Source organism: Taudactylus pleione, unplaced genomic scaffold, assembly GCF_031769625.1.
Source record: "Taudactylus pleione unplaced genomic scaffold, aTauple2 ptg000066l, whole genome shotgun sequence".
Taxonomy (NCBI): Eukaryota; Metazoa; Chordata; class Amphibia; order Anura; family Myobatrachidae; genus Taudactylus; species Taudactylus pleione.
In genome coordinates this window covers 15,651,893-15,768,082 of record NW_028284468.1, presented here as the reverse complement: position 1 = coordinate 15,768,082, position 116,190 = coordinate 15,651,893, and the positions used below count along the sequence as shown (strand labels likewise).

The 116,190-nt window shown below is 46.4% G+C and overlaps 2 protein-coding genes and 1 pseudogene across 4 annotated transcripts; 1 reads left to right on the top strand and 2 right to left on the bottom strand.

Moving 5' to 3' along the window:
- Positions 1-21,989: 21,989 nt before the first annotated feature.
- LOC148534469 (5S ribosomal RNA) lies at positions 21,990-22,108 on the bottom strand (annotated as a pseudogene).
- Positions 22,109-39,359: 17,251 nt separating this feature from the next.
- Positions 39,360-67,490, bottom strand: CPSF4 (cleavage and polyadenylation specific factor 4). Of its 2 annotated transcripts, none has more exons than XM_088466675.1 (8): positions 67,267-67,490; positions 63,654-63,707; positions 63,220-63,372; positions 55,977-56,072; positions 55,801-55,894; positions 41,375-41,447; positions 41,010-41,180; positions 39,360-39,689 (listed from the first exon to the last, which is right to left on the bottom strand). In XM_088466675.1, the coding sequence occupies exons 1-8, from the start codon at positions 67,367-67,369 to the stop codon at positions 39,621-39,623; spliced, it is 813 nt and encodes a 270-aa protein (XP_088322801.1). In that variant the 5' UTR covers positions 67,370-67,490; the 3' UTR covers positions 39,360-39,620. The 2 variants fall into 2 exon arrangements, with proteins under 2 accessions (XP_088322801.1, XP_088322802.1); XM_088466676.1 differs by having other exon boundaries at positions 63,657-63,707.
- On the top strand, positions 67,244-108,848 carry PTCD1 (pentatricopeptide repeat domain 1). 2 transcript variants are annotated; one of them, XM_088466674.1, is made up of 9 exons: positions 67,244-67,472; positions 68,685-69,130; positions 73,336-73,476; positions 77,412-77,630; positions 78,032-78,133; positions 79,718-80,386; positions 95,096-95,212; positions 103,415-103,597; positions 107,299-108,848. In XM_088466674.1, exons 2-9 carry the CDS (start codon positions 68,729-68,731, stop codon positions 107,452-107,454), a joined length of 1,989 nt encoding a protein of 662 aa, XP_088322800.1. In that variant the 5' UTR covers positions 67,244-67,472; positions 68,685-68,728; the 3' UTR covers positions 107,455-108,848. The 2 variants fall into 2 exon arrangements, with proteins under 2 accessions (XP_088322800.1, XP_088322799.1); XM_088466673.1 differs by lacking the exon at positions 67,244-67,472 and adding an exon at positions 67,487-67,588.
- The last annotated feature ends 7,342 nt before the right edge of the window (positions 108,849-116,190 follow it).

Here is a 116,190-nt window from a genome sequence, read left to right as displayed (position 1 = left end):
CGCCAATATACAGACGCCGCTATCCCAAATGCGATCAGGATACCAGCATCTGGGCTGCCGACGCCGGTAAGTATGGTAGTTACCCAAGGATGGGGGACTTGGGGTTAGGCACCATTAAGGGAGGGTTAGAGTACTTACCTCTCCTGTTGGGATCTTCACAGTTCGGGCTTTCAGCGTTGGGATTTGAACCGGTGGCTATTGAGCCGATTATCATACCCATTCCAAAGCCGAGACCACTGCCAAATTAGCGCCATGTTTAAAGCAGGGGTAGCCAACCTTGGTCCTCGAGAGCTACTAACAGTTCACGTTTTCCAGGCCACCTAGCAGGTGCACAGGTGTAGTCATTACTCACTAACACATTTCAAAAGATCCACAGGTGTAGCTAATTATATCACTTAATTCTGTGAGGAGACTTGGAAAACATGCACCATTGGTAGCTCTCGAGGACCACAGGGTTGGCTACCACTGGTTTAAAAGATGTTGACAATTTGTTTGGTATAAATCGTGTAATTTAAATTGGAAAGATTAATGAATGGCAGTATTGAACTACAAGGCAACATTATTGGGAAGACTCCCGATAGATCAATTATTGGGATATGTAGTAAAACAAGAGCTCCGCTTACATATAAGTAGATGTTATAAGGCATACAGCACATGTCGGGCTGCTCTCCATCATACTAATAGCATTATGTCCCAATCAAGTTTCCTTTGCTATGTATAAATTAAAATGTATTTCTACTTCAGGGTCCATAGGGGGTCCACAGGGTTGACCTTGGGGTATAGCTGGATCTGGATCCACGGGCACCACGCAGTTAAAGCTTTCACTGCTCCCAGGATGCACTTGGGTCCGTCCTCTATACCTCGCCCCCGAGCCACAGGCACCTCAGTTTTAGTTGGTGCCCGGCCGGAGTCGGGTCACCCTGTCGCAGTGGGGCTGCAGGAGCAGCCCCATAGCTTTATTTTAAAGAGGAAACATTTTTATTTTTTCTGCTTTTTTACACTATCACAGCGGCAGCATCAGACTGTCCTTAAGGACGTCCACGCTGCCGCTCCTCCCCGCTGGCGCCGCGACGCCAGTACAGATCTGGGGATCGTGGCGGGACCCCAGAGTCTGTACTAGCCGGGCTCTGGGGACTCCCTGTGACTGCTGCCGGAAGCGATGGGGACCAGGTAAGCCGCGCGGCGGCCCTCAGATACTTCAGATGCAGTCAGGAGCCTCTGGGGACAGACCGGAGGCGCTAGCAGCGGCGGCGGGCTCCCCCTCTATAGAGGAACACCCCGCGTGTCCGCTAGACCACCAGGGTGGCAGGCTGGACGCGGGACCGGCAACCGGGTTAATTGCTAGCCAGGGGAGGCAGCCTTCCCTGTCTAGCGGCTCCTCAGCTCAGCGCGCCTTTCAACACGGTCTGGCGTCGCTGAGCTGCTCTTATCTTACGGCCACTCCTCCTCTGAGGTCTCCGGCGGCCATCTTCACTGGCAGGCATCGCAGATCTCCCAGGCGGAATCAAGTGGACCGGTCCCCGTGTACCTCTCCCCTGCTGAAGGACAGTGTACACAGTGCTATAGCCCTCCCAGACACTGGTTGATTGTAGCTGAAGGTGCAGTGAGTACTAACTTTTCTGCATTGTATGTGACTAGTGCTGCCTGTCTGTGACTTATTCTCCATTACTGTCACCTTATACCTATCCCTTTCCTTCTACGGCCCGGCAGGTGTGTGGGGGAAGGGCGTTTTCTGATACCCTCACTTATATAAATCACGTATTTGTGGGGTCAGTCACATACTGTTGTGTGCTACACAGTACCATATCTGGGCTGTTGTGTCGCATACTGGTGAGTGCGAGGGTGTTAAGACCGTAATTCCTCTGGTGATACGTATTTTTTGTGTATTTACTGTATCATGTCTGATGAGGAGACTGAGCGCTCTGTGGCTCCTGTGCTACTTTCCTGCAGACGCTGTGCTGCTGGAGTTGATGGGGAGGACTTATCTCAGGATGGTCTGTGCGGGCGGTGCCAGCTGGTACCGGGCCCCTCCAACCCCCCTGTGTCACAGGACCCTCCTTGGGCAATGTTTTCACAGGTGCTGGCATCTATTGCGGACCGGTTATCGGTCCCATCAGCGGTCCCTTCTAGGGCGTTACCCCAGCCCACCATTCCCCGGGTATTCCGCAAATATTGCAGTCTCCCCCCGGGGCCCAGACTGGGGTCCTTATTCGGGACTGCCTGTGTATGTGCAGTCTCCTCCAGTGACGCGACAGTCTGTGGTGCCTTTGCAGAGTTTTGCTCCGACGGCTCCTCCACCTTGGGTGGATGTTCTCTCCAGCTCTGTACAGAGTCTGGCGGCTTCATCTTCGGCGTTTCAGTCGATGTTGCAAAGTGATGAGCCACCAAGGGCGTCCAAACGTCCTGTTGTGAGTTCACTAGCTGCGCAGTTGTCGGACTCGGAAGTGTCCTCAGATGATGGAGAAATCAATGAGGACTCTGACTCTGTTGCCATGGTGCAGGAGGTGGAAGCTAAGTCCTGCATTAATGTTCCAGTCTTAGTTAGGGCGGTGCGGGCCACCCTACATGTAGAGGATGATGCGCCGGCTCCTAGGTCGAAGTTTCCTAATTTTAAAAAAGCCAAGGTAACTACGAATATGTTTCACCTGTCTGATCAATTAACGGATCATATGGCGGCAGCCTGGCAATTACCCAGTAAGAGGTTCCATCCACAGAAGAGGTTGGCGTCCAATTATCCTTTTCCTGAAGCTCATTGCAGGAAATGGGAGACTCCGCCAGCGGTGGATTCCCACGTCACCCGTTTGATCAAAAGCGCGACGCTACCATTGCCGTCTATCTCCTCTTTGAAGGATCCCATGGACAGGAAGGTGGAGACTTGTTTAAAGTCCGTTTACTCTCTTTCCGGGGCGGTGGCTCGCCCGTCCATGGCTATCTCCTGGGTGGCTAAAGCCATTGAAGCCTGGGCCAATGCCTTGGTGGATATCTTTGCTGACGATGCTCCGGATCTCCAGAGAGCGTTAGTGGGACAGATGCGGGATGCAGCTTCCTATATCGGGGAAGCGTCTTTGGATGCCAGCCTGCTCACTTCTAGGGTGTCGGCAGCGGCAGTGTCTACTCGGCGATCCCTGTGGCTGGGGTCCTGGAGGGCTGATGCAGACTCTAAAAAGGGTCTGGAGGCCTTGCCTTTTAATGGAGAGTTACTATTTGGTCCGGATTTGGACAAAATAGTGGATACTTTGGCTAAGTCTAAGTCAGCTTTCCTCCCTTCAGCCTTTGCGCCGGCTAAAGTGAGGAGCTCTGCCTTTCGGGTTCAGGGTAAGGCTAAGGCTCAGTCCTTCCCGAGACATTCGGCATCCAAGGCCGCGCCCAAGAAGCAGGCATGGAGTGCTTGGCGCCCTTCTTCCAAGCAGGAGGATAAACTTGCTGCCTGATGGGACGGGCCTCTCTCTGGGGGAGTGGGAGGCCGACTTCTCCAATTCGCCCAGTGTTGGCACAATACCACCACGGATGCCTGGGTTCGAGAAGTAGTCTCTCAGGGGTACGCCCTGTCTTTTCGGTTCAGGCCGCCCTGCTGGTTTTTCTGTACGAGTCCTTCTCTGGACAAGACCAAAGCTGTCCAGATTCAGGTAGCTATAGAATCCTTGCTACAAGCAGGGGTCAGTGTTCCCGTTCCGCAGTCTCAGCGCGGGACGGGGTACTATTCTACTCTTTCTGGTGCAGAAACCCAATGGTTCTCATCGCCCTATCCTGAATTTGAAGTTTCTGAACAAATACCTCAGTTCCCAAGTTCAGGATGGAAACGTTACGTTCCATCATTTTGGCGATGGAACCCGGGGATTACATGGTCTCCCTCGATATCCACGACGCCTATCTCCATGTGCCCATAGCATCGGCACATCAGCGGTATCTGATGTTTGCTATCCTGAACCATCACTACCAGTTTCGGGCGTTGCTTTTTGGCCTTTCCACGGCTCCGAGGGTGTTCACCAAGGTGATGGCAGTTATGGCCGCCCACCTTCGGGGTCAGGGTATACGGCTGTTGCCGTACCTGGACGATCTTCTGCTGCTGGCAAGCTCCCCGCAGGTGCTTCTTCGACATCTCCACCTGACCATTGCTTGTCTTCAGGCGCACGGGTGGTTGATAAATTGGCAGAAGTCCTCTCTGACCCCATCACAACGGATGGTCCATCTGGGAGCACTTCTGGATTCTTGTCAACAAAGGATTTTCTTGACTCCGGAAAAGGTGTCCTCCCAACAACTGAGGATACACAGTTGCCTGAGCAGTGGCAGTGTGTCGGTCCATTCAGCAATGAGAGTCCTGGGGTCCATGGTGTCGGCATTCGACATGGTGGAATTTGCCCAGTTCCATTCCAGGCCCCTGCAGGGGCAGATTCTATCGGAGTGGAACGGGTTACCTCACCGGATCCGATCCCAGATGCTGGTTTTGTCCCCGGAAGTGCGCTGGTCGCTGGCGTGGTGGCTTCAATCAGCTCATCTCGTCCAGGGTCGCTCCTTTTGGATCCCGGACTGGGTTCTGCTTACGACAGATGCCAGTCTCCGGGGTTGGGGGGCAGTGACCGGCTCGTTGTCTCTTCAGGGCAGTTGGTCGGCGGAGGAAGCCGCCCTTCCCATAAACGTTCTAGAGCTGCGGGCGGTGTTCCGTGCTCTACTGTCAGGCACCGTTCTTCACGGAAGAGCAGTGCAGGTGCAATCGGACAACGCTACCACGGTAGCGTACATAAATCACCAGGGAGGGACTCGCAGTCGAGCTGCGATGTCGGAGGTGTCTCAGATCTTGGCTTGGGCAGAGTGCCACCTTCCGGCAATCTCGGCAGTCTTCATTTCGGGAGTCCTCAACTGGGAGGCAGACTTCCTCAGCCGTCACAACGTGCATCCCGGGGAATGGTCGCTTCACCCAGAGGTGTTTCAACTTCTCGTGGACAAATGGGGACTGCCGGAGTTGGACCTGATGGCCTCCCGTCACAACTGCAAGTTGCCAGTGTACGGCTCAAGGAGAAGAGATGCAGGCACAAGCCTAGTGGACGCGCTGTCGGTGAAATGGACGTTTCACCAGGCGTTCCTGTTCCCAATGATCTCCCTACTACCTCGGGTACTCAGAAAGATCAAACAGGACGGGGGCACGTTTCTGCTGGTGGCCCAGACGTCCTTGGTACTCCAATCTCAGGGGCTTGTCCGTAGACGCTCCGTTCCTTCTGCCTCAGCGTCGGGACCTGCTGTCTCAGGGGCACTGCCTTTACCCGGATCTGGGTCGGCTGTCTTTGACGGCGTGGCTCTTGAGACAGCCGTCTTAAGGTCCCTCGGTTTTTCTACCTCTGTCATCGGTACCATGCTGAGGGCGTGCAAGCCTGCCTCTGCACGGATTTACCACAGAGTGTGGCATACTTACTTTCAGTGGTGTGAGTCCAGAAACTTTGATCCTCAAGTATTCAGGGTTTTGAGGATTTTGGCATTTCTAGAGTCAGGTCTTGACCTGGGCTTACGTCTTCCTTCCCTGAAGGTTCATGTATCGGCTCTGTCTGTTTGGTTCCAACGACTGATCGCTACCCTGCCTGATGTTCACACCTTTTTCCAAGGTGTGCTTAGGATTCAACCTCCCTTTGTGCCTCTGGTGGCTCCATGGGACTTGGCGGTGGTTCTTCGTGTTCTGCAGGGACCTCCCTTTGAGCCTCTTGAGTCCGTTGACCTCAAGTGGTTAACACTGAAGACTGTGTTTCTCCTGGCAATTGCTTCAGCCAGGAGGGTATCCGAGTTGGGGGCACTTTCCTGTAGTCCCCCCTTCCTAATTTTTCACCAGGACAGGGCCGTGCTTCCTACTCGTCCTGAGTTTTTGCCTAAAGTAGTCTCTTAAGTTCCACATCAATCAGGAACTTGTGGTGCCAGCTTTTCAATCTCCTGATCTTACAGCTGGTGAGGCTTCATTGGACGTTGTCCGTGCTCTCAGAGTTTGTTGATCGGACGGCTTCTGTAAGAAAGTCCGATTCCTTGTTTGTCCTCTTTGGTTTTCATAAGAGGGGTTGGCCTGCCAACAAACAAACGTTGGCCCGTTGGCTTTGTTCTGTTATTAGGGAGGCTTATATACAGGAACGTTTACCTGTTCCGGCCTCTGTTAAGGCTCATTCCACTTGGTCTGTGGGTCCTTCTTGGGCTGCTAGACGTGGTGCCTCCGCTGTTCAGCTGTGCAAGGCAGCCACTTGGTCTTCAATTCAGACATTTTTGAGGTTTTATGCGTTTGACACCTTTGCCTCTCAGGATGCATCCTTCGGGCGCAGGATTCTCCTTTCTGTTCAGGAGCGTCCCCACCCTTAGTTGAACTGCTTTGGGACATCTGCAAGGTCAACCCTGTGGGGACCACCTATGGACCCTGAAGTAGAAAACAAGAGATATGGTAAGAACTTACCTTTGTTATCGGTTTCTAAAACGTCCATAGGGTCCACAGGGCGCCCGCCCTGACGCACCTGGCTTCACATGGGCTGTGTGGCTGGTCACCGGTTTTCCGTCTCCCATTTCTGTGAGTATGGTTTCTTCTGTGTTCCAGTCTTCCTTCTCTCTGTTTAGTCTCCTCCTCCGGCCTTGGCTGCTTACCAACTGAGGTGCCTGTTGTTTTTTAGAATTTATTAAAATGTATCTACTAGTTGCACAATAATCCACTTCCTTTATCAGAGGGTAGGTGCTATATGGGGATTATATATAGTAATATAGTTGGCAGATTTGAAAAAGGGGATGTGACCGTTTGGGGATGGTCGGTGAAACGCAGGTGTGCCAGTGCGTTTGAACACTGTTGCAGGGGTGTGCATAAATTGGCCACTGCGATGGCATACGCAGCTTCAGGTCTCAGTGTGTAAAGGAAGTTTAGCAATTTCTGACATTGTGCGTGGGGCTCTGATGATACTTGGTGTTACTGATGGTTAAAACGAACTATTATCGTTCATGCGATTTCATGTTTGTAGGTCAGTCAGACTGACCAACTGAACGATTTTCATTAAGGGAGTATGCAAAAATAGTTTGTAGTTGAAAAAATCTGAGATCTGACAGAAAATCGTTGGTAACAAAATAGTGTGTATGCAGCTTGTGGTTTTTTTTTTTATTATTACATTTGCATAAATAAAAAACTTTTTACACGTTGTCATTATGGGGTATTGTATGTAGAATTTTGAGGACAAAAATGAATTTATTCCATTTTGGAATAAGGCTAACATAACAATGTGGAAAAATTATGCGCTGCAAGTACTTTCCATATGCACTGTATTACTGTTGTGAGTAAGAGGAAGTGGGCGTCCTTGTGTTGCACTGGGACGGCATAGCGATTTGCAGACAGCATATTTTCAGTGAGACTGCGTGCGAAATTGCAGTTTTGCTCCATAGTGAAATAGGCAAAATTAGTTTTTTTTTTTTTTTTCCCCCTATGTCTTTATATATTCCTGATCGATACTGAAGCCGAACTATGCACTACCTAAGGGAAGTTTAGTCCTATTTCTCATTTCTATTATTACCGTCTGACTGTATTGCACTGAGTATGTTTTTATGTAATTTCATATTCCTAAACTGCATTGAAGGTCAACGATTCACTACAAAAGGGAGGTTCATTCCTTATCCCCACATCTCAATGTGTACCCCCACTAGTGCCCTTTTTTAACACACCACTATTCTTGTTATTGACTATTTATTGGTACCCAGTGGGTTGATCCAAGGTTGCATTCTACAGCAGCTGGAGTGCCAACAGATTATCACTACCACTCCCATTGTACATTTCACCACTAGCTGCTTCTGCACAGTCTATTCCGGTGGGCAGGCCTAATTGGTAAGTGCTAAAGACATTGCACTGAGATTGCAGCCATCCAAAGGACCCAATTACTCCCATGTAAGTCCAAGTGTTGGAGGCTGAACTATGACTTAAGATGGTCAACTCTCTTTATTTCTATGCTTCTGGTACTAGCCATCAGGGTTATCAGTTACTGTTTAGGGCAGCAGTGTTTACCAAGAGTCCCCTCACCACCACCGGAAGCAATCCCACACTGAAAGTTGGCACCTCTGTAGTACGAGCCGTATAACCCCAGCTGCATCTAAGAAATTCTGGCAAAAAGGAAAGGATGGATGATAAGGATCCAAAGCAAACTCCATGAGCAACACTTTAAACATTAATAGAGGCCTTATCTAAAGGGCCCCATACATCAGCAATCGGAAAAAGGGATTTCTTCATTAGGGTCCATAGGCTCCACAGGGAGACCTTGGAGTGTAGGTGATGAATCTGGGCACTGTGCAGTTAAAAGCTTTCATCTCTCAGGATGCACTGGACCACTCTCCCTATACCCCGAGCCAGAGCCACCTCAGTTTCGTTGGTGCCCGGCCGGAGTCAGGGGTCACCATTACGCAGGGGGCTGCTTAGGCAGTCCTTTAAGCTTTTTATTTTTAGGATTTTTTGACTTTGAACTACTGAGAGCGCGCAGCAGCAAACTGTCCGTGGGACGTCTGCGCTGCTGCTCCGTCACCCCTCCAGTGCCGCAACGCCAGTACAGAGCTGGGGATCTTGGCGGGCATCCTGTGGTCAGTGCTAGCCAAGGCCCTGTAGGAGGACCCAGACGGCAGCCGGGCGCTGAGGGAACAGGTAAGGCAGGTCACTGCGAGCAGTAGCAGTCATACCTTCAGTCTCGGGAGAGACCGGAGGTGCCGAGTGTGGACGCAGGCTCTAGCCACAGCGATCCACTAGACCAGGGACAATTGGTGCGGGAACCAGCATCCCGGGGGTTAAATAAGCAAGGGGAGACAGCTTCCCCATTAAAGCGGCTCCTCAGCTCAGGTCTCCTTTCCTCTGAGGTGTGGCTTCTCTGAGCTCTTCGGCCATGCGCCCTCTGTGGTCTCCGGCGGCCATTTTCAGTGGTTCAGTCGCAGCTCTCTCAGGACAGCGTGTGGTCTGGTCCCCCTACTTAGAGAGCCCGGCCGGGCTGAGGTAAGTGAGCGGGCGTGGCCCTGACCCCTTGACAAAAAAAAGGAATAAACAACTTTAGCTGCGCTGCGCACTGGGGAGGGGTGCTGTAAGCTCCCCAGCCCGGTGCTTAGCAGGGGGGGGGGGGGGGCGATCAGTGTGCCAGCAGCCGCAAGCAGTCTCTCACTACAGCCCAGCAAAAGCACTTCACCACTTCTGCAAAGGCACTAACTAGCAGCTAGACCATTTAAGTACCCTAATACCTTCAGCAGGTCTATTCAGGGGTGACTAGAGTTCATCTCAATGTCAGTGCCTCCTTTGGTGGGTGTCAGGCTGATTTCCTCAAATCTGACAGTACTTTTCGCATATTACAGTTCCGCCGATTTCTAATTGACTACAGCGGAAAGCGGGCACGCGCGGTACTTTTCCACATTGAAAACCAGCAAAGTGGTCGAAAATCACTGCATGCGAAAAGTACGGGACTTTTTGTGGGGAATTGAATATGGCCCAATGTTGTCATCTCAGTCCACACAGCTTTCAGAGTCTGAGATGTCATCTGACGACGGAGAGATTGCTGATGCCTCTAACCCCGAATCCCCTTAGCAAGAGGTGGAGACTAAATCAAATATTAATATTCCTGCTTTGGTGCATGCTGTCAGGTCCATATTGGTAATAGAGGATGACGAGCCAGCCCCTCAATCCAAACACCCTCTGTTTAAATGGGTAAAGGTGACCTTGGCAGTATTCCCTCTATTAGATCATTAGTAGAACACATGGCTGTTGCCTGGCAATCGCCTGGTAATAGGTATCAACCTCAAAGGTGTTTGGCCTCCTCTTACCCATTTCCTGATGCTTACTGTAAGAAAATGGGAATCGCCCCCTGCGGTGGATTCCCACATTACACGTTTAATTAAAAGCGCTACATTACCTATAGCTTCCATTTCTTCTTTAAAAGATCCTACAGATAGGAAAGTGGAAACAATCCATATACTCTTTCAGGAGCTGTCAATGGCTATCTCATGGGTAGCTAAAGCTATAGAGAGCTGGGCCGATGCACTTTGAGGACTCCTTCCCTTCGGAAGCTTCTCAGAATCAGTCATTGGTTGGCCACATTCGGGATGTGGCTGCATATATTGGTGAGGCGGCACTGGATGTCACTACTTACCTCCAGAGTCGTGGCAGTGTCTGCTCTCTTGGAGGGCGGATGCTGATTCTAAGAGGCCTAAAAGCCCTACCATACAATAGGGAAATCTTGTTTCGTCCAGACCTGGACAAGATTGTTGACACATTGGCAGCATTGAAATCTGCGTTTCTGCCTTCAGCATCTGCTACTTCAAAGTCTCGAACTTCTTCCTTTCGGTTCTTTCATCCCCAAGAAAAGTCCTTGCTGTAAGCAGGGGTGATTGTGCCAGTCCTGCTATCCCAGCGAGGGACTGGTTATTATTCTACTCTCTGGTGCAGAAGCCGAGTGGGTCTCATCGGCCTATTCTCAACCTCAAATCCCTTCGGGTGCCCAGGTTCAGGATGAAAACCCTACATTCCATCATACTGGCTATGGAACCTTTGGATTTTATGGTACCGCTGGATATGCAGGACGCATACCTATATGCTCCTATAACGCCCTCTCACCAGCGCTATCTCCGGTTTTGCTATACTACAGCAACACTTCCCATTTTGGGTGCTACCCTTTGGCCTGTCCACAGCTCCAAGGGTGTTAACCAAAGTTATGGCTATCATGGCGGCCCATCTACGGAGTCAGGGTATCCGTTTACTACCATACCTGGACGACCTCCTGTTAGTGGGTTCTCCAGAAGTGCTTCGCCACCACCTGTAACTGACAATTGCTTTGCTACAGAAGCATGGGTGGTTAATCAATTGGAAAAAGTCCTCCCTGTTCCCCTCACAGAGGATGGTTCGTCTGGGAGCCCTTCTGGATTCTCAACAGCAGAGAATCTTTCTGACTTAGAAAAGATCTCCAAATTACAACTACGTGTTCACAGATGTCTTCACAGTCCCTGGGTGTCAATCCATTCAGTGATGCAAGTTCTGGGATCCATGGTGTCCACCTTCGACATGGTGGAATATGCTCAGTTTCATTCCAGGCCTCTGCAGGGGCTGATCCTCTCCAGGTGGAACAGATTACCCCACCAGATCAAAGCTCAGACAATGGTGCTCTCTCCGGAGGTGCGTCTGTCTCTGTCTTGGTAGATACTGACTTCTCATCTCACCAAGGGTCGGCTCTTTTGGATCCCACACTTGGTACTCCTAACAACAGACGCCAGTCTCCGGGGCTGGGGCGCAGTGACTGGTCCACACTCTTTTCAGGGCCTTTGTACAGCAGTCGAAGCAACCCTTCCAATCAACATATTGGAACTTCGGGCTGTGTACAGGACCCTCAAGCTGGTCAAGCACGTACTTCACGGAAAACCAGTGCAGGTTCAGTCCGACAACACCACCACAGTGGCTTACGTCAACCATCAAGGAGTCACTCGAAGTCGGGCAGCAATGACAGAAGTGTCACGCATTCTGACATGGGCAGAGTCTCACTTCCCGGCCATTCTGGCAGTGTTCATTCCGGGAGTTTTCAATTGGGAAGCGGACTTCCACAGCCGTCACGACGTGCATCCAGGGGAATGGTCTCTTTACCAAGAGGTGTTTCAACTCCTAGTGGACAAATGGGGCCTCCCAGAGATGGACCTCATGGCCTCACGACACAATCACAAGTTACCAGTGAACGGGTCCAGAACAAGAGATGCTGAGGCAACCTTCCAGTTTGCGTACATGTTTCCTCCAGTTTCCCGTGTTCCTCGACTACTTCGGAAGTTCAAACAAGATGGAGGCACGGTCCTGCTGGTGGGTCCAGCTTGGCGCAGACGTCATTTGTACTCAGATCTTTAGAGTCTCTCCATCGACACTCTGTTCCTGTTGCCTCAACGTCCGGACCTGTTGTCTCAGGGTCCTTGCCTTTACCCGGACCTGGATAGTCTCTCTTTGACGGCATGGCTCTTGACACATCCCTCCTAAGGTCTAGGATTCTCTCGCTGTCATCAAAACAATAATTAGAGTGCGTAAGCCAGCTTCTGCTAGGATCTACCACATGGTGGCATAAATATTTCCAGTGGTGTCGTCCCACGGATTACTACCAACAGGTGTTTCGGATTTCCAAAGTCCTGGCCTTCCTTCAAGCTGGATTGGACCTTGGCCTCCGCCTGGCCTCACTGGAAGTACAAGTCTCTGTTCTGTTAGTGTGGTTCCAACGTAGAATTGCTCCGTTACCAGATATTCGCACCTTCCTCCAGGGTATCCTCTGGATTCAACCTCCCTTTGTCTCCCCAGTGGCTCCTTGGGACTTGGTAGTGGTTCTTCTGGCCCTCCATTTGAACCCCTAGATTCAGTGGAACTCAAGTGGTTAACAGCTAAGTCTCTTTAACTTCTGGCAATTGCCTCCACTAGGAGGGTATCCGTTAGGGGTGCTCTACTGTCACTCCCTTTTTCTGATATTTCACCAGGTCAGGGCAGTGCTTCGGACTCACCCTGGGTTCCTTCCTAAAGTTTTTTTACTAGTTTCCACATTAATGAGGAAATTATAGTCCCGGCTTTTCATTCACTGGACCTCTCGGCTGGTGAGGCCTCTTTGGATGTGGACCGTACCAGTTCCCTTCGGAAATCAGACTCCTTATTTGTGCTCTATGGAGTTCACAAGAAGGGATGGCCAGCCAATAAGCAAACGTTGGCCAGATGGCTTCGTATGACTATCTCAGAGGCTGACACACAGGCAGGCCTTCTTGTTCTGGTTTCTGTTAATGCTATTCTATTTAGTCTGTGGGTCCCTCATGCGTAGCTCGCCGTGGCGCCTCGGCTGTTCAGCTGTGTAATGCGGCCACGTGGTCTTCTGTCCAGACCTTCCTATGGTTCTATGCCTTTGATGCCTTCGCCTCCCAGGATACTTCCTTTGGGCATCGGATTCTCCTCTCAGCGCAGGAGCAACCCCAACCTTAAAAGGACTGCTTTGGGACATCCCCAAGGTCTCCCTGTGGAGCCTATGGACCCTGAAGAATAAAATGAGTTAAGGCTAATTATGCCTTCGTTACCAGGACAAGTAACTATGGCAACAGGTGTTTACTATGACGTTGGCCAATACCAGAGACCAAGCCCCGCCCAACACACTTTATATTCCACCCCCACAATGGCGTCACTATCACTCCCTAAGGAAGGCTGTTTCAGCCGACACGCGTAGGAGTACGAAGGAATCCTACACATTTCTGCCACCAACGAGACCCACGGCCCTCCCCTCTACCCGCCAGAGCCTCCTCGAATTGGGTGAGTTGAGCGCACAGCAGTCCGGGGCCGTCAGCTTCCTGCACAGCCCGCGACCTCTTGCGAGATCGCGGCGCTGCACGGGATTTCGGCGTACGGACTCTGTGGGGACCAAGCCTGCAACTGTTAGCACTACAGTTGCTGGAATATGGCCCTACCAGCAGCGGAGACAGAGAGGAAGCCGAGACTCCAAGAGGCAGAACGAAGACAGGACTGAAAGAAACGTCCACGTTCATCAGAAGGTGAGGCCTCACCAGGACTTTTATTTACTTTATTTACTTCAATAGACGGATCACAGACCACTTGGGTCTGACCACACTCATCAGTAAGATTTGACTTTCTTCTAGACTCTGACTTTTTATATTTTATTATTTTTTATTTTATATCCTTTTTGGATTTGAAGTGCAGTGGGGTGTGGGACGCCCTCCCTCTGCACCCTTCTCTCACCTGTTTGCCAGTTAGTGTCTGGTATCATATTACTGACCCTTTACCAGCAGAATTTATTTCTGTATCCATGTTCATTTCATTACCACCCTCCCTCTCTATATATCTTGCATGATATTTGAAATCAGCAGCATTCATTATTGCCATTATTTAGTAGAATCAACCAATAAAATAGTCTATGATAAATTCAATCGCTCCTTAGACTCAGTCATTGGTATATGGGTTTATTTATACACCATTTGTTCGGAGCGCAGTCCCACCATTGACACGTATGTGAATTCACACATGTGTCATTCCTTTTTGCCATTTGTCATAGCTAGACTGGGGTAGTCCAACTTTGGGATCTGCAGCACCTGTGCAAATTACACAGACCTTATAAATAAAGCAAGCGCCGACCCAAAAATCTATCCATGGTAAGAACTTACCTTTGTTAACTCTCCTTCTTTGAAGTCCATAGGGTCCACAGGGCACCCGCCCTGACGCACCTGGCTTCATATGGGTTATATGGCTGGTCACCGGTTTTCCATCCATTCTTTGTGAGAATGTGATTCTTGTGCATCAGTCTTCCTTCTGTCTTATCCTGTGGCCTTTGGCTTATTACAAACTGAGGTGCCTCTGGCTCAGGGGCGGGGTATAGGGAGAGGGGTCCAGTACATCCTGGAAGCTTTTAACTGTGTGGTGCCCAGATTCCTGATTCATCTCCTACACCCCAAGGTCTCCCTGTGGACATCAAAGAAAGAGTTAACAAAGGTAAGTTCTTACCATAACACTTATTTTTTGCGTACCCGCTCACGAAATTCCCACCAAACTGGTGGAATGAGTGCACACAGAGGCCGGGGCCGGTTGACCCACCAAAAGATAGGCATGACTGATAGTGAAGCGAAGCCAGCATGTCAAAATCTGGAGACCAGAGTCCTGTTTGTTGAAGTCATAAAGAACAGATAGGGAATTAGCTTTTTGGATATTCTGCACCCAATTACATAAACTCCGGAGAACCGCCCGATCCGGATGAAAGATGAGGAAGGGAGATTGATGGAATAATGCACTCAAATCGGAGACTTGTCATGCCGAAGCAATGGTGATTTAAGAAGACAGTTTTCAGGGTAAGCCAACAGAGGTCCACCATTTCTAAAGGCTCAAAAGGGTGAAGCCTTAAGAGCAGTCAACACCAAATCCCACAGGGCCACTGGATGAAAGAACAGTGGATGAAGGTGAAGCACACCTTGTAGAAAAGTCTGTGTTTCCCATAAATAGCAATTTTCCTTCGAAAGAAACCGAGTCCGGAGACCTGAACCATAAAGGAGGAAAGGCCCAAATGCAAGCCTGCCTGTGAAAAGGATCCAGGACAGTCAAAACCTGATGGTTAAAATGGTGGACCACACATCAATCATGGTAGGTCTGCCAGAATTGATGACAGGAAATCATCCTCAACGTGGATCTATCACTCTACAGAGTACAGATAACAGAGGTGGAGAAACCTTTTTCCCTTAAGATGGATGTCTCGAGCCACCCCATGAAGAAGGCCAAGGTTGGGGTGCAGACATGGACCCTGAGATAGAACGTCTGACTGGAGAGGTAGACACCATGGGGCATCTACAGACACGCCAATCAGGAGCAACAAATTGATGTGCTGCACTCCCCGCCCCCCCTCCTGTTCCATCGCCAGAATGATAGAGCTAAGAGATTCCATCCAGAATCCTGTAACAAAGAAGTACTTGTTGAGCACTTTGAGGTTGAAGATTGAGCGGAAGGAGCTGTACGGTTTCTGAACAAGAAACATGTTGGTATAGAAGCCTGTTCCTTTTTGAGGAGGAGGAACTGGAGGGTGATCCCGGAAGGTGAGATTGTAACCCCAAGAAACAACTTTTTTTTTTACCCAGGTGTCTGAAGTAGGCACAGCCAAGTCACTGCAAAGAGAAGAAGACTGCTCCACACGCTGGAAGGTCCCAGGAGGGGGCCGTCCTGTCAGGCTCATGGCTTGTCTGCCAGCTTGTGAGCTGGACAACAAGTCGACCAGGACGGCAGCCTCTGAACTTAAAAACTTTAGAGGAGGAGTCTTGTGACCACGTGTAGGACTGCCCCTTGACTTTGCCTTGTGGACAAAAGGAGCAGAAGGAGACATCTTTTCACTTAGGTGCCGCTGTTAGGAGGAATGCTGTCATGAAAATCGCTACTATAGCCACAATTTTATCCAGTTCCGGCTCGAACAAGATATTACCTGAGAAGGTTATGTAAGGCCTTCAGAAACTTTTTGCAATATGAGTGTGCCTTCCAAGTATGCAGCCAGAGTGCTCGTCTAGCACCTACTGTGGAACCTTGGATGAAAGGAGACCAGAGTCAATGGCCACTTCTCCTAGATAAACACCTTGTGAATGAGGTCTATCAGCAATTCAGAACAGGGGGTAGGCCTTCCTGAAGAGAATCTACCCCACGCCATAGAGCTTTTGCTACCCAACCAGAGGCGAGAACTGGACGAAGAGCTGCACCTGCATTGGAAAGATGATTTAGAAATTCTTTCCATTTTCCTAGCTGTATGATCCTTAAGAGAAGCCACATGTGATGGACAGGGTAGTGGACTTGACCAAGTGGGATTCCCACTTGGCCCTAACTGCAGCGAAGAAAGGGTATAAGTTAAAAATGTGCTTAGATACCTGGTAACGTTTGTTAGGGTGTGTCCAAGCCTCTGCATGGAGATCCTCCAATTGAGGAAGGAAATACCACCGCCTCCTTTTTCTTCCGTTTAAAAAGGGGTGCCTGCGACGTATCAGAATCCTTAACTAATGGAGCAGATTTGACTGCCTTTACCAAGGCATCTACATCCACCTGGCACTGAGTCCTCTGGAACAGACACTTCCTCCTCTGAGCACAATGAGACCCCTGACTGAGTCGAAGCCTGAAAGTAGAGGAACAGAGGGGTCTTGCCTAGATGAATGAAACGAAAACAGTTGATCTAGCCAATGTTGTAGTGAGGTAGCTACCTGCATTATATACCCCACCCCCAGCCACAGGCATTGTTTGTAAACAAGCCTAAATGGCAGGAGAAGGAAAGTGGAGAAAAAACACTCTAGAAACACTCAAAAAGATGAGAGAATCAGTGACAAGAAGGAACATATCCCAACTGAGGCCAGGTGCGTCAGGGTGGGTGCCCTGTGGACCTCGAAGAAAAAGTTAAAAGGGAAGTCTACCATAACTCTTATCTTCTTCAGTGGATGTCCACTTAAGTTCCCTTAAGGATGAAGACGTTCCTGAGCAGAGAGGAGAATCCGCCACCCGAAGGAAGCGCCCTGGGAGGCAAAAGTATCAAATGCATAAAATTAGATAAGTGTGGACCGAAGACCAGGTGGCCGCCTTGCACAACTGTTCCACAGAGGCGCCATGTCTAAATGCCCATGATGGTCCCACAGACCGAGTCGAATGTGCTTTAAGACAGAAAACTCAAGAACTACGCCATCAAAGCCAGATGAAGTAGTTCCGGATGTAGGCATGGACCCTGCCCTAACAAATACGTCCGAAGAGGAAGTGGATTGTCTATGGCTAGACAGGTCAGATAGGTGAACCAATGTTACCTTGCCCAAACCGAGGGTATTATCACCCTGCCACCCTCTTGCTTGAATTTTCTGAGGACCCTTGGTAGGAGGGAGATTGGAGGGAACCGGTATGGCAACTTGAAATCCCACCTCACCACCAGAGCGTCCACAAAGGTAGCTGAGGGATCCCATGTCTTGGACCCATACCTGGGGACCTTGTGGTTGTGACGTGATGAAATGAGGTCTACGTCCAGTAGTCCCCACTTGTCCACCAGGAGCTGAAAGACGTCCGGATGGAGAGCCCATTCTTCGGCGTGTATATCTTTATGACTTAGGAAATCCACTTCCCAGTTGAGGACTCCTGGGATGAATATTGCAGAGATTGCGGGAAGATGGCGTTCTGCTCACACAAGAATGTTTGCCACTTCCCTCATGGCTGCCGGACTTCATGTGCCTCCCTGATGGTTGATGTAGGCCCACTGTGGTCACATTGTTGGACTGAATCTGGACCAGTCTGCCCTGTAGGAGGTCCTGTGCCAGAATGAGTGCCTTGTGCACTCCACAAAGCTCTAAAATGTTTATGGGCAGGTGACCTTCCCGAGCCATCCATCTTCCCTGAAAGGTGTGAATAATAACTTCTTGCCTGTTGAACCAGAGGAACGGGGATTATTACTCCTGAAACCAACAGGGCACAAATAGCCTCTTGAAGGGCCAGACCTTGACCGGGTCTGATGGAGTTGTACAAATAAAACTTCTGAGGGGGATGCCTCTAAAACGTGAGGGCATATCCTTGAGAGGCCACTTCTTGAACCAAGCATCTGTTGTCTGATGCCAGAAGTAGGAAGACTGGAGAAGTCGGCATCCCACCCTGACAGCTCCCAGAGGGAGGCCCGTCCCATCAGGCAGATGGCTTACCGTCCAGCTTGGAAGGTGGACGTCTGGCCGACCATGATTTCTTGGTCTGCGGTTTGACCTTCCTGCGGGAATTATCTTGTCTGGAAAAGGACTGTACCTTTGCCCTTCCTGAAAACTGATTTCAAACATGATTCAAGTTTCCTATCTGTAACATCCTTAAGTGAGGATGCAGGTAAAATAGGTAATGTAGAGCTCTTGATCAATCGTGTCACATGAGCATCATCCGGAATAACTTCCCACTTGGTACATTCACCAGGTGAAAATGTCAACTTTTTTGTAGCATGAAAACGTCTATCGGGAGTGCTCCATGCTTCAACCATGAGGCCTGTAAGCTGCTCAGACTGAGGCAAGTACTCCTTTACCACTTTCTGACGCCTAAAGACCGGAGTCTTAGATTTTATACTAAGGATGGATCTAACTGCTCTCAGCAGAGAGGGGACATCCACAGAGGATTGGTGGTCTTCCTCAGCTGAGAGAGACTTGGAAGAGGAATCATGTGTGTAGTCATCTGACGATGATTTAGAATCCCCAGGCTGTGCCTGATGGGATACTCTCTTTTCCTATGCTTACCAGTAACTGGTCTATCCGCTTGCACTACTTGCTGAGCAGAGGTAGATGGATGAACCATACTCTGATTTGAGTGAGCATAAGCCTCCATCCAGAAAGGATGCATAGGGGGCATATACATAGCAGGATGTTACTGCTGCGGGAACCCCATAGTGGGAGGCAGTACCGGAGCTGCTGCACGGTCCTGAAATCAAGTGTCTCTGAAATTTTCTTTGAAGCATAACCTCATACAAAGACCTTTTATTTCTTAATTTTACTCTATTGAAGAGTTTTTATTACTCAAGTTCTTGTTTTGTAAACCAATAAACTTACTGCTTAGACTCACGTGTTGAAAAATTTTGTAGCAGCATGTTTGTCATTCAAGCTAATTGTGGTAACAGGCATTACTAGATTTTGCCCAGCTGCATAGCACAAAAGGCAATTTAACTAAAAGCTCTTCTCCCTGATCTTAACTGCCAAATGATTAACATTTTACATGTTGAATCCATGGCTATCTTGATGATTGCTGTTAAAAAAAAAAAAAAAGTATTTAGTCCCATCCCTTTTTTTCCACAATGTAGTCTCATATCCTGGATTTTCGTTAATATTACAAATTTTAAGTTTCATCACATCTTCAATTAAGCCCCCTCCAAATTTTTTTAATGAACAATGTATCTCTTTGATCAGTACTTGAATTGAGCACTTCTGATGTACTGTTGTAGCCAGTGATCTTAAGACCCACATCCATCTGTGATGGATTGGGGCAATTTGGCGATGATTGTCCCAATAAATTGCCAATGTATGTGCTTCCCAAATTGACAATGGCGATCAAAAAGTGATTGAAATCTCCAACTCAGGTTGTCCAACACTTTGGAAGATCACACTAGCACTGGGAAACAGGAACATTCTTACTGGAGAATACTCAGATGCTCTGAAAAAGACCTCAAGGTTGAAATGCATTAGCAGCTACAGATGTGTGCATTTGAAAAGGACCAGATCAGTGATCCAAGGACTTTGTAAGCATTGTTAACCTGTATGTTTTCTGACCCCTTAGAGTACCGGTAATCTAGGGCTCCCAGTGTTCACCAACATGGTACGTGTCTGTTACCTTCTAATCAAATAGTTTAACTTCCCTTGTTCAAAGGTAAATGTATTTATTCTGACCACTGTATCCAGTACATTTTTCTTGTCATAGTCCCTTACATAAAGGTAATATTTAATGCTATTTGCGCTTTTTGTTGAAATAAATGTGATATAGATATGTAAAGCTTTTAAGACATACAAATTTGTGTGAGTATTGTCTAGTAAGAATCTTCCTGTTTCCCAGTGCTAGCAGGGCCGGTGCTAGACTTCTAGGCAAAACTTCTGCATGTGGCCCCACTTTCCCCTCCCCCGTGCTCATTTAGCCCCTCAGGTGAAAATGACTTTGCATCGGTGGAGTGGCGTATGAGTTTTGTGTTTAAAAAATATATTTATATATAATATATATAAAACACAGAAATATATATATATATATATATATATATATATATATATATATACATTAGACAATACAAGGAGCTGGTGTAGAGCGCCTACTGTGCTTATATAGCTTATTATAAAGTGCTAACAATATAAAGTGGTATCGTGCAATAAAAGTGCTGATGCAAGGATAGTAATATCAAAATACCATTATCCTCAAATACCTATGCAATTTTTTATATATACAGTGTATAACTTATAAAATAACAACGGTCTGTATGACTAAAATGCTATTACAGAGATCCTTCAAGGATCATAAACTGAATTAATAATCATAACATTCCATAAACGTGTGCAAAAAAATGCATAAATTTAAAATGTGAATCAATAAAAGTGCAAAAAATTCATTTAAAATAACATAAATTAATTTTAATAAGACACAACAATAGATATCCTCCTACATGAAGGATAAATGACATAAAAACACATAAAACCATGGACAAAAATGTGTGTGTGTGTGTATATATATATATATATATATATATATATATATATATATGTATATATATAAAAAAAAAGGGACTATAAATTTATCAGAATAAATAGGAATAAAAATCGTAGCTTATCTGATAAAAATGGCAAGTTCATGAATGGAAAGATAATAAGAGCCACCAACGCGTTTCGTCCGTATCCTGGACTACTTCAAGGGATATTTTGGCTCCTGTGGGGTATCCAGTACTTATACCCCCTCTAATAAGGACAAACAAGAATTGACAGAGCTCCTTTGTGACATCACTTCCGGTTTTCTAAAAAGTTCCTCTCCATTAAAGTGAAGTAACCACTTAGAATTATATTAGGCCATTTTCTTTATTAATACATTGTTAAATTGGAAGTCTGTTTCCTAAATATAAATTATTTACTAGTGTATTACTCCTTCCTTTCTGTGTATCGCGTCGCGTCACTTCCGCCCTTGTTATTCGTGCATCGTGGTCCTTCCGCCCTTACTTGAGCGGTTCATTACATCACTTCCTCCGTTGTCAACGTCCCCATTGCGCGCTATGCCTCCTCCTTCCTTGCACAGGATAGGGCCGTTTGTCCACTCGTTCGCCTGTCACGTCCAGCGTCAAAGCATCTCCAATTTCTGGCGGCCTCCATCTTTGTACTCCAAATGTCTCCTTTGCCCGCGGCCATCTTGCTACTCTCATAAGTTCCGTTTTCGTTGCCATATTTATGCTCCCATCTGCATCATGTTATTTATAATCCTGGGGATAGCAGTTTAGTTATTATTTCCTATATGGAATAATGGATGACAATATTAGTATAAATGTATATAACCAGCCATATGCTTGGACTCTAAAAATAAAAAAGTGATGAAAAATGATGACCGTTTCTAATTATTCTCCACACCTACTCAGAATCATAACTGGAATTCAAACAACTACACAAATAAATATCACATATATTAATGTATAATATAGATTATATGTGGACACTAGTAAAAAATCCTAAAATCATACTATTGGAGACTAATACAGTACATCCTTAAAAAATAAATAATAAATAATGATATTAAAAATTCTTCTTAAAAAATGGATGGAAATTTTCTTTAGTCTTGCTTATTCATGGATTTTATAGTTCATATGCATATATATATATATATATATATATATATAGTCTTTTCACTCTGTAGGGTCAGTTGGTTCTTATATGAGTCTTGAGACATATAATCAATATTGTTGCGTTCTGGAGATTCTTGCTCCCATCTTCGGATTTATAGATCAGAGAATTCTTCTTAGGTCGTATGTCTTGGGGGATTCATACTTATATGTCACATAAAGATACTACCGTACCTGGTCTTCCATAGAGGTCTCCCATCCAAGTACTAACCAGGCCCAATGGTGCTTAGCTTCCAAGATCAGACGAGATTGGGCGCTCTAACCCAGGTATGACGGTAGGTTATATTAGGACATAACATGAAACCCCTTTTATCTTTTTCATCTTCATTAAAGAAATGGTGCTATCTCATAATTATCGTTGAATCCTCTAGGAGTCAGAGTGTCCAATTCGAAAATCCAGAACATCTCACGTCTAGATAATTTATTTGCAAGATCTCCTCTCTCTCCCAATTCCACATGTTCTATAGCTTTGAACGTTAGGTCATCTGGATCCGATCTATGGTGTGAAATAAAGTGTCTTGACACCATATGAGTCTCCACCTTGTTCTTGATATTCCTTATATGTTCTTGTATACGAAGTTTTAGAGGTCGTTTGGTCTTTCCTACATATTTTGTTCCACATGAACTTTCCAAGAGGTAGATGACTGAAGTTGAATTGCAATTAAGATGTTGTTTAATTTTATATTGCTTAGTATTCGCAGAATTACTGAAGTTTTTTCTCTGCCGATGTAAAAATTTGCATATATTGGTCTTGCCACATTTGTAACTCCCTGGGCAGTTATGGATGATGTCGGATTTTGAAATATTAATATCACTTAACATGCTAGGTGCTAGAGAATCTTTGAGATTCCTTGCCTTTCTGAATACAATGGGGGGTCTGGGTGGTAGAATTTCTTTTAAGACTGGATCCATTAGAAGGATCTTCCAATGCTTATTAAGGGAATTCTTGATGTCTCTCTCCTGTGCGTTATATGTTGTGATGAATGGGATAATATTCTTCTCTTCCTCTTCCACATTCTTATATTCCAATAACATATTCCTCTCCATGGTATCCATTTTCTCCTTTGCTTCCAATAATAACCTTGGAGGATATTCTTTCTCTAAAAATCGATTTGTGTATATTTGGATTTGTTCGTTACATGTTTGTGTTTCACTGCAATTTCTTTTTATTCTGTGAAATTGTGAGTAGGGAATATTCTCTTTCCATCTTCTTAGATGTCCGCTCTTAAAATGAAGATAACTATTGGTATCTACTTCTTTTATTTTTTTGTAATGATCGTGTTTTCTTCTCCACGTAGAACCAAAACCAGAAATTCAATAGTACTCTTTCTTATTTTTGATGTGAATTTCAAATTCATATTATTCTCTGAAATATGATTTAAAAACAATTGGAAATCTTCCTCTGACCCTTCCCATATTATCAGAATATCATCTATATATCTCTTAAAAAATATGATGTTATTTCTAAATGGATTATTTTCATAGACATAATTATTTTCCCAACATCCCATAAAAAGATTGGCAAAGCTAGGGGCAAAAGTTGTCCCCATAGCAGTGCTGCAGATTTGCAGATAAAATTGGTGTAAAAATTTAAAATAATTATGATCCAGAATAAAAGACATTAAATCACATAAAAATTCTTTGTGTGGAGTGTTCATTGTTGGGTCCGCTTCAAAATATTCTCTACAAGCATTGATCCCTTTACCATGTTCAATACATGTGTATAAGGATTGAACATCAATTGTAACCCATGAATAAGTTGCTTTCCATTCCATCCCTTTTTAAAATTTGTAATATATTAGTAGTGTCTTTTAAATACGATTGAAGTTCTTTAACATATTTACATAAAAAAATGTCCACATATTCAGACAGGTGTGAAGTTAATGAATCTATCCCTGCGATGATGGGTCTTCCTGGGGGATTTTCCAAAGACTTATGAATTTTTGGTAGAAAATAAAATATGGGGGTTGTGGGATTGGTCTGTAGGAGATATTGGAACTCCTCCTTGGTTAAAATGCCATTATGTAGTCCATATACTAAGAGTCTCCTTAACTCATCCACATATTTCTCCAAAGGATCACAATCGAGTGGTACATAGGAATTAATGTCACCTAATAACCTGTGAGTTTCCTTAATATATTGTGATCTATCCATAATGACCAATTCCCCCCTTGTCAGCTTGTTTGATGACAATATCCTTGTTCTTTTGTAAGTTTTTTAAGGCTTCTTTTTCTTTTTCTTTATTTTTTAGATTCTGTTTATTATTGGGTTTCAGATTGCCTTCACATAAGTCTTTCTTAACTAAGTCGTAAAAAACATTAAGATGATTTCCTTTCGATTCGAGTGGATAGTACTTCGATTTCCCCTTTAGTCCTGACTTGGAAGCATTCTCCTGAAAATTCTTAATCACTGCGTCATCTTTTCTTATAAAGTGTGTTTTTAATGTCAAGTTTCTTATAAATTTGTTGAGGTCAATGAATGTCTGGAACCTATTCATATTACTTGATTGAGCAAATGTCAGCCCTTTGTTCAATAATGACACTTCATGTTTGGATAAGGTATGTTTCGATAGATTGAAAATCCCTCTTTCCTTAGGGTCTACATCAGGTTCCTCCTTTTGTAATTTCTTCCTCCTGCCTCCTTGTATCCCTCTTCGTCTCTTACCCTTCTTTTCATAGGGGATGCCAATTTCGTGGTTTCCCTGAAGAAGGTTTTCCTTGGATTCATTGAATTGTGGTCTGTCCTGGGGATAAAAAATGATCCGAATAGCTGTTTGAATCAAATCTCTGAAGTGTTGAAAACCGGTTCTTTGTGTGGTATGTTCTATAGTTGGGTTGTTCATTCATAACATCATCCCTTTTAAAACTTTGTTTTCTTCTAGATGGAACTGTTCTCCAAGTGGTTGTTTCTTGTCTGGGATTATGTGATGACTGTTTTCCTACCGATTTGTTGAATCTGCTCCAATTCTTGACTTTATTGGAGTCATAATCCTGTTTGTCCCTGATACATTTCCTCTCTTTCCCTTTCATGACATCCTCTTCAATACGGTCAAGTTTGCGTGATAAAACTTTCTCGTTAATATTGTATTCCTAATTATCCTTGAATTTCTCCATGTGTGTTTCTTTTTGTTTTATCTCAAGTTCCAATTCTGACATTATATTTTTCTTTTCCATAATAATTAATTTCATCAAATCCATGGAACAATTATGTAAAATTTTGTCCCATTTATCCATAAATTCTGATTTATCTAAACCAAAGGTTGGATTTTTTAATAGTCTCAAACCTCTTGGAATTCTATTAACTGATATGTAATGTTCAAGACCCTTAATGTCCCACCATGCCTTGATCTCTTTAGTGAGAGATTTCTCCATCTCTCAAAACAGGTTATCTAAATTTTCGGTTGGAATACTCTCTTGTATTAGAACATGGTCCTCATTAAATATTTTCTGGCATAAATCACTCCTTTTGTTTAGACGTTCATTGTTTCTGTACATCTTTATATACGTTTATCTGTTTGGGATTCCCCCAAAAGGCTGCTGTATTCAATAACCAAGGTTTACGTGCAGCAGAAGATCACAGCGCCAGTTGGGTACAAATCCCTCAATATAATATTTTATCAGTTGTGTGTCCTTTATCTCGCACTAAAATTTGTAATAGTATGATACTATTATAATGCACCCCCAAAAATATATGAGTGTCAGCTCAACCAGCAAAATAATGTAACAGTGGTGATCTATTACATATACAAACAATTAGAAAATACAAGGAGCTGGTATAGAGCGCCTACTGTGCCTATATAGCTTATTATAAAGTGCTAACAATATAAAGTGGTATCGTGCAATAAAAGTGCTGTTGCAAGGATAGTAATATCAAAATACCATTATCCTCAAATACCTATGCAATTTTTTATATATACAGTGTATAACTTATAAAATAACAACGGTCTGTATGACAAGTGCTATTGCAGAGATCCTTCAAGGATCATAAACTGAATTAATAATCATAACATTCCATAAACGTGTGCAAAAAAATGCATAAATAATTTAAAATGTGAATCAATAAAAGTGCAAAAAATTCATTTAAAATAACATAAATTAATTTTAATAAGAAACAACAATAGATATCCTCCTACATGAAGGATAAATGACATAAAAACACATAAAACCATGGACAAAAATGTGTATATATAAAAAAAGGGACTATAAATTTATCAGAATAAATAGGAATAAAAATCGTAGCTTATCTGATAAAAATGGCAAGTTCATGAATGCAAAGATAATAAGAGCCTCCAACGCGTTTCGTCCGTATCCTGGACTTCTTCAAGGGATATTTTGGCTCCTGTGGGGTATCCAGTACTTATACCCCCTCTAATAAGGACAAACAAGAATTGACAGAGCTCCTTTGTGACATCACTTTCGGTTTTCTAAAAAGTTCCTCTCCATTAAAGTGAAGTAACCACTTAGAATTATATTAGGCCATTTCCTTTATTAATACATTGTTAAATTGGAAGTCTGTTTCCTAAATATAAATTATTTACTAGTGTATTACTCCTTCCTTTCTGTGTACAATGACCCGAAGCATACTGCAAAAGCAACCAAAGAGTTTTTTAAGGTTAAAAAGTGGAATGTTATGCAATGGCCAAGTCAATCCCCTGACCTGAATCCGATTGAGCATGCATTTCACTTGATGAAGACAAAACTGAAGGGAAAATGCCCCAAGAACAAGCAGGAACTGAAGACATTTGCAGTAGAGGCCTGGCAGAGCATCACCAGGGATGAAACCCAGCGTCTGGTGATGTCTATGCGTTCCAGACTTCAGGCTGTAATTACCTGCAAAGGATTTGCAACAAAGTATTAAAAAGTGAAAGTTAGATTTAGGATTGTTTAGTTTGTCCCATTACTTTTGGCCCCTTAAAAAGTGGGAGGCACATATTGAAACCGTTGTAATTCCTACACCGTTCACCTGATTTGGATGTAATTACCCTCGAATGAAATCTGAAAGTCTGCAGTTAAAGCACATCTTGTTTGTTTCATTTCAAAACCATTGTGGTGGTGAATAGAGGCCAAAATCTGAAAATTCTGTCAATGTCCCAATATTTATGGACCTGACTGTATATGACACACAGTATTAGGGGTGTAACTAGAACTTTTTGGGCCCCATAGCCACATTTTTAAGGGTCTTACACAATGCCCACAGTAGTAGTTCCCCTAAAGCACTTAATGCCCACTGCAATGGTGCCCCTTATGCAGTGCCCCCAGCAGTAATAATGCCCCTAAAAGTAATGCCCACAGTAAAGGCCCCTGTAGTGCCCCCAGTAGTAAGGCCCCTGTAATGCCCCCTGTAGTCCGGCCCCTGTAATAAGCCCTGCGCACACACAAAGAAAACACTTACCTTAAACCCAGCTCCAGTGCCAGCTGCTGTCCGTCCCCGGCGCCCACTCCTCGGAACTATGGGAATGACGTCACTCCCATAGTGCACTACGGGACCCGGAAGCCGGAGCTCAGGAGTGGGGGTGGGGGGTAGCAAGGAGACTGGTGCCGCCGGGGGGGAAGGATGTAGAGAAGGAACCGGGTGCCCGCTGGTAACACAATGTTTGCGGGCACCCGGCAAATGGGAGGGGTGATTAGAGGGCCGGGCGCTCTCTAGTGGCCGGCGCCCCTAGGAAGCCTAAGCTTACCTAGTGGAAGCTCCGGCCCTGAGCGCTAGTGTGATCTTCCACCTACATGTATCTAATACGTGGCATAGCTCTTTGCGGTAGCTAGATATATTTTGGCTCTTAAGCGGCCTATACACTGTGCGATTTTCAAGAGTTCCAAACTCGTGTACGATTTCCCTTGAGATTCTTCCCTTGAAATTCTTTACGATTTGTGCCAACAAATGGAACGATTGTACAAACGAGTATACGATGCATCTGTTGGATTCACAATAGGGGTGGGCTTATCTAGGGGGTATAAAAGGCAGCATCCATTTTAGATCTGGGCACACTTTGCTTTGTGACTAATGAGGCTGAACATTGTACTTTGCTAGTGTGCTCTACTTTGAGTTGCCTGGCTCTAAAAAGTGGTTTTAAGATGGATTCCAATCGCTGTAAGCTTCTGCTAGCCTATGGCTATCTGAGGCTGATAGCTGACGGAGCTGAGGAGGATGAGGTCCTGCTGGACCAAGGAGTGGTTGAGGAGGGAGACTCGCTCCCAAATGCGCCTGCTGAAGGAGTTTAGGGAGAACAACCCGGACGATTACCGCAACTACCTGCGTATGGATGATGCCACATTCCAGGAGTTGCTGCTTCTGGTGATCCCCTATATCCAGAGGCAGGATACCAACATGAGGAGGGCCATTTCGGCAGTAGAGAGGTTGGTGGCTACCCTGAAGTACCTGGCTACAGGAAGATCTTTCGAAGACCTGAAGTTTGGGATGCTCATTTCCACCCAGGCTTTGGGCCGCATCATCCCAGACACCTGTCAAGCCATTGTGAATGTCCTGAAGTTCCATTACTTTAAGGTGAGTAAAAACACTACACCTTTTTTTTTTTCTGGTGAAAGTTTTTATTTTTCAGAGGAAAAAATCAACCAACATGGCTGTAAATATCAATAAACTTATTTTTTCTTCAAAGCAAAACCAACATGGCTGATCATCAGTTACTCCCATACGTTACCAGATTTTCATTCCAATCAACTAGTTGGATGGTTGGACAGAAAATCTTTACGTGTGTACTTAGAAAGGGATGGGGGATTAGAATTTTTCTAAAGTTGAGCTATGGTAAGCAAACTTTATTTTATGACAGACTTATCACCAACCATCTGAACTGGCCATCAACAGCGGTTACCAAGCACGGCCTGAACTATGTTTTTGTGGCAGACAAGGCATTTGTTCTATATGAGCACTTACTAAAGCCTTTTGCCAAAGGGGCCTGAAAAAAGCGCATTTCTTCTTCGGGGTCCATGGGGTCTGCAGCCATTACGTTGAGGTATATGGATTTATCCAGGCACCAAACAACCAAACAATTAATTCAAGCTCTCGGCTCCCAGGATGCACCAGGTCCTCCCCCATATACCCCGCCTCTGGTCACAGGGCGTCAGTTGTTCTGTTTGGTGCGAGAAGGCACCGCATTAGCAGCAGTCCCGAAAACAATTTTTTTTTTGAGCAGGCGACACATGTTTCACCATTAAGTGGCAACTGAGCATCTGATGGGAGATGCGCGGGTCTCCTGCTCCATCTGGCGTCCCCTGCCGGCGCCACAATGCTGGTCAAACAACTGGTACTTTCGGCAGGGGCATAGGCTCTGGACCGCAACTGGGCACAGGGGATGCAGGTAAGTGTGGTTGTGGGTGGCCGCTGACGCCGCAATCACGTGCGGTCCGTCCTCCGGCACGGAGACTGGCCAGGGGACTGCTGTAGTGAGCAGCCAGGGTAACCTGCCTTCCACTAGACCACCGGGACGTGATGTGCCTGACAGCCGGGGGTAATGGCGGCGGCCATGTCAGTGTGCCGGGTGGGTCCATGCAGCATAGGGGAGGTACGCTTCCCCGGCGGCCCCTCTCCCAACCCGAACTACGGCCCTCATGATGTTTCCCGCGTTTGGGTTTCTCCTCCCAGCCTCAGGCTATATGAGTCTGCCACAGACCACTCCTGGGTCCTCTCCATGGCTGTTACTCAGGAGGTATTGGGTCAGTTTCCCTGTATGCCTCTCCCTTGGGACCGGTCATACAGAAGCTCTATATGCTACTAAGCTTAAGGCTGTTCGTAGTTCACTGAGGAGCCTAAATTGCATGCATGCTGAGTGTGTGTGTATATGTATGTATGTATCTATATATATATATATATATATATATATGCATTTTTGTTATTTGTTTGTGTGTTAGGTGACGGGTCTCGAGTTGACAGTCTTTTCTCCAGCCAGTGCAACAATTGGTGCATTTAGGAGTACGTCTGGACTCCGCGAGGCAGAGATTGTATCTGCCAGGGGAAAAGATTGCGGTCCTGCAAGGGCGAGTATCAGTACACTCGGCAATGCAAGTGCCGGTATCGATGGTGTCTACCATCAGCATGGTGCAATATGCTCAATTTCACTCCTGTCCGTTACAGCTGTGGATCCTCTCATGCTGGAATGGGGGAAGTATCAGTCAATAAGGTCTCAAAGGATCCAGTTGTCTCCAGAGGTGAGGTTGTCCCTGTCTTGGTGGTTACGGACGGACCATCTCAATCAGGGTCGCCCCTTTTGGGTATCGGAATAGGCTCTCCTCTCCACCGATGCCAGTCTTCGGGATTGGGGAGCGGTGATGGGCCAGCACATCTTTCAAGGGAAATGGACAGAGGCAGAGAGTCATCTGTCCATAAATGTATTGGAACTGAGAGCAGTTTTCAGGGATTTAATACAGGCCCAGGGGTTATTGCATGGCAGACCGGTGCAAGTGCAATCTGACAATGTTACCACGGTGGCTTATCTAAATCGGCAGGGGAGCACTCGAAGTCGGGGAGCCATGACAGAAGTGTCAAGGATCCTGGTCTGGGCAGAGCGTCACCTTCCTGCGATAACAGCCGTCTTTATACCAGAGGTCTTAAATTGGGAAGCGGATTTCCTGAGTCGGCAAGACATAAATGCCGCAGAGTGGGCTCTCCATCCACAGGTAATCCAGAACCTGGTAGACAGATGGGGTCTTCCGGAGATAGACCTCATGGCTTCGAAACACAACCACAAGGTGCCCAGAGACTGTTCCAGGACCAGGGATCCGTTAACCGAATTCACAGATGCTCTGACAATAAGGTGGAATTTCGGGCTGGAGTATCTTTTTCTGGCTCTTCTTCCCAGAGTCATCAGGAAATTCAAACAGGAGGACAGTGTGGTGATCCTTATAGCTCTCGCTTGGCCCAGGCGCCATTGGTTCACCGATTTACACAATCTCTCCGGGGACATTCCTTGGCCTCTTCCTCTGGCAGGATCTGTTAGTTCAGGGTCCCTGCTTTTATCCGGATCTTCCTTGGCTGTCTTTGACGACGTGGCTCTTGGGCCTCCGTCCTCAGAGCCAAGGGGTTTTCAGAGTCAGTAATAAAGACAATGATAAGGGCACGGAAGCCTTCTTTTGTTCCCACGGTAGCACCGTGGGATTTATCATTGGTACTTAAGGCTCCCCCTTTTGAACCGTTGAAATCAGTAGATCTCAAGTGGATGACCGCAAAGACAATTTTTCTTTTGGCCATCGATTCTGCTCGTAGGGTGTCTAACTTGGCAGCTCTGTCAGTTCGCTCTCCTTTCCTAGTTTTCCATCAGGATATAGTGGTGCTGCGTACCAGAGCTGGATATCTTCCTAAGGTGGTATCACAATTTCATATAAATGAAGAGATTGCGGTCCCAGCTTTTCAGGCCTCAGGTTTGTCGGGAGGTGAGGCTTCCCTGGATGTTGTACGTGCGCTGCGTATTTATGTGGATTGCACCAGCAACTTGAGGAAGTCCGATTCTCTTTTTGTTCTGTATGGCTGCCATAAATGGGGTTGGCCAGCCAATAAACAGACCTTAGCAAGATGGCTTCGTATGACTATATCACAGGCTGGTCGTAGGGTACCAGATTCGGTCGAGGCACACTCTACGCGGTCTGTGGGTTCGTCATGGGCAGCCTGCTCGGGCGCCTTTGCGGAACAATTGTGCAAGGCAGCCACTTGGTCGTCTATCCACACTTTTATTAAACACTATGCTTTTGACACTCAGGATGCCTCCTTCGGGGGCAGGGTCCTCCTTTCGTCTGAGACACAGGAGCGTCCCCACCCTTAGGGGTACTGCTTGGGTATATCCCCAATGTAATGGCTGTGGACCCCATGTACCCCAAAGCAGAAAATAAGAGTTATGGTATAACATACCTTTAACTCTTTCTTCGAGGTACATAGGGTGGGTGTCTGTGGACCCCCAACGCACCTGGTGCTATTGGGTAATTATTTGTATCTCTGGGTATTTCCCTCTTTGGTGAGAGATTGGTCTAGAGAACATATGTCCTTCCTTCTTATCTGTTTTGCCTTCTCTTGGTGGGCTTTATAACAAACTGACGCCCTGTGACAAGGGGCGGGGTATATGGGGGAGGTCCTGGTGCATCCTGGCAGCCGAGAGCTTGAATTAACTGTTTGGTGCCTGTATGAATCCATATACCCCAACGTAACGGCTATGGACCTCAAAGAAAAAGAGTTAACAAAGGTATGTTATACCATAACTCTTATTTTTCAACTACCGCCTTATCCAGGGCACGGCGAATAGTTGAAAATGCATTTGGTAATCTCAGTAGCCGTTTCAGCATATTCCATACGGCTATAAACCTTCGTGTGGATAAAATGGATTCTGTTGTTCTGCTCCGCTGTGCTCTACACAATCTTATGAAAAACCAGCACAAAACAAAAGCGGACATTAGACACTGGGATGGCCGACGACGACCAGGAACAACCGCACTGTGGCCACACCCACAGTAATGGAGACAACAGGGAGTGCGCAGGCTAAACAGCTCAGGAAGCAATACCTGGCCTACTTTAATGGAGTGGGGGCAGTACCATGGCAGGAGGACAGTATCCGCTAAACACATGTGAACAATAGTTGACTCCTGAACAATTAAAAAAACAATTGGCATGGTGTGTATGTATACTTACGCCAGCCAAGAGGATGGTGGATCATTCTCTGGGTTGTCCACACCCTGCTCCTCGGGGACACTGTCTACCATGAGCGTTTGTGATGCTCGCTGCGGCTCCTGTTCATGGAGGACCTTCAGTAGGTGGTAGTACCACAAGGTGCTTATATACACGGCATCTGCCCCCTCTCTAGATGCCCATGAATCCTGCTCTCTCTTATGCTACTTCACATAGACTGTTAGCAGGTTTTTAATTTTTGCCTTTACCCATTTTGGACAGGCCTCAGTCTGGTATGGCAAATTAAATGTTACCAGCTTGTCTATTGCAGCAACTCTCTTGGTCTTGTTGCTATAATCCTTTCTTCTGACATGCCATAAACACTCATGGGCGCGATAGCGCTCTAGAAATCCGGTCACAAATTGACGCTGTAGCACTTGTCATTTTTGTGGAAAAACAGAACATAAACTGTTTTAACACATATTTTTAATGTTTAACCAGTTGGGTTATTTTAGACAATTTATTCTGTTTTTAAGGTGTTCATTAAAAAAAAGAAGTGTCTGTTCATTTTAATAGTACATTAATATGCACTATTGAGTGACCGTTATATTTGAACATAGCTGTGCCAGGGGTTGGCAGGATGTACATTGAGGTTGTACTGTATAGTACAGGCGATGTATATACTCACTTCAAAACAGTCAACAGCTCACCACAGATGATCATCACGATGTAGCTTCCTCCTGGCCTCTTCTCCAACATAGTCTGTCACAAAATGGAGGAGGAGAGTGTCCAGGGAATTTTCAAGACGTCGTACATCGTATCTTTCGACAAGCAAAACATACGATGTGTGTCACATCGTACACGATTGGTCGAAATCTCACTGCAGGTTCATCTGATCTATGATGCCAATTCATGACGCCGGAGACGTGCATCGGCATCGTAATTGTTAAGAAAGCAGGATTTTGGTACTTGCTGATAAATCCCTTTCTCTGATTCCACAGGGGACACTGGAGCTCAAGACAGTGGGGTATAGACGGTGGTAGAGTAGAGCCTGGCACTTTAAATAAAAAAGTAGTGTGACTGGCTCCTCCCCCTCTATGCCCCATCAGCCCCAGTTTAAGAAACTGTGAGCCCAAGAGGAGACGGAGGGCAACAGGAAAAAGAGAAGAAGGAGAAGACCACAGAACGGACAAGACAGACTGAAGGGGAATAATAGAACCCACTGCAGGGAACACATGCAGTCACACAACCATATAATGAACCAAGAAAACGGCAGGAACGCAGCACTGGGTGGGCGTCCAGTGTCCCCTGTGGAATCGGAGAAAGGGATTTAATAGTTAAGTACCAAAATCCTGTTTTTTTCCCCTTCATCCACTGGGGGACACTCGAGCTCAAGACAGTGGGGACGTCCCAAAGCAATGTAAACCTGTGCACTAGCCCGAAGATGCACCGCAGCCCAGAAAATAGCATATAACTAATCTCTATGCTGGATGGACCCACACGCCAGGAAGGCTCTAAGTTGTAGAGCCAACTAACTTGAACAGATACCATAAAGGGGTGAATGTCTGCCAGGACAGCAGCTAGGGTGCGGAAGGGAGGATAACTGATGTGTAATGTCAGGTTGCAGTAGCAGGAGCCTCTTCCGGAGGATTAGGGGGTAAGCCCGCTCACCTGTGAGTGACCAGAAGCCCTCTGCACGCTACGTAGAATGTCACTGACCATTGCCATTTCAGTAACATCGGTGGTCAAAGACCAAATGCTCTACAGCTCGGACTTCAGCCTGAAGATGTTGTCGTAGTAAATACTGTAGAAACTAGCAGAATTGTTAGTGGAGAGATGTAGGTCATACAACAGGACTATATTCAATGACTTTACCTGAGAGTGTTCCATTAGAGATGTGTATTCATATAGATATACACCAAACACACCCTGCTAGTGTAAGTATCATTACATTAACACTTATAATGGGGAAGTGCATATAGCCAAAGAGGCAGAATCACCAGATAGCGTAAGATATTAACTAAGACCCTCTGCATGTATATATAGAATTTCAATGGATCCCCACCAGTGACCCTTGACATTGAAAGTGGTCACATACCAATATAAAATACAATACTTATATTGCTGAGTAGGAACCTCTTGGTTATTTAGACTGCGACAAGTCAATATTATGGAGTACCTGAATATATATACTGAGAAGGTACACAAATATAGAATGTTAGTTATCCCAATTAAAGAAGGGATATACTTGTATTCATAACCCCAATTAGGGCTGTAAACAGGTTTTCCCAAATATTATAAAATATGCATATGAAGAGTAATTATATGTTCCCATATACACACCCTTACATACATACAGACATATACATAGTTGCATGAGAAGTCAATATCTGAGAAGTGTCAGTATGTCTTATAAGTCCCAGGCGCAGACCAAGTGCGCCACTGGAGCTACTTACTGCAGTTTTAAATAATAATAGGCCCCTCGAAAAGGGGCGCTGCAATATTAACGGATGGGGACAGAACTACACTATTGTCCAAGGACGCTATGCGATAGCCCAAGACCTAAGAGTCGTGAGGCAGAATGCATCTTAGAACCGCCTGAGCTGGACCTAAACACAAGTGCCCCAGGAGCACCTATATAAGTACATATCTTTAGATACATATATGGACATACAAGACGACCACAGGTATGGGGTACTTGAAGTAGTGTTAGGGAATTGTGCCTGTCACAATGTAAGCTGCAGAATATGACTCTATTCTATAGAGCCACCTAATCTATTGTACTCTGGACATAAACTAATTTTGTAAGCTGGGTTTTATGTGCTGCCGAAGCTTGCACACAAGAATATATATATATATTCTTATGCATACCCTACAGCTCCTGGAAATACCAGGTGGCTTCCCCTACGAGGTCTGAACCCGACATATACATATACTGTATATGTAATGCAGAAGTGTGTAACATAATCCACACACTGATGTACTATCCCTTAAAGTGAGCTTTGTATATAGCTTAGTAGTAGAAAATGGCAGACTGTTGTGAGCACTCGCCTTGGGAAAAAACACCCCCAGCCCCATCAGAAAATATTAGCTTAGGGAGCTAGGCTTCAGTGAAATAAATGTGCATGTGGGGTGCACTGAACAACACTCTGATCTTCCGAGATAAGAAAATGGGCTTGTTCATGGTGAGTCCGTAGGCTACCTGTTATCAGTGATTGTAGAATTATAGGTATACCTATATATCTATTTTAATATATATACACACATCTATACATTATACATACATGCACCATACATGTAACGCATCACAAAATTGCGTGCCTCTCTTTACTGACAGAGCCCTCTGCAGCGCAAGACCCCAACCCACTCTGGTTATAGGATAAGTCAGTTAGCACACCGCTAGAGATGTGGGTGTCCCATCATTTCATTCTGGGCAACGGGGATGGCCAGCACATTTGGGGAGCTCTCATTTCAGAGTAGGGTAGATCCGGGAGTACCGTCACAATTATTGTATGTGCTGCCGAAGCGAGCACAGAAGATTTAATTCCCTACACATAGATATGCGTACCTCCCCAGGTAAATTGAAATTATAGGACGTTAATATCTAGATAGAGTTTATTTTGAGATATGGATTATAGGCACAACTGCACTAAAAACAAAACCAGTGCAGCCAGAGCAACAAGCTCTGTATTGCAGAACGCTAGATACAGTGGCTTATGTGCCAAGTATAGCAGGTCACTAATATGCTATGGAAGAGATGTAACCCTAACCCAGCTAACATCCTTCCAACGCTGGAGACATTAAGTTATGGAAGAGTATAAAACCCCTTCGGTAGCCATACCTGGAAGTGATGTGAGTGCGGGCGGAAGTGGAGGTTTCTGCCCACACTTTCCAGCAAATTAATAAAAACGGCCCCTTGCGGGCTCGCTTTGCTCACCACGCTACGGGCATGGTGGCTCGCTTAGCGTGCCACAAGATTATATTGTCCACTTGGATGGTAGGGAATGACGTTGGACACAGAAACGGAAGGGGATCTATCCGGTTCCATTTAGGAAGTAGTTATAAACTAGAGGGAAGGCAGCAAATCCTACACTGCCCGCTGACTCCAATAGTGGGTTTTCACTATCTGTCAGCCTTGCGCTAGGCTGTGTACTGTATTACTTAATGTAGGAGACAGAACACCAGACACACAATGCTAAACTGTCCCTCTTAACGAAAGCTCAGTGCTCACAGGCAGAGCACAACAGGTCCGCTGGGGACTTCGGAGGACCTGCTACAGCTAACATCCTTCCTGACTACACACAGCCGGGAAATGCCGGCTAAAGTGCCTAAGCGTGCACCTGCAAGCCTGCATACTGGGCGCCATGGTGAGGAACCCAGCACGATTCCAAGTGGGGTTATGCTGGAAATAAGCCCCCGGCTTACTGCAAACACAGCGGGAGGCCACCGAGGGAATATGATTGGGCCCGCCGCTAAGCCCCGCCCCCATCGCCACATTAATGGCGGTAAACCTCTAGGGGGGGTTGCACTGTGAAAATCACCATCTTGCTAACGGGGGACGGGGACTCTCCTAGCACATTGTAGGCGCTGCCCGACATAACCCAAGACGCGCCACTGCTGTGCAGCAGGGTGGTGTGTGGAGATGGCTGTTTAGCTGGACAGGCTATTTCCATCCATCATTAATTAGGAGGGGGAACTGCCAGGGAGGACGCCCGAGTGAGGGAGCGGAATTGTAAGAGCTACCGCCGGTGTTTCCTTCTTACAAGCACCGGCGCAGCAACCTACAGCCGAGAGCGCTGTGAAGAATAGCCGCGCTCTCCATCATAAGCATAAGACAGTGCATGAGCATAAGCCAACGCTGATGCTTCTCTCATACAAGCACCAGCGTGGCAACGAACAGCCGCACTGAACGGCTCCATGAGCCCCGCCCCCAGCCCCTTATGCAGCTATATTATAAAATAGCGGGGCTGCTGTAGACTCCCGTTATGGGAGTAGTGGGACGCGGCAGTCTCCCTTCCTGTGCATAGAGGAGGGAGGAGCAGGCGTCCTCAATGACAGCTGCGGCAGCACCGCACTGTCACCAACGCTTCCCTTGTATAACACTTGCTGTAGAGGGGCCCGCGCGGTATCCATCCCCTCATTAAATAGGAGGGGGAACAGTGGCTAGGGATAAGCCAGAGAACCGGACGCTGACTGCAGAGAGCAGCGGCAGGTCTCGTCAGCAGCTCTGCCACGCTAGCAACACTGGCAGGGAGAAGGAGCTGTATGTGTGACAGCCGCGCAGCACGCGCTGTCCCTGAGCCCAGCGTTTTGGCCCACCACTAGAGCTAGTCAGGAGTGATGGGATATACTTACAAACTGCTGTGGCCGGGTTGCTGCACTGGGGGGCAAATGAGGAAACCCGGACACGAACCGGTTTCAGTTGTGGCGGGTCCTCATGGAGTCCGATGACTCTGTTTAAGGTCCCCCCTCAGGGTCACCGGACACAGGCTGCAGTAGCCGTGGCGGTGCCCTCCTGGCAGCTCCCACATAGCAGTCTGCCTGTCCTCACATGTAAAAGTAAATTTAAAATAAATAAAATGCTAAAGGGCTGGAGACAGCCCACAGTGCTACCGGCTCTCTTGGGCACTATTTCTAAACTGGGGCTGATGGGGCAGGAGCCAGTCACACTTCTTAATTATTTAAAGTGCCAGGCTCTACTCTACCACTTTCTATACCCCACTGTCATGAGCTCCAGTGTCCCCTAGTGGATGAAAGATAAATTGGCATTTTTTACACAATTGGTCGCTATGAATGATCGAAATTGGCCATCTCGTGTAAAAAAATTGCACCATGCTTTAGTCTGTGACTGACTGGCCAACCCTAGCCAAGTCTATTGACCAAGCCAGGAAGGAGTATATCCAACCAGCTATGGATGTAATAGACATTTGTAGAAGGTCTATTCTTAATATAGGGCTGCAAAAGTAACTGAACTACTGAGGCTGTGCTTGAGTAATCTGCATAGGTCTGGCAGGTCGGGGGGGGGGGGGAAGAGTCCTGAAACTTTCTCCCAAATGGGATTTAGATCAAACTAATCATCTTTATTTCTTTGACTTCCATACAGCAATATCTGTATTGAAGGCAGGCCATAGATGCAAAATATTTTACTTTTTTCAACAAACAATTGGACTTCTATACAATGAAATATATTTTCCACTAAGGGGCAAACAGTGCGATTTATTGAAAAACAATTTGTTTAAAGAACACATCATTAAACTTGCCGCATGATCAGAATTGCATTTGGCTTCTGATTGAAATATGCAGTTTTATGTAACCTTCATCTCCTACACTTTTTTTTTTTTTTTTTTAAGATTAGATTTAATGTAAATGATCAGCTTTATACTATGCATTACTTACTTTGCTTTCATTAATTAGACTTTGTTAAAGTAGTTTTAATCATTTTATGAACTTTGATTATCCACTGAAGCACACTTTCTACTTTAACTGCGATTTCTGGTCATGAACCAGGACAGGGGTTATGATACAAGCAACTTTTGCAAACATAATATTTAGCTGCTATTTAATGCTTCTTGAGTTTGTTTTCTGCAATTAAAATATGTTAACTATGCAACTATGATTTATTTACACACAACCTAATAACTTTTTATTTTTATAATTTAAATTGATTTACATTACGCCAACCTTCTAGTTATGTAAAACAGGACTTTTGCCTAAAATTAAACTAGTGAAGTGAAAAAGTGACAAAAATACAGGTATTCCTTCACAATTTGTATTTAACATACTAAAAAGTATTCTAAAAATAGAATGCACCTCCTGCTGTAATATGGATAATTGAATTTGTGTTTTTCCTTATTTGGTCTAAAATTTCCTGCGACTTATAATATTCTGAAATACATACACTATACAACATAAAAATATATGTAGTAAATACAGTACAGAAGAAATGTACATGGTTTATTAAAAAATTAATTGCCAAAATATATTTTGGAAATTGAACAAGGGAGAATTTTCTTCAGAAATTGTTCAGAGCAATAGGTAGAAGTTGGCCTAATTTACAGAACAAAAAACCCTGCAGTTTAAAGAATAATTAAAATTATATGTATAAAAAATAAAGCCCAGTGTCCTTGTGTTTATCCAATTAAAAAAACCATCTTCATTCCTTAAACAACCGGATCCATACATATAGGACTTCCATCATTGACCACTCAGGAATGCCAAATGGCCTTTTGTACATCTGTTGGCATAATGTCCTTTCTCACCACACTAAAAGAACAAAATAGACAGAATTAATTAACTGCTATGACGACTCTTGAGTTCAAAAATTCCTTTTAGAAATAAATCAAGTTTTTTAGCTCAAATGTTATGTAGATTGTATAGTGATAATGTTGCCTATACAATCAAGATATTGGGGAAAATTTAATAACCTGCAATGTCCAGGCATCGATGAGATCCTGGCAAGTCTGGCGGATGTTTTAAAGTGGCAATCATTTAAAGTGCAATGATTGCCACTTTAAAACATCGGGCAGACTATCTGGGAGCTCAACGATGCCTGCAAGTCGCAGGCTATTACATCTCCCCAATTCTGTCAATTCCAAAATTATCTAAATCAATACACACGTCTACAAGTGTTTCTTCAAATAGACATCCTTTAATATCAGTGTGGGTGTCCATTCAGTTCTGACATTGCAACAAAAGACTGGCCTGAGACCAGTGCAGCTGGCTTATTCCTTTCTTATATTATAACAAAAGAACAAAATGGAATAGAAAAACAGAAATCACTAATACTGGAATGGAGGAATACCAAAGAGATTAGTGAGAATTCTGGTGACCAATATCTAAGGAGACGCCCCGGACTTTACTGTCTAATACAGCCTAAATTGATACTATTAAAGACAGTCTGATTATATTTTTTCCACATCCTAAAGACTGTATACACGTTTGCACTAATTGGATAAATGCTTTCTGGGACTTTGTATTGCAATTCATAGCAGATCAGAGATTAAAGAACACTCCCACTCTGCTATTTATGGGAACAATGTTTAGAAATATATATGTATTAAAGTGGTTTTTGTATGTGGAATTTAAACCTTTTATGCTCTAATAAATAGAATACAGTTAGTGTAACCAGCACTGCATTTTTGTTCTTAATGTATCTGATACAGTTAGATACATTTTGGCGTTTTGCAAATTTTAGAATAAATATATATATAGCAGTAAAGATTTTTCACATCATAAAATTCACAATAATGCAAAACACTGTTTGATCAACTTATTTTCTTACAGTAAATATTAAAACTCAAATACCAATATCAATAGTGCACATGATAATTGAAAAGCAGAAATAATCAGGCACACACCAAAAATCTTTAGAAGAGGAATGGATGAAGGTATGAGTTGTAAGCTGAAAAGAAGGGCAGGAATGACTCCAAGTAAAGTCATACTATGAGATTTATAATGTTAGCAATGTAGAAACAAATACATATTAGGAGAGCAACCATGGAATACAAAGAGAAGGAAGGAATTCAGCTTCTCACAAAAATGCACAAGCAGGTTTTGCAGTGAGATAGGTACACATTGACCAACCTTATAGCAGGTGACCTGATCAAGTGGTCGAGGTCCCCGATTTCCGATATGGTTGGTCTGTGGCTGCATGACACCAATAGTCTGTGGAGAGCGTTGCTGGGAAATAGGTGAGCTCTGACTTGTTAATTGGATGAGGGAAGATGATCTTTGCATCGTCTGGTTATTGTTTTGCTGTAGACATAAAAGTAAGTGAAAGATGTAGGACTGAATAGTGTGTGGAAGATATGAAAACTGGCGCCCGCATAACTGCAAAACAAGTGCTGAAACCCCTTTTGCACTCAATTAGATTGTCATTTTTCTAGTATAATTTTCTAGTCCAAGTCTCCATAAATGTTCCCCAATACAAGATGTGGTTGATTGATTACCTTTTGCTGTGTCTGTGTTTGTTGAGGTAGAGGAGGTTGTTCAGTAGCTCCCATAGGCAATTCAAACCGCGGGCTGCAAAACCACATAGCAGGAGTTATTCATCACCACCAAATGCTTGTTTAATGGAAAGTATGCAATCGGTTACACATATTCACACTTATAAGGAAATTACATACATCATGTGAATATTTCAATATGTATTTTTTTGAAAACCAAAGATAATTTTTTCTGTGGATGAGTTCAACTGTTCAGCTCTACAATGCCAATTATTTTAGAATATGAATAAAATGTGGTCCATATGCAACCTGCCAGGCAATAGGATCTGGCTCCTATCCATCCATAATTTGCATGCACCAAGCACCCAGCAACAGGATGCAAAGCCACTGCCCCAGAACTCCCCTGCCACAACTGAGCCACGGGCCCCTGACTCCACCACCACAACAGAACTGGAAATTCAGGGGGGCACCCCATTGTTTTAGAAGCTAATATATGTAAGCATGGGTTGTTCATGTATACAAAGGAGACAGTTATCAGAACACACAATATTTACTAGCCGTGATGTGAAATCCAGCTCAAGTGCAGTCATTTGACCCAACAACAAAGACAAAGGACTGAGAAAGAATGGAAGAAAGAAAATGTAGCCAAAGAGTATAAAACAATTTAATAAAGTTGTAGTTTTCAGGAAGAGAAAAAACCTTACACGGATATAAGCAATTTAGAAAAAATATGTTTTCTCACAAATCGATTCCTCTGAGTCTGGGGGACACTGGGAGACTGTGGGATTAAAGGGGAGGCTGAGGAGTAGGCACTACACATTGGTGTTAATTCTATTGAAGCTCCAAGCCCTTCCAACTCCACTGGACCCATTTCTCTATGCATGCCTGCTGTAGAATACAAACGTGCAACAATAACAATCAGTTAGGGAATGCAGTGCCCCCCAGATAGTGAGCTCAAAATCTTCTTTCATACTATCTAGGGGACACTGGTATACTGTGGGTCTTCACAAAGCAAGCCTAAGAAAAGGGGTGTACGCTCCAGCAATTCTGAACACAAAACCTTGCACCCAAAAACAAGAGATATGGTAAGAACCTACCTTATCTCTGTTTCGACGAAGTCCATAGGGTCCACAGGGTTGGCCTTGGGGTATAGCTGGATCTGGATCCACGGGCACTACGCAGTTGAAGCTTTAGCTCCCAGGATGCACTGGGTCCATCCATCTCTATACCCCGCCCGCATGCCACAGGCACCTCAGTTGGTAAGTAGCAAAGGCCAGAGGAGGAACAATCAGAGAGAAGGAAGACTGGAACACACAAGAACCATACTCACATAGCGTTCCCGCTAGGCTGTTTTGGCGGGGCGCAAAAGGAGGAAGGCAAAAAGCGCCCTGCCATCTCAGCCTGCGGGTGCCGTCTTCACCCGCGGGTCGCAGTGTCCCTTGGGTGGAGAATTGTGCGGTGACCCGGTCACCGCCGGAGAATAGACCATGCGCCCGGCATTTATTCTCACTGTCTGCAGCGCTTGGGGGCTGCCCGGCGTGTCCGTAAGTGCCGGGCACGCCCCCAAGCATGACGAAAAGGGGACGCATCTTATAGACACGCCCCCTTTTCATGGCCACACCCCTTTTCCGGGCGCGGCGCGCGCACAAAGTTGCCCTCTCTAGCTCCAGCGCCCTGCCTGCCGCCGGAGCTAGAGTGAACACTACTCACAGAAAGGGAGAAGGAAAACCGGTGACCAGTCACACAGCCCATATAAAGCAAGGTGCGGCAGGGCGGGCACCCTATGGACCCTATGGACTTCGTAGAAACAGAGATAACAAAAGGTAAGTTCTTACCATCTCTCTTGTTTTCTACTTCAAGGTCCACAGGGCTGACCTTGGGGATGTCCCAAAGTAGTCCAACTAAGGGCGGGGATGCTCCTGTGCTGAAAGGAGAATCCGGCGCCCAAAGGAAGCATCCTGAGAGGTGAAGGTGTCAAAGGCATAGAACCTTAGAAAGGTCTGGATGGAAGACCACGACGCCGCCTAACACAGCTGCACAACCAAAGCGCTACGGCGAGCTGTGTATAAGCCTCACAAATAACTAAACAAAGCCAATGGGCCAAAGTTTGCTTGTTGGCCGGCCAACCCCTCGTGATAACCAGAGGACAAACAAGGAATCCAACTTACGAACCGAACTAGTCCGGTCCACATAAATTCTGAGAACACGGACCACATCCAAGGAAGCCCAGCACATCTTGATTAATGTGAAACTTAGAAACCACTTAAGGCAAAAAACCAGGGCGAGTGCAAAGCACTGCCCTGTCCTGGTAAAAGATCAGAAAGGGAGGACGACAGGAAAGCGCCCCCAATTCCGAAACCCTCCTAGCCGAAGCAATCGCCAGGAGAAAAAAAAAAAAAAAAAAAAGAGTCTTCATAGTCAACCACTTGAGCTCCACAGACTCAAGGGGTTCAAATGGAGGCTCCTGGAGGGCCCGAAGAACCACCGCCAAATCCCAAGGAGCCACTGGAGGCACAAAGGGAGGCTGAAACCTGAGACCACCCTGGAAAAAGGTGCGGACATCTGGTAAAGGAGCAATCCTACGCTGAAACCACACAGACAGTGTGGAGACATGAACCTTCAGAGAAGACGGGCGTAAGCCAAGGTCCAAACCAGACTGAAGGAACGCCAAAATCCTCGAAACACTTGGGGATTGTAATGTCTCGAGGCACACCATTGATAATAAGTATGCCACACTCTGTGGTAAATCCTGGCAGAGGCAGGCTTACGCGCCCCAAGCATTGTGCCAATGACTGAGCTAGAAAAAACCCTTGGACCTTAAGATGGATGTCTCAAGAGCCACGCCGTTAAAGAGACGACCCAGGTCCGGATGAAGGCAGGGACCCTGAGACTACAGGTCCGGACGTTGAGGCAGAAGGAACGGTGTCGATGGAGAGACTCCGAATATCTGAGTACCAAGGACGTCTGGGCCAAGCTGTAGCACCAGCATAACTTGCCGCCGGCCTGCTTGAATTTCCGAAGAACGCGAGGTAGAAGGAATATCGGAGGGAAGTGGTACGCAAACTGGAAGGTCCACCTGAATGCCAGAGTGTCCACCAGACTTGCTTGTGTTTCTCTTGCCCTGGACCCGTACAGGGTGATTGTGACGGTAGGCCATGAGGTCCACAAGGAGCTGAAACACCTCTTAGTGTAGCGACCACTCCCCGGGATGCACGTCGTGACGGCTGAGGAAGTCAGCCTCCAAATTGAGGACTCCTGGAATGAACACTGCCGAGATGGCTGGAAGATGGCACTCCGCCCAAGACAGGATGCGTGACACCTCTGTCATCGCTGCCCGACTGCGAGTGCCCATTGATGGTCGATGTACTCCACCATGGTGACGTTGACGGACTGAACCTGCATGGCTCTTCTGTGAAGAACGTGACTTGACAACTGGAAGGCCCGATACATGGCCCGAATTTCCAGAATGTTGATTGGGAGAATTGCTCGTCAAGGCACCCCAACCCCGGAGACTGGCATCTGTTGTCAGGAGAACCCAGTCCGGGATCCAAAAGGGGCGACCGTTGGTGAGATGAGATGTCTGAAGCCACCAGGACAGAGACAGGCGCACCTCCAGAGGAAATACCAGCATCTTAGTCTTGATCCGGTGTGGCAACCCGTTCCATCTGGATAGAATCAGCCCCTGCAGGGGCCTGTAATGGAACTGGGCATATTCCACCATGTCGAATGTGGACACAATAGACCCCAGAACCTGCATTGCCGAGTGAACTGACACTCTGCAACTGTTCAGGCAACTAAGCACCCGCAGTTGCTGGGAGGAGATCTTTTCCGTAATCAGAAAGATCCTCTGCTGCCGAGAATTCAGAAGGGCTCCCAAATGGACCATCCTTTGTGAGGAAATTAGGGAGGATTTCTTCCAATTTATTAGCCACCCGTGCGCTTGCAGACAAGCGATCATCAGGTGTAGATGTTGTAGAAGTACCTCCGGAGAACCTGCCAGCAACAAGAGATTGTCGAGATATGGAAGAAGCCGTATACCCTTGCTCCGAAGATGGGCAGCCATGACTGCCATAATCTTGATGAATACCCTTGGGGCCGTGGAAAGGCCAAAGGGTAGACCCTGAAACTGGAAGTTGGCCTGCCGTATAGCAAACTGCAGATACCGCTGGTGTGAAGGCGCTATAGAAACATGAAGGTATGCGTCCTGGATGTCCAGGGAAACCATGTAGTCCCCAGGATCCATAGCCAGAATGATGGAACGCAAAGTTTCCATCCTGAATTTGGGCACTCTGAGGAACTTGTTCAAAGACTTCAGGTTGAGAATAGGCCGATGAGACCCATTGGGCTTCTGAACCAGAAACAGAGTAGAGTAGCAACCTGTCCCGCGTTGAGAAGGCGGGACTGGAATAACGACCCCTGCTCTCAGCAAGGACTCTATGGCCTTGGCTTCGTTTGAAGGAGGACCTGTGCAGAAATACTGGTGGGGAGGCCTGTGATGAAAGGCATCCGTGGTGGTGTTATACTAGCACTGGGCGAATAGAAGAAGTCAGCCTCCCACTCTGGGGATCCCCCAGAGGGAGGCCCGTCCTATCAGGCAGAGGGTTTATCCTCCGGTTTGGAAGCAGGGCGTCGAGCACTCCAACTAGCTTCTTAGGTTTAGAGGCTGCCTTAGTGGTCGCTTGCCTGGGGAAGGACTGACCCTTGGACTACCCTTGAACACGAAAGGACCGAAATGCAGAGGTCCTAGTCTTGGAAGGCGCAGTAGCTGAAGGCAAAAAAGCCGACAGACTTTGCCAGGGTGTCTACAATTTTGCCCAAATCAGTACCAAACAATGACTCCCAATTAAAGGGCAAGGCCTTTCTTGGAATTCAGCATACGCCATCCAAGAACGTAACCACAAAGATCGGCGGGCAGACACAGCTGTGGCCGAGACTCTGGAGGTAAGTAGACTGGCATCCAAAGCCGCTTCGCCAATATAGGTAACGGCATCATCTGTCCCACCAGAGCTTTCTGGACCCCAGGAGCTTCCTCAGTAAGGTTGTCCTCAAGTACATTGGCCCAGCTCTCAATGGCCTTAGCTACCCAGGATAGACAGACGGGCCACAGCCCCCGTGAGAGGATAAAATATGAGATATGGTAAGAACTTACCCTTGTTATCTCTATTTCTACGAAGTCCATAGGGTTCCACAGGATACCTTGGGGTATAGGTGTGACGTCAGTCGCAGGGCACCAAAGAGTTAAGCTTTCAGCCTCCCAGGATGCACTAGGTCCCCCTCCTATACCCCGCCCCCGAGCCAAGGCACCTCAGTTAGTTACCAAGCCATAGGCCGGAGGAGGAGAAGGAAGAGAGAGAACAAAGATCTGGACACATACAAGAATCACATTCTCACCAGAGGGAGACGGAAAACCGGTGACCAGAGCAAAGCCCATCTGCAGCACAGGTGCGACAGGGCGGGAGTCCTGTGGAACCCTATGGACTTCGTAGAAATAGAGATAACAAGGGTAAGTTCTTACCATATCTCATATTTTCTACTTCAGGGTCCATAGGGTATCCACAGGATACCTTGGGGATGTCCCAAAGCAGTATCCTTTAAGGGTGGGGACGCTCCTGTGCAGAAAGGAGAATCCGCCGCCCGAAGGAAGCATCCTGAGAGGCGAAGGTGTCAAACCTGTAATACCTCACGAAGGTATGGACAGAAGACCACGTAGCAGCCTTGCAGATCTGAACTGCCGAGGCACCACGTCGAGCTGCCCACGAAGGACCCACAGACCTAGTGGAATGAGCCTTCAGAGAAGGAGGGACCGGTAGGCCTTCATGAAGATAAGCTTCAGAAATAGCCATACGGATCCAGGCTGCCAAAGTTTGCTTTGAAGCAGGCCAACCCTTTTTACGGAAGCCAAAGAGGACAAACAAAGCGTCCGACTTCCTAAACGAAGAAGTGCGGTCAACATAAGTCCTTAAGGCCCGCACAACATCCAAAGAGGCCTCACCCACGGAAAGACCCGGTGAGTTAAAGGCCGGAACAACTATTTCCTCGTTAATATGAAACTGGGAAACAACTTTGGGAAGAAACTCGGGCCGAGTGCGGAGCACTGCCCTGTTCCCATAAAAAACCAAGAAAGGGGGTCTACAAGAAAGAGCCCCTAACTCAGAAACACGTCTGGCCGAAGCAATGGCCAGAAGGAAAACAGTCTTAGCTGTTAGCCATTTAAGATCCACTGAGCCCAGTGGTTCAAACGGCGGTCCTTGGAGAGCCCTCAGGACCACAGCCAAATCCCAAGGCGCCACAGGTGGAACAAAGGGCGGCTGAATGCGGAGAACACCCTGCATAAAGGTGCGCACATCCGGGATTGTAGCAATCCTACGGTGAAACCAGACAGATAGGGCCGAAACCTGTACCTTCAAAGAAGCAAGGCGAAGCCCATGATCTAGTCCCGCTTGCAGGAAGGCGAGAATCCGAGACAGACGAAACTCCCGCGGTGCATAACCTCTCGGTCGACACCACTGGAAGAACGTATGCCACACGCGATGGTATATCCTCGCGGAAGACGGTTTCCGAGCTCGTAACATGGTACGCACCACAGAGCTGGAAAACCCCCGGGACCTCAGCATGGCCGTCTCAACAGCCACGCCGTCAAAGACAGCCGAGTTAGGTCCGGGTGAAGGCAAGGACCCTGAGACAGAAGGTCCGGTCGTAGCGGCAACCGCAGAGGAATGTCCACGGACAGACCCTGAAGGTCTGAGAACCAGTGCCGTCTGGGCCACGCGGGAGCTATCAACAGGAGCGTCCCTCCTTCCTGTTTGAATTTCCGGATTACCCGTGGAAGAAGGGAGACCGGAGGGAACAGGTATGCGAACCGGAACGTCCACCGGACGGACAGAGCATCCACCAGAGACGCCCCTTCGTCTCTTGTGCGAGACCCGTACACCGGCAACTTGTTGTTGTGCCGGGACGCCATGAGGTCGATTTCTGGAAGACCCCACCTGTCCACCAGTAGTTGAAAAACGTCCGGGTGCAGGGACCATTCCCCCGGATGAACGTCCTGGCGACTTAGAAAGTCCGCCTCCCAATTGAGCACTCCCGGGATGAAAACCGCTGATATGGCCGGAAGATTGCGCTCCGCCCAAACCAGGATCCGAGAGACCTCTACGAGAGCCGCCCGACTGCGAGTTCCTCCTTGCCTGTTTATGTAGGCCACGGTGGTAGCGTTGTCCGACTGGACCTGCACCGGGCGACCCTGGAGAAACCGCTGTGCCTGCTGGAGAGCATTGAAGACCGCACGGAGTTCCAAGATATTTATTGGAAGCTCCGCTTCTGTCGGCGTCCACCTGCCCTGGAACAAGTGTGGACCCGAAACTGCTCCCCAGCCCCGAAGATTGGGTCCGTTGTCAACAGGACCCAATTTGGAACCCAGAACGGACGTCCCTTGTTGAGGTGGGTCGTCTGTAACCACCACGTAAGGGACAGGCGAACCTCCTGGGTGAGCACAATCGTCTGGGACTTCAGAGACTGAGTCAGCCCGTTCCACTTGGACAGGATCAGGTGCTGCAGAGGTCTGGAGTGAAACTGGGCGTATTCCACCATGTCGAACACCGACACCATGGAGCCCAGTAACCTCATCGCCGAGTGTAAGGACACCCGGCGGCTGTGCAGACAACTGCGCACCCTTGACTGTAAAGCAGAGATCTTGTCCTCCGTCACGAAGATCCTTTGCTGTCCCGAGTCCAATAAGGCTCCAAGATGCAGAATCCTCCGAGACGGGATTAGAGTGGACTTCTGCCAGTTGATTAGCCAGCCGTGCCGTTGCAGCAGTGCAATGGTCAGGTCCAAGTGGCGTAACAGGAGCTCTGGAGATCCTGCCACCAATAACAGGTCGTCCAAATACGGCAACATGCGGACTCCCTGCAGCCGCAGAGAAGCCGCCATGACCGCCATCACCTTGGTGAAAACACGTGGTGCTGTTGCCAGGCCAAAAGGTAACGCCCGAAACTGGAAGTGGTCGCTGCTGATTGCAAACCTGAGGAACTGTTGATGGCGCCAAAGAATAGGGACATGCAGGTAAGCGTCCTGTATGTCCAATGACACCAAGTAGTCCCCAGGTTCCAGCGCCAGAATGATGGACCGTAGGGTCTCCATCCGAAACTTCGGGACCCGCAAAGACTTGAGTGCTTTGAGGTTGAGAATCGGACGATATGACCCATTGGGTTTCTGTACCAAAAATAGATTTGAATAGAAACCCTGGCCCCTCTGGGAGAATGGAACCGCCACTATAACTCCAGCCTGGAGCATAGTGTGCAATACCTTCCGCAGCTCCGTAGCCTTGTTCCGGTCTGATGGGAGACCCGTGGTGAAGAAGCGAGCCGGGGGTCTGTGCCGGAAGGAGAGGGCGTATCCGTGGGAAACCACCTCCAGAACCCAAGTGTCTGTCGTAGTAGTCGACCAACACTGGGCGAACTGTAGCAGGCGGCCTCCCACCCTGGGATCCCCCAAAGGGAGGCCCGGACCGTCAGGCCGCAGGCTTGCCATCTGGCTTGGAGGCCGGACGTCTGGTACTCCATGCCTGCTTCCGGGGCTTGACCGATTTCTTAGGGCCAGCCTGTCGAGGAAACGACTGTGGTTTGGGCCTGCCCTGGGCCCTAGATGACCGAAAGGACGATGGTCCCGAACCAGAAGGAGCAGCGGCCGACGGGAGACAGGCAGATTTGGCTGCCGCCAGCGTGGCCACAATCTTATCCAGATCCGGACCGAAGAGAACTTCTCCGGTAAACGGCAACGCTTCCAGACCTTTCTTGGAATCTGCGTCCGCCTTCCAGGATCGCAGCCACAAGGTGCGACGAGCAGCTACCGCTGCTGAAGAAATTCTAGACACCAGAGTACTAATGTCTAGAGCCGCCTCGTTGATGTAGGTGGCCGAATCACGGAGATTGCCAATCAACTCCGCCTGATCGGCCGGACAGTCGGATTCAAAAGAAGCCTCTAATGAATCCGCCCAGCGCTCCATCGCTCTGGCAACCCAGCAAATGGCCATAGCCGGCCGTGCTGCCCCCCCTGCAAGGGAATAAGCGGACTTCAGGCAGATTTCTACCTTGCGGTCCGTAGCATCCTTAAGGGAGGACATGGATGGCATCGGCAATGTGGCACTACGGACAAGACGGGTCACGTGAGAATCCACCTGTGGAGGGGATTCCCACTTCGCAAAATAATTATCCGCGAACGGATAAGCCACCGCCAGGCGTCTCTGCGGCTGGTATCTTTTGCCAGGTTGTTTCCACGCCTCCTCTAAATGGTCCACCAACTGACCCGAAAGAGGAAAGACTGTGGCATCGCCCTTCACATCTTTGAAAAAGGCATACTTAGATTTAGCCGCTGGGGGAACTTCGTCCTCAATCACCAAGGCTGTGCGGACCGCCCGAATAAGTCCAGGAATATATACTTTGGACTTAGCATCAGCGTCCTTAGTATGGAGAGGTTCCTGATCGTAAGGATCTAGAATCTCCCCATCATCAGACGTCCCTTCGTCATCCTCATAAGGAGCGGACAGAGACGCCACCGGCCTTTTATGAGACCGCATCACAGACTCCCCTTGCAACACATCCGACAAGTGCTGTACAGAACTCGTCAGGGAGTTAACCCACGCTGGCTCCTGAGAACCCGGGAGCGGGGAAATAGGGAGACTGTGGGGTACCACCAATTGTCGTGGGAACCCCTGCATGGGTGACGACACCACAGACTGCTGGGACAAACCCATCGGAGTAAACGCGGGCTGCGGAGCTAACTGGCCCACTAAAGCTGTTAACGCCTGAGCGAAACAAGCCCAGGGCGGCTCCTGTACCGGTGCTGTAACCGTAATAGGCCGCGCCATGGACAAACACTGCCGGCAAAGGCCCTCCGCGCTACCCTCCCCCTCCGCTAACGGTACTTTGCACGTGGTACACTGTAGCCGGAGGGGAAAATCACTTTCAGACATGATGGCACCACGTATGTGACCTCTCTCACCAATTAAGTATTAAATAGGCGAGAGACCACCCTGCAGCACCGCACCGCAAGGGCTTTAGCAGAAAGAACAGGGACAGTAATAAAGCTGACAGTTTAGAGAGAAAAGATTACAGGCAGCAGCGCTAGCACAGTCACATACAATGCAGAAAAATAACAATTCCTGCACTAACAGCGCTGATCACTCAACTACACAGACACAGGGCCTGGTAGGACACAGCGCTGCATACACAGACCTGACCACAGCGGAGGAGAGGTATGCGGGGGGACCCAGACCACGATGCTTCCTTCCAGCGCTTCCAGCAGCGTTCACCATGCGTTCTGGAGAAGATGGCCGCCGAGGAGCAGAGAGGAGGCTGGCCTGGGGGAGGAGCGCTGCCACAGGACCAGTCGGCAGCATGCAGAGAGGGCTGTGTGCAGCGGGGGAGGCGCCGGCTGTGAGACAGGGAAGGCGCGCTCCCCTGGCATGCATTTAACCCCTGGGACGCCGCAGCGCTACCGCTCTGCTGCGGTCCGCTGTCCCAGGGGGTAGTGGAAGCGCAGGTTGGTCGCCTGGCTCCACGCTGCAGCCAGTCCCCAGGGAGCCCCCTGCCTGGGGACTTAGGACCATGTGATCAGCGGGGACCCACCGCGGGACCCCGCTGCTTACCTCTGTCCCCCTTGAATCCGGCCATGGTCCGGAGCATCTGGGGTCACCGCTAGCTGTGACCCCAGACGCCCACCAGCATCCCCGGATCAGTACCGGCGTTCTGGTACCGGCGGGGTGTAGGGAAGACAGCATGGACGTCAGGACTGACTGTCCATGCTGTTCATCCAGTTGTGCAGCCACAGCTGCATGAAGAATAAGCTTCAGGGGCTCTTCTAGCCCCCACTCCAACAGGTGCACCCGACTCCGGCCGGGCACCAAACTAAACTGAGGTGCCTTGGCTCGGGGGCGGGGTATAGGAGGGGGACCTAGTGCATCCTGGGAGGCTGAAAGCTTAACTCTTTGGTGCCCTGCGACTGACGTCACACCTATACCCCAAGGTATCCTGTGGATACCCTATGGACCCTGAAGTAGAAATTGACTTTAAGCAAGTTTACACTTTTCTGTCCGTAGAATCCTTTAGGGAGGAGATGGAGGGTAAGGGCAGCGTAGCAATTTTGATTAAGCGAGTAACATTAAAATCCACCGCAGGCAGGAATTCCCACTTCTGGCAATGCCCTGCAGGAAACGGGTAGCTAGACGCCAAATGTTTCTGCGGTTGTTACCCGTTACTAGGCGACTGACAGGCCTCCGCCATGCGGTCAGTCAACTGGTCAGCGAGAGGAAAAACTCTGGAGGATCCACTTTAGCCTTTTTGAAATATGGGAATTTGGATTTAGGGGCCGGGGCATCATCCTCTATGTCAAGGATGGATCGCACTGCCCGTACCAATGCTGGTACATTAATAGAAGACTTAGTTACCACCTCCCGGACAGGAGAATCCGAGTCAGAGTCGTCAGGCAATTCCCCGTCATCTGAGGACGCACAGTCTGACAGTTGCGTAGACTGGGACGACACAATAGGGCGTTTAGATGCCCTATGGGGCTTGTCACTCCTCAGCATAGATTGAAAAGCTGAAGAGGAAGCCGCTAAAATCTGGACTGAACTAGAAAAACACATCCACCCAGGATAGCTGCCCCCCTGTGAGAGGCCCTGAAAAGGGACGACCGACTGTTGCGCCACCAGAGGAGGCTGCACATATAGCGGCACCCCTGGATAGGCATAAACAGCTTGAAGTCTAGGGGAAGACTGCAATAATTGCGGGATACCCTGCGACGGGAGAATAGCAGTTTGGGGTAACCCCATTTGGGGGACTGGGAGTGCCAGGCGATCCGCTATGGAGGCCAGCACCTGGGAAAATACTGCCCAAGGAGGGTCCTGTCCCATAGTTGGGGGGTTGGAGGGCCCAGGCAACTGAAAGCACCTCATAGACAGCCCATCCTGTGATAATTCCTCCTTAATTACTCCCGCAGCGCAGCGTCTGCAGGAGAACAGCAGAGCGCTCTACTTCCTTGTCAGAGAGATAGATATATATATATAAAAATAATTGGGAGGCACAAGGTGGACCACTGGAAAACCCACAAGCATGCAACACACCGGTCCGCAGATATGACACCGTGTAGCAAGCAACTGTATGTGACAGACCTCACAAATACTTGAATTTTTATATGTGAGATCAGAGAGAAGCCCCTCCCACACACACCTGCCAGGGCTGTAGGAGAAAAAAAAGGGATAGGTATAGACCAGTGTTGGCTTGACACTCCAGCTGTTGTGGAACTATATATCCCAGCATGCCCTGCCACAGTTTTAGCATGCCCTAATAGCAAAACTGTAGCAGTGCATGCTGGGTTATGTAGTTCCATAACAGCTGGAGTGTCAAGGTTAGCCAACACTGGTATAGACTGACAGTATTAATTAAATAAAGCACAGACAGTCAGCACTAGCAAAAGTCACATACCATGCAGAAGAATACTCCCTGCACCTTGTCACTACAATCAACCTGCCCAGATTCAGTGTCTGGGAGGGCTATAGTGCTGTGTACACTGTCCTTTAGCAGGGGAGAGGTACACAGGGGGACCGGGCCATATGCTGCCTGAGAGAACTGCGTTGCCACTAGAGAAAAAAGATGGCCGCCGAAGACCTCAGAGGAGGAGTGGCCGCAGGAGGATGCAGCTCTGCGACGCCAGACCTGAGCGGAAAGGCGCGTTGACCTGAGGGGAGGAGCCGCTAGACAGGGAAGGCTCTTTTCCCTGGCTAGCATTCAACCCCCAAGACGCCGGTTCCCGCTGCCGGCAAATTACCACCTGCTGGTCTAGTGGACAAGCGGGGTATGCCTCCTGAGAGGGGGAGCCCGCCGCCACCGCTAGCTCCTCCCATCTGTCCCCAAAGACCGGAGGCCAAAAGCTGCATGTACTCGCAGGCCAACGCAAGCGGTGATCCTCGGCTTACATGTTCCTCGGCGATCCGGCAGCAGCCCAGGGATACCTAAAGAGCCCGGCTAGTACAGACTCTGGGGTCCCACCGCGATCCCCAGATCTGTACTGGCGTCGCGGCACCAGCGGGGTGTAGCAGCGGCAGCTTGGACGTCCCATGGACAGGTCGACGCTGCTGCTCTGAAGAGTTTAAAAAGTAAATAATAACTCATAAAATAAAATTAAGCTTAGGGGCTGCTAATCAGTCTCCCCTGTGCTAACAGTGACCCGACTCCGGCCGTGCACCAACTTAAACTGAGGTGCCTGTGGCTCGGGGGCTGGGTATAGAGGAGGATGGACCCAGTGCATCCTGGGAGCTAAAGCTTTAACTGCGTGGTGCCCATGGATCCAGATCCAGCTATACCCCAAGGTCAACCCTGTGGATCCCCTATGGACCCTGAAGTAGAAACTGTCATAGTTTAGAAGCAAACGCATCAAACCAGTAAAACTTTGAAAAGTTATTTGCTCAACCGATTCACCATGCTACGCCACCCAAAAAGCACTCATAGCTCAAGTAAAGCAAGCTCTAGTGGGTTCCAGCACACGCTTGCCCAGAGAGAAATAAGCCTGTCTGATGGTAAAGATCGGCTTGTGAACATCAATAAAGACCAAAAGACTGTCCAACCTATGAATAGATACAGTCCGATCCACATAAATGCACAATGCCCTGACAACATCCAGAAGATGGAGAGTAGTGTCAACATTGGGAGAACCAGAAAGCCTTCAGGCCAGCAGCACAATCTCCTGGTTAATATGGAAGCTGGAAAACACCTTAGGTTGAAAGGATGGGCTTATGCGCAAGACCACTCTGTCGGGATACAATATTATTAACAGAGGGGAGAGACACCAATTCATAAACCCTCCTGACTAAAGCAAGTGCCAGGAAGAAAAAAAACCTTCAGGGTAAGACACCTCAAGTCCACCAACTGGAGAGGTTCAAAAAGGTGCCTGCTGCAGAGCCACCAAGATGGAACATAAAAAGGCTGGATGTGTAACACCCCTTGCCATTAAGTTCTGAATACCAGGCAGCAAAGCCAAAAGGCTTTGGAACAGGACAGACAAGGCAGAAATGTGACCCTTCAAAGAAGAAAAACAGACACCCTAGACCAGACCAACCTGCAAGAAGTAAAGGAAACAAGGCAAGTGGAAATGAGAGGCAAGAACACTCCCATGTTTGCACCAGCCAATATACATTTTCAAAACCTGATGGTTGATAGCTGCTGTAGTCAGATTATAAGCCCTGATCATTGTCTGAACAATCACCTCAGAGAATTTTCTGGATCTTGAAATCTGGGCCTCAAGTGCCACGCCGTCCAAGTCTGACATGGTAAATCTGTATGCAGAAATGTGCCTTGGCAATTTCAATAGAAATTAACAGTAAACTGTTCTTTATAGCAATATTTTTACTCTGAATGATGCGTATTTCCACTACTTACTGCATAAATTTACAATTTGGACCCTCCAGACAAAATCCCACCAGATAGTTGACACAGATAACTCTACGTGTATGTCGATGTCTGCATAGAGGGCCTGGAGGGACAAACAAGTGTTTATTTACACAATATTTTTTTCATTTGACTTCAGGTTCATCTGCATAGTTTGTATATCTTACCATGTTTACAGAAGCCTCGATCATACCAAGGGCAATCTTTTATCTTTGATTCTGGGTCAATGTGTAAAAATGGACACTCCTTGTTACTGCACTCGCCTAACAAACAGAAAAAGATTTTATTTTATATCTCAGAGACCTAAAGCGTCTGTATATAACAATTCAGTGTGTGGCTGTCATTAAATACTGGACATTTTAAAATGAGTTTTCCAATGTAGATGCCATGAATCAGGACACCCCTCTTATGGTCTACGAACCAGAAAAGGGGCAGGATTTCCTACCTAATCAGCTTATCCAACCAAAGATGCCCTAGTTTGTTCTGTCTGAAGAGTAAGAGGGCAGCTGGAATATATTTATTTCAACTGGAGAGCTCGAAAAAAAAATGCAGGATTTACTGATTCTTTCTAGAGGACCTGGCAAATATTGAATAGTCTTAAAATATAACAAATTATCCAACTATTACAGGAGAAATCTATTATTCACCATTTAGGACTCACAGATACTGGTCATTTCATAAATAGCAACCAGTTTTAATTGTTTCCATTTAACATATAAGAAGACCAAGCCACTTTCATCAGCTTTTGTAGAGATTACTTCCCCAGCTTCCTGGGTCAGGTTACAGCCAGGATCTTATAGGTGAGAGTTGGAACTCAGACTGCACACATGTGTTGCAGACTGCTGCCTGAACAACATCTAAGCCATAAGCATCTATAGATTATTTATTTATATATATATATATATTTTATATATATATATATATATATATATATATATATATATATATATATATATATATATATATATAACTATTTTGTGTGTGTAATTGAATATATATTGTCTTGTAGTCAATTGTAACCGGGTTATGTATGAACTGTGTAATTCTACTTTGATAAACTAATATTATACAGAGAACTCTGTGGGTGTTTTATGTTATTTCATGTGGTGATGGGACTTATAAAGTGGGGAAAGGTTTATAAAGCAAGGAACAATAATATAAGGGAATTAAAGGGAATATAACGATTCCCTTAACACCAGCTTTCTTTTTTTTTGTACTTGCATTCTTTAACATTTTTGTATTTGTATGAAAGTTTTCCTTGAAAGAGACAATCTACAGCACAAGTCAAAAAAGACAGCAAATACGGAAGTGCTTCTGGATGCTGAAAAAATAAGAAGACTATGGTCGGTATCCAATTAGCCCTGAAAATAGTTTGGGCGCTATTGGATAGCCGTTATCGGCAAAAAACAGGGTGTTTTTCGACGTTTTTTTTTTCTCGTGGACCTGTGTGTTTTTGATATTTAGGCTGTGAAAAAACGGCACTTATCATGGATTATTTTTTTGGGACACATCAGGTCCCGAAAAATATCCACGATAAGTGCCGGCTTCGGGCAGCACTTTGGGGCTAATTGGATACCCCCTATGAAGTTTATCTACTCTCAATACAGTGAAAACCTGCTTAAAATGCATATAAAAAATATCCTCTTATGCAACCTATAATAAACTTAGAATATTAGTATTGTAATGAGATGTAATAACGAATGACAATATAAGAATACAACTGTAGGAATAGAGGAATCCACCAGAAGTAGAGGGCAAATGAAGGAAATCAGTAGGTAGGGATCAGAGGTGTAACCACAAGATAAAGGGTTGCACTTGTATATCAATATAATATGTAGGATGAAGCCTAAAGAGGCACCAGAATACCTTATTTTTATAAAAACACATTCTCTTTTCATTATACTGTAAGAACCTACAAAAAAAGGGTAAGTTCTTACCATCTCTCATATTTTCTACTTCAGGGTCCATAGGGTATCCACAGGATACCTTGGGGATGTCCCAAAGCAGTATCCTTCAAGGGTGGGGACGCTCCTGTGCTGAAAGGAGAATCCACCGCCCGAAGGAAGCATCCTGAGAGGCAAAGGTGTCAAACGAGTAATACCTCACAAAAGGTGTGGACAGAGGACCACGTGGCAGCCTTGCAGATCTGGACTGCAGAGGCACCACGTCGAGCTGCCCACGAAGGACCCACCGACCTAGTGGAATGAGCCCTCACAGAGGATGGAACCGGCAGGCCTTCATGAAGATAAGCTTCCGAAACTGCCATACAGATCCAACCTGCCAAAGTTTGCTTTGAAGCAGGCCAACCCTTTTTACGGAAGCCATAGAGGACAAACAAGGCGTCCGACTTCTTAAACGAAGAAGTGCGGTCAACATAAATCCTTAAGGCCTGCACAACGTCCAAAGTGGCCTCACCCACTGACAGGTCAGGTGAGTTAAAAGCCGGCACAACGATTTCCTCGTTGATATGAAAACGGGAAACAACTTTGGGAAGAAAATCAGGACGAGTGCGCAGCACTGCCCTGTTCCCATGAAAAATCAAGAAAGGGGGTCTACAAGAGAGAGCCCCTAAATCAGAAACACGTCTGGCCGAAGCGATGGCCAGAAGGAAAATTGTTTTAGCTGTCAGCCATTTAAGGTCCACTGAGCCCAGTAGTTCAAACGGCGGTCCCTGGAGAGCCCTCAGGACCACAGCTAAATCCCAAGGCGCCACCAATGGAACAAATGGCGGCTGAATTCGAAGAACACCTTGCATAAAGGTGCGCACATCAGGGATTGTAGCAATTCTACGATGGAACCAGACAGACAGGGCAGATACCTGCACCTTCAAAGAACCAAGGCGAAGCCCATGGTCTAGTCCCACCTATAAGAAGGTTAGCACTCTAGACAGACGGAACTCCCGAGGTGCATAACCTCTCGGTCGACACCATTGGAAGAACATATGCCACACACAATGGTATATTCTTGCAGACGTATGCAGCATAGTGCATACTACAGAGCTGGAAAACCCCCTGGACCTTAACATGGCCGTCTCAACAGCCACGCCGTCAAAGACAGCCGAGTCAGGTCCGGGTGAAGACAAGGACCCTGTGACAGTAGGTCCAGTCGTAGCGGCAACCGCAGAGGAATGTCCACGGACAGACCCTGAAGGTCTGAGAACCAGTGCCGTCTGGGCCACGCGGGAGCTATCAACAGGAGCGTCCCTCCTTCCTGTTTGAATTTCCGGATTACCCGTGGAAGAAATGAAAAATGGAGGAAAGAGATAAGCAAATCGGAACGTCCACTGGACGGACAGAGCATCCACCAGAGATGCCTTTTCGTCTCTTGTGCGAGACCCGTACAACGGCAACTTGTTGTTGTGCCGTGACGCCATGAGGTCGATCTCTGGAAGACCCCACCTGTCCACCAGAAGTTGAAAGACGTCCTGGTGCAGAGACCATTCCCCTGGATGAACGTCCTGGTGACTGAGAAAGTCGGCCTCCCAGTTGAGGACTCCCGGGATGAATACCGCTGATATGGCTGGGAGATTGCGCTCCGCCCAGATCAGGATGCGGGACACCTCTATGAGTGCAGCCCGTCTTCGGGTTCCTCCTTGCCGATTTATGTAGGCCACGGTGGTGGTGTTGTCCGACTGGACCTGCTGGAGAGCATTGAAAACGGCGCAGAGTTCCAAGATGTTTATTGGAAGCTCCTTTTCCGCTTAAGTCCATCTGCCCTGGAACAAGTGTGGACCCGTGACCGCTCCCCAGCCCCGAAGGCTGGCGTCCGTTGTCAACAGGACCCAGTTCGCCACCCAAAACGGATGACCCTTGTTGAGATGGGTCGTCTGCAACCATCAGGCAAGGGACAGGCGAACCTCCGGAGTGAGCACCATCGTCTGGGATTTGAGACCCTGAGGCAGTCCATTCCATTTGGACAGGATCAATTGCTGCAGAGGTCTGGAGTGAAACTGGGCATATTCCACCATGTCGAATACGGACACCATGGAGCCCAGTAACCTCATTGCAGAGTGAAGAGACACACGGCGACTCTGCAGACAACTGCGCACCCTCAACTGCAAGGCAGAGATCTTTTCCCCAGTCACAAAGATCCTCTGCTGACTGGAGTCCAACAAGGCTCCGAGGTGCAGAATCCTCTGAGACGGGATCAGGGTGGACTTTTGCCAGTTTATCAACCAGCCGTGCCGTTGCAGTACTGCAATCGTCAGATCCAAATGGTGTAGAAGGAGCTCCGGAGAGCCTGCTACCAACAGACGGTCGTCTAGGTACGGCAACATGCGAACTTCCTGCAGCCGCAGGGAAGCCGCCATGACCGCCATAACCTTGGTGAACACACGTGGTGCTGTCACCAGGCCAAAAGGTAACGCCCGGAACTGGAAGTGATCGTTGCGGATTGCAAACCTGAGGAACTGTTGATGGCGCGAAAGAATAGGGACATGCAGGTAAGCGTCCTGTATGTCCAACGACACCATTTAATCCCCAGGTTCCAGCGCCAGAATGATGGACCGTAGGGTCTCCATCCGAAACCTCAGCACCCGCAAGGACTTGTTGAGTGCTTTGAGGTTGAGGATCGGACGGTAAGATCCATTGGGTTTCTGCACCAAAAACAGATTGGAATAGAAACCCAGGCACTATAACTCCAGCCTGGAGCATAGTGTGCAAAACCTTCCGCAGTTCCGTGGCTTTGTTCCGGTCTGATGGAAGACCCGTGGTGAAGAATTGGGATGGGGGTCTGTGCCGAAAGGAGAGGGCATACCCGTGAGAAACCACCTCGTGAACCCAACTGTCTGTCGTGGTTACCGACCAACACTGGGCGAACCGTAGCAGGCGGCCTCCCACTTTGGGATCCCCCAAAGGGAGGCCTGGACCGTCAGGCCGCAGGTTTGTCATGGGACTTAGGGGCCGGACGTCTGGTACTCCACGCCTGCTTCCGGGGCTTGGCCGATTTCTTGGGGCCAGCCTGCCGGGGAAAAGACTGTGCTTTAGGCCTACCCTGGGCCCTGTAAGGCCGAATGGACGACGTACCTGAACTGGAAGGAACTGCAGCAGACGGGAGACATGCCGATTTGGCTGCCGCCAGCGTGGCTACAATTTTGTCCAGATCCGGACCAAATAGGACTTCTCCATTAAAAGGCAAAGCTTCCAAGCCCTTTTTGGAATCAGCGGCCGCCTTCCAAGATCGCAAACATAAGGTGCGACGAGCCGCCACAGCTGCCGAAGAAATCCGAGAAGTCAGGGTACTGATATCTAAAGTCGCTTCATTAATGTAAGTGGCCGATTCCCGGAGATTGCCTATCAACTCGGTCTGTTCAGCCGAACAGTCGGAATCGAAAGATGCCTCTAAGCTATCTGCCCAGCGCACCATAGCTCTGGCTACCCAACAAATGGCCATAGCCAATAATTGTCCGCAAACGGATAAGCCACTGCTAAACGTCTTTGAGGCTGATACAGTTTGCCAGGATGTTTCCACGCCTCCTCTAAGTGGTCCACTAATTGACCCGAAATAGGAAACACTGTGGCGTCACCCTTAACATCCTTGAAAAAGGCATATTTGGATTTTGATACCGGAGGTTCATCATCCTCAATAACTAAAGCTGTGCGGACTGCACGAATAAGGCCAGGTATATAAACCTTAGACTTAGCGTCCGACTCTTTAGTCCGGAGAGGTTCTTGGTCCGAAAGATCCAGAATCTCCCCATCATCGGTCGTCCCCTCGTCATCCTCATAAGGAGTGGACAGAGACGCCACCGGCCGCTTGTGAGGCCGCAACACAGACTCCCCTTGTAACACGTCGGACAAATGCTGCACAGAACTTGTCAGAGAATTAACCCACGCAGGCTCCTGAGAGACCTGAGGAGGGGAAATAGGGAGACTGTGGGGTACCATCAGTTGTCTCGGGAACCCCTGCATGGGTGACGACACCACTGACTGCTGGGACAATCCCATCTGAGGGAACGCAGGTTGCGGAGCTAACTGGCCCACTAGGGTTGTAAGCGCTTTAGCGAAACAAGCCCAGGGCGGTTCCTGAACCGGAGGCGTGACAGTAATTGGCCGCGCCAATAAAAAACACTGGCGACATAGCCCCTCCGCGCTACCCTCCCCCTCCACTATAGGTACCTTACACGTAGTACACAGAAGCTGGAGAGGAAAATCACTCTCAGACATGATGGCAAGTATGTGACCCCTCTCACTGATACGCGTTAGTATAGTGAGAGAACCACCCTGCAATCACCGCACCGCAAGGGCTTTAGCAGAAGAAGAGCAGGGACAGTGAAAAGGCTGACAGTAGAAAGTGAAAGTACAGGCAGCAGACGCTAGCAGCAGTCACATGCACTGCAAAGAAATCAATCCCTGCACTATCAGCGCTGATCCTCAACTACGCAGACACAGGGCCTGGTAGGACACAGCGCTGCATACACAGACCTGTTCCAACGGAGGAGAGGTATGCCGGGGACCCAGACCACGATGCCACCCATCAGCAGCGTCCAGCAGCGCTCACCATGCTTTCTTGTAAAGATGGCCACCGAGGAGCAGAAAGGAGGCCGGCCTGGGGGAGGAGCGCTGCCACAGGGCCAATCGGCAAGTACAGAGAGGCTGTGTGCAGCGGGGGAGGCGCCGGCTGTGAACAGGGAAGGCACGCTCCCCTGGCATGCAATTAACCCCTGGGACGCCGCAGCACTACTGCTCAGCTGCGGTCCACTGTCCCAGGGGGGTAGTGGAAGTGCAGGTCTGTAACCTGGCTCCACGCTGCAGCCAGTCACCAGGGAGCCCCCTGCCTGAGGACTCCGGACCATGTTCCATCGGGGACCCACCGCGGGACCCCGCTGCTTACCTGCTGTCCCCCTTAAATCCGGCCATGGTCCAAAACATCTGGGGTCACCGCTAGCTGTGACCCCAGATGCCTACCACCATCCCCGGATCAGTACCGGCGTTCTGGTACCGGCAGGGGTGTAGGGAAGACAGCATGGACGTCAAGAATGACTGTCCATGCTGTACTTCCAGATGGGCAGCCACAGCTGCCTTGAAGAAAACTTCAGGGGCTATCCTTAGCCCCCCCTCTAAACAGGTGCATCCGACTCCGAGCCAGGCACCAACGAAACTGAGATGCCTTGGCTCGGGTGCGCGGTATAGGAGGGGGACCCTAGTGCATCCTGGGAGGCTGAAAACTTAACTCTATGGTGCCTGATGCCTGACGTCATCACCTATACCCCAAGGTATCCTGTGAATACCCTATGGACCCTGAAGTAGAAACAAAGTTATTGCAGACTAAACATTTCCATTATTAACTTGAGGGGACAAACAATGATATACAAGCAGGGGTTTCAGAAAAGCAACAAAACATGTGTATGAATAAGTTGCACAACAGACACTGACAAGTAATTAGCATACTATGGAGAAAACCCTCCCTTACCGAATTTGGAGTAGAAGTAGCACTCAGGCATTTTGGTCATGTCATATTCATGCAGGAACTCACACTGGTCACCTTTCTTACAGAGCCCTCGTAACCAGTGCTTGCATACTACCGTCTTCTCCCCACTTATGTGTCGGAAAGGACACATGCCCCCTATAATCGAAATAAAAACCATCTTTAAATTCAACAGGTGGCATCTAAAAACTCTAAACTAAATATTGCAATAGGTTGTATATGTCCATGTAGTTATGTTAGTGAGGCAGGGACAAATCCCTGACGGAGAAAAAAACAAGTCTGTAGAAAATGTTTGTAATCTTTGTGAATTTATTTATAGTGAACTTTAACTCCAACATACAAAATACATTTCTATTTGAGACAGATGTAGCCAGTGACATGTAGTCTACATAAGTAATACGGAACCACCCCTGACTTGCCACCTTTGCCGCAGGCTGACTTTAAGAAAAATTCGCAAACAGCTGCCCCGGACTCTGCAAAAAAGGAAAATAAAGGCAAATGTTATAGAGCACAGAAATACAGACTTCAGAAACCAGGTAACACAGCTATATACATTAAACACCATATAGGCTGCTACAGAGAGCAGAGACAGTTTCAGTTAAAAAATAAACAAAAATTAAGTTGGAAATGAAGCAATGACTACTGGACAATCGATCCCTCTGTAGGGATGGATGTACCGCCTCATATTATGAATAGAAAAGAAGTTCCATTTATATGTTACAGTAATCCCCTGGCACTAATCTGTTCGATTAATACCTTTTCAATATAGAGGTCTTTTTCTATGCAATAAACTTATTTTGCACATAATAAATATTAAGCTTGGGCTGGACATGCATACTATTGTACTACTAGAGTAGGATTTTACTTTAGATATGAAGTCCAATTTGTTTATTAACATGGTTGGAGACAGGTCATTCCATGCCAAGTGGACCAATTTTGAAGATCGTCCCCACCTGCTGATTGTGCACTGCGGAGTCAGTGACAGCTGCACCCAAGGGCCAAAGTTTTGCTACTAATGCATATTGTGGAGTAACATTTTCCAAGGTTAGTCTGACATATATGCCAACCTTCTTGTAAAATTTTATCAAAACTTGAGCTGGTCAGGACGGGACCACAGGTCCACTTGACATGGAATGATCCAGACATGAGAAATCTTATAGCCAGAGATACAATTTATGATATGAGAGCAGTGCAATGAACGCTGGCAGCTTGGAGAACTGGAGATGAAGGGAATGTATTTTACTGCATTTAGATATATTTTCCGTGATCTTGGGAACAAACCAATTTGTTTTAAATTCATTCATAATGGAAATCAATCATAATTTGGTGCTTTTTTATGGTTAGCACTCCAGTTTGCAAGAATGAACTAATAGCAATAATCAGAGGATTGCTGTACTGAAAAAAATGCACATTTAAATCCCTCAAGATAATGAATCACCCCCATAGGGGTTTATGCATCTAGCAGTGAAAAGCATGAGAAGTGGACCAGTGGAGAAGTTCCCCATAGCAACCAATCGGCTTTGAAGTAGCATTTATCAAGTACAGTCTAAACCAGTGGTTCCCAAACTTTTTCAAATCACGCGCCCTAAAGTATCAGCATTTCTTCCACGGCACCCCTGGGACAAAAGTTTCTTATTGAGAAAAAATAAATAAAAATTGAGTAAATTGTACTTATACGTCACCCTTAGGATCAGTTATGTGGTGGTTGACAGGGCTGCGGTTCTATTTGTCCACATTATTTGATTGTCAGTCATTAGCACTGGTTTCGCCTATCATACTGACTAAAAATAATTTTATTTGGTAATGGACCACCAACCAACAACCCAAGGCACCCCTGCATGTTTCCTGAAGCACCCCAGGGTGCCACGGTAACCAGTTTGGGAACCACTGGTCTATACAATAATAGGTAGGAGCTGATTGGCTGCTATGGGCAACTTCCCCACGCTTTTGAAACAAAAAACCCATAGTTGCTTGTAGTGTGATTGGCTGGCTATTAAGGGTGTCCCAGGGACTCCATGCATTGATCACACATCAGTAGAAATTAATTTAATCTCTTAATGTAGAATAAAATCAATTACTAATGTGTGGAGTTCCAGTTATTTCAGTGGGTCTTTTAAATGAATGGCATTGTCATTAATGGGGGAAAAACAGCACAATGCTAACTGCTCTGCCCACTCATAGAGACATAGAACATAGAGATGTTTGGACATTTTCAAGTGACTTGTAGTGACATTATTTGAATGTTCTGAAAACAGATGCAACAAATGGGTTAGGGAATGGAATGCAGTTGTAAGTTTTGCACTTGCGTTGTAAAATGTATGTTATGCTACTAGATAAGGGGCCTTAGAGTTACACAAGTGTGTATTCCCTTCCCTTTTTTCACAAACTTCAAAATAACACATCTGAAAGTCTGAAGTGACATCACTAAGCATAAGTTTATCCTTCATTTTAATTACTCCAACGACATCAAACTGTTCAAACCACTGGTCTTGTTTCTCCACTATGATTGTTTGATATGAAAATACAAATCATCTATATTTAGGTATAAACACATCATTTCATGTATGTTATTTAGCTGTGTAACAAAACAGCAATGTGCAACATTTCACACTAATCTCCACTTTGTCTCAGGAGTATGCGAGCAGAAATGCCAGCACCTATTGTGCTCAGATGGAGCAACAATTCAAATGCTCCGTTGTGCGCCTTAATAAACATAGTTGCCGGCTAAACAATTGAATCGCCTTCTATATGTCTCACGAATTTTTCTGGTGTTTTTATAATTTCCCTATGATCACAATTTTAAAATGACTTTTAGTGGTGTACAATTTGAAACATTTTCTGCGGCTTACAAACACAGACGAACCTACTGCATTATAAAAATATATATATATATTTTTTTTTTTAATTACTAAAGTTGTGAATGAGGAAGCCTTTATTTCAATACCAGTGAACATAACAATTGTGTGTTATTTACTCATACAGTACATTTTTATTATTTTAGTATAATGAAACATGGTACCAGGAACCACTCACCATTATACTTGAAAAGTGACAGGGGCATGACTATATAGGCGCGAGGGGTACCAATACTATGGGGTTTAGAGATGTAGGGGGCCCACCTCCCCTACAGACATCAGTGTGGAAAGGGGTGGTAGAATAGGTGACACTACTAAATACATAGAGGCTCGGTCTACAAACTACATGTCACTAGATTGGTGTGGAGTAGTTGGTAGACTGTCCCTTTTTTCTACGAGCTCACAGCCTTGCAACATATTTGGCATAAAGAGCACAAGTGGAAGAAACATTGAGTAGTGTGGTAAGCAGGAGCCCGCCAATGCCAACTCATGACACTGTGGCATGTGTACTGAACGCTGTACAATGGGGTAGCTTCATTTTAAAGCGATGTGCTCCAGAGCATTGTGGGTGCATATATTGGCCAATTACAATAGGGAACCTCCATGTCAGAGCATCTTTTGGGGGGTCTCAGGCTGATTTCCCCAAATCACAGTACTTTCCGCTTGTTTCAGTTTCGCCGGGTCCCGTTTTCGCGTACTTTCATATTAAATACGGTGATATGAGGGCTTGTGCGCGATACTTTTCTGCCTGCAAAACACGCGATGTAGGCGAAAAGTCCAGGAGGTGGTAAAGTCTGCTCAAATTGAATACAGCTCTTAATGTGAACTATGGGCATAACTTGAACAACCACTATGGAGAGAGATGCTATGAGGCCCACAAAGTTCTAGTTACACTAGTAATATGCTTTATAGACCAAGGGCAACGGGAAAAGCCCAGAGATTGGTCAGTTTGGGGCTAGTAAACTCTAGATAGAAGCTCTGTATTGGTCTGTTTCCAAGCAGGTGGGAACACAGAGGAGACTATCCCCAATGCTCCTTGTAGCGGCGGCGGCAGCAGAATAGGTCACCTATCTGGCGGCTATGATGGGGAACAGTCCGGTCTCACATCACAGTGTACGGGCTGGGGCGCAGCAGCGGCAACATGCCGGAGAGGCCTTGCTCTCAGGGTCATACTTACTGTCCATGCCCGGGAACGGGAGCGGCTGTGCCCCCAGCTGCTGCTCCACAGCTAGCTCCAGGTCGAAGCGAATATGATCCACACAGGCGATCAGCTCCTGCATCGTGACCGGAGCCCAGTACCGCGCACACACCGGCTATCACCATCAGCCCCGACTAGGAGATTGCAGATAACCGCCGGGGAGCGACTAAGTGGCCTGCCGCAAGGTACTGTGGGAAAAGGGAAGAGAGCACTGCTGGAGCAATGCATGTCGGGTAATGTGGCATGTGTGTGTGTACTGTCTCTAAGGCTGAGAGCGGCATGATGGGCAGAGGAGCTGCAGGTACATGTGCGACTGTCACTGTCTGGCAGAGGCATGCCGTATGTGTGATGTGTAGCGCTGCGGGAAGCACCTGTCTGTATATAGTCACTGTGTGTTAGCACCTTTGGGTCAGAGGTGACATTGGTAGGATTGGGTTAGGCGCTGCTCATCGCATGGGGGGTTTGATGTAGCAAACTTTCAATAGACGACACGTGACATTGCCCATAGCAACCAATCAGATTTTACCTGCCATTTTTTAGAATGTACTGACTAGACGACTGATAGTTGCAAGCTGATTGGTTGCTATGGACAACAACTAGAAGACGGGCTAGGTCAGTGGTTCCCAAACTTTTTAAATTTGCGGCACCCTAGAGTATCAGCATTGTTTTCACGGTACCCCTAAGCCAGAAGTTTGTGCATACACCCGGTCAGATTTGATGGAACGATTTTTACAACGATTTGAACGATTTAATTAACAATGAACGATGTCTGGGCAGTATTAAAATGAATGAAATCGTCCAAATCTGTCTGCAAACACAGTCGATGACAGATATCGTTATCTGACATGCGGGGAACGTGCATTGTTGGTCGATGCATGCCCTACATGTCAAAGATATAAACGATTTAACTATTTTTACAGTTGTTATCGTTTATATCTGATAAGAAATCTGACCGTGTGTATGCACCATAAGGATGACTTTTGTGAACGCAGAGATCAGCTGCAGCAAGGGAGACTAATGATCAGCCCCCCTGACACACTCCTCTGAGCTCTACTTTACAAGAAAGGGGTTAATGCAAAGCAGGAGGGGTTGGGGGTGATCTATTTATCGTGGGGTGGATAATGCCCCTTAAAAGGTTTATTGTCCTTGGGGACGTGTTTCTTTTTATAAATTGTTACATGCAAGACGGGGTGGGGGGGGGGGCTTGAGGCGCTACAATGGGAACTTATTGACATTGAGGGAGGGGGGGCTATGTCACTGTAGACTCATGATATCAAGTTTTTAAATTTCTACCATCTCCCCGACTGTTGACTTCCGACTCCACAGCCCTGCCAGAAATGTTTTCTTTTTTTCCCAATTCTTCACTGCGTTAAACCTGAAATTTGTTTTCACTGTAGGTCACATGAAATAAAAATACATTGATTGCCAGCTTGGAGCTATCATGGGTGTACTGCAGATTCTCACTCACTTGTCATCACGGTCCCTGATTTCAGGATGTCTCCTACAAGCACAGCCTGTGTGCAGACAGATTTGTGCAGTTTTTGTTCGGACTCCGCCAAAGCATCTATCATGCCAGTGGGTGACACAGGTCAGGGCTCAGAATTATTCTGACCACAGAAATGCTGGCTGTGATTTACCATCTCCATTAGAGGAACACTTTGGGACGTTGTCTGAAGTCTATTCTTCAAGAAAAGTGTTCAGGAAATCCTCCCCAGAGATCCAGAACATGGAGGATGAAGAGGGAGAGGAGGAGACACCGCAGATTTATAAAAAATTCAAAGGCAGAAGAAACACTCCGTATTGGTACTTCCTACAATGTAAAGCCAAAATAAAAGAGGGAAAGGTAAGACTATGACCAGCAGACTAGAAGCAGCCTTTTATATAGTCCCAGAAGGAGGAGGGATAAGATCTTTAGGGGGAATTCAATTTGGCACATTATTTCGTGGGCATAGCCTCAATGTCTGGCTGAAACATACCAGCCAAATACAGTTTTCGCAGGGGAAAACTTTCAATGCCATCAGAACGTGATGCGCTGTCCCAGATGTTACATTTATGTTATGAATTGATCTCCCCTTTGAGTGCAATTGTGGAACATCCAAAGGCCCACTTTTTTCATGTAATCAGGCCGTGAAATTGTTCTAGAAAATATACTAAGTTGCATTAACTAATAAGTACTCATGTGGTTTGACTGTGTGTGTAATGTGTATCTACATCTGGTTCCAAATGACAAAGTTATTGGTGAAAAAAGAATTGTTGCTTTGATCTTCCTGTTTGTTGCAGTTAGGGTACATTCATTGGTATGACACAAATTAATTTTAATTAAATCTGATCACCCTTTTTTAAGTAGTTCTATTATGATGATAATTCAATATTTAATAGCAAGTACATATTGTACGACGGTTTAATTTTTACTGGCTTCTTACTTCATATTTATATAGTTATATTTTGGACATGGAAATACCCCACCAAGAGGTGCATCTGACAGTCCTCCATTCACTCAAGTCCGTATCATTGCTGAAGTTTGTGGGGCTGACACTTAGTTGAACGTGCATCTTCTTGTTTATTGCAGAGGGCTCGATTCAGACCCGTTCGCTAGGCTGGGTTCGCTCGTAGCTGGTTCGCAATCTGCGCATGCATATGCATCGCAGTGCGCAAACTAGTCCAGGCGATCAGGAAGCGTTCGCTTGCTGCGCATAAATAACTCGCTAGCCTGAGTGACAGGACAAGCCGTTTGTGGGTGGTAACGGGTTGGTTGAAGGAAATGGGGGAGTGGAGGTGCGAACGCAGGCATGTCTGAGCGTCTCAACGCCATTTAAGAGGCGTGCATAATTAACATAGAGCGTCGTAGTACACGTCACTTGGTTGGTTTTCACACTGAAGCGCTCTCAGTGCTTGCGGCAGGGTATGGTCAATCACAAGTGCTGCGATTGCATCCGATGGTACTGATGGCTGCATGCACGTCATGGCCAGGAAGTGTATTAGTGGGCATCTTAAGACAGGCTGGTGGGCGTCTGCATACACATCGCGATCGCACGCCAAGACATAGTGGGCGTGCTAATGCCTTGCCATGCGATCGCCTGCATTTGCTGGATTTGCATACGCTGGGTGCGAGCGTACGCATCTAGCGACCGTGTCTGAATCGAGCCCAGAGTCCACTCTGCGCATGTTCAGAAAATGATTGCAAGGAAACTAGAAAATGCAGGGTTCGTGCATGCGTGCTTTTTCATCGCATCTACAGTCACAACCGGAGAAGCGGAACATGAGTGTTCTCACATGGGTTTAGTTCAGTGAGGATGCTCATGCAGACCAGGACGTAAGAATATATGAACCTATTAGGAGGTATATATGTACCTACAGTATAGTGCAGGTACACACTAATGATGATGATGACGACTTGTAGAAAACCAGGGGCATGTGCTGCTGACGCAGAGGCTTGTGTATGTACAGATACATACTGCTCTGCATAGAGTCAGGTGCATAAATATTGGGACATTGACAGAATTTTCATATTTTGGCCTCTATTCACCACCACAATGGCTTTGAAATGAAACAAACAAGATGTGCTTTAACTGCAGACTTTCAGATTTAATGTGAGGGTAATTACATCCAAATCAGGTGAACGGTGTAGGAATTACAACGGTTTCTATATGTGCCTCCCACTTTTTAAGGGGCCAAAAGTAATGGGACAAACTAAACAATCCTAAATCTAACTTTCACTTTTTAATACTTTGTTGCAAATCCTTTGCAGGCAATTACAGCCTGAAGTCTGGAACTCATAGACATCACCAGACGCTGGGTTTCATCCCTGGTGATGCTCTGCCAGGCCTCTACTGCAAATGTCTTCAGTTCCTGCTTGTTCTTGGGGCATTTTCCCTTCAGTTTTGTCTTCATCAAGTGAAATGCATGCTCAATCGGATTCAGGTCAGGGGATTGACTTGTCCATTGCATAACATTCCACTTTTTAGCCTTAAAAAACTCTTTGGTTGCTTTTGCAGTATGCTTCGGGTCATTGTCCATCTGCACTGTGAAGCGCCGTCCAATGAGTTCTGAAGCATTTGACTGAATATGAGCATATAATATTGCCCGAAACACTTCAGAATTCATTCTGCTGCTTTTGTCAGCAGTCAGATCATCAATAAATACAAGGGAACCAGTTCCATTGGCAGCCATACATGCCCACGACATGACACTACCACCACCATGCTTCACTGATGAGGTGGTATGTTTTGGATCATGAGCAGTTCCTTTCCGTCTCCATACTCTTCCCTTCCCATCACTCTGGTACAAGTTGATCTTTGTCTCATCTGTCCATAGGATGTTGTTCTAGAACTGTATTGGCTTTTTTAGATGTTGTTTGGCAAACTCTAATCTGGTCTTCCTGTTTTTGTGGCTCACCAATAGTTTACCTCTTGTGAACCCTCTATATTCACTCTTGTGAAGTCTCCTCTTGATTGTTGACTTTGACACATATCCACCTACCTCCTGGAGAGTGTTCTTGATTTGGCCAACTGTTGTGAAGGGGTTTTTCTTCACCAGGGAAATAATTCTTCTGTCATCCACCACAGTTGTTTTCCGTGGTCTTCCGGGTCTTTTGGTGTTGCTGAGCTCTCCGGTGCGTTCTTTCTTTTTAAGAATGTTCCAAACAGTTGATTTTTGCCATACCTAATGTTTTTGCTATCTCTCTGACGGGTTTGTTTTGCCTTTTCAGCCTAATGATGGCTTGCTTCAGTGATAGTGACAGCTCTTCGGATCTCATTTTGAGAGTCGACAGCAACTGATTCCAAATGCAAATGTCACACCTAGAATCAACTCCAGACCTTTTACCTGCTTAATTGATAATGAAATAACGAGGGAATAGCCCACACCTGTCCATGAAATAGCTTTTGAGTTGATAGTCCCATTACTCTTGGCCCCTTAAAAAGTGGGAGGCACATATAGAAACCCTTGTAATTCTTACACCGCTCACCTGATTTAGATGTAATTACCCTCAAATTAAATCTGAAAGTCTGCAGTTAAAGCACATCTTGTTTGTTTCATTTCAAAGCCATTGTGGTGGTGAATAGAGGCCAAAATATGAAAATTCTGTCAATGTCCCAATATTTATGCACCTGACTGTATGTGCATAAATAAGCTCCTTTTTTCTTTTGAGTAATGTATGCCCATTTTACTCTACATCGGCCCCTGTGAGAGCAGGAAATATGTGCCGCCTGGTAGCTTCTGTAATTATAAAAGAAAATGGCAAGGCAACCATAACACACATTACCAAACAAGACCATAGGTGTTATACTTTTCATAAAACACTTTTGATATACTTTGTTTACTGTAGCAATAATTATTATATCCGCTCTAATTTTAGTACAAAGCCAAAAACTTTCCTTACATAATTTGCAAATTCACTCTTCAGTTAAGTGTTCCAAAGTCATTTCAAATACCTTAAAACCAGATGTATGGGTTGGGTATGGGATGCCGGCGCTCAGAATTCTGACGCCGGCATCCCGACAGGGTTAGGATACCAACACTTGTCGGTCAGTATCCTAACCCTCCCCCCCTCCCCAGTGCCTAAACCTAACCCCCCCTAGTGCCTAAACCTAACCTCCCCTTTTCCACACCCTAACCCCAGTACTTACCCCCGGGATACCAGCGTCGGGATTCTGGCGGTGCAGTGGGGAGAGCCGTTTCCTACATCTGTTAGGATCCCTCTTCTGTGCCATTCTTGTCACTGTTACTAGTCTTCAATTGTAGTGTCACTTCATTAAGCCTCCAGGAGGCTTTTCTACAGGCAGACCTGCCAATGTTAAACAGAGCCCCCAAAGTCCGAACATTCTGTTGTACAGAATGAATCCACATTTTTTGGTTCACAACTCCTGATGCTACACTGTTTCCTGGCTGATCATGAGTGGTTCAGTTCTTTAATAAATTCCTTCAGGGTTTGTAATATATAGAGTATACAGCACAGTGTGTCATCTATTCTAGACTGTTGAATAATTTGAATGAAAGCAGCATTTTTGTGTTTGCACTAAAGAAAGCCATTATTTCCTGTGTCTACAGCTAGCCGAGGCCTTGGAGCTCTTTGAAGTTAAGATGCTGCAAGAGGAGCGACTGCAGCCTGAAGAAAGTAACTACACTATCCTTATAGGTGGATGTGGGAGAGCTGGATACATTAAGAAGGCTTTTCAGTTATATTCAAATGTAGGTAGCACTGCATGCCTCACATTGCTGTGTATGTGTAAGTGTGCACTCAATGTCCTCTATAGCTTTGTTTATCCAATAACCCCTAACCCCTATCATAAACAGAAAGAGATACATAATGCCCTTTTTATCCAACTTCTAAAAGTATAAACTTGAAGTTGGGCAACCATCTTGCCCTAGGAAGTATAATCCCAGTGGCAGCATTTATTTATTTATTACCAGTTATTTATATAGCGCGCACATATTCCACAGCGCTTTACAGAGAATATTTGGCCATTCACATCAGTCCCTGCCCCAGTGGAGCTTACAATCTATATTCCCTATCACATGCGCACACAGTTACACACTAGGGTTAATTTTTAATTTTTTTTGTTGGGAACCAACCAGTATATTTTTTGGAGTGTGTGAGGAAACCGGAGCACCCAGAGGAAACCCACGCAAGCACACGGAGAATATTCAAACTCCGCACAGGTAGGGCCGTGGTGGGAATCGAACTCATGACCTCAGTGCTGTGAGGCAGTAATGCTAACCATTTGGGGACTAGCTTTTCTTTTTGAAACGATTTAAAAAAAACAAAACAAATGTAATTGATCCTGTTATGTATATTGTATTTTTAGATAAGTCTATCTAACCCAGTCTTTAACTAGCACACTTCTCTCCCTTCCTTCTACTTCGCTAAGCAAGATCATCATATGGTGTCTGCAGGAGGAGGCACATATTGATTACATGTATCACACAGGAACAGTCAACCGCCATGTCTTACTACAGCTATAAAATGAGCTGTATGCACAATGACAGGCAGCGGGAAGGTGCATTAGATTAGGGGGGCTGTATGCCCAATGATAGGCAGCGGGAAGGTGCATTAGATTAGGGGGGCTGTATGCCCAATGATAGGCAGCGGGAAGGTGCATTCGATTAGGGGGGCTGTATGCCCAATGATAGGCAGCAGGAAGGTGCATTAGATTAGGGGGGCTGTATGCCCAATGACAGGCAGCAGGAAGGTGCATTAAATTAGGGGAGCTGTATGCCCAATGACAGGCAGCGGGAAGGTGCATTAGATTAGGGGGGCTGTATGCCCAATGACAGGCAGCGGGAAGGTGCATTAGATTAGGGGGGCTGTATGCCCAATGACAGGCAGCGGGAAGGTGCATTAGATTAGGGGAGCTGTATGCCCAATGACAGGCAGCAGGAAGGTGCATTAGATTAGGGGGGCTGTATGCCCAATGACAGGCAGCAGGAAGGTGCATTAGATTAGGGGAGCTGTATGCCCAATGACAGGCAGCAGGAAGGTGCATTAGATTAGGGGGGCTGTATGCCCAATGACAGGCAGCGGGAAGGTGCATTAGATTAGGGGGGCTGTATACCCAATGACAGACAGGGGGAAGGTGCATTAGATTAGGGGGAGGGCAGGGTTGTATACTGGGTGGTGTTTGTCAACAAGAATAATAAGTGCAGATGATTCAAAATAAGTGGGTCATGTGCTTACATTAAAGAAACCCATTTATTCTAATAAAAATAAATATCTTAAAATGAAGTTACTCATAAGTACTATATCAAATAGAATAGCTCATAAACATCATAAACAATATCTAAATGGGGAAACAATATAGGGCCTGCTTCTGAGGTGGGAATAAAGCAAAAAAGAGCAAGTAACTGTGCACCTTGGTAAAACCATGCTGCACTGCAGGTGGTGCAGATTTACAATGTGCAGAGATTTACCCCGGGTACACTCTATGCGATCCCTCACACGATATATCATTTTGACGTGAATTGGAGCGATTTATCATTCGGATCGCACAGTTTCTATGCCCAATTGCGCGTTCACCTTGGTCGTTCATTGCATCTTCCCATCTAATGTGCTGCACGTCAGATGGAAGGCACATTGCGCCATTGTACACAGCATTGTTCAGTGTGTACAGACAGCACCTTGCATTGTTCCATCACTGGGTACACACATTGTGTTTTGTGTACCCAGACTTAGATTTGAGAAGGGTGAGTCCAAACTCGTATCTGTATTGCAGTGTTAATATAAAGCTGTCCAGTATTTGTGGGCTACATGAAATAGCAGCCAATATTTACCCTGCTTTTACATTAAGAAACAAACTACCTGTATTTGCACCCCTGGCAGTGCAGCATGGCTTGTCCACATGTACAGTTACTTGCTCTTTTTTCCTTTACTCCCACCTTGGAATCGGGCGCATAATCCGTGACTATGGGCCTGATTCATAGGTGGCTGCAGACCCGGCTGCGTCTTTTGCCGCAGCTGCAACTGTGTCTTTATACTAATGCCGCGGATGATTCTGAACATACTGAGACGCCCCCATGCTGCGGGGCTAATCCATCTCGCGGCGTCTGTAAACACACCATCGGTCGCACCATCCAAATTTGCACCAGCTCTATGGCAAATGTAAAATATCTGTCTGAACATGGCGTGCTGTGTCTGCGCTACCATGTCTTTAGACGTAGCCACTGTCAGCGACACACCCAGGTCTGGCTGGCCACCCCCTTGTTGCTTCCAAGGAATGCCCACTGAAATCCACAGCTCTTGTGTCCAAATTCACTCTGCATCTCCTGGCGGTAACCATCGGGACACGTGCAGTGTGACTCGAACACATGCACAGTACTTTTAACTGGTCAGCCCCGTGTATATTGGCATTGCGTGCAGTCAGCGTGACCCAATATGTGATGCATAAAAACAAAGGCAGGTGATTTTGCAGATGGTACTGTGAATAAGAGTAGCCCAGTAACCACACTCTTCATTATCAATCCGTTGCACCCATATAACTTCATAAATCAATATAAAATGACCCCCTAGATAATCCATCTTGATAGAGGGACAGTGCTGTAGCTATAATTAGGAGATATCACCAACATAGTAAATGTTTCAAACTCCTATTGGCGAACTGATAATAAGAAATGTTGCCAATGCTCTTGGTGTTAGCAGTATTCTTGCATTGTCATACATTCTCAGCACAAAGTAAAATTCTTGAAAGGTGGGTCCCAATATTCCAGGTTATACCTTAGGTGGTCAGATGAATAGAAAGCCCGCAATCAGAGTGAAACCATTCACAGGGCTGATGCGCTTTGTTGGGTGGATGCATATTCCTCATTGTTAAGTGATAGCACTGAAAATATGCTTCTATATGTAGTGCTTTTAATCAAGAATGCAAAACACCTGTACATAGAATAAACCTTTTGACTTGGTCCATGTATATGAAACACATGACACCGTGGGATGATACACAACTTGTAGCAGGAAGAGGCTTTCTCCACAATGGAAAAGATTGGAAGTGACTTCAATGGGAATTCTTGTTTGTCTCAGCAATAATTTAATACAGCAGATGCTGAACTTAAAGCACGGATGTACTTTCCAACCTTAAATGTTATGAGTATTCCTACAAGGATCATTTTAAAAATAATATTGTCAACTTTCAAAAGTCCTCAGTAGTTTGTTACTATATCTATCGGTCCTCTGTCTTTATTGCATCTTGCGTATACAGGTGTCAGAACCTGGGATCAGGTTAACTTTAAGAAAAATGCCCTATTCTTATTTGTATGCAGGGTAAGGCAACACTTCCCAAACATGTTGGAAAAATATCCAATATCGCAGTTATTACATGGCAAATATCAGTGGTAAGCAGGTACAGAGAATCTATCGTGTCCAAGTCAAATGAACCTGCTCATTTGCAGAGGGGTGCTGAAGTGTGATATAGCATAGGAAAATTTCCCCTTCCTTTACTTTGTAAACACAATGAACTGGGTTCTGGGTGAGTTGCCTCCCTGGGTTTTCTCTTAGAGTGGCACTACATGTGACAGCATGGAGATGCATCCTATTTTATACATAAATAAGCTGACAAAGACCCAAAGATTCCAATTTCTCTTTTATGTTACAGATTGTATTGTCTCACATACTGATTACATTTTCAACATTTTAGATGAAAAAGAGAGGTCTTGTACCCACAGATGCCACGTTTACTGCCCTGTTTAATGCCTGTGCTGAGTCACCATGGAAAGACTCTGGTTTACAGCAAGCTTTGAAATTGCGAAAAGAATTAATGGATAAGAACATTAAACTTAACCTCATCGCATATCGGAGTTTACTAAAAGTCTTCACATTGAGCCAAGGACTGCAAGGTAGCATGGAGATATTCCAGGTGAGTCAAGTCAGTCCTATTTCAGCCATAACGCCTTGTATTCTGTTGTTTCCATTTGTTAAACTTGTTTCAGTGCGCTGATATTGAGGACTTTCAATAGAACAAGGTATATAAATATTACTTACATTTAGTGGCACAGTTTCAAATGAACAAATACAGTAAAACTTATATGCAGGCTTAGGGGTATATTTACTAAAATGCGGGTTTATAGAAGTGGAGTTGTTGCCAATAGCAACCAAACAGATTCTACTTCTATATCTAGCAACTTCTAGAAGATAATAGAATCTTATTGGTTGCTATAGGCAACACCTCCCACTTCTATAAACCCGCACAATAATAAATATACCCCTTAGTCTCTGAATCTAGTTTCACAAACTGACACATCTTTTCATGCTCTTCAGGAAATTGCACAGAAATTTCGTATTACCAATCCTGACACCTTCAATGTCCTTTTTATGGGATGCATAAAGGACAAAGAGTTGGGCTTTCGTTATGCTGTACAGGTACGATGGCTATGGGGGATGAAGATTAAAAAAAGACTAATCTATCAAATGTGCTTTGCTATAAATTCTAGATGGAATGCAATAAGCAATTAGCAAAGCCTCTGCCAATTTATCTTCGCAGGGGGAAATACGTCCTCACCCCATACTTGGCTATTAGATCACCTCACTGCTAATATGTCAAAATGTTACCTATGCTGTATATCTAGTGGTTCCATTAGGAAATGTAATAATGTCTTAATGTTGAATTATTACCTTTATTGTAGTGTGCATTTTTAATTTGTTAGTGTTTAAACTGATTTCAATAGAGTTTATCTATTATTACACTGAAGTGCCAAAGGTCATGGGATAGATGCATAGTATCATGTTGGACCCCCTCTAGCCTGGAGAAGTGCAGCAACTCGACATGGCATCAATTCCACAAGTGGACAGAATACCTCTGGAGAGATGTTGATCCATGCTGTCTGAATAGCTGCCCACAGCTCCCTGATATTTGTGTGTTCAGGATCTTGGGTGCGAATGGATCTCTCCACCACGTCCCATTAATGCTCGTTTGGGTTCATGTCGGGCAAACGTGGAGGCCACACCATTCATAGGAACTCCCCAGAATGCTCCTCAAACCAATTCCGAACAACTTGGGACCGATGACACTGTGCATTATCCTGCTGGAATATTCCAACATTGTGGGGGAACATGAAGTCCATGAAGTGCTGCAAATGGTCTTCAAGCAATGCAACTTAGGTTACTGGTCAATGACATATTCAAGCGGACCAGCGGACCCAACCCCTGCCACGTGAACACCACCCACACCATTAAGAACCACCATCAGCCTGCACGGTGCCTTGATAGCTGGGGTCCTTGGCCTCATAGGGTCTGCGCCACATCCAAACCCTACCATCAGCCTGAAACAACTCGAACCGTGACTCATCGGACCACATGTTGCCAGTCCTCCAGGGTCCAATTAGCTACGTCACAAGCCCAGGTGAGGCGTTGTGTCCGGTGTCGTAGTGTTAATAGGGGCACTCTGGTAGGTCTTCTGCTCCCATATTCCATGGAAGCTAAAGAAATCTGCACTGACCTGCTGGATATGCATCTGGTACCTCCTGCATTGAATGTGGATGCGATTTGAGCCAGTGTCGCTTGTCTGTTAACCAGCTGCTTCTGGACAGAATTTATGTTCATTAAGCACCCATGGTCGGCCACTGCGCTGTCCACGGTGGATTGTAATGCCTTCCATGAGGTATTCCCAGTAGACACCATAGATCGAGGAATGTTGAATGTCCGCACATCTTCGGAAATGGAATGTCCTATCCGTCGGGCACCCGCTATCATGTCCTGTTCGAACTCCGATAATTTACGTCTCCTTGCCATGAGCAGCCTAACCGGTGTTCAAACTGACGAACAAGATGTCAGATTACAACTAATGTACGTCTGGGCATTTCCAGTATGGTGACGCCACTTACCATTACCTTTACATACTGCTATCCAATGACCTTTTGCACTTCAGTGTATCATTGTTGTATATTTTGTTAATATTAATTCTTAAGTTAAGTCTTTCTATGACCTGTTTTTTCATCTCTGCTGCAGGTTTGGAGGCAGATGTTGCATATGGGTATAAGACCAGATATTAACACCTATAACTTGCTCATTCGTGCCACCAGAGACTGTGGCATTGGAGATCCTAATGAGGCTTTTCATTTACTTCTGCGCTCCAAGGATCTGATACCCTTGAAGTTAAGTGCAGGAAAAGATAAACAAGGCAGAAAAGGCAAAGAGGCCAGAGCAACAAAGGCACGTGACGAGGAGACAAGGACACAGCAGCTTCTGTTGGACAATTCTATAACTATCAGGGATCATAAGACCGTTACAGACCAACCATCTAAACATGAACTTGCACAGATGAATAAAACATTTCACTCTCCTGACAATTTATCCCTTGATGTCAGTATGATCCCAAACCTGTTGGATTTGACGCTAAATGCAGATGCTGTAATATCACTTGTGGATGTTGAGACCCCATCTGCTAGATTTGCTTTAATTGGTGACTTGGACGGGATCCTTCAGAAAATGAAGGAAGACAAAGTATGCCCTACAATAAAAACATTCACCCTCTTGGCTGAAGTAATGAAGCCTGACGTACAGTCAGAGGCCACACTACTTGGCATTATGGAGGGTTTCCAAATACAAACAGATTTGACCTTTTTTAACACTTTAGTGCTGAAGAGGAGTAAAACAAAGAACCTGCAGTTTGCAATGGTAAGAAAGATATTTTTCTACAGTACCATGTTCGCTTCATGTGAGACCGTATATAAGAAAAAAAATAGCTTTAAAACCATGATTTACAGATAGTAACTGTATTGTTATGGCCTTCATTACTTAGTTAAATGATTATACCAATATAAAACACTTCATTTATTTTACTTCCTCACTGTGTCAGTGGTGAATACACTTAAATGTCACTAAAACCTGTTTTTAGGTATGCTGATCGGGATGTGTTGAATTTTAAAGCAGGACTGATCTGCCCTGACGGTGTTAAAAATAGAACTTCGTTTAAATTGAATCTGTTTCCTGTTGTCAGGACCTGTATAGGAGGCCAGTACAAATACTTTGAGATGTTGATCCCAGGCTGGCTGGTGCAGAGTGAATGTGAATGCGCACTGTGCGTGCTTGGAAAGTAGGTGCGTGAAAATGCACTCATTCACATTACAAACACAGCTACACTTTAGACCAAACAAGCTGAACTGGGTTGTGACGTGGCGTTCTCACATACGCAGAGTTCAGCGAGGGCATGTTCACTCAAATCCGGGTTATGCAGACTTGGATGTAAGTGAGACTATGCCTTTTCAGAAGGTTTTTTGCACCTAGTATAATGCAGGTAAGTGCATGCTGCTCATGATGATTAGTAGCAAACCATACGCATATGCTACACCTGTAGATGCAGTCGCATCTAGAGATGGGTACAACTCTGTATCTGGTAAAATATACAAATATCTACTTCAGGGTCCATAGGGTATCCACATGATACCTTGGGGTATTGGCGATGGCGGCAGACATCGGGCACCTCAGAGTTAGTTTTCAGCCTCCCAGGATGCACTGGGGTCCCTCTCCTATACCCTGCCCCCGAGCCAAGGCAAATCAATCAGTTTCGTAGGTGCCCGTCTCTTGAGTCGGATCACCATATTCAGAGGGGGGCTGTTACAGCCTCTGAAGTTTATTTTCAAGCAGCTTTGCTGCACAAGACGAGCTGTACAGCATAGACAGTCAGCTCAGACGTCTATGCTGTCGCTCCTTCACACCGCCAGACCAGAACGCCGGTACTGACCTGGGGATGCTGGTGGGTGTCTGGGGTCGCAGCTAGCGGTGACCCCGGAATATCCCTGACTGTGGCCGGATTCAAGGGGGTCAGGTAAGCGGCGGGGTCCCGCAGAGGGTTCCCGCCGATTCAGTCATTTGGTCCTCAGGCGGGGGGCTCCCTGGGTACAGGCTGTGCGTGGAGCCAGGTACTGATCCTGCGCTTTCCACTAGACCACCAGGGACAGCGGGCTGCAGCAGTGTAGATATGCTCCAGCGTCCCAGGGGTTAATAGCATGCCAGGGGAGCGCGCCTTCCCTGTCTCACAGCCATTGCCTCCCCCGCTGCACAGTGCCTTTCCACAGCGGTCTGGTGAGCTGTGGCAGCGCTCCTCCCAAGGGCCCGCCTCCTCCGCCATTTTCAAGGAAGTGTGCAAATGGTGCTGGAGTTTGATACAGGTGGCATCGCGGTCCGGGTCCCCCCGCATACCTCTCCTCTGATAAGGTCAGAGTGTGCTGCACTGTTTCCTACTAGGCTCTGGTCTGTGTAGTTGATCACAGTGCTTGTAGTGCAGGTTATTTAATTATTTCTGCATTGTATGTGACTATATGCTAGCGCTGTCTGACTGTACATTCACTCTGATGCAGATTCCAAAAAGGGATTGGAATGCTTGCCCTTTAATGGACAGGTCCTGTTTGGTCCTGATCTGGACAAAATTGTGGCCACGCTGGCAGCAGCTAAATCTACTTCCTTTCTGCTTTATAGGGGACAGGGTAAGTCCAAGATAAAGTCGGGAAACAGGAAATCTGCCAAGCCAAAGAACCAGGCTTGGAGTACAAGACGTCCTACCGGACGATAAGCCTTCAGCCAGACTGGATGAGCCTCCCCTTGGGGCACCCCAGAGTGGGAGGCCGTCTGCTTCAGTTCGCCCAGTGCTGGTACCTGACTACCAAGGACACCTGGGTACAAGAGGTGGTCTCTCGGGGGGTATGCCTTCTCCTTCCGGCGAAGGCCTCCCAGACAGTTTTTCACCACAGGCCTTCCTGGAACTCCAGAAAGTGTTGCGCTCTATGCTCCAGGCTGGAGTTATAGTGCCTGTTCCGTTACCCCAGAGGGGCACGGGATTCTATTCCAATCTCTTTCTGGTGCAGAAAACCAATTGGTCGGCCCATCCTCAAATCCCTCAACAAGTCCTTGAGGGTCCCTCGGTTCAGGATGGAGACCCTGCGTTCCATTATTTTGGCAACGGAACCTGGGGATTTCATGGTGTCGTTGGACATTCAGGTTGCCTACCTGGATGTCCCTATTGTCTTAGCACGTCAGCAATTCCTCAGGTTTGCGGTGCTCGACCAACATTTCCAGTTCCAGGCACTGCCCTTTGGTCTGGCCACAACGCCTCGAGTATTTACCAAAGTTATCGCAGTCATGGCAGCCTACCTGCGGATGCAGGGGGTCCGCTTGTTGCCTTATCTGGACAACCTTCTGTTGTTAGCAGGGTCTTCAGAGATCCTTCAGCTCCATCTGCAACTGACAATATCTGTGTTGCAGAATCACGGCTGGTTGATCAACTGGAAGAAGTCCTCCCTGGTTCCCTCGCAGAGGATGTTCCATCTCGGGGCCCTGTTGGACTCTCAACAACAGGATCTTTGTGATTGAGGAAAAGAGCTCTGCATTACAGGCAAAGGTATGCAGTTGCCTTCACATCCGCCGAGTGTCTGTTCACTCGGCGATGAGGTTACTGGGCTCCATGTTGTCAATGTTCGACATGGCGGAATATGCCCAGTTTCACTCCAGACCTCTGCAGAAATTGATCCTCTCCAGATGGAATAGGTTGCCCCATGGGATAAAGACACAGACAATGGTGCTTTCTCCGGAGGTACTTCTGTCTCTGGCCTGGTGGCTGCAGATGGCTCACCTGAACAGGGAACGCCCCTTTTGGGTGGCGAACTGGGTCCTTCTGACAACGGACGCCAGTCTCTGAGGCTGGGGAGCAGTGACGGGTCCACACTTATTCCAGGGCAGGTGGACACTAGCAGAATCTGCATTTCCAATAAACATCTTGGAACTTTGGGCGGTATTCAAAGCTCTCCAGCAAGCAAGACATGTTCTCCACGGAAAACCCGTGCAGGTACAATTGGACAACGCCCCCACGGTGGCTTACATAAACCGCCAAGGAGGAACCCGAAGTCAGGCGGCACTGACAGAGGTGTCCTGCATTCTGACTTGGATGGAGGACAATCTCCCTGCCATCTCGGCAGTGTTCATACCAGGAGTCCTCAACTGGGACGCAGACTTTCTCAGATGTCAAGACATGCATCCAGGAGAATGGTCTCTTCACCAGGTGGTGTTTCAACTCCTGGTGGACAAGTGGGGCCTTCCAGAGATGGACCTCATGGCCTGCCGACACAACAACAAGCTGCCTGTGTATGGGTCAAGAACAAGAGACGAGGAGGCTCTTCTGGTAGACGCTCTGGGTTTTTTCCAGCTCTGTAGTTAACACCATGCTCAGAGCTCAGGAAGTCTGCGTCTGCAAGAATTTACCACAGAGTGTGGCATACTTTCTTTGAATGGTGTTGCCCTAGAGGCTATTATCCTCAGGTGTTCAGGATATCCAGGGTTTTGGCTTTCCTACAAGCGGGCTTAGATCACGGTCTTCGCCTTGCTTCCCTGAAGGTGCAAGTTTCTGCCCTGTCAGTGTGGTTTCAGCATAGGATTGCTACTCTTCCTGATGTCCGCACCTTTATGCAAGGTGTACTTCATATTCAGCCTCCCTTTGTTCCACCAGTGGCTCCTTGGGATTCGGCTGTGGTCCTGAGGGCTCTCCAAGGACCACCATGTGAACCACTGGGCTCAGTGGATTTAAAATGTCTTACAGCTAAGACTGTTTCTTCTGGCCATTGCTACAGGCCAGAAGGGTCTCAGAATTGGGGGCTCTCTCATTTCACCCTCCGTTTCTTAATTTTCATAGGGACAGGGCGGTGCTTCGCACTCGCCCTGGTTTCCTCCCTAAGGTGGTATCTAGTTTCCATATTAACGAGGAAATTATTGTGCCGGCCTTTAATTCCCCAGACCTCTTGGCTGGTGAGGCCTCCTTGGATGTGGTACGTGCTCTAAGGATTTATATTGACCGTACCAATTTGTTTAGGAAGTCGGACTCCTTGTTTGTCCTCTATGGCTTCCGTAAGAAGGGTTGGCCAGCCGCTAAGCATACTTTTTGGCAGGATGGATTCGCATGGCGATTTCTGAGGCTTACATTCATGAAGGCCTTCCTGTTCCATCCTCTGTTAGGGCTCATTCCACTAGGTCTGTGGGTCCTTCGTGGGCAGCTCGCCGTGGTGCCACTGCTGTTCAGCATTGCAAGGCAGCCACATGGTCTTCTGTCGGGCGGTGGATTCTCCTTTCAGCACAGGAGCGTCCCCCCCCTTAAAGGATACTGCTTTGGGACATCCCCAAGGTATCCTGTGGACACCCTATGGACCCTGAAGTAGAAAATATGAGATATGGTAAGAACTTACCCTTGTTATCTCTATTTCTACAATGTCCATAGGGTTCCACAGGACTCCCGCCCTGTCGCGCCTGTACTGCAGATGGGCTTTGTTCTGGTCACCAGTTTTTCCGTCTCCTGGTGAAAATGTGATTCTTGTGTGTTCCAGACTTTCCTCTCTCTTTTTTTTTTTTTTTTTTTTTCTCCACCTCCAGCCTATGGCTTGATACGTAACTGATTCGCCTTGGCCCGAGGGCAGGGTATAGGAGAGGAACCCCAGTGCATCCTGGGAGTCTGAAAACTTTCACTCTGAGGTGCCTGATGTCTGCCGCCATCATCTATACCCCAAGGTATCCTGGGGAACCCTATGGACTTCGTAGAAATAGAGATAACAAGGGTAAGTTCTTACCATATCTCATATCTTTTTCATGCATACCTCTTCTGAGTAACGCATGTCCGACTTATTATTATTATCCTTTATTTATATGGCGCCACAAAGGTTCCACAGCGCCTTACACAGTACATAAATGAGCAAACAAGAAAAACAGTTAATAGTAATACAAAACCATGCAGGACAAAGGACATGGTTAATAAACATTGCTGCATAACAAAAGCAGCAGGGCCTCATCAACCAAATGATAGGTGCCAATTCGGATGAATGATACTATAAGTAGAGGGGAGGAGAAGCACGTGAGAGACGAGGGCCCTGCTCGTGAGAGCTAACATTGTAAAGGGGAGGGGCAGACAGACAGGCGCGACACAGATGGGGTAGATAGCGAGGGAGGAGCATGGAGCAGTGGGTTAGGATATGTGCTACTGAATGTGTGTGTTTAAGATGACCTGATGTTATGTCACAATTACATTTTTCATACATCTATCTCCATGACAGAAAATAGATTGTGTGCATATGTGTTATTTACTTGAGAGATGTACAAAATACAGTTGTAGCACTTTCATTTCTCCTTCATCCACTAGGGGACACTGGAGCTTCATGACAGTGGGGTATAGACGGTGGGTTGAGTTGAGCCTGGCACTTTAAAAATCTACAAGTGTGACTGGCTCCTCCCCCTCTATGCCCCATCAGCCCCAGTTTTTAGAATGTGCCCGAGTAGAGCCGGTGCACAGGGGCTGTCTCCAGCCCTTTAAATTAAATAAAAATTGTAAAAGAAAAACAAAGCAAGAGGACAGGCAGACTGTTGGCTGTGACAGTCTGCCTGCATCGTGGGAGCCGCCAGAGAGGGGACCACACGGCTACTGCAGCCTGTGTCCGGTCACCCTATGGAGGGGAGGCTGCTTTAGGCAGTTAGGAGTCATCAGACTCAGGGAGGCCCGCCACAGCTAACACAGGCTTGTGTCCGGGTCCCCGCTCTCCCCTCACTGCCCAGCGCTCTGGCCGCAGCAGCCCGGTAAGTAGCACACCTCTCCTGACTAGCAGGAGAGGTGTAAATAATCTGCTGGGTCTGAATACAGCGCGCGGCTGTCAGTGCCACGCTGGTGTGCGATAGAACACCGGCGCTGGCTGTTAGGTAGGCGCGCTCACAGCGGTCCTGCCTCTGCGTGCCGGTGCTTGTGTAAAAGGCACCGGCACGTTTATCACTGGCGGCGGTCGTGCTGCTGGCCCCCGCTGTCAGTGCGGGGACACATGAGGACGTCCCCACTGTATAAGTGTATGCCGCGTGCATACAATAGCGGCGGCCATTAGGAGGAGGAGCTTATAGGTCCCTCCTCCTCTTCCTCCTTCACTGCCTGGGCTAGTTTGGCGCGCTCTGAACGGGAGTGGCGCCTCAGAGAGAGGAGCTTCTACATTCCCTGAAGGCACTGAGCGGAGGGGGAGAGGAGAAATCTGACAGCTTCTACAGGGGGTCTGTAATTACAGAAGGTGGTTTTAACTACCTTCTGGTCCTATTGACTGCTCCTACCTTATATGCCTGTCTGCCCCTGTTACTGAGTTGCATTATTCTTGAAATTCTGCTCCTCCTATACTGCTCTGCCTGCAATTTGAGTAGCATTATTATTGAAATTCTGCTCCTCCCTTATTGCTCTGTCTGCTCCCATACTTGAGTAGCATTATTATTGTAAACTGCATCACAAAAGCTGTTTGCCTGCACTAAGTGCAGGAAGAAATTTACCCATGCTCGCTCCGAAGGGTCTTCCCTGTGCGAGACGTGTGAAGCAGACAGTGCTAACACGCAGTCTGTCACTCCCTCCTTCATAAATAGTTTGGCAGGGGTCATGGCGGACCTTTCTTCTGAATTAGCCGCTTCCCGTAGGGAACGGGAGGCTGCCAGAGATCTACCTGGCACATCTCACCCTTCTTTTCTAGCAGAACCAGCGTGGGCTCAGAATTTAGTCCGCTCGGTGAATAGCCTTGCTCAAGCGATGGGTTCTGCGTCTAAAGCTCCTGAAGCTACGGTAAGTTGCTCATCTAAGAAGAGGGCTCTTCCGGCGGTTCTCCAGTCGGATGAGGATTCGGCAGCGGATCACTCGTCTCAGGAGGAAGGGGAGATGCTGGACGAATCAGACGTAGAGACTTACTCACAAGAACCTGAGGCATTGCAAGGTATTGACGCACTCATTCTAGCGGTAAGGGAAGTTCTTAAGATTTCTGGCCAGGACGCTCCAGAATCGTTAGAAGACTCCTTATTTGCCAGGTCACAGAAGATGGCCGTCACATTCCCTGTTTCTCTCCAGTTGGACGAACAGATGACGGCAGCCTGGCAGAATCCGGACCATAAATTCCAGATTCCTAAGCGCTTTTTCTCTCTTTACCCATTTCCTATGGAAAATAGGAAGAGGTGGGAGAAACCGCCACCTGTGGATTCTTCGGTTTCTCGGTTGTCAAAGAAGACCACGTTACCTGTTCCAGGAGCTACTACATTGAAGGAAACCTCAGAGCGGAGATTAGAAACCACTTTGAAATCCATTTATACGGCCGCGGGTGCACTTCTCCGGCCGGCCTTGGTAGGATCTTGGGTCAACAAGGCTGTGGAAAAGTGGGTGGAACAATTGACTGAGGGTCTTAGATCCAACACTCCGCGGGCAGATCTGATTACCTTGGCAGAACATATTCAGGAGTCTGCTGTATACTTAGGAGACGCCTCCAGAGATATCGGCCAGGTAGGCGCTAGGATTTCTGCTTCGGCGGTCTCTGCTCGCCGGGCACTTTGGCTTCGTGCCTGGCAAGCGGATGCAGAGTCAAAAAGAGCAGTGGAAGCTCTTCCTTTCACAGGCGATATTTTATTTTGTCCAGAGCTGGACAAATGGATCTCGCTGGCCACTGGAGGTAAGAGTACTTTTCTACCTTCATCAGCACCTCCTCCGCGTCGCTCGTTTAGGGGACGTTCCTTTCGAGCATCTGCAAGATTTCAGGGACGATCGCGAGGTTCGTCTTCAGCGGGGTGAGGAGGCCGTGCTAGAGGACGTCAAGCAAATATTGCCCGCCGTCCAGATCCCAAGCCAGCAGACAAGCCTGTGGCATGACGGGCTCCCATCCCATCTCGGAAATCCGAAGGTGGGGGCTCGCCTCCAGCGTTTCTCGGAGGTTTGGAGACGGACTTCTCCAGACACTTGGGTTCGAAATCTGGTATCTCAAGGATACAAGATCGAGTTTGCTTTCACTCCTCCTGGGCGTTATTTTACAACAGGTTTGCCCGTCGATCCCTTGAAGCAACTAATTTTGTGTCAAGCGATCGAGAAACTTTTGCTGGCCGAGGTCCTTGTGGCGGTTCCCACTGCACAAAAACAACAAGGGTTTTACTCAAACCTTTTTGTGGTTCCGAAACCAGATGGGTCAGTCAGACCCATTCTGAATCTGAAATCCTTGAACCAGTATCTTTCATTTCACAGGTTCAAGATGGAGTCTCTCCATTCTGTCATTGCGGGACTAGAGGCAGAAGAGTTTCTGGTGTCGATAGATATCAAGGACGCCTATCTGCATGTCCCAATTTGGGTTCCTCACCAGGCTTTCCTCAGATTTGCCATCAGGGAAGCTCATTTCCAGTTTCAGGCCCTGCCATTCGGTCTCTCGTCAGCTCCCAGGGTATTCACCAAAGTGATGGCCGTCATGGTGTCTCACTTGCGCTCTCGGGGGTGACGATAGTTCCGTACCTAGACGATTTACTCATCAAGGCTCCGACGGCAGAAGTCCTTTTACACCAAGTGTCCCTTACACATCAGATTCTCATTCAACATGGATGGATTGTGAACTTCCAGAAGTCTCAGTTGATGCCGTCCCAGAGACTTCAGTTCCTAGGAATGATTCTAGACACTGTTCTGCTTCGTATATTCTTGCCAAGGGACAAGGCCATAGCCATACAGGAGCTGGTTCGTCTGGTGCTCAGACCCAGGAAAGTATCTGTGCATCTTTGCATCCGTCTCCTGGGGAAAATGGTGGCTTCCTTCGAGGCCATCCAATTCGGCAGATTTCACTCCAGAATATTTCAACTGGATCTTCTATCTCAGTGGTCCGGGTCCCACCTACAGATGCATCGGCTGGTGCGTCTGTCTCCCTGGACCCGCATATCCTTGCTCTGGTGGCTTCGGACGGAGCATCTGTTAGCGGGTCGGCGCTTCGGAATTTGGAATTGGACCTTGGTCACCACAGACGCCAGCCTCCGCGGATGGGGAGCGGTGGTTCTGGACAATCACTTCCAGGGGCTTTGGTCGCAGCAGGAGTCCCTCTTACCAATCAATGTTCTCGAACTGCGGGCAGTCTACAGAGCTTTGATACAGGCTGCTCCTCTGTTACGAGGACTTCCGGTTCGGATACAATCCGACAACGCCACGGCAGTGGCATACATAAATCGCCAAGGAGGAACCCGCAGTCGGATGGCAATGAGAGAAGCCAGTCGCATCCTTCTGTGGGCAGAAAGACACGTAGAGGTCATTTCCGCAGTGTTTATTCCCGGGAGTCGACAACTGGGAAGCGGACTACCTCAGTCGTCAGGATCTTCATCCCGGGGAGTGGTCCCTTCATCCCGAGGTCTTTCATCAACTGGTTTGCAGATGGGGGAAACCACAGATAGACCTGATAGCATCTCGGATAAATCATCAACTACCCCTTTACTGCTCCAGGACCATGGATCCGGCAGCGGTGGGAGCGGATGCTTTACTGATCCCTTGGCCGTACAGCCTTGTGTACCTGTTCCCACCGTTTCCGCTCCTCCCTCGGATTCTCAAGCGGATCAAACGAGAGTCGTCCACCGTCATCCTAGTGGCTCCGGATTGGCCTCGTCGGGTTTGGTACTCCGATCTATTATTCCTTCTGGCAGACGAACCTTGGCCTCTTCCGCTACGATCGGACCTTCTACAACAGGGTCCATGTGTGTACCCGGATTTACGGCGGCTTCGTTTAACGGCGTGGCTATTGAGACCGCCATCCTAAGAAGCCATGGAGTTCCTAGGTCGGTCATTCCTACCATGCTTAGGGCTAGAAAACCGGTAACATCAGCGCATTATCATCGCATTTGGAGGGCTTATATCTCCTGGTGTGAAGGTAGTGGATCCTCCACTTCCTCTTTTCATTTACCACGTCTTCTTCTTTTTCTTCAAAAAGGCCTCGATGCGGGGTTACGCTTGGGATCGCTTAAAGTGCAGATTTCTGCTCTTTCTATTTTTTTCCAGTGTCGCCTAGCTCTGATTCCGGAGGTTCAGACCTTTTTTCAAGGGGTACTTAGAATTCAGCCCCCCTTTGTGCCACCCACGGCTCCTTGGGACCTGAATCTTGTTTTATCTTTTCTTCAGTCATCCACCTTTGAGCCTTTGCAGGAGGTGGAATTGAAGTATTTGACTTGGAAGATGATCCTTTTATTGGCCCTGGCTTCGGCCAGACATGTGTCTGAACTTGGAGCCTTGTCCTGCCGTTCCCCTTACTTGATTTTTCACGAAGATCGGGCGGAACTTCGTACCCGGCCTTCCTTTTTGCCCAAGGTGGTCTCGGGTTTTCATCTGAATCAGCCGATTGTAGTGCCAGCGTTGTCGGACTCTTCTGGGGATTCTCACTCCTTGGATGTGGTTCGGGCACTTCGCATTTATGTGTCCTGTACTGAGGGGCTATGTAAATCAGAGGCTCTGTTCGTCCTTTATGATGCTAATCGGCGTGGCTGGCCTGCGTCTAAACAAACTTTGGCCAGGTGGATTCGTCTGACTATTCGTCAGGCATATGTTGCTTCTGCTCGACCACCGCCGGTATCCATTTCTGCGCATTCTACGCGCTCTGTGGGTACTTCTTGGGCGGCACGTAGAGGTGTCTCGGCTTCACAGCTTTGTAGGGCAGCGACGTGGTCTTCGGTTCATACTTTTGTACGTTTCTACAGATTTGACACTTTTGCGGCTTCTGCTTCAAATTTTGGTCGTAGTGTCTTGCAGGGCGTTCAGCACTCTCCCCCCCAGGAGGGTAGCTTTGGGACGTCCCCACTGTCATGAAGCTCCAGTGTCCCCTAGTGGATGAAGGAGAAAACAGGATTTTGGTACTTACCGTTAAATCCAATTCTCCGATTCCACAGGGGACACTGGACGCCCACCCAGTGCTTCTTGCCTGTTCTCAGTTGCTTGTTCTGCTTCAGTTCTGTTGCAGTTTGGTCTGTTTTCGTTGTGTGACTGTTTATCCCTGCAGCCTGCTGTGTTCTTGCAGTGTGTCAGTATGTTGGATTGTTTCTTTTCCTGTTCTCCTTCTTTGTTCTTCAGTCTGTTCTCCGTCTCCTCTCGGGCTCAGTTCTTTAAAACTGGGGCTGATGGGGCATAGAGGGGGAGGAGCCAGTCACACTTGTAGATTTTTAAAGTGCCAGGCTCAACTCAACCCACCGTCTATACCCCACTGTCATGAAGCTCCAGTGTCCCCTGTGGAATCAGAGAAATGGATTTAACGGTAAGTACCAAAATCCTGTTTTTTGTGTGTTACAATTTAGCATCTAAATACATCCTGCTAAAAATGCAACTATTATGGGACTGTCCTGTCATCCTAATACAGTAGTGAATACTTTAGTCCCAGCTGCTGGGTGCTATGCCATGTACCTGTGAATGGGTGCATCTCACATGTTAGACCCACCCACAAATGGGTGCAGCCATGCCCAACATGCTGTGGTCCCACAGGATGTTGCTGTATCCGGGCCCAGAAATTCTCTTGGCAGCCTTATACCCCTCTCAGATATACAACCCGGGAAATTTCCTGCTCAGACCCGGGAATTTCTCCAGTGCAAAATCCCGGGTATTTGGTAGAGACCCCCCTTTCACACTACAGCTTCGACCCGGGTATTTCCCGGGTAGACCCCTTTCAGACAAGAGCAGGGTTTTTCAGAGTTTTACACAGAAAATCACAGTTTTGTCATTGTAAGTGGACGTTATGCTAGCACACATTAATGAGGTCATGCAAAGGTGGGGTTTTGGTATAAGGGGACTGGGAGTTATTGCAATAAATACATACGTAATCTATGAAATGTTCAAAAAATCTTTTATTTTAATAAAGGCCTTTGTTTAAGTTGCATACGAAGTTTGAAAGCCTTATTTCCATATTTCTTACATAGGAAATAATGTTGCACAAAATACAACACAATTCAAAACTAAACAATAGTATAAAAATAAATAAAAGTGCACATTTTTACTTCAGAACATTGTTAAGTGCGCATAGAGCTGTGAGGCATTAAACAAGCCTTTAAAATAAAACAAATAGGACCAGAATTTTTTGGTAGATCCTTGTTTACACCAACTCAATATCCTTAAAAAAAAAAAAAAAAAGACAAAAACAGTAACCATAACAATTTCAACATAATCAAATGGGATATGTCTAGTTAACATCACTAGATATATTTGATTACCACAGTTAAATATTTCTGTAAACTCTGGGTTTTTGTCAGGAGTACGTTTCTGTGACAGTATTAGCTGGCAAAGTATCTTTAAATTGACCTTCGAGTACATTAGATAATGTACTATCTGTAAATGTTGAGGATGACTGAGGTGTTTGCGGATGCTTGGATATATGGGATGTAGTTTGGCCAAATGCTGTGGGGGACTTTATTTGTTGTGCATACTGGATGTTTGGCCAAATCCTGGGGGGGGCTTTGCTTATTGCACATACTGTGATGTTTGGCCAAATCCTGGGGGGGGGCTTTGCTTGTTGCGCAAACTTGTATGTAGTTTACCCAAATGCTGTGGGGAAATTAGCGTGCTGGTCATACTGTGATGTATGCTCAAATGAAGTGGGAGACTGAGGTTGTTGCACATAATACTGGGATGGTTCCCCAAATGAGTTTGGATAATTAGTTTGTTGCCCAAAATGGGTGGGTGGTGGAACGTGTTGTTTTGTAGTGGATTGTGCTCAAGATTTGAGTGAAAAATTTGCGGTTATCGCGACTAAGCCTTTCCTGCATAGCCATCATTTCCTTTAGCAAATTACTCTGCATTTATCTCTCATTGGCCATGAACCGCTGCAGTCTGGCATCCTCTTGTGTCTGCCATTCCGAATCTAGGTCGCGTAGTTGTTCACATAGAATATTTGTCATGGCTTTGGTAGCAACATCAATTTTGCTCTTCTTCTTTTTACGTGTTGGCACTGTGAAAACTGAAAGTAAAAGAGAGAAAACGTTAAGCAACAGATGTAAAAAATATTTGAAAAACAAAACAATAAATGGTCCCAATTCAAAAAGCAGCACATCTGTTTGCATGCGGTGCCCATCCTCCACTACAAGATAAACGCAGAAACAATACGGTTTCTACTATATACTAGAAATTGAACTACAACATTACATAGATTAATGCAGCAGAACATAAGTTATTTGAATTAAACTTACTGTTACCGTGTAGGGTAGGCTTGTTTCCCTGGGTCTGTGGCTCAGACTCAGAATCTTGCCTTTGCGTTTGAGAGATCACATCTGTGCCAGTGCTTGGTTCAATGATGATGGTATTAGATGAGTCCTCATCTGGGTCATCAAATAGGACCTGCGATAATGCCGGGCTCTGCTGGTTGCTCTCAGGAGTTGTTGAAGGCATGCCTGTCGTTGTTGCAGACAGTGTTCCAGCATCACTTGAAGAAGATAGAGCAATGGGGTTGCATAGTGCTGTATGCCCAAAAGCCGTAGTGCATAAATCGTATAACGGCCACTCCATCTTTCCCACACCACTGCGATTACGATTGTGGTCATGGACCTTTGTGTATTGTTTCTGTAGGCTCTTTAGCTTATTAAGGACTTGCTGCTGTGTCTTCACAATACCTCGGTTGGCCAGGATTTTGGCAATGTTGCAATAGATCATGGCATCCTTAACAGTACCTGTGATTTGAGCTTTTATTTCCTCCTCTCCCCTCACATGTAAGAGCTCACGGACCTCCTCGTCCTTCCAATGTGCCGTGATCAGCAACCACCTGTACACACAAAAAAGAAAGATTACTGCGCTAAAGTAAACCCAGAAAATTTAGATAAAAAAATAATAAATAAATAAGCAAATGAATAAAAAATAAATCTCTTGTATGGTGTATTAATAATGTATTCAGTATTTTAAAATATATGCCATATATAATAAGAAACAAGCTCTTTTAATAAGATAATAAAAAACAGTAACACCTGGCACCATTCTACAAACACCTGGTACTGCGCTCTCTCCTCTGTCGTAGTGTTGCGGGTCTCTCTGCAAATGTTGCTGCACCTAAATCCGCCGTGTAGCACTGCACTGCCTCTTTAGCGCTATATTTAACGTTTATGGCGTCTGCCCTCCACTGTCCGGCTGCTGATGATCTCATCAACAGGCAGCCACATCCGGCCAATCAGGAGCTGTTTGGTGAAGCCAGAGCGTAAATTCCCGGGTAGCACTATTCAGACAGAAGCAGGGTAATTTCCCGGGACTTAAGTCCCGGGAAAAACCCTGGTCGATTGCAGGAGTGGCTACCCGGGAACGTGTTCCCGGGTAGGTACCTTTCAGCCAGACGCGGCTACCCGGGAATTTGGCTGAGGCAGGCCAAATTCCCGGGAATCTCGAGATGTCTGAAAGGGGTATTACTTCCAACTCTGTATCAGGCCTAAAGTGACTGCATGTAGCGCACTAGTAGGTGGTGCAGCTATAAATGCAAATCTTTACAGAACAGCTTTACAATAAGCAATACAAAAGCTATTATGGAAGATCTCATCCTTTTACTATTTCAGGACTAATATATTGCACAGGATTCCACGTATTTCTTACTTGTTGTCTTAATGCCACATTTCCAGGAACTGTTGCCCATTATGGCCCAGAGAGGAATCTCACCAAACCTCCACACATTCTGCAATCTGGCTAAGACATGCCACAAAAAGGAAGACGGCTTACAGATGCTGCAAGACATGACGGTACAAACACACACCTGGCTTTCACTTGTCTTTTAGTGTATACCTTTGGCCTATACAAACCACAATAACAAGTTTCTTTATAAGCTATGATAATAAATTAATATAACCCTGTGGATCTCAGATTTTTATATATATATATATATATATATATAATGTGTGTGTGTGTGTGTAAGTATGTGTGTGTGTGTGTGTGTGTGTATATATATATATATATATATATATATATATATATATATATATATATATTATAAAAAACATTATTCTGAGATTACATCCCTTTCTCCTAATATCAGACAGGAAATTTTTTTCCCTACCGGGTCCGCCCACTCTGGTTATATAGGTCCCCTCCCCCTATCCCTCCTCAGTCTTTTTCCTGTCTCCTAGAGGGACTGTAGGAAGTTTGTTGTTTTTTGTTCTAAGGTATTTACTTAGTTTATACTCCCAGTAAATGCACCTCTGGTAGCTGCGATCTGGAGGATGATAGCATCCTGGGGAAAGGCTGCGGCTTGTCATCTAATGGACCCCTGAGCGCATCCGATGTACCCCGGTGTTGCCCCTGCTGCCGCTACAGGTGTCCGGCTGCTTGTTTCTGTCCCCACGTGGAATGGTGGGCGGAAGTGCTAGGCAAGGCAATGGTGCTGGGGGCGGCACGCGGAAGTCCCGATGACAGCAGGAGTTCACCCAAGGGATGAGAGGATTAAAGATGGTGCTGCTTTGCCCTCCAATACTATTACTCGGCTAAATGTCAACATAAATAGTCCCAAATTTCTTGATAATATTCCTAGATGAGTATGATGAACAGATTATATTATTATATTAGATTATAATATCAATAATTTGGGACTTTTTTATGTTAAAATTGACTTTTGAGTTTTGTTATACACCTCAAAAGTAGGAGTGCTCAAGTATTTGTCCGTTTGTATATGTATTTTAAGTGACGTGTGTAGGTCACATCTTTGAGTTGCACTCCTGCTACATCGGAGCACGGTGCATAGGCATCTTTATAATGGGTGCAAGGTGTGCGTGCAGGGGGGCCCACACCGCATACCCTGCACCAATAGGTAATTATTCTTACCTCTACACAGATCCCGATATGCTGCTCCGCAGCGCCGAACCAGCGCTGCAGAGCAGCAAACACTCACTGGGAAAATGGCGGTGGACATTTTCCCAGTGATCTGCGCATGCAGAGAAAATATGTCCCCGGGAAAGTAGGCGCGGGTACCATTTTCCCGGAGACCCGCACATGCGCAGTAGATTCTGGCATGAGGCCAAAATCTAAAGCGCTCTCTATCGCTGAGCTGCTGACAGAGAGGAGAGGGCCCAAACAGAGGCTGCACACGGGCCCCCTCCTCTCTTAAAACACCCCTGAACGGGTGTACTATATTATCTTTCCATTTAACTATTACTCGGCTGTTGCTGGTATCTAGCCTCTGACAAATAATGGAAAAGGAGCCTTCTCCCCAAAAAAGTTGTATGTGCCCAGGAGAGGTAAGTTCTCATAGAGGGCACTTTTTAGTTATAATATTAGCGTTAAGCTGGGTACACACGTAAAGATTTTCTGTCCAACCATCCAACTAGTTCATTGGTTGGAATGAAAATCCGGTAAGGTATAAAAGCAAATGACAATAAGAAATTTGCACCCAAATGCCGGAAAATGGACAAAAACTGTTGTTTGAACAAATTGTTTAGATCAAACATTTAACAAACTTGTCTGAACTTCCATTTTCATCTGTTTTCTGGCATTTAGGAGCAAATTGCTGATCATCAGTTACTCCCATACGTTACCAGATTTTCATTCCAACCAATCAACTAGTTTGATGGTTGGACAGAAAATCTTTACGTGTGTATGCAGCATTAGTTGGGGTGTTTAGTAATAAATATTTTGTTCTGCAGTGTGTCTCCAGCTTTAAAAGGAGTTAGGAAGAAAAGCAAACATCTTTCAAGTATTTGTCTTGCATGTGATAAGTCCTTTACTAGTAAACATGATGCTAAGTTCTGCAATGACTGTCAGAAAGATTCTTCCCCATCGGATAGTCAGTCTAAACAGTTAAGTTAAGACTTAATGGAATGGATGAAAAAAACTTTTGTTAAGGTGGCCATACACTGTGAGATTCAAAAGTTGGTCAGATAAGTTGTACGATTTCCCTTGAAAATTCTTCCCTTCAGATACAGGACGATTTGTATTTAAAATGCAACTATTTCACATAAGACCATACGATTTGATCACACATCACATAATGTGTGTCAATTCCTAAACGATCAGTTAAGATCTCTCTGCAAAACCATCTGATCTGCGATCCAACTAGACGACGGCAGGGACGCGCATTGGGGTTGCAGAAGACTCAAAATACAACTATTTTCAAAAGATTGGTCTGTCCAACCTGTAGAAACTGCCCAAATCGTGTGATCAATCGTCCCGTGTATGGCCAGCATTACTAAGGAAGAATTTTTGCAGTCACAGGGAGCTAACAGATCTAGATCCCAAACTAGTCTGGACTTTGATTATGAATCAATTTCACCTGAGTTTGTTCTTAAACATGATGAAGAGAATGTGTCTGGTGATGTTCAAGATGATGTTTAAACATTCAATTTGGATATAGTGGATAATCTATTGAAGAATATATATAATTATGAATTATGATGATATTGTGGAACTTGGTGATAAACAGGATTTCCTATTTGGAGATGGGAGCAAAAGATGCAGACATTTTCCAGTACATAAAGTTATGAAAGAGATTATTGATAAGGAAAGGCAAAGTGTTGATAAATATCTGAGTAATGTTAAGATAATTGATGGGATGTATCCTATCGGGGATGATCAATTCTTGTCCTGGTGTACTATTCCTAAAGTTGATGCAGCTGTCGCTGGGGTTGTTTCTAAAACCACTATCCCTTTAGAGGATGGGCAATGCTAAAGGACAACATGGATAAAAGAATTGAAAGTTCTTTAAAGAAATTGCATAGCTCTGCAGCAGTGTCCCTGAAGCCCGGGGTAGCAATAGTGTCAGTATCCAGAACCTTGAGATTATGGGCATCTAGTATACATACAGATCTAGAAGAAAAAATGTCAAGGAATTATTACACAGGAGCCTTTCTATTATGAGTAAAGATATTGAATATCTGTGCGAAGCTACGCTTGACATGATGGTTTTCTGCAAAATCTATGACAGCAGGATTGATACCAAGAAGAGCTTTATGGCTGCATTCTTGGGCAGCTGATATCCATTCAAAAAATAGTCTGGTCACCTTACCATTTGAGGGTTCCCTACATTTTGGTAATAATTTGGAAACAATTTTACTCAAGATGACGGTAGGTAAATCTATAAAATTATCTCAGGACAAATGAAGTCGGTATCCTATGTTATCTGCAAAGCAGCAGTATAAAGAAGCCTGAAGTTATAAACCTGGGCGGCAATACATTGCCAGATACTCTGCAGGGATGATTTTATTTATTTTTATTTATTTATTAACAGTTTCTTATATAGCGCAGCATATTCCGTTGCGCTTTACAATTGGAAACATTGATAGAACAAAACAGGGTAATAACAGACAGACATAGAGGTAAGAGGGCCCTGCTTGCAAGCTTACAATCTATAGGATGATGAGACAATCCTTTCGCCAATCCTACAGGAGAGGCAATCGGAGACAATGACTACTACAGGATCCCTTTAAAATATTCCCAACGTGTTCAAAATTGGGGTATATCAAAGAAAATATAATTAAAACAAGTATTAAATATTGATGGCTATGCGAGATATCAAATAAATTCCCTTCTGGTACCCAAAAGAGTCTGGGTTATATGTATTCAATTAGGCTATTTGCAATAGGTGTGCGGTGACAAAAATAAGTAATGAATGTTCATTCTAACACCTATCACCTATGCTCTACCTAAAAAGGGAAATCTCAGAATTCAATAAATATGAAAAAAGGAGTTAAGCAATAAGCATCAAGTGATGTCATTCCTCTTTGGTATATTGATTCGGATACATTAAAGTGCAAAACATATATAAATATTTTTTGATTTTTTTTTTTTTTTTTTTTTTTCCTTTTGATCTATCATTGTTCATTTCAATACAAGACTCTCCTAGCTAACCTGGAGGAAATCTTCCTTATGACAATTAATAGTTCTTCTATTCCCTTATTTTGTGTCTGAAGCGGATTCATGACAGGGAAAAGTATAGAAGTGTTACAAAAGTGACAACAGTGTCAAGTTCTATCAAAATTGTATCCAAGCAGTATGTATCTGGTTCTTCATTTATAGGCGCTAAGACATTTGTCATACTAAGAGTGTAGAATATACTCTGTCCTATATTTATATATGTTTTGCACTTTAATGTATACGAATCAAGGTACCAAAGAGGAATGACATCAATTGATGCTTATTGTTTAACTCCTTCTTTTTTCATATTGATTGATATTAAATCCACTCCCTTTTTTCATGGATGATTCTACATGAGATATATTGGATGAACACCAAATAGAATTATTGAAGGAGGAATTCTGAAATTTTCCCTTTTTAGGTAGAGCATAGGTGATAGGTGTTAGAATGAACATTCATGACTTATTTTTGTCGCCACACACCTATTGCAAATAGCCTAATTGAATACATATAACCCAGACTCTTTTGGGTACCAGAAGGGAAATTATTTGATATTATTTGATATTTTGCATAACCCTCAATATTTTATACTTGTTTTAATGATATTTTCTTTGATATACCCCTAAACATAGTAATTCAAACAATACGATGAGTATATTTATTAAAACACAAATTTTATTGGATACTACCCCCTTTGGGAATATTTTAAAGGGGGTAGTATCCAATAAAATTTGTGTTTTTATAAATATACTCATCATATTATTTGAATTACTATGTTTAAGTGTGCCACAAAAAGCCATTTTTTGTCTTCTCCTTGCTTTCTGACAAGAATAGAAAAATAAAAAGTTTAGATACTTAAAATTTGGGAGCACCACCAACCAAGAGCTGTATTATATGTATTGTGTTAAAACAGCTAATGTCTTGGGATCTATTATATAAATTATGTCCTAATTGATCTTGTGCGGAATCAAGTTGTATATATGAATACTACAGGATCCCGACACGTGCCAGTAGGGGGCAGACTTCTGGGGTTCACCAGTCAGTGGAAGGAGTCTGTTCGAGTCTGTTGGGTTCTGGAATTAGTGTCACAGTGATACAGGATAGAATTTTTAGATATCCCAGAAACAGACAAAGTTGTGGAATCAAGGGTTCCAGGGTCAACTGCGGAGGTCAAAGTTATGAAGACAGTGTAAGGAAATTGATCAGTTCAAAAGCTGTGGAATTTGTCAAGCGGCCAGTAGAGAAGAGAGAGGTTTTTATTCTCCAATTATTTAGGTAGAGAAAGCTACAGGAGGATTCCGAACCATTTTAGATCAGACAATTGAACAAATGTGTGCGAGTAAAGAAATTAATATGGAAACCCTGAAATCCATTTTGATGGGCATAAGACAAAACTATTTCCTAGCATCAATGGTTCTAAAGGATGCCTATTTTCACGTTTCGGTATGCAGAAAATATCGAAGGTTTCTGAGATTCTGCATTCAAGAAAAACTATTTACTAGCCTGCTGTTCGGTTTGGCTACGTCGCCAAGAACGTTAACAAAGGTGTTGGTGACTCTTATATCTTGCCTGAGAACACAAGGTATAGCAGTATGGCCATATCTAGACGATCTGCTAATTGTTTGAAACTCAAGTAAGAGAATCTGAGCACAGAACCATAAAGTTTCTTCAGTATCACAGCTGGATAATAAATTGGGTCAAGAGTCCTTTAAATCCAGCACAGTAAATACAATTTCTGGGTTTGCAGATAGACACTCAAAAATACAAAATGGCACTGTCAGGAGAAAGATGTGCAAAGATCTGAAGACTGGTTCAGGTATGCGGCAGAATACCGTTACCTCAAGGGCTACGCTTATTGAGAATTATGTCATCTACCATAGATATAATACCATGGGCAAAGTATAGAAAAGGGAATTTACAGTGGAACCTACTTCAGTACAGCAGGAAAGGGTTTCCTTTATCTTACTGTATAAACCTACATCAAGACACGAGAGATTCTTTAAGGTGGTGGATAAGTACAAAGATAAACTCCAGAACAACATCATTGTCAGAAACACAGTATTTGGTTCTAACTACCGACGCAGGCTCGACAGGATGGGGAGCACATCTGTTAGTGTTAATTCTGCAAGCACTTTGGAATACCAAAGAAAGGTTGATGTTTTCAAATCAGAAGGAAATGAGGGCAGTTTGGAATGCTATAAAGGGTTTCCAAGATCACTTAAAAAGGAAATATCTAAAGATATATGCAAACAATATAGCAGTAGTGGCATATCTGAATCATCAAGGTGGTACCAGAAGCCGAGTCCTAATGGAAGAAGTGTCAACAATCCTGAAATTGGCAGAAGAACAGCTTTGTTCCCTGTCAGCCATTCATGTACCAGGGAAGGACAATGTCATTGCAGATAGCCCCGTGGGATTTGAACCTAATACTGAAAGCATTAATGGTAACTCTGTTTGAACCATTACATGAAATTCCAATAAAGCTACTAACTTGGAAAGTGGTGTTCCTAACCTCTATCTCTTCAGCAAGAAGAATTGGTGAACTTCAAGTATTATGGGCAGAAGAGCCGTATTTATTTAAATATTCTACCAGATAAGGTTGTCCTCAGGACAAATCCAAGTTTCTTGCCAAAAGTAGTATCAACATTTCATCTAAACCAAGAAATTATTTTGCCTTCATTTTTTCCACAACCAAAAGATGAGAAAGAATAGAGATTGCATATGCTAGATCTGGTGCAAGGGATGTCTGTCTATCTAGACAGAATGAAATAATTTCGGAAGACTAAACATTTGTTTGTCCTGCACAGAGGTTCAAAGAAAGGTGGGGCACCCATGAAACAGACGATAGCAAGATGGATTAATTAATTGATTATGTTTGTGTATGAAAAAAACAGGCGTAAAGCTCCAGATAATTTGAAGGCACACTCCACCAGGGCAATGGGGGCTTCATAGGCAAAGAAGGCTGAAGTATCTGTGAAAGATATCTGTGCAGCAGCTACCTGGTCATCTGTTCTGTCCTACCTTCTCAGGACATTATGCCTTGGATGTGTCAGACGCCCACTTTGGAAGTCATGTTCTCACATGGGCAGTGGCTTGAATAAATTCAGTCATTTAAGCATGATTTGTTGCTGTTGACTATTTATTCCCCTCCCATATATATATTATGCTTTGGTATATCTCAGAGTAATGGATGCCATAAAGTAAGATGAATAAACAGCAAATTATATTTTACCAATAATTACATTTCTTTAAAATACTTCATGGCAGCCTATAATTTACCCTCCCTAATGTGTTTTTTCCCTAAAGGTGAGGAGACACTCAAAAGACTGAGGAGAGGCATAGGCGGAGCGACAGAGCCGTAACTAGACTTTTTGGTGCCCTGTGCCAGAAAGAGCATTGGCGCCTCCACCCTCATTTTTTAAAGGGACATAATGCACCCAAAACAGGGCCATGGCTTCATAGGGAAGGGCCAGGGAAGAGGTAGGGGAGGCCAGGAGATGCTGGGGATGAAATAAGAGGAAGCTACTAGCAAGAATAATAATAAACAGAAATTTGATAGGGCCAAACAGCGCCCCCTGACCAGTGGTGCCCTGTGCGATGGCACCGGCCACACTACCCTAGCTACGTCCCTGGGGGGAGGGGACCTATATACCCAGAGTGGGCGGACCCGGTAGGGAAAATACTTTCTGTCTAATACTAGGGGAATGGGATGTAAACTCAGAGTAATGGCTGCCATGAAGTATTTCCAAGAAACTAAATTATCGTTAAGTCATAATTTGCTGTTATTCACAAAGATGGGCACACAACCAACTACTATAACTCTTCAACTCTTTTATGGCAGATACACACTAGTTATCATTATCTTTGTACCTTTTAACAATTTCATGAATTGCACCAATTAACTTTTTTGTATCTGTACTGTATTTATGCTGGAATACATAGTATGGGGCTTCTTAAGGCTGCTTAGTGGTTTTTTATTTAATTATTTTACTTTGGAATTGGTTGAACTTAAGTACAATATCTTATTTCTGTTACTTAGCAATACTTTTTTAGCTGTATACTGAGAAATTAATTTAACCTGCATTTTCTGACTTGTGTTACAGAATGCTGGTTTCCTTCCCAATAATAATATATACAGCACTCTGATTAATGTGGCCATCAAACGATTAGATTATATTTACTTGATTGATATTCTACGAGACATGAGGAACAGGAAAGTGGCTCCTAATGAAGTGGTGATCCGTCAGCTGGAATTTGCTGCACAATACCCTCCACACTTCGATAGAGTATGTACATGGTTTAATGAGTCAAATATATATATCTAACTACTGATTGCATTATTGACCATTGTTTTGTGTAATATCTTTCCCTTTATCCACTGGGGTCACTGGAGCCCTGGGGTAAATATGGTGGTGTGTAGAGCCTGGCAATTGAAATATTAAATGATTTGAACAGGGCCCCTCCCCCTCTATACTATAAATGCCTATTGTAGATTGGCATTTTTTCCTCAGGCTGAACAGCATGTACTTTTTTTATACTGTTCCTACTTGGCAGACTCCGTGCTATGGGAGTCAGCCTGCAAAGTGGGCGACTCCTGGGGGATCTGGCACATTCAACTGAGGGTTGTGTCCAGTCTTCCTGGTCACTGCATCCATTGGCACTGCAGCACCACCGTGCACCGGAAGCTTGCGGCAGCAGTAAGTAGGATCAGTCTTTGGATGGATAGTCACCGGTGAAGAGTCGTGGTCAGCCCTTGTCCCTGCCTCCAGAAGGGAAACCCTCGGGCAAAAATTGTGTCGGGATCAGTGTGAGGAGGGGGCAGGTCAAGTGATGGCTGCTTGTCAAGTACTCTTTGTTTAGGATTGGTTGTTTTTCTGAAGATTTTCTTTCCATTCAGTGACCACCTGTGGTCTGCCCCCAGGAGGTGGAGTTATATCCTGCTCTCCCCTTCTTTCCTGGTGTGCTTCTGCATGCGAACACCCACCAGAAGTTCTTGTCTCAGACATAGCTCCTCTTCCTCAGCAGTATACAGCAGTGCAACAGTCATCTCCTGGGTGTAGCCTTCACCAGAGACACTGTTTCTCCTCTTCCCCTTCTATACCTTGAAGGTGCTGTGAGATGGTATTGTACTCTGATGTGTTCCTGCATATGTGCTTTTGTGTATTTCTGAGTAGTGTGGGTTAAGTTTGTCCTATTGTACAATAGTGTTTTTCTGATTATTGAACATTTCTCCTGTACAGTATCTGTCAGCTGCTACAGTTAAATAAACCTGCAATTATACCTGTGTCTGATAGTTTGATACTCTACCCTGTACACCTTCTCCCCTTTCGCCGTTATGTCTGGGAAGGATAATGTTGCTCAAAGTGTAAGGCTTAATTTTCTCCAGGCACGGTCTGACTTGGGGGGGCTGCCTGCACAGCCTGTGACGCATAAGCCCAGGGTGGCACTGCACTTGCATGTGCACCTTCATCTGTGGAAACGAGGCCTGTGTGGCAACCTTTGCTTTGACAATTTCAGAGCGGTCCCAGTAGCTAGCCGCGAGAAGAAAGCATAGCCTTGATATTCCCGCATCTGAGGGCGTTCATGCTTCCGCTTCTATGGTGGGACACTTGGCTCTTCAGTGGCGATTTTTAGGAGAGAGAGAGATGTTGCTGTCACCCTGCTTCCCAGTCTGTTGAGCCACCTAGTGGCCAAGGCTTGGATTGCATGGTACATGTTTTATCTTCCTTTGAAAAACTGCTAGAATCCTATTCCAGTGGTACTAGCGAACACCTTTGGGGTATTCTTTAATCCTGGGAAAACTCTAACTTGGAGGTTTTCTCTCAGGCTGATGGTGACCTTCTGTTTGATTCTGACCTGGACCTTTCCTCTGTGATAGCAGATGATACGGCAGATGTTCAAGGGGTTGAAGCCTTAAAGCCCATCCAACGGGTTTTCAATATCTCTGACAGATACTACGGACACTCAGTAGGTGTCTCTTTTCAAGAGGAAGCGTAAGCAGCCTGTTACTTGCTTGGTCCCACCTGCATGGTAAGTTCCAGTGATCTCTGTGTCTGTTCTCTCTTTACCCACTTTTAGCAGCAGAGGATAGAGCAAAATGGGAATTTTGGTTGATTCAAGGAGACTACAATTTTAGTTCCGGGCTTGACCTCTCTTAGAGAAAGCACTGGTCCTCCCTGAAGAGCATATATATGCTGACTAGGACCTCTATTAGGCCTATTTTGGTATCCAGTCAGTAAGGCAGTGGAAACGTGGACAGACCTAATGTATGACAGTCTACATTCAGGTACCCTGCAGGCTGACTTGATTCTGCTTCTAGAACATATCCGGGAGTCAGCTTCTTATCACGGCAAAGCGGCCATGAATACAGGTCTGGTCTGTTCTAGAGTTTGCTTCAGCAATTGCAGCTCATATGGCAATCTGGCTGTAGGACTAGTAAGTGACTGCAGAATCAAGAGATCCCTAGAGACTTTTTGCTTTTCTGGAAAAGTTCTCTTGGCCCAGAATTGGACAAAATCATCGCTTTGGCCACTGTGGGCAAAAGTGCTTTTCTAGGGCTCTTCCTGGGTCTTCCTTCAATTTATTTTGGCCCTCAGATAAATTGCTTTCCACAGGTTTTAGGTGACAGTCCTCATCAGCAAAGGGGGGCAGATCTTGAGGCTGTCAATCCTAGTTAGCTCACCATCCTGATGCCAGGCCTTGTGAGAAACCTGCATGAGAGTTGTCCCCTATCCCGATGACCTTCTGATAAAGGCCCCTTCCCTGGAAGTGTTTCAGTCCCATGTTTGTCTAACTCAATATGTTCTGATCTCCCAGTTGGAGTATCAACTTCGACAAATTAAACCTCACACCGTAACAGAGTATGCTGGTCTTAGGCAGGATCTTTGATACCCTACAGAGGATCTTTCTGCCTCCAGACTAGATTCTTTTCATCCAATCCGTGATTTGCTTGGTTCTAAAAAATAAATCTGTTTTGGTCCATTACTGCATGCACCTGTTGTTAAAACTTGCCTCCTCCTTCAAGGCTGTGCCGTTTGGCAGGCTCCTTTCTTGAGAGTTCCATTTGGATCAGGTGTCCAAGTGGAACAAGTCTCATCTTCGCCTGTCTCAGGTTATTTGTCTCTCTCTGCTGATGCAACTTTCCCTTCTCTAGTGGCTAGATTCCAAAAATCTCAGCGCCGGTAGCCCTTTCATGATCTGGAATTAGCATCAGACACCAGTCTTCTGGTATGGTGATCTGTGGTTCTTCAGTTCCAGGGAGTGCGATCCACCCAGTTGAGGTCCCTTCTAATCCATGTCTTGGAGCCACTTTCTCCGTTTCCGTGGGAAACACTGGATGCCCTCCCAGCACTTCCTATTGTTGTATGTTTCTTGATTAGCTGGTTACCATTGTGATTGTTGTCACTTTGTCTGTTGTGACTATTTAGTTTTGGGCCTCTCTCTCCCTCCCCCCACATCTGCTTGGTTAAATTTAACTGAAGTCGGGGTATAGAGGGGGAGGTGCCTTGTTAAATTTTGTAAGATTTAAAGAGCCAAGCTTCTTACACCACCATATATACCAAGTGTTCCCTATGAAATTTTAGAAGGGAATTATACTTGTAAGTAAAAAAATCCTGTTTTTCTTTCAGGTACTCAGAATATTAAATTGTATATCTGCATCAGTCAAATGCTTGTATGATCAATAATCTATGCCTTCTCCACCTGTGTATTTAACGTGATGCTAGGAGGCAGGTCATGTTGCCTCATACTGGCTCCTTCTCCCCAAGCCACATGGCAAACAAAATAAAGCCGCTGTGATCTGACTTGTGCTCCTTTCTTGCCTGCCACGTAATTGACATTGAGCAGCCAATGTACCTAAAAATTCAAATTAAGTTTATGTTCCTAACATGGGTATGTGCATTCTTGATTTATGGCCTATTTGTTCACCACTTTCCAAACTCACCAGGCACCCCTTATTATATTTAATGCAATTTTCTTTTCTTTCTAGTACAAACAAAAGAATGTATTCTTAGAGCGGATTGATGGCTTTCGTGGTTATTACACCCGTTGGCTAGACTGGATGGATGCAGAGGAAACTGAACACCCATGGAAGAAATTCCGGACTAAGCAGGAAAATGACTCTGAAGCCAGTGCAGAACTATGAAGATATTAATAGTTTTTGTATTTGTGTATTTTATACGTGTGTGTGTGTGTGTGTATATATATATATATATATATATATATATATATATATATATATATATATGTATGTGTGTGTGTGTATGTATGTATGTATGTATGTATGTATATATATATATATATATATACACAATTATGTGTGAAGGCTGTTTCAACAGTTTAAAATAAACCATGAAGTGTTACAAGAATGACAGATTAAAGTATGGTTTAGACCATTATCCTGTGAAAATGCTCAGCCCCTTTCAGCTTCAGTTTGTTCAGTGGCTCTTGGACATTAACTTCTAGGATTGGTGAATAATTAGCTGAATCCAGTCTTCCTGCAACCCGGACCTTATTTCCTGTGCCAGTTGCAGCTACAATCCCAAAACATGTATCCATTTCCATGGATTGGCAATTACAAGATAAATTTGAAGAAAAAATACATAGTCTCCAAATCCTACAGTTCTGTTCCTTCAGTTCATGGTACTTTATGCCAAAATGTTTCTGGTTTTACTAGTCTGTCACTGTTTACTAGTCTTTCAATATTCAGTTACTTTTATTTTCAAGTCCTCTATCTGCTAATTAGAGGAGTCCATGGCTATTCAACAAGATTCTAAAGCAGGGTTGGGGAACCTTTTTTCTGCTGAGGGCCATTTTGATATATGTAATATTATTAGCGGGCCTGGTGCAGGCCACGCCCCCTCTGTGTGATGTCACACAGGGGCGGGACCATAATCACCGGTGATTACAGCAATGCCCGGAGCATCCTGAGGATTCTCCGGGGAGCTGTAAGGACAGCGGTGTAACCATCTGAAGCATCCTAAGGACGATCGAGGTGCCACTGCTGCATAGATTCTGGCTGTGGGGTGCCATTCTAGGAACCCTGCTAGCCAGATGAGGCTAGCAGAAAAAAGCTCAGAGGGCCCAGACCAAATGATTCCAGGGGCCTTATACGGCCCACGGGCCTGAGGTTCTCCATCCCTGTTCTAAAGGATCAGTGTATTTATTCAACTCTGGAATTGTCTTCATCAAACTTAATCTAAATTCTTAAAAAAATTTTGTAAGACCTAAAAAAAAAATTCTTATCAAACAACTAACTTTTATGAAACAAGTACATGGTAAGAGGGGATATTTGTGAAACAAAATAAAAATTGACTGAAGCACTCTGCGCTTAAAGTTTAAATAAAAAAACAGGGCACTCAAACCTTTGCACATGACAAATCTACTTTTCTATTAATCTGTTAATTTAACATACACAAAGAAACACACACTACCAGTCAAAAATTTTAGAACAAACCCATTTTTCTTTTTCTTTTTTTTTTTTTACATCTTTGTTTAATGTCTCAATGTACTCTGAAATTAAAGCAAAGCGCAAATAAACAATTGGATTCTATATAAATTTTTGACTCCTCAAAGTAGCCATCTTTTGTATATATAACTGCCGAACACACTCGTGATATTCTTTCTACAGTGGAAATCAAATTTTGTTCGGGAATTCTTTTCAACACCATTGCAGAGCTCTCAGCGCTTCCCCATAGACTTCTATGGGAATGACTGGAAGTCACCCTGATTCGTTGTTTCACAAGTGCCTGCATGCTGGGGGACCCTATTTAATTTTTGGGATTCCCACTTTCTCAGGAATTACAGCCCTGGGCTGAACAGCTTGGAGCTGATTTTACATATGGCAGGAGACTTCACGTTGTGTGTCTCCTTGCTATAGTGTAAGCCTCCAGCTGGTTCAGCCCGGTGCTGGTTATAGGAAAATGGACCCCACGCCGATTTCCTCCTATTTTCCTGTACCGGGCTGAAAGGTTTTGGGGCAGGAACCTAACGCATTTTTTTTACATTTATTTTAAGTATACAGTATACTTTTTACCCAAATGAAGCTTGCCCAGATCATACTGATCTATACGGTGCTTCTGTTTGGGGAGCTTTGCCTTCGGCACAAACAGCATTTAGAACTGCAAAAATTGACTAACATCGACGTCTGGTTTCAAGTGGGTTTCAAGTGAAGCTGAAATCCGATGCATGTTAAATACTGGTTATTTAGACGCCGATTTTAAAATCTTTCATAAATAGACCATTTATTAAATTTATCCCCTAGTACAGAGGTTGCCAAACTCTGTTCTCAAGGTACCCTAACGGTCCACGCTTTAAGGATAACCATACTTGGGCACAGGTGACTTAATTAGTACCTCAGTCTTTTGACTTAACCATCTGTGCTCAACCATGGATATCATTAAAACCTGGACTGCTATGGTGTCTTGAGGACAGGTTGGGAACCTCTGATCTATGCCCCCTTTTTTTATTCCAATGTGTTCATTCAGATGTATTTTCAAGGGTCTACCCATGTACAATAATCTAAATACACATTCTTGTACTGATTTTTATATTCTTACTTGCAGTACATAAACCACTCCTATGAAAGCCTATTGTATTAATGTGTTTTTCTACTTCAGGGTCCATAGGGGTCCACAGGGTGACCTTGGGGTATAGCTGGATCCTGGATCCTCGGGCACCACGGAGTTAAAGCTTTTAGCTGCTCCCAGGATGCACTTGGGTCCAACCTCCCCTATACCCCGCCCCCAAGCCACAGGCACCTCAGTTTAAGATGGTGCCCGGCCGGAGTCGGGTCACCCTGCGGGGGGGGGTCTGCAGGAGCAGCCCCCTAAAGCTTTTTTAACTTAGTTAAATTTATTTATTTTTTGACTACAGTTTTTTCTTTTTCTCCAGAGCGGCAGCGATGGGCTGTCTGTACAGACGCCCACGCTGCCGCTCCTCCCTGCTGGCGCCGCGACGCCAGCACTGAACTGGGGATCGCGGCGGGGGAAGCCAGAGTCTGTACTAGCCGGACTCTGGCTTCCCCCGGGACTGCTGCCGGAAGACGCCGGGGAGATCAGGTAAGCCGCGCACCGCTGATTAGCGGCGGTGCGCGGGTAATGCCTTTCATATGCAGTCCCATGCCCCCGGTCTAGGGGACAGACCGGGGGCGCTAGCGGTGGCGGCGGGCCCCCCCTCCATCGGAGGCATACCCCGCCAGACCACTAGACCACCAGGGTAATTAAGCGGCAAGCGGGATGCCGCAACCTTGGGGGTTAAATATGCTAGCCAGGGGAGGAAGCCTTCCCTGTCTAGCGGCTCCTCCCCTCAGCTCAGCGCGCCTTTCAGCTCGGAGTCTGGCGTCGCTGAGCTGCAGCTACTCGGGCCACTCCTCCTCTGAGGTCTCCAGCGGCCATTTTCTTACTGGCAGCGTGGATACTCTCAGGGAGCACGCGGACCGGTCCCCCTGTGTACCTCTCCCCCGACAAGGACAGTGTACACAGCGCTATAGCCCTCCCAGACACTGAATCTGGGAGGTTGATTGTAGTGGAAAGGTGCAGTGAGTATATCTTCCTGCATGGTATGTGACTTTTGCTAGTGCTGCCTGTCTGTGTCTTTTTTCTACTTACTGTCAGCCTGTACCTATCCCTTTCCTTCTCCTACAAGCCCTACAGGTGTGCGGGGGAAGGGTGTTTCTACTGACCTCACCTATATAGATCACGTATTTGTGAGGTCCGTCACATACAGTTGTGTGCTACACGGTGCCATATTGTGGGCTGTTGTTCAGCACACTGGTGAGTGCGCACGTTTTCTTCCTAAGTCATGTCTGAGGAGGAGATTGAGCACTCCGGGGCTCCAGCATTGTTCTCCTGCAGGCGCTGTTCTGCAGGAGTGGATAGGGAGGATTTGTCACAGGACGGACGGTGCCAGGCGGTCCCTGGTACGTCTAAACCTCCCATTTCGCAGGAGCCACCATGGGCGATGTTTTCCCAGGTGCTGGTGTCCATTGCGGACCGTCTGTCGGTCCCGACTGCCGCCCCTACTAGGGCGTTGCCCCAGCCTGCCATCCCCCATTCCCCGGGTGTCCCACAATTATTGCAGACTCCCCCGGGGTCTCAGCCTGTTGGTCCCTATGCGGGGTTGCCAATGTATATTCAGTCCACCCCTGTGGCACAGCCGGCTGTGGTGCCGTTTCAGGCTCCTGTGACAGCTCCTCCACCCTGGGTGGATGCGCTTTCCCACACTGTCCAAGATTTGGCGGCAGCATCCTCGGCTTTTCAGTCGATGTTGCGCAGTGACGTGCCCTCCAGGGCGTCTAAACGCTCAGTCATGGCACAGGCTGCGCATCTTTCGGATTCTGAGGGGTTCTCGGATGATGGTGAGGTACAGGATGACTCAGCCTCAGATGCCTCAGTCCAGGAGGTAGACACTAAGTCTTCCATCAATGTGCGGGCTCTGGTTAAGGCGGTGCGGGCTATTCTTCTGATTGAGGATGAGGCACCCGCTCCCAAGTCAAGGTATCCTAGTTTTAAAAAAGCTAAGGTTACTTCTACAGCGTTCCCCTTGTCTGATCAGTTGACTGATCACATGGCGGTGGCCTGGCAGACGCCCAGTAAGCGTTTCCTGCCACAGAAACGCTTGGCGTCCAATTATCCATTCCCGGAAGCGCATTGTAAGAAATGGGAAACTCCGCCTGCAGTCGATTCCCATGTAACACGCCTCATCAGTAGTGCTACTTTGCCATTGCCGTCTATATCCTCGCTGAAGGATCCTACGGACAGGAAAGTGGAGACTTGTCTAAAGTCTATTTATTCTCTCTCAGGGGCTGTAGCCCGGCCGTCCATGGCCATCTCCTGGGTGGCCAAGGCCATTGAGGGGTGGGCCAACGCCTTGGAGGACACGTTTACGGATGAATCTCCGGACGTCCAGAGGGCGTTGTTAGGACAGATGAGAGATGCCGCCTCCTACATTGGAGAAGCATCTTTGGATGCTAGCCTGTTGACCTCTAGGGTTTCGGCGGCAGCAGTGTCTGCTCGTAGATCCTTGTGGTTGCGGTCTTGGAGAGCAGACGCGGATTCAAAGAAAGGCTTGGAGGCCTTACCTTTTAATGGGGAATTACTATTTGGTCCGGACCTGGACAAAATAGTAGATACCCTGGCAAAATCCAAGTCAGCCTTCCTCCCTTCAGCTACTACACCTGCTAAGGTCCGGAGCTCGGCGTTTCGTTCCTTTCGGGTTCAGGGCAAGGCAAAGGGTCAGTCCTTCCCGAGGCAGTCCGCACCCAAGACCGCCTCAAAGCCAAAGAAGCAAGCCTGGAGTGCTAGGCGCCCTTCTTCCAAGCCAGAAGATAAGCCTTCTGCGTGATGGGACGGGCCTCCCTCTGAGGGACCCCAGAGTGGGAGGCCGACTTCTTCAATTCGCCCAGTGCTGGCACAATACCACCACGGATGCCTGGGTGCGAGAAGTGGTCTCCCAGGGGTACGCCCTGTCTTTTCGGCACAGGCCGCCTTGTCAGTTTTTTTGCACAAGTCCTTCTCAGGACAAAACCAAGGCCTTGCAGGTTCAGGAAGCCATAGAGGCCTTGCTGACGGCGGGGGTCATTATACCCGTACCACAGTCTCAACGTGGGATGGGGTATTACTCTACGCTGTTTCTGGTGCAGAAACCCAATGGCTCTCATCGCCCCATCCTCAATTTGAAGTCCCTGAACAGGTTTCTCAGGGTTCCCAAATTCAGGATGGAAACTTTGCGTTCCATCATACTGGCGATGGAACCGGGGGATTATATGGTCTCCCTGGATATCCAGGACGCCTACCTCCATGTGCCTATAGCAACATTGCACCAACGGTTTCTGCGGTTTGCTATTCTCCACAACCACTACCAATTCAGGGCTCTACCCTTTGGTCTCTCCACGGCACCAAGGGTATTTACCAAGGTGATGGCGGTCATGGCGGCTCACCTTCGGAGCCAGGGGATACGGTTGCTACCGTATCTAGACGACCTCCTCTTGCTGGCAAGCTCCCCGGAGGTACTGATCCAGCATCTCCACCTGACGGTCGCTTGTCTACAGGCGCACGGCTGGTTGATCAACTGGAAGAAATCCTCCCTCATCCCATCACAACGGATGGTTCATTTGGGGGCCCTGCTGGACTCTCGTCAGCAACGGATTTTTCTGACTCCAGAGAAGGTCTCCTCCTTACAGCTGCGGATTCACAGTTGTCTGAGCAGTGGCAGAGTGTCGGTGCACTCAGCGATGAGAGTTTTGGGGTCCATGGTGTCGGCATTCGACATGGTGGAGATTGCCCAGTTCCATTCCAGGCCCCTGCAGGGGCTGATTCTTTCAGAATGGAACGGATTGCCACACAGGATCTGCTCTCAGATGCTGGTGTTGTCCTCGGAGGTGCGTCTGTCCCTAGCCTGGTGGCTGCAGACAGCGCATCTCCTGGAGGGGCGCCCCTTTTGGATCCCGGAATGGGTTCTGCTCACGACAGATGCCAGTCTCCGGGGTTGGGGGGCGGTGACAGGCTCCTTGTCACTTCAGGGTCGTTGGTCGGCGGAGGAAGCGATTCTTCCCATCAACATCCTGGAACTGCGGGCAGTATACAGAGCCCTGCAGTCGTCCGGCACCGCTCTTCACGGAAGGGCCGTTCAGGTGCAGTCAGACAACGCCACCACGGTGGCGTACATCAATCACCAGGGAGGGACTCGCAGTCGAGCTGCGATGTCGGAGGTGTCCCGCGTCCTGGCTTGGGCGGAGCGCTATCTTCCAGCTCTCTCGGCAGTTTTCATCCCAGGAGTCCTCAATTGGGAGGCAGACTTCCTCAGCCGTTACGATGTGCATCCCGGGGAATGGTCGCTTCATCCAGAGGTATTCCAACTACTCGTGGACAAGTGGGGGCTGCCAGAGCTGGACCTGATGGCGTCCCGTTACAATCACAAGCTGCCTGTGTACGGGTCAAGGACAAGGGACGCAGGCGCAAGTCTGATAGACGCGCTGTCGGTGAAATGGCTGTTTCAACTGGCTTACTTGTTCCCTCCGATATCTCTGCTGCCTCAGGTCCTGCGCAAGTTCAAACAGGACGGAGGCACACTGATCCTGGTGGCCCCAGCGTGGCCCAGAAGGCCGTGGTACTCCGATCTGCGGAGCCTGTCCATCGACGCTCCGTACCTCCTACCTCAACGGCGGGACCTGTTGTCTCAGGGGCCCTGTCTTCACCCGGATCTGGGTCGACTATCTTTGACGGCGTGGCTCTTGAGACAGCCGTCCTGAGGTCTCGGGGCTTTTCTAGCTCCGTTATTACCACCATGCTGAGGGCGCGCAAGCCTGCTTCCGCGAGGATCTATCACAGAGTGTGGCACACTTACTTTCAGTGGTGCGAGGCCAGAAACTATGATCCCCAGGTGTTCCGAGTTTCGCGTATTCTGGCTTTCCTTCAGTCCGGTTTGGACTTAGGATTACGTCTTTCTTCACTGAAGGTACACGTGTCTGGTCTGTCGGTGTGGTTCCAGCGCAGGATCGCTGCTATGCCGGACGTACACACCTTTTTCCAGGGTGTTTTGAGAATCCAGCCTCCCTTTGTGCCACCTGTGGCCCCGTGGGATTTGGCGGTGGTTCTTAGGGCCTTACAGGGTCCTCCTTTTGAGCCCTTGGAGTCAGTGGAGCTCAAGTGGCTAACTTTTAAAACTGTTTTCCTCTTGGCAATTGCTTCTGCCAGGAGGGTTTCAGATTTGGGGGCGCTTTCTTGTCGTCCCCCTTTTCTGATTTTTCATCAGGACAGAGCGGTGCTTCGCACTCGTCCTGATTTCCTGCCTAAGGTGGTTTCCAGGTTCCACATTAATCAGGAAATTGTTGTACCAGCCTTTCAGTCACCTGATCTTTCGGCTGGGGAGACTTCCTTAGACGTTGTAAGGGCACTCCAGGTTTATGTGGACCGGACTAGTTCTGTGAGGAAGTCGGATTCTTTGTTTATCCTCTTTGGTTTTCACAAGAGGGGTTGGCCTGCCAACAAACAGACTCTAGCCCGTTGGCTTCGTTCTGTTATTATTGAGGCTTATATGCAGGAGGGTTTACCTGTTCCAGCCTCTGTTAAGGCTCATTCCACTCGGTCCGTGGGCCCTTCTTGGGCTGCTAGCCGTGGCGCCTCTGCTGTTCAGCTCTGTAAGGCGGCCACCTGGTCTTCCATTCAGACCTTTTTGAGGTTCTATGCGTTTGACACCTTTGCCTCTCAGGATGCATCCTTTGGGCGCCGGGTTCTCCTATCAGCACAGGAGCGTCCCCGCCCTTAGTTGGACTGCTTTGGGACATCCCCAAGGTCACCCTGTGGACCCCTATGGACCCTGAAGTAGAAAACAAGAGATATGGTAAGAACTTACCTTTGTTATCTCTGTTTCTACGAAGTCCATAGGGTCCACAGGGCACCCGCCCTGACGCACCTGGCTTCATATGGGCTCTGTGACTGGTCACCGGTTTTCCGTCTCCCATTTCTGTGAGTATGGTTCTTGTGTGTTCCAGTCTTCCTTCTCTCTGTTTCGTCTCCTCCTCCGGCCTGGGCTGCTTACCAACTGAGGTGCCTGTGGCTCGGGGGCGGGGTATAGGGGAGGTTGGACCCAAGTGCATCCTGGGAGCAGCTAAAAGCTTTAACTCCGTGGTGCCCGAGGATCCAGGATCCAGCTATACCCCAAGGTCACCCTGTGGACCCTATGGACTTCGTAGAAACAGAGATAACAAAGGTAAGTTCTTACCATATCTCTTGTTATCTCTCTTCGTGTTTGAAAACACACTCCTAACTAGCTTATTGTTTTTCTTTTTTTTTTATTTATAGCTCTTAGGGGTCAGTTTAACTACTCTCAAATTGTGGGTGGAATGTGAAATAATATAGGAGTGTGTGTTTGTATATTTGTC

Coding starts and splice junctions, on each gene's coding strand:
- PTCD1 (XM_088466674.1), top strand. CDS start 68,729: ATGGGTGTACTGCAGATTCTCACTCACTTGTCATCACGGTCCCTGATT. Junction 73,477..77,411: donor CTTTTCAGTTATATTCAAAT/GTAGGTAGCACT, acceptor TCAACATTTTAG/ATGAAAAAGAGAGGTCTTGT. Junction 103,598..107,298: donor ACCCTCCACACTTCGATAGA/GTATGTACATGG, acceptor TTTTCTTTCTAG/TACAAACAAAAGAATGTATT.
- CPSF4 (XM_088466675.1), bottom strand. CDS start 67,369: ATGCAGGAGCTGATCGCCTGTGTGGATCATATTCGCTTCGACCTGGAG. Junction 41,448..55,800: donor CCAAATTGTAAATTTATGCA/GTAAGTAGTGGA, acceptor GTGGTTTTGCAG/CCCGCGGTTTGAATTGCCTA. Junction 39,690..41,009: donor ATCAGGTCACCTGCTATAAG/GTTGGTCAATGT, acceptor TTGTTCTTTTAG/TGTGGTGAGAAAGGACATTA.